This window comes from Eumetopias jubatus, unplaced genomic scaffold (assembly GCF_037043125.1).
Source record: "Eumetopias jubatus isolate StellerSeaLion01/CBP00866 unplaced genomic scaffold, mEumJub1_p1.0 scaffold_10, whole genome shotgun sequence".
Lineage (NCBI taxonomy): Eukaryota > Metazoa > Chordata > Mammalia > Carnivora > Otariidae > Eumetopias > Eumetopias jubatus.
Genome location: NW_028274816.1, coordinates 102,143,821 through 102,244,778, shown reverse-complemented (window position 1 = coordinate 102,244,778; position 100,958 = coordinate 102,143,821). Strand labels below are relative to the sequence as shown.

Genomic DNA, 100,958 nt, shown 5'->3' with positions numbered 1-100,958 from the left:
TCTGGACACCAGGCACAGCCCTCGGGAGAGAATCGACGGAACTCGCAACAACAAACACAGCCTGGCGCAGCCCCTGGGCAGGCACCCACCACACGCCCGTCACGCCCTCGCCCACGCGCTGCTGGGCCGGCGCATGCGCACGCTGGCGGCGGATGTACCGCGCACTCCCGCCCCGAGGGAGCGAGGGGAGGGGCCGGAAGCAACTCTACGCTTCCTGGTTGCTAAGAGACAGGGCTTCCACAAGCCAGACCGAGGTTCTCCGGCTTCTTTTCCTCCCTTTTTCTGCTTCAGCGTCACCGAATCCGGCTACCATGTCGGACCCAGAAGCTGACAGCTTGCGAAGGACCTTTCCCTCTTACATGGCGGAGGGCGAGCGGCTGTATCTGTGCGGAGAGTTCTCTAAAGCCGCCCATAGCTTCAGCAACGTGAGTTGGGCTCTGAACCTACCAGTCACCCATCACCACTTCTGATTGCTGATAACACTGAGGTCCCCGTGGTGCCTGGAGGACCCTATTGTTTCTGTTATTCATTTGTTCCTGATGGACGCACTACTGTCAACTTCTGTCACTGCCTCGCCATTTTATACCATTTCCCACTTGCCTTGTGCTTGTTAGTAACCGTTCTCTGCATTAACAGTGACTTCTTTTTTTACTGAAATGTGATTGGCCTCTTCCCACAGAGCAGCCTTAATTTCCCATCATTGGCTGGGAAATGGGCTTGGAGGCTGCATGCCCAAGTGGTGAAATCTCAAGCACACAGTTGCTCACAGAAGATGGCCAGTAAATAACATTATTCTATATAATCTTAGTACCAATTGCTTAACCCCACCCTATGGAGATTGGGTGCTGTTTTAGGATATTAGGCACACTGCTGCTAAGTGCAGTACAACCCTATGAGGGAGGTTCTGTTATTACTCCATTTTATAGATGAGGAAACTGATACAGAAGTTTGAGTACATGGCGGAGATCACTGAACTGGCAAGAGAAGGTTTTCAAACCCAGGCACTCAGATTCCAGTGCTGAGGCGCTAACCACCATACATACTCCCTCACAAGTAAGCTAGTAGATGTTGGTTTTTTTTTTTAAATTTTATTTATTTATTTGACAGAGAGAGACACAGCGAGAGAGGGAACACAAGCAGGGGGAGTGGGAGAGGGAGAAGCAGGCTTCCCGCCGAGCAGGGAGCCCAGTGCAGGGCTCGATCCCAAGACCCTGGGATCGTGACCTGAGCCGAAGGCAGACACTTAACGACTGAGCTACCCAGGCGCCCCTCTTTTCTTCTTTTAAAGAGTTATTTATCTTACTTATTTTGAGGGAGAGAGAGAGAGTGCACACGTGCATGTGGGCGGTAGAGGGGCAGAGGGAGAGGGAGGAGAGAAGCAGACTCCTGCTAAGGGCAGAGCTCTACCTGGGGCTTGATCTCTCAACCCCGAGATCATAACCTGAGCTGAAATCAAGAGGCAGACGCCTAACTGATTGAGCCATCCCGGTGCCCCTCCAATGATGATTTCAAACAGAAGAAAGGACACGGGGAGCAGGAGAAATGTTCCATTCCCACTTTATTGCCCAAATCGCAGTTTCGGTTTTGCTAGCATTTTCATCTTGATCTCCTGAAATAGTGATTTGTTCATTTGTTCTCAATAAGCTCTGTAAAAAGAGAGAGCTAGGGGAATGGATGACTCAAGTTGCAGATGTCCTAAAACCTATTTCGTTAGCCTTCAGAATGCTTAGCCTCTGAAATGTATTTTGAGTGTTGTACAGCCATTTGAGGTTTGTGGTTGAATTTGGTATGCACTAAAAATCGTAAGCTTCTATTGCCTGAGCAGACTGGAGGAATCCCAGACATGTGGGGGAAATTCAGTATATCCACAGAATGGTATATTCACACATTTCCACCAATGGATTTCACAATAGCTAGTGATTTGACCTTGTTCGAGATGAGCTACGTGCAGCCTGTTAGTGGACTGAGCAAAGATCGATGTTGTGCTGCTTTTGGTTTGAAAAGATCCAGAGACCTGTTTGCTGGCCTGAGGAGTCCCCTTGAAATGCTGGCAGGACGGTTTGGGATGCTCTTTCTGGTCAGGCTTCTACCTTGTGTTGCCTGGTGCCTGTCAACCTGGGTGGTTCTTTTCTTAGGCTCTTCACCTTCAGAATGGAGATAAGAACTGCCTGGTTGCCCGATCCAAGTGCTTCCTGAAGATGGGAGAGCTGGAGAAGTCCCTGAAGGATGCTGAGGCTTCACTCCAGAGTGACCCGACTTTCTGCAAGGTGACTCAATCTGGCTTTCACCACTGCCATTGCCTGTCGCAGCCTCTGATGAGAAGCTGAAGAACCAGCCAGACTGCCTAGGGTTTGATGCCTTTTCTCTCCCTGGGTCACTTACCTAGCTACCTGCACCTGTATCCCGACCTTGATCCTCAACCCAGGACCCTCTGCTCCACCACACCTAAGTCCTGTAAGGCCTTGTCTGCCACCTCAATTTGACTTCCTCTCATTTCAGGGAATTTTACAAAAGGCTGAGACCCTGTACACCATGGGAGACTTTGAGTTTGCCCTGGTGTTCTATCATCGAGGCTACAAGCTGCGGCCTGACCAAGAATTCAAAGTTGGAATTCAGAAAGCTCAGGAAGCCATCAACAACTCAGTGGGAAGTGAGTGACCATTGGACCTATGCCCTTATCCTAGGAGGCTCTTGGAATCCTTGGGCTTGGAGGTGCGATGAGTGAGCAGCTACCACCAGGCCTGCGGGGAGTGTCATGCTTGGATTTGGTTGCTGCTGATTTTGTTGAAAATCAGGAACTAATCTGTCTATCCAGAGGACCAGCCCCTGATCCATTGTGCTCAGCTCTGCAACTTCTGGTTCTCCTCTAAGCCAGATGCAAAGGCTATTCACATTAGGCCTGTCTTTGGCCTGGTTTCATGGGATAGAATGAGGTCCTGAGCCTAGCCTTCCCTAGTTCCTGGCTTCCTCTCTTACTGGGAATGCACCAAGGACTGGCCTTACCCATTGGCTTAGTGGCAGGGGGAGAAGGGAGGAGAGCAAGAGTTTGCCCTGTGGGTAGCAGAGTGTGGAAATGGCTGGGAATGGAGAGCTCTCCCAGTGCCAGGGACTGCCTTTGGAAATCTGGCTGCCATGGCCTTGGGATATCAGGGGCTGCCTACCTATAGGAGAGTGTTATTCCAAATATCCTGTACCATCAACCTGCTGGACTGGCTCAGAGACAGCTTTGCCATAACCTGCAGTGATTTCTACATAAAAATATGTGATAGGTCATGCTTGAGGGCCTGGCACACCTGAGCCCCAGCCTCTTTTCTTGCAGGTCCTTCTTCAATTAAGCTAGAGAACAAAGGGGACCTCTCCTTCTTAAACAAGCAAGCTGAGGTAAGGGCCTTGGTTCTGATATCACATTCCCTCCCAAGGAAGTGCCCACATGTGCCTGAGGTCTCAGTGGCCCTCTAACCTGGGGACAGTCAGCTCCTGCCCATCATGGGCAGCCGTGGGATTCTGCCCCAGCCCCAGAGGGGTCTTGGGAATCTAGCTGTTCCCAGACCAGACACAGTCCATGGTTCTTGACCCACAGAGAGGTCTTGGAGGAGATGTCTGGGATCACAGACTCTGGGGCCATGTCTGGGTACTCTGTGCTCCTTGTTGAGGCTCTATTGGGTATTGCTCCATCTTCCCAGAGTATGAAAGCCCAGCAGAAGCCTCATCCCGTGAGACAACTCTTACATCACCCCAAGAGAGAGTCCAAGCGGAAGGGCTCGCTCAAGAGTGAGAAGATTGTCCGCCAGCTCCTGGGCGAGCTCTACGTGGACAAGGAGTATCTGGAGAAGCTCCTATTGGATGAAGGTTTCAGATACTTTGTTTGCAACAGGGAACTTGTGGCAAAGGAAATCTGGGACAGGTGCTGGAATACATGAGCTGGAGACAGAGCCTGTCATGTAACGTTAGCCTATGGACAGGATTTCCTAGTATTCTCATTTACAGATGAGAAAACTCAAGTGCAGAAAGATTAAGTAACTTACCAAAGGTTACACATCAGTAAACAGTGACATGGCTCTTGGGTTTGAATCTAGGATGTCCAATTTCAGAACCAGTGCCCTTAGCACTATGGTACCCCTGGGAGGAAACCCTAGAGATTGGGGTTCTTTTATCACCTAGGTCCCTGGAGGAGCATCCCCTGAGCCTTCAATTTGTAGAAAGGGCAAAGGAATCCAGCTGGGACATGCTAGAAGGGGAATCCTATGATACTAGTACAAGAATGTTCTGAAATATCTGGTCTAATGCCTCCTTTTATAGATAAGGAAAGAGAGACCTTGAATGGGGAGCAACTTGTCCAAGATGACAAGCAAGTTCGTGAAGTCGACCCCAGAGGCCAGCCTACTAACCTCCAGTCTAACGCTCTTTCCACTATACTGTGCTGGCAGTGGCAAGAAGTAGGGCAGAGCCTTGAAATGAAATGGGAGGGTGGGAGTATTGCCATTAGCTGATAAGCCTAAGCAGGATTCATCCTTGAATCAAATGCCTATTCTCCAGAACTGCCTTCCTGAGGTTATCTGCAGGACTCCCTGCAGGTCTGTGTCTCAGGAGCAGCTTCCCTGCTGGCACTTCTCTGTTGGGGCCTGAACACTTCCCTCCAGAGGAGCTTCTGTGGAGGAAGGGGTGGCCTGAAAATTACCCCACAAGGCCTTGCAGTTTTGCTACCAGCTCTAACCTCTGGTCAGGCAGGCGGGCAAAGCTTGGGCACACTCTTCCAGCTCCCTGCTGGCCCTGGCCCACTTGGCACCTGGGGATTCCCTTGGCACTGGCAACCGGGACCAGGCTGTGCATTCACACTCAGTCTTCTCAGCAGACACAACCTGAAATCAGGGGGCCCGAGGGTTGCGGTCCTTTCAGGCAGCTATCTGCCAGTGGCCCCCTCGGCTAGTTCCTTGTATCTTTGCCATAAGAGGCCTGTGCACGAAGTTTTACACCATGGCAGTGTCTGAAAGAGGGGCTCTGGCCTCACCTGGGTCCACATAGAGCCACCCTGCTACCTATGTGCTCTTGCTTTTCCCAGCTCAAAGCAGAGCTCCCCTTAGGGGACCCCACAGCAGGAATCCCCTGCTAAGAGGAGGTGGCTCCCTTAGACGCCGGTTCTAGTTGGTTTCTCCTCACACCATTCTTCCCAGACCTGATCAAAGGCACCATCAAGCATGGCCTGACCGTGGAGGACCTCATCATGACAGGCATCAACTACCTGGACACCCGCAGTAACTTCTGGAGGCAGCAGAAGCCCATCTATGCCAGGGAGCGGGACCGGAAGCTGATGCAAGAGAAATGGCTAAGGGACCGCAAGCGCCGTCCCTCACAGACGGCCCATTACATCCTCAAGAGCCTCGAGGACATCGACATGTGTGGGTGGTGTTCTCGGAAGGGCGAGGCCTTGGCCAGGTGGTGGGAGAGCACCAGAGGGGCCCGAGATTTCAGGCCTGTGGAGCGTATCTGGGGGGAGGTGGGTTCTCCCATCAGCCTGAGGAGACTGCTCCCACCTCCCTGTCCCCCATTTCCCTTCCTAGTGCTGACCAGTGGCAGTGCTGATGGCAGCCTTCAGAAAGCTGAGAAAGTGCTGAAGAAAGTGCTGGAATGGAACAAAGAGGAGGTGCCCAACAAGGACGAGCTGGTCGGAAACTTGTACAGCTGCATAGGGAATGCCCAGATTGAGCTGGGGCAGATGGTCGCAGCCCTGCAGAGCCACAGAAAGGACTTGGAGATCGCCAAGGAATAGTGAGTTCCCAGGGAAGGCTGAGCGGCTGGGGCCCATGGGCCTATGGATGAGCGGGGTGGGGGCTGCACACCAGCCTTTTTCCGGGGCTGCTGGTGGGTGAGCTCCCAGGACCGAGGCTAAGAGGCAGACCTAGACTGTCAGCTTTTTTGCCCCAAAGAGGAAGGCAGTGGCCCAAAATGCCAAAAAGCTCCCAGACGTTGGGTTCTGAGGGGATAGGTCTATTCTTTTTTTTTTTTAAAGATTTTATTTATTTATTTGAGAGGAAGAGAATGAGAGACAGAGAGCCCAAGAGGGAAGAGGGTCAGAGGGAGAAGCAGACTCCCCGCTGAGCGGGAGCCCGATGTGGGACTCGATCCCGGGACTCCAGGATCATGACCGGAGCCGAAGGCAGTCGCTTAACCAACTGAGCCACCCAGGCGCCCGGGATAGGTCTATTCTTAAATCATCTCAGCAAGCACAGGTCAACCCCAGACCCATCAGCGGCTGCTAGCCTTGGGGACCAGATACAAGGGTCCTCTCCCTGCAGACGTAAAACAAAAGGTGACATAGCTAAGAATGGTAATTGTGGGAAGTGTCACAAAGGACATGTACAGGACACAGTGCTATGAGAATTATACTCCAGGAGGATTTCATTGGGCATTGGGCAACACAGTCTGTGGGAGGGTCCTGAGGCAGGCAGGAGGAAGCTCAAAGCCACAGAACACAGAGTATTGCTAGGGGAAGAGTGGCTAAGGGGAAGCCAGACCAAATGGCAGCAGTCAGATCAAGCAGGGCCTCAGATACTGTGCTGCTGACCAAGAAAATGGGCTCCGGAGTCAGACTGACCTGGCCTTCGGAACTGTACCCCGCAGCTGCTGGACTTTGGGCAAGGCACTTCACCTCTCCCAGCCAGGTCTCTTCCGTCCAGTGTGCATAACAGTAGCCCCTTCCTGAGACGGCAGAAGGGTAGAGGACAGGCCGAAGTCCAGGCAAAGATCTCAGGACAGTGCCGGGTATCCACAATAATATGAATACCGACTATCCGCTCTTCCCCAGACTCGAGGGCCCCTCTGAAAGGTACCATCACTTTCCGGGCCTCCTGCTTCTCACCTCTGGAGTCCTCCAAGACTTTCTCCTGCTCACTTTCCACTTGCCCTACAGTCCGAGCCTCTCCCTACCTCCCATCATCCTATTTCCACTCACAGGTCAGGTCTTGGCTCTCCCTGCCTCTAGCTGTATCCACGCATCACTTCCTGAGACCTGCGTTTTTTTCCAGCAGTTCTTCCGTGGCTGACACCCAGGCCTTGTCCCCTCGTTGCCTGCAGGTTAAAACCACATGCCTTCACCTGGCACCTTCACCTTCAAGGCCTCCTCTGAACGCGCTTCCACACAGCCCTCCCACGTCACTCCTCCGTTTGGGTCAAACTGTATTTCTTTTTCTTTTTTCTTTTTTTTTTTAATTTTTATTTATTTATTCACGAGAGACAGAGAGAGAGAGGCAGAGGGAGAAGCAGGCTCCCCGAGGAGCAGGGAGCCCGATGCGGGACTCGATCCCAGGACCCCGGGATCATGACCTGAGCCGAAGGCAGACACTTAACGACTGAGCCACCCAGGCGCCCTTTTTTCTTTTTTAAGATTTTTTTTTTTTTTACGGGAGGCCTGGGTGGCTCAGTCGTTAAGTGTCGTTAAGTCATTAAGGCAAGAGGATTCTTGCCTAATCCTCCGACCTGGGTTTCCTGCAGCCCAGCTGGCCCTCCTGTGCAGAACAAGTCCAGTGGTAGGACTGGGATACAGTTCCAGCTCCCAGTTCTGCTCAGCTCGGGGTGCCCTTCCTGACCTGACTTCTCCTGGCCCCAGTAGACCCAATTCTGTCCAGGCCCCTGGGCATCCTGTGCCCCCACCAACACCTTGTGGCTCTGCTCCTGCAGCCCCTAAACAGGACTCCCTTCTCTTTCTTCATCAACTTCCCCCTTCCCGTCCTTCACAACTATAAATATGTCTCCCTTCAGGAAAGTTCCAAGTGTCCGCTGGGTGATTTAGAAATCCGCGCCACCTTGGTGCTCCCTCTCTAAACTCTGTGTGGATCCTGGCTCCCCTGTTAGACTTTGGATTTTGGAAGGGACTATCTTATATCACTTTCTCTTCCCAGCACCTTCCCTATAGTGGGCATGTGATAAATGCATGCCAAGTGGCTAAATAAACAGAGGTGTTCCTTAGACAATGTTAGTCCCTTTTTACCACCCACAGATGGGCCTCAGGTCTTGTTTGTTCAGGTACTCCCTCATTCTAATCAGCCATGCCCTCCAGTGGCCCCCCACCTCCAGAGCCTGCTAGCCCTCAAGGCACAGATCAAACCCCAGCTTGTCTCAGCAGCGTCTCCAGTGGCTCCTGCCCTCATTTTTTCCTCCAGATACTCTAGATGATTTGAGTGCATGCTTTCTCATTGCTATTGTTACTTCTTATTACACAGTATTATGAATAAATTAACATGTTACAACTTGTTCAATTCATCACACTGTAACAGAGCGCTCACTCTAGAAGGGGGGCCCATCAGACGTGCTGTCAGAGCAGTGGGTGCACAGTATGGCCGTAGGTCCAAGGAGAGAAGCGGGGGGAGCGCTGCTGGGAGCGGAGGGGGTTTCAGAGACGACAGGTCGGCCAAGGGGACGAGAGGGAGGGAGAAGGGCACCCTAGGCAGAGAGAAGTGGCAGGGATGGGAGACGCAGGGCGAGGGGCAAGACCTGTGGGGAGTGGCCGTCTGGGTCCCATCTTGGGGAGGGCTGAGGACCGAGGAGGAGTCTGGTTTTATACAAGTACTAGTGTGAGCACGGTACTTGGTCTGGAACTCTGGGGCACCGAGAGCAGAACTTGGAAGTCTCCCCCCACCCCCACCTCCCAGCACCACACTCCGCTCATGTACCTGGGGCCATGTTGACATGTATCCTTCCGGCCCCCTTTCGGTGTATTTACCTACATATTTATATACATATGCACATACCTAGGATTCTTAAAAGTAATTTACTTTTATGATTTTTAAGAAGCATATGTCTTGGAAAGGGTCTCATTCTTTAAATGGCTCCAGAGAAAAAGAATTTCAGCATGCATGGTAATTTCTTTAGCTACATCCCTGTGGGACACTCAGGCTGTTCCCCCTTTACCATCAAGCACAGCAACATTTGTGTGCGTGTTTCTGTGGGAAGAGAAACGGCTTGTTGAGATGTGCATGTTTGAAAGGCAGGTTTGGCCATGGTGGGGGTAGAATGAGTCCAAGGAGCAAAGTTTCATGGGACATAGTAGCCCTCTGGATGGCAGGGCCTTGAGGGATGAGGAGGCGGGAGAGAGCGGGAGGAGATGCTTGGCGGGGAGCATTGGGGGACAGTTTTCTTCTTTTATTTTTTGGGGAAGAATTTTTTAACAGATCAGTGTTTATGTGGTGGTAATGGTGAAGAACCGATGTAAGGGGAGCAATTGTCATTTTCTTTATGAAAATATCTTAATCTCATGGGCTCCTGGGTGGCTCAGTTGGTTAAGCGTCTGCCTTTGGCTCAGGTCATCATCTCAGGGTCCCGGGATCCAGCCCCATGTTGGGCTCCCTGCTCAGCAGGGAGTCCGCTTCTTCCTCTCCCTCTGCCACTCCCCCTGCTCGTGCTCTCTCCTCTCTCTCTCTCTCTCAAATAAATAAATAAAATCTTTTTTTAAAAAAAGAAAATACCTTAATCTCTTTTCTGATGTTACAGAAATACTGTAAACAATTTAAACAATATGGATAAATGGGTAGTTTCCCTCATACTCTTGTTTCCCTTGGATAATCATTGTTAATAGCTAGACCTACATCCTCTCTAATTTTAAAAGTGCCCATTTTGTGGGGCTCCTGTCTGGCTCAGTCAGTGGAGCACACAACTCTTGATCTCAGGGTTGTGAGTTCGATCCCCACATTGGGGGTAGAGATTGCTTGAAAATAAATTCTATAAAAAAAATGCCCCCTTTTTATTCCTTCACTTCTTTTTTGGTGAGTTAAAACAAAACAAGTTCATTTTTTTAAAAAGAGTTTATTTATTCATTTGAGAGAGAGAGAGCCAGCAAGCAGGGGTATGAAGAGGGAGAAGGGCAGAGAGAGAGACAGAGACAGAGAATCCCAGGCAGACTCCGCACTGAGCGCAGAACCTGATGCGGGGATCATGACCTGAGCTGAAACGGAGAGTTGGACGCTTAACTGCCTGCGCCATCCAGAGGCCCCACATTCATTCTCTTGTAGTTCTGAAGGTTAGACGTCTGAAGGCATTCTCACTGGGCCAGAACCAAGGTGTTGGCAAAGCTGTCTTCCCTCCACAGGCTCCAGGGAGAATCTGTTTCCAGGCTTTTCCACCTTCTAGACTTGTACTCGGTGCACTGCGCACCTCCTGTGTGGCCCCTTCCTCCGTTGTCAGGCCAGAACACAGCATCGTGCCTCGGGGCTGCATATTTATTCTTAGCACAAACGGGGCAACAGTCATAGTATACACTCCTGTAATCTGACTTTTTAACTTCATGTGTCAGGGGCTTTTTTTATACACAAAAATTGTCAGTGCTGGGGCACCGGTTTAGGTTGTTTCTAATGATTATTATTCTTGTCACATTCTCTTCTCCAGGTAAATTCCTAGAAGGGGAATTACTGCATCAAAGGGACATGTGTGTAAACTCTTGAGTGATTGCTCTCTAGAAAGGTTCCCATGGTGTTCATTCATGCCACAGGGCATGAAAGGACCTACGTACCACAGCCATGCCTCCTGGGCATCATCCCTCCAACTGGACTGGACGCCCAGTGCCTGAGGCATGACGCTGTGTTCCTGGCCTGACGATGGGCCTCTGTCTGCTTCTCTTCAATTACCACAGTGCTGAGAATGGCCAATTTCTTTTCCTTTCTTCCGTTCTCTCTCTCTTTCTTTTTTTTTTTTAAGTAGGCTCCACACCTAGCATTGAGCCCAACATGGGGTTTGAACTCATGACCCCGAGATCAAGACCTGAGCTGAGGGACACCTGGGTGGCTCAGTTGGTTAAACGTCTGACTCTTGGTTTTGGCTCAGGTCATGATCTCAACATGTGTTATGGGATTGAGCCCCGTGTCTGGCTCCTCGCTCAGCAGGGAGTCTGCTTGAAAGGTTCTCTGCCTCTGTCCCTCCCCGCCCCAAGTAAATAAATAAATCTTTAAATAAAAAATTTATTTATTTGAGAGAGAGCACAAGCGGGGGCGCGGGGGGGGCAGAGGGAGAGGGAGAAGCAGACTCCTGCTGAGCAGGAAGCTCGATGAGGGGCTTGATCCTAGGAACCTGGATCATGACCTGAGCAGAAGGTCAGGCTTCTGCTTAACCGACTGAGCCACCTAGGCACCCCAATAAATAAATCTTAAAAAAAAAAAAAAGACCTGATCTGAGATCAAGATTTGCACGCTTAACCAACTGAGCCACCCAGGCGCCCCTAGGATGGCCAGTTTCTAGTGAACAACAAATCCTGCTTCTTCCCCACAGTGACCTTCCCGATGCTAAGTCGAGAGCCCTTGACAACATTGGCAGGGTTTTTGCCAAAGTTGGGAAATTCCAGCAAGCCATTGACACGTGAGTAACCCCAGACTGCCCCTTCCCCACCCGAGGGCCAGGACTTCCCACCCTCACACCGGACTCCCAGCCTGGGGCCCGGATGCCAGGCAAAGAGGCATCAGAAGACCTGAGTTTGGCTCCTGGCTCTGCCACGTGACCATGGGCTAGTCACTTTGTCAACTCTGAGGCTCATCTGTTAAGTTGATTGACTAGAATGAGCATCTGCTCACAATTTCCCAGTGACAGGAATCACCTGGAGCACAGGTGCATGAATTACTGGGGCCCCTCCCTGAAATTCTGATTCTACAGGTCTGGGTTGGAGCTCAGGAAACTGGGGGGTTTTTTTGTTTTGTTTTAAGATTTTATTTATTTATTTGAGAGAGAGAGAGCTCGAGCACAAGTGGAGGGAGAGGTAGAGGGAGAGGGAGAAGCAGACTCCCCGCTGAGCAGGGAGTCCAGCAACACAGGACTCCATCCCAGGAGTCTGGATCCAATTAGACTCATTTGCTGGGACCCTTCTGCTCCACATCTCTTGGTTTCCTGAATGACCCCTGGTGTCTATGTGCCAAAAGACATACGAGTTTGAGAGTTCACCCACCCATTTGTATCTTTTTATAAGAAAATGTTTTGTAGGGGCGCCTGGGTGGCCCAGGTCATGGTCCCAGCGTTCTGGGATCAAGCCTCGCATTGGGTTCCCTACTCAGTGGGGAGTCTGCTTCTCCCTCTGCCTGTCCCTGTGCTCATGCTTTCTCTCTCTCTCTCAAATAAATAAATAAAATATTTAAAAAAGAATGTTTTGTAGTAAACTTGTGCTTATTGTTTTTTTTTTTAAAGATTTTATTTATTTATTCATGATAGACAGAGAGAGAGAGAGAGGCAGAGGGAGAAGCAGGCTCCCAAGGAGCAGGGAGCCCGATGCGGGACTCGATCCCAGGAGTCTGGGATCATGACCTGAGCCGAAGGCAGATGCTTAACCATCTGAGCCACCCAGGCGCCCACTTGTGCTTACTGTTAAAATATTAATTTGGGGTGCGCCTGGGTGGCTCAGTCGTTAAGCGTCTGCCTTCGGCTCAGGTCATGATCCCGGGGTCCTGGGATCGAGCCCCGCATCGGGCTCCCTGCTCGGCGGGAAGCCTGCTTCTCCCTCTCCCTCTCCCCCTGCTTGTGTTCCCTCTCTCGCTGTCTGTCAAATAAATAAAATAAAGTGTTAAAAAAATATATCAATTTGGGAAATGCAGAAGAGTAGCAGGAAAATTGTCTTCCCTCCCGAAGACGATGATAGGTCTAATCCTGATCTTCCCTTATTGATATCTTGTTTTTTTTTTTATTCTAATCTTTTCTGTGTGGATTTTGTCTTCTATATACTTAATGATACTCTTCAATGTTATTTTTATGTTATTTGAAATGCAAGTTTACAAACATGATTTTCAGTTGTTGTATCAGTTCTATCTGTAAATGTACTAAAATGGCTTTGGCCGTTTTAAAATATCTTCATGCTTACTGGCTCCACCCCTGAGTCCGAAAGAACTGGTAGTTGGAGAATGAGTTCTGCTCGGCCTCCTATGGCTGAGTACAGGGTTTGAGTGGAAAGAACTGACCCTGGTTCTTCACATTCCCAGGTGGGAGGAGAAGATCCCTCTGGCAAAAACCACCCTGGAGAAGACCTGGTTGTTCCACGAGATCGGCCGCTGCTACTTGGAGCTGGACCAGGCCTGGCAGGCCCAGCATTACGGTGAGAAGTCCCAACAGTGTGCTGAGGAAGAAGGGGACATCGAGTGGCAGCTGAATGCGAGCGTTCTGGTGGCTCAGGCACAAGGTATGGGCACGGAGAGAGGACCACCCGAGCTACCAGGCCAGGGCTGGGGACCCTTAGCATCCCAGTGTGTCCCTGGCCAGATGAATGTGGACTCAGAGTGGAGGACAAAGCCCTCCATTTTGACCAGCGTGTGGTAAGTGCCTTCTTTAAGCTAAGCTCAGTGAGAGCGTGGGGCACCCCCGAAGCTCCCACTGAGGAGCTCAGCTGCAGATCAGCCCAGCATCGTGTCATCATCAAAACAGCGCCACTTCCTCTGGCCTTGGTACCCTTTGAGTGTGCATTCTTGCACTTAATCACCGTGTGAGCCAATGACGAAGGCATTGTCCTCTTTTCACAGATGGGGAAACTGAGGCACTGCATGGTTAAGCTGACTGCCCCAGGTCCCATGAGGGACGTTTTCAGAGTGATGGAGATGTTCTTTTTCCCTGCAGAGCAGGGAGCCCAATGTGGGGTTCAATCCCAGGACCCTGGGATCATGACCTGAGCCGGAGGCAGACGTTTAACCGATTGAGCCACCCAGGTGCTTGATGGAGATGTTCTAAAACTGCGTTGTGGAGATCACTGTACAATTCCATAAAGTTACTGAAAGTCATTGAACTGTATACCCACAAATGGTGCATTTTATAATATCTAAATTACACCTCAATAAAGTTGTAAAAAATAACCCAGCAAGGGGTATGGGTGAGCAAGAATAGATGAAACAGGGTTGGTGGTATTTTGATAATTGTTGAAGCTGGGTGATGAGTCATAGGGGCTCACTATACTCCATCTATGTTTGTGTATATTTGAAATATTTCATAATACAAAGTTAGAAAGGAAATGGCTGGAAGTCACAGGTTAGTAAGCAATGAGGCTGGGACTAGAGCCCTGTCCCCTGTCCCCTGAGAGCACAGCAGACCCCCAGTGAGGGAGGCGATGTGGCAGGGGCTGTGGTCAAGGGCATCATCATTTTTTTAAAAAGATTTTATTTATTTATTTGACAGAGAGAGAGAGAATATACAAGCAGGGGGAGTAGCAGAGGGAGAGGGAGAAGCAGGCTTTCCAGTGGGGCAGGGAGCCCGACATGGGACTCAATCCCAGGGCCCTGGGATCATGATCTGAGCTGAAGGCAGACGCTCAATGGACTGAGCCACCCAGGTGTCCCAAGGGCATCATCATTCATTATTCTTAACACAAATACTTTCTTGGCACCTTCGAGGCACCAAGCGGGGTATACAGCAGGGATAACCACTGATAACCATGTCCTGCCTTCATGTCTGAGGAAGTCACTTTGAAGCAGAAACCTTAAGGATGAGAGGGCACCAACTATTCTAAAAGCTGAGGACAGGACTTTCCAGCCAACGGAACAGCATGTAGAAGGTGGGGAGGAGTTTGGCGGATTTAAGAAGCTAAAGGAGACCTGTGTCAGCGGGGCCCCTGGGGGCCCAGGAGGTCTGGATGGGGGAGGGTGATGAGGGGCCAGATCCGCAGGGCCTCATGGGCCTCATTACAAGTCAGAGATTCTCCCTTCAAAGCACAGGTAGAGACAACCACTGGAAGCTTTAAACTGGGGGAAGGCGTGAGTACTGGAGCTTTTCCTAGAACTCTTTCCTCTTCTCAGGAGGGCATAGCATAAGCTGAAGGGAAAATGCAATGTACCCCTCAGGGTCGATGTTGTCCTCAGTCTACTCCTTTTTTTTTTATAGATTTATTTATCGGGGCGCCTGGGTGGTGCAGTCACTTAAGCGTCCGACTCTTGGCTTCAGCTCAGGTCCTGATCTCAGGGGCGTGAGGCAGAGCCCCATGTCCAGCTCCGCGCTCAGCATGAAATCTGCTAAAGTCTCTCTCTCCCTCTGCCCCTCCCTGCTGTGCGCGCGCACTCGCTATAAAATCAATCAATCAATCTTTAAAAAAGAGAGACACTTATTTATTTATTTTAGAGGGGGCGGGGAGAAACTTCAGCAGATTCCATGCTGAGTGCGGAGCCAGACACAGGGCTCGATGTCACGGCCCTGAGGTCAGGAGCTGACCTGAAACCAAGAGTCGGACGCTTAACCGACTGCACCATTCATGCGCCCCTCCTCAGTCAACTCTTGAGGACTAACTTGGCCCCGAGGGCCCCTGGAGAGCCAGCCAGCCACTGCTGCTCTCAGTTTCCCCACGCTGGGATGGAAAAATCAAATGCAGCCGCCTGGAGCCACTGGGTTCTAGAGGCCGCACAGCCGCGCAGGCAGAGCTTGGGCTCTGGGTCCTCCTGGCTCAGAAACCTTGGGTGGTCAGTCAGCCAGGCAACAATGAGATCCCAGATGCAGCACTAACCAGCTGGGTGAGTGAGCTCAGACAGCAGCCGCTTCCTCTCGGGGTTCAGACTGTGCCCATGTGGGGGCTGGACTCCAGCTGCTGGCCCGTGAGTCACAGCCAGCCCTTTGATACCTCTGTTGGTCTTCACAACATGTTAGGGCAATTTGAATGAACAATTTTAAAATACGGGTTTCCAGGGGCACCTAGGTGGCTCAGTTGGTTAAGCATCCGACTCTTTTTCTTAGCTCAGGCTTGAGCTCAGGGTTGTGAGTTCAAGCCCTGGTACCAGGCTGGACTCCACACATGTAGAGCCTACTTAAAAAAAAAAAAAAAAAAAAAAAAATATATATATATATATATATATATATATATATGTGGATTTCCACTTCTGGAACAATCATACGTTGGGGCAAGATAGAATTGTCCCCCTGCCCTGGAGACACAGGATGTGTGCACAGGCCCTACCCCAGACCCTTCTTTCCTCTCTGACCTCTCTGAATGGCCTGCTCTCCAAGACTCAGGTTCCTAGGTGCTGGTCCTTAGTGGTGAGCTGGCCCAGGAATGCGATGGAAAGCGTGGTGATGGGCAGCTCAGTGACACTGCCTGAGGCCTCAGGCTTCTACCTGACCCTGGGCGGGGCTGGGCAGCCACACTGTCCAACACGCAGTGTCACGATCTACCTGTGCTATGCCTCCTTTCTGCTCTCCAGTCAAGCTGAGAGACTTCGAGTCGGCCGTGAGCAACTTTGAGAAGGCCCTGGAGAGAGCGAAGCTGGTCCACAACAACGAGGCGCAGCAGGCCATCATCAGCGTGAGCTGCCCGCCCCCTGGGCCCTGGCTGCGGGGAGGGCGTTGGGTGGGTCCTCAGCCTCAGTCAGCCAGAGCCCGGGGATTTATTACCCACCAAATGCAGGCCGCATTCTAGGTGGGGTAGTGGCTTTCAAATGCTCGCTGGTGCTCTCAGTTTATAGAGCAATCCAATATACCTATTTTTATTTGAAATAAACAATAGAAACGAAAGTTTAACAAAGCATATTTACCTTTACTATGTAGGCTATTTCTTATTATATTTTCCTTTTTCCTTTTGCTAAAGTTTCCATTTCCTTTTGTTTAATGCTGGTTGAAACTTCAACTGATTTTAGGGCTTGCCTTTTGGAAAATGCTGCTTCCTCCATGAGACAACAAGAAATACAGTGTGACTGCCTCACTCACATGCCTTCAGCCAGGCAGCCCGCCACATGCCTCCAGTTAGAGTCAAATGAATTAAAAGTAAATCAAATTTAAAATTCAGTTTCTCAGTCACACAGCCACATTTCAAGTGCTCAAAAGCCGCATGTGGCTTGTGGGTTCCAGAGAGTGTAGATCTAGAGGATTCTCATGGTGGCAGAAATTTCTGTTGGATAGTGCGGGTGTAGACCATAAGGGTCAGGAGGCAGAGACCAGAGGTGAAGCCAGAAGGGGCCTGCAGGTGCATCAGACTTGCCACTGCTCCCAGAGCTGCTCCAGGCAGATGTCCACCTTCAGTAGGGTCAGTGCACTGACCTCAAAGATGCACAGGCAGTTTGCATGAGTCCCCTGGCCTCCCCACCCCCCACCACTCCCCCTAGGCTGCCCCATGTTGAAATTCCAGAGCTTCCTACCAGCATGTGGCTGGACCCCAGTAAGCATCTACTGGCATGAATTAATCAGGGCCCTTGTCCTTGGGGAGCTTGCCCCTGTGGTTAAGAGAGGCCAGACATGATAATGAGGGGGCACCACGAGGGGCATGGCCTCGAGGACCAGACTAAAGGTTCAGCAGGTACTCGGGAAAGGGAGCAGGGACCCTGGGAAGTGGCAGCCGAGGATGCTCTGGTTGGAGGTGGGCCCCCTGCTGGGCTTCGAAGGACCACAGAAGGGTTTGGCCAGGCTGAGAAGAGGCAAGAGCACTGAAGGCACTGGAGGCCATGGACACTGAGAGGTCTGTGGGAAGCAGAAAAGAACCCCTGGGCCTGGATGCTAGGGGCTGGCTCACGATGGCAGAGGAGTAGGGCCAAAGGACCCTAGACGGTAGGTAGACCAGCTGGGACTTGAAGGGCTGGGAATAGCAGAGGGGCGACCTGATCTCGGATTTTTAGGGTGTGAGCTCACGGTTTGTGAGGACACTGGTGAGGCCACCCCTTTCCTGTAATGGTGGGGAAGTCGCCCCCGAGAGATTCCACCGTGTGGCAGTCTGTGCTCTCCCGTCCCCCGTCCCAGGGCGGCTTAGGCCTGCCACACTGCTGTTTTCTTCCTCTGTAGAGGGGGTTAGCTCCCCAAACGTGCACCTTGCCCTCCAAAGGAAGAGCGCTCCTTCCCTGAAGCCCTGTTGCTGCCCCTCCACTTGCACGCACTGTCTCTCGCCCTTAATGCCCTCCTGCAGGGTCACTCTGCAGCCGGAGAGAGACAGCTCCACAGTTCAACCCAGTAAATAGTTGCTGGCCACGGGCTGGCTCTGAGCTGCCCAGTCCAAAGGGGACAGCTGTGGTCCTGGCCCGCAGGAAGCTTCCTGTCAGCGGGAAGGTTAAAACAAAAACCCCTTGTTCCTGACCAGGGCGACAGGGAAGAGGGGACCCAAGGTGAGAGCGCCCCACTGGATGAGGCAGGGCTGGGTTTTCCCATCAACGGGGTCTGGGGTCGCCTTGAAGGCTGGGCAGGGTTTTGAAAATGAGAGGCAGGGGCGCCTGGGTGGCTCAGTCGTTAATCGGCTGCCTTCGGCTCAGGTCAGGGTCCCAGGGTCCTGGGATCGAGCCCCGCATCGGGCTCCCTGCTTGGCGGGAAGCCTGCTTCTCCCTCTCTCACTCCCCCTTCTTGTGTTCCCTCTCTCACTCCCCCTTCTTGTGTTCCCTCTCTCGCTGTCTCTGTCAAATAAATAAATAAAATCTTAAAAAAAAAAAAAAAGAAAGAAAATGAGAGGCAAAGAGAAAAGGCCCCACGGCCTTGGTGACCCCTCGTGAGACCAGGTCCCTGCCATCTCACCCTCCCGGACCAGCAGCTCTGGGCAGGAAGATCAACACTCCACAAGCATGTCCAGGCCCCTTCGTCTCTCTGTGGATGGTTCCTGAGTGCCTACTGCGGCTCTGCCTGGAACTACATACGCACAGGCTGAGCCCCAGGCCGCCAGGGAACCTGTAGACACCCCGGGAGCCCCTCTCAAGATGGGCCAGCACCCCAGTCCCACCAGGCAGTGTGCTTCCAAGTCCCCTCCATGGCTTGCTGCCTTGCTGAGTGATTAGGGGCTTCACTGTCTCTACATTGGCTGGAGCCAAAAGAAACTTCTGGTAAAGAGGTCGAAATGAGCAGACAAGAGACAACTCTGAAATACATACCGAAGCCCGAGGGAGCTGAAGTCCGAGTTACCTGCAGTTGTGTATCTCCTCCCACTTAGTGTGGCTAATTCCAGCTCCACAAGTCTAAATTAACCCCGGGGCAGGAGTCTGTGCAGAAGCCCAGGGAAAATGGAGGGCAGCAAGGCTGGTGCAGAGTCCTGCCTTCTGGAGTTGGGGCTCAGGTGATGAAAGGGAAGGTGTGGGTGCCAACAGGGGCTAAGAGAGGTCACCAGCTTCTCTCCACCCACAGGCCTTGGATGATGCCAACAAGGGCATCATCGAAGAGCTGAAGAAAACAGACTACAGGGAGACGCTGAGAGAAAAGAAAGAAAGAGGTGAGTGCCAGGAGGTAGCGCCAGGGTCCCTGTCCGCGCTCTCCAGCAGCTCTTCCAGTCCTGGGGTTGGGTTCCCTGGGGCAGGAGGAGGAGGTCCAGCCCGTGGCCACTGCCCTGAGAGTCCGCTCCTGTATTTCTCCATCTCCAGGTATTAGTTAAGCACTCCTCATGCGCTGCAAAAGTGTGGGATTTGGGGGAGACAGAGGTTCGGCCCCTGCCCCGGAAGAGCCCACAGCCCAGGGGCAAAGCCAGGAGATTTGAGCTGTCAGCAAAGGGGCTCCTGCGTGTGCGCGGGAAGCAGCAGAGCGAAGACACGGGGGCCGGGGGGGGCGGGGCGCGCAGGATGACAGTTCTACTCAGCTTCTGCCTGCCCCGCTGTGGTCTATCACCCCGGCAGCGTGGCGGTGACCCCTCCGGGCACCCAGGCACAGGGGGAGATCGGGTGTGAGGTTTCAGGCTGCCCCAGCAGCCAGATGACAGCCCTTTATTATGCAGCGCCCGCCATGTGGTGGCTGGGTCTCCTCAGGGAGGGCATCTGCCTCTGCTCCCACAGGCCCTTAGAGCTGCTCTCGGGACCCACCGGGGCAACAGAAGCTCCTAGCGGCCTCCCATCCCCTTGGCAGGCTACATGCGGCAGCTGCCGGGCTCTTCACCCCCGGACCGGCAGGCGGCAGCATTGCCCAGGTCTTCGCGGCCACGCAGCGGCCTCTTCCCTGCTAGGAACCTAGCCCCCCCCCCCCCCCCCGTCCCCGGGCAGGCATCTTAGAGACCTGGGGCTTCCAGGAAGAGAGTATGGGGGAGACTCAGGAGGGCACTGTGACTTTTCTCTGTAGCTCATAAAAACATGGAGCAAGGGTCCTTTTGATCATAAAAATAGCTCTCCAGCTGAACTCCCTGCTAACAGTCTGCTCATATTTTGATAGGGAACCTCCCAGTAAATGATGAATGTGCTTCCCAGGGACAAAGAATAACGGAGAATGAGGATGCTGGAGAAAAGAACCCCTGTCGTTTCCCAGCACCTGTGTTATTTCTCATAGGGAAAGAGAATGTGCTCTGAGAGCAGACCGTCCTGGGTTCAAATTCTGGCCCTGCCACTTATTTACTGGCAGCGTGACAACTGGCTGTGATTTCTCCGTCATCAGTCTCAGGTCTTTTGACGACGAACTCCGACCACTCCGACACTATGCCGTGAATTCCATGACAACCGCGCGACATCACCTCTGCAGCCCGCCGAGTGCCTGGAACAGGGCTGGTGCTCAGGAAACAGTGACCCGCTGTCTCTCAGAAGCACAGGCCCCAGGGGTTGAGGTGCCCCCGGGCCCAGAGATGGCCAAACTTTTACTTTTCTTCCCTCCTTTCTCTTGTTTTTCAGAAGAGGCCACTGAATTAGAAACCTTGAGAGCAGCGGTGGCAGGGAAGGAGAAGGAAAGCGCGAGAAGAGCAAGAGACGAGCCCGAGAAGGTGATGAAGCACTGGGAGCGAGAGCTAGCTGACAGTGAGAAAGAGACGGAAGACGAGTTGTCCCAGGAAACTCTGAGGGTCGCAGCGAGTGGACATGAAGAAAACAGGCAGAGAGAAGTAGGGGAAGCCAGCTCCTTCAGAACAGGGCTGGGAGCCACAGGGCGAGACTCAGGAGATGTTGCCAAGGGAGTGTCCAGAGACCTGGGCACAGGAAGCGAGGGAGAGGAGAACAGGAAACCGTTAGAAGTGGGCAGAATGGAATCAAGAGAAATTTACAGGAGGCCTTCAGAGCTGGACCAGAAACCCTCAGGAGAATTAAGCAGAAGGAAATCGCAAGGACTGGAGAGTCAAGTTTCAGAAGACAATAGAAGAGAGTCAGAAGAAATAGGGAAAACAGAACTGGGAGAAACAGCAGAAGCGACAAAGGCAGAAAATGGTGAAAACGTGGAAGAAGGTGAAAAAGAAGATGAATAAAGCAGCAGGCATCAGGACCAGGGACCTTGGGGATCTTATTCAACTGGACTTGAAATTTCAGGCTGAGATTTTTCTTTCATAGGAGAACAGGTGGACTGGGCTCCTCCACAGGTCGCCTCTGCCTCTTTCTGTTACTGTTTTCCTTTCAATAGATATCTCTCACTCTTACAAACCCCGAGTCTGTCATTTTGCCTCCCTGTTCACCCACAAGAGCCTTAGAGAATGAGGACCCGGCTCGGGGTACCCCTCTCCAAGCAGAACGCTGACCTTACCCTGGCCAGGTGACAAACACAGTCTCCAAGCAAGGCCTGATCCCGGAGTGTGATCAAGGTGGGAAATGTGCTCCTCTCCCCTGGGCCTGTCCAGGGACCTCATGGAAGAAATGATAGGGGTGCTAAGCAGAAAGCATTTCAGGATGGTAAGGAAACTGGTGAGCTCCAAGGGACCAGGCTAGCTTAAAGGGGAAGAAAAGGAGAGGCCTGGGAGTAGAGGTACGTCTGGGCAGCCACTGGACGTGGGTTCATCTTGCTCAGTGCCTGCTATGGTCACAGCACTGTGGGAGGCTTGACGGGAGAAGTGATGATGGGTCACGCCGAGGCCTGGCAGGCACGATGAAGTGAACGCTGGCATTGATAGGGGCATTGTGCTCGAGGAGCCCAGAGGAAGAGAGTTCCTGCCCGAGAACAGGGAGCAGTCCCCAGGAGGAGGGGCGGCTGGACTCCACCTGCGCCACCTGCAGGCGGTACAGTCAAGTAAATCAGGCTCCGGGAGCTGGTTTCCTCCTCCGTAGAACGGGTATCTGCCTCCGGGGTTGGCGTCAGGCTTCTATGAGTGCTCAGCACAGCACTTGGTACACGGGAAGCTCTCCGAAATCCGACCGAGTTTTCGGTGCCTTCGCAGAGGAGGTGGCAGCTGAACAGCTGCCTCAGAGGATGAGCTAGGATTTCACTACATTATTCATCTGTCCCCCGGCTATGGCCATCCTGGTTCCATCTCTTGGATGGTCCTTGGAAAGGTTAGGGCTGAAGTTAGGCCAGCTAGGACCAGACCCCGACTAATGTGAGGCAAGTGAGGCATTTCAGATGCCGTATTTCACAGGGCGCCATGAAACTCACTAAGCAACATACAGTATGTTAATGTAATGTTGTAAAACACACACACACACACACTGCAAAACCCCCACGAGAGATACAATATCACACACACACACACACACACTGCAACACCCCCACGAGAGATACAATATCACAATTTTAAATAAAGACCGGATCTGACCTTGCATTTGCATGACCCTGCCTCCCTGGCCTCAACCCAACCCCGGCCCGGGCCCGGGGAAAGGTGACTGCCTCCCTCTGTCTAGAGTTCCTCGGGACCTCTCCAGGGTACACGTGCGCCGCAGCCGGCCGGGGCGGGACGCGCGACCACTTCCTCTCCGCGCAGAAATAGTTTCGGGTTTCGATTCGCCGCGCCTGCGCGGAGAGGCCCCGCCCCGCCCCCGGCCCGCCGCGCGCGCTCCGCCCCCGGGCTATCTAAGGCGGGCCGGCGCGGGGACGCGCGACCGCTGGGCTCCGTGTCCCTCCGCGCAGGCGGGCGGCCTCGGAGAGCTAGTGCCTGCCAAGGCGGCCACGGCGGCGCCCCCCTCATCATGGTGAGCGGGCGCGGACAGGCGGGAGGGGCGGGGGCGGGCCGGGGAAGCACCCTGACGGAAAACGGGAGTTCGGGCGGATTTTCGGGAGGACGTGGCATGCAAATGAGGACCCGAGGTTCCGGAGTTGAGCTCTGGCTTGCTGGGCCGTGGGGTGCAGCCTGAGGTAGGGGAGACCCGGGCCGAGTTGGGGAGCGGGCACGGCCGCTGGAGGAGCGTGGGGTCGGGCGTCGCGGGAGCTCGTGGCGCCGAGTGTGGGCCGGGGCTAGTGCGGGGCGGGCATTCGTCGCCTGCTCCCGCCCGAGGGCCTTCTCTGAGAAGAGCCCGTGGCCGCGCCGCGCTCGGGGTGCCGCCGGGAGGTGGAGCCGCTTCAGAGGAGACCGCTTACAGCAACAGGTGGTGTCACTTGTGGCTTTTAGCAGGCGGGAAGACAAGTGGCTCAGAGAGGTGCTGCTGACGCACAGCAAAGTGGGGGGCAGAGCTGGACCCCGGACGCAGGTGCCCTGGGACGCCCAGTCCTGGGGCAGGCACAAAGACCACGACTTTGTGGGGGGCCGAGGGGCAGAGGAGGAGGCGGCAGGCGTGGTGAATGAGGCCCTTTGTCCGGCGCTCTCCTGCCCTGCCCCCCACCAGCCCTTCTGTGGGACCATTGTCCCCCCCCATCCCAGACAAGAGAGTATTATCTGTTGCCGCCCTTGTGGGGGGAGGGAAGGCAGTCTTTGGGTAACCCTTCTCCACCCCCAGCCTCCTCTGCGCACCCAGAGCCCGGGCAGCTGTGGCTTCGCCCAGACAGAGCAGCCCCACCTCCAAAGAGGTCATCCTTAATAGGTGCCAGGAATATAAAGTTAGGGTCCGCGCCAGAAGCACGGGCCTGCGCTTCCAGCACTCTTCCCCGTTGAGAGGTGGCAGCAGTGGGGGATCCTTGAAGCCTCAGCTCTGACCAGCGGGAATTAGGAGCTTAGGAACGCTCAGACAAGCTCTCCCGTCCCTCCTCCTCCACCACAAGCTGGCGGCTACCCGGGCCGGAGGAGGAGAAGGTCCAGTCCTGGGCTTGGGAAGGTGCCCCCTGCACCGGGGGTGCTTATAACTCAGGGCTGGGAGGCCCGAGGAGAACGAGGCCAGAGTCAAGGGGGCGAGGCCGAGGGGGGCGGGGAGGCGGGGTGGCCTCGAGCGAGCCGGCTGACATCTGCTCTTGCCCTCCTCACAGAACAGAAGCTTCTCCCGGAAGAGCCACACGTTCCTGCCCAAGATCTTCTTCCGCAAAATGTCCTCCTCAGGGGCCAAGGACAAGCCTGAGCTGCAGTTTCCTTTCCTGCAGGATGAGGAGACCGTGGCCACGCTGCAGGAGTGCAAGACCCTCTTCATCCTGCGCGGCCTGCCCGGGAGCGGCAAGTCCACCCTGGCGCGGGTCATCGTGGACAGGTACCGGGACGGCACCAAGATGGTGTCTGCCGACGCCTACAAGATTACCCCCGGGGGCCGAGGAGACTTCTCTGAGGAGTACAAGCGGCTGGACGAGGACCTGGCTGCCTACTGCCGCCGGGACGTGCGCGTCCTGGTGCTGGATGACACCAACCACGAGCGGGAGCGGCTGGAGCAGCTCTTTGAATTGGCCGACCAGTACCAGTACCAGGTGGTGCTGGTGGAGCCCAAGACGGCGTGGCGGCTGGACTGCGCCCAGCTCAAGGAGAAGAACCAGTGGCAGCTGTCGGCCGACGAGCTCAAGAAGCTGAAGCCGGCGCTGGAGAAGGACTTCCTGCCGCTCTACTTTGGCTGGTTCCTGACCAAGAAGAGTTCCGAGAGCCTCCGCAAAGCCGGCCAGGCCTTCCTGGAGGAGCTGAGCAACCACAAGGCCTTCAAGAAGGAGCTGCGACACTGTAGGTGGCAGGCGGGGGCCTTCCCAAGCCTCCCTTGCTGGGCGCGCGGTGCCGAGCACCTGGGACTGCCGCTGCCCTCCCAGCACAGGGGCCGAGGGGGGCCGCAGGGGTGGAGGCGGAGGCGCGGTAGGTCATGGGGAGAGGTGCTTCCCAAGGACCCCTCTCTCACTGCGCCCCCTCCTCCCTGCCCCCCTGGATGGAGACCACTGGCCCTGTCCTTGGATGGGGGGAGGGACAAATTCCCGCACCACGGGAAGCATGTCCACATTTCCTACCACCTGAGAGGGAGAACCTGATTCGATGTTTCTACCTTGTGTTTAGCTGTAGAGGCATCTTTCTGAAGTAAAATATTCCATGGAGGGGCGCCCGGCTGGCTCAGTGGGTGGAGCCTGTGACTCTTGATTTCAGGGTCATGAATCCCAGCCCCATGTTGGGTGGAGAGATCACTAAAGAAGGAAGGGGCGCCTGGGTGGCTCAGTTAAGCGACCGACTCTTGATTTTGGCTCAGGTCATGATCTCAGGATCATGAGATCAAGCCCGCATTGGAGCCTGCTTAAGATTCTTTCTCTCCTCTCCCTCTGCCCCCCTCCCCCCCGCTAAATAAATAAATAATAAAATAACCTAAAAAAAAAAATTCCATGGAATCCTAAGGTGCAAAAAAATCACAACTAAGACTACTGTGACTTGACTGGGTATGGTTCCCAGGTCTCGGGCTGCCCAGTGCACCTCCTGTGGCTTCCGGCAGCTCCAGAGAACAGCCACACACCCACACACCCAGTGCAGGTCCCTCCTCTTGTGGAGGGGAAAACGCCCAGGAGGGATGTGGGATTTGCCCAGAGCCGTGGTGAGAGCCCTGGACTCTGTCAGCCCTAGCAGGGGCCTCCCCATATTGGGTGGGACCTCTCCTGGCAAGGGCTGTTTGCTCCGGGGAAGGGTAGGTTTGGGATAAGGGAGGCCTTCATTTTCCTATAGTGGCCTCTTAGGGATCTGTCACCCACTACTCTGTCCCATTAACCCATTTCTGGTGTCCCCAAATTTTAGATTATCTTCCTCCTTGAAATATCCCCACCCATATTTCTGTGTTGTCTCGGGGGCAAAATCTGTGCCTGGATATGTGCTCAGAGGTCTCTTCTTGGCTCCTAAAGCTGGAACGCTGGGAAACCAGGGAACGGTGACGCCCGCAGTGATGGTGTCCAGGTGTGAGCCCTGCACCTGGAATTGCTTAGCAGAAAAGCACCCTACAGGCAGGGCTCCTGGTTAGAGCTGCTCTGCCTCTTGAAGTTGCTTTTACCACTAAAAACTGCCGCCCTTTCCTGCCTAGGACACGGGCCTTTTCTCAGAGCACAGCTCTCCCTCCCCTGTGGAGGGTGACGGACATCCTTGCAGGGACTCAACTCTGGGAGTAAATACAACAGATCTAGTGACTCTGAAACGAGCCCTAAGGCCTGGAGTCTGGAAATTGAAATCACAGATACCCCAGGTCTCACCATATGATATCATTATATCCCAAGACCCTTCCTACTCTAGGCCCTTTATAGGCTCTTATCCACCAAACAGACCTGCGTGGTACATGTTACAGTGACCAGGTAACTTCTGGTCCGGGTAGGCCCGAGTGAAAGGGGGCATGGCTAAGAGTTCCCCGGCTGGTCCTGGGAAAATGGGTGTATGGTCACCCTAATGGTACGTGATTGACAGAAAAGGGTCAATCAGGTGCCCCAGGCCAAAGGACTTATGCTCTGACTCCTTCCATCATACGACAGTTCCAACACTCTTTTGCTTTTCTACCCCGTTTTTCATGACCTGCTTCCCTCTTCCAGATGTGGAGCTGGTAAGGCCGGGAGCCCCTTGGCCTATGCTGCCTATTCCTGGGTTACGAGGGTGTCGCTTTCCAAATCTGAAGAGAGATGTAAAAATCTACATAACCTGAAACCAGGGAATTTAGACACCTTTTCGTAGCTCTGACATGGCTATTAGTTTGACCAACTAAGGAAGGAGTGGATTATGGTGGATTGCTGAAGAACTTACACTTGACATCGTTTTCCCCTCTGAGCCTCCATGGTCTTGGTGTTGGGTATTAGGGCGGCCCCTGCTCTCCTGCCCTGACTGCCCGCTTCTCTCTCCCTGCAGTTGTCTCTGGGGATGAGCCCAGGGAGAAGATCGAACTGGTCACCTACTTTGGGAAGAGACCCCCAGGCGTGCTGCACTGCACAACCAAGTTCTGTGACTACGGGAAGGCTGCGGGGGCAGACGAGTATGCCCAGCAGGATGTGAGTGCTCCCCCGGGACACCCAGCTGAGGTGGGGAGAGGGCAGGGTCTTCTGGAAACGGGGACCGGCTCAAGGCGGGGACCAGAAGCCAGACAGCCTCTCAGGAAAAACGGTATCTCCTGCTCCAGCTCGCCCCCTCCCCAGGCTTAGTCACACAGAGGTCAGCTGCCCCTTCTACCCGCTCGCCCCCAGCACTGCCACCAGCCTGCGTGCTCGCCCCCAAGGCCTGGCCACCAGTGCCTTTTCCTTCTGCCGACTGATGGGTCGGCAGCAGGCTCCCGCTCTGGCCTCTAAGCCTGTGTGGAGTTCCAAAGGTTAGGTGTCCCCAGCCCCCAGCGAGCCTGGTGCTCGGAGGTCCCGGTCCCCAGGCCTGGCCTTGCCCTGGAGGAGGGCGCATTGAGGGATAGTGGGGCTATTGGCTTCGGCGTGCCACGCTTTTCCCTCCTCCCACTCAGCCAGTCTCTCGGGCCCGCAGCCTCTGATGCTCGGTCCTTAAGCCACAGGCATGTGGCCCAGCTGCGCACTGCTCTCCAGCCTCTGGTGGCCTTCTCAGCGAGGCCTTCCTCCACCCCCCACCCCGTCTCCCCCACTTGTCTGCCCCGGTTAACGCAGCAGCCGTTTGACTGATTGTTCGTTGGTCTCCCCACTTGCAGTCTTCAGTCGGGCTTGCTGTCGTACAGAGCTGTGTGGCTGCATAGGTAACGTCCAGACCAGCTCAGCCATTCATGCGCTCGGCTGTGTTTATTAAGCACCTGTTAGGCACCAGGAAGGGACTGTGAGCACAAGTAAGAGACACTTTATGGTCGGTTGGGAGAGATGGTCTGAGAGTCAGCTAGAACCAGGTGTAAACCAAGGTGTTCGGATTTTGATCCACTCGGATTTTGATCCAAGGCATTTATTTCTGACCTCTGGGATATTGCCTGGGGCACTCGGGTGGCTTTTACCAGGATGAGCTGAGTAGCAGTGACAACAGCACTTGTCACGTGCCTGTCACTGTTCTAGAATCTTCACCCAGACACTCGTTTAATCCGGGCCCTGAGGTAGGTTCCAGCATCATCCCTGTAGAACAGGGGAATGAGCCAACGCAGAGAGGTTTAAGGGCCGCCGGGAGGTGGGGCACCAGGCTCTGACTTGGGCAGGTCTGGCCTTCAGCACCGCCTGTGTCCTCCGGCACCTCTGGCACCTCCACTCTCAAGTCAGCCTGTACCTGTGTCCCTGGAAGGATGTCGTCTGAGACAAGGGCCACGTGCGCCTTTTACCCGAGGGTTCTGCTCAGTGGTGCTCACCTCTGCTAGGCCCATCCTTGGTCGAGTCTGCTCTGGGGGCCACCACGTCTGGCTTAGCGCTGTTGTTCTGTCCCCGCAGGTGGTGAAGAAGTCTTACTGCAAGGCCTTCACACTGACTGTCACCGCCCTCTTCGTGACGCCCAAAACTACGGGAGCCCGGGTGGAGCTGAGCGACCAGGAGCTGCCTTTGTGGCCAAATGACGTGGACAAGCTGTCCCCCTCCGACAGCCTGCCCCGGGGGAGCCGGGCTCACATCACCCTCGGCTGCGCGGGTGACGTGGAGCCCGTGCAGACGGGCATTGACCTCCTGGAGATTGTGCGGCAGGAGAAGGGGGGCAGCCGAGGCGAGGAGGTGGGTGAGCTCAGCCGGGGCAAACTCTACTCCTTGGGCAATGGGCGTTGGCTGCTGAGCCTGGCCAAGAAGCTGGAGGTCAGGGCCATCTTCACGGGATACTATGGGAAGGGCAAAACTGTGCCCACACACGGCAGCCGCAAGGGGGGCGCCTTGCAGTCCTGCACCATCATCTGAGTGTGTCAGCCCCCCACTCCTAGGAAGGAAAAGGCGGGGGAGAGGGAAGCATGCCTTCTGCCTGATCTTTAAGGTGTTTTTTTTTTTTTTTTTACTCAGTTAACCTTTCTGTAACTTTTTAAAACCTTGTAACTTTTCCTGCCCTCCCTCATCCCCTCTAACACCCAAGCTTTCACCACAAGATGGGGTGTGGGGAGCGCTGTTCAGGAACCCAGAGCGAAGCCGCAGCCGCAACCCCAAGCCCTGCCACCTGTCCCGGGTCCCCTGCCCCGAGCCAGCCAGCGGTGGAGACGCCCCAGAGCTGCACGTCCCCACAGGGTGGTCACGGCGGCCGCAGGAAACTGGCCGTGGATTTGAGAGGGTGGGGGAATCCCTGGGCTTTGACCCCGAGTCTTAATCATTGCAGCCCCATGACGTAGGCTGAGGCTTTTTACCAGGGTACAAAAGGGGCTTTACGTCCCACCTTTGGCCCTAAATGCCTGTCCCCTCCTCCTTTACACTGTGATTAGGGAACATTGGACAGCCGCCTCCCAGCTGGCTGCAGGTCTCGCCCCAGGAAGGGGGTGGGCTGGCCAACCTTTCCGGCGGTGTCGCTCTGCTGTGGGGATGAGGAGACTGAAGCCAGAGAAAGTACCGTCTGCCCAGTCCAGCTTGTGTCCTTGGTGCCTCCCCTCCAGGGGGTTAGTCGGTGGGGACCAAGAGCCAACGGAGTGGACCCCTGCCTGGTCAGGGCCAAGCCCCAGCTGGTGCCTCTGAGAAGGAGTTTTTAACATTGGTACATGTGCTGTGGTTCCTGGGGTGCCCTCTGCTGCCCCCCTGCTCAGTAACAGGGCCTTGCTAATCGGGTTGTCACTGGATGAAAGTGCTTGAGATTTAAGTTACTATCCTGGCTTTGCCCGACCTCAGTGACTTGTAAGACTGACCGTGAAATAAACCGTGTTAATCCTGGCCGTGTACAGTCTCTCTCACCCTTCTGTGCCCAGCTCAGTCTTCCCTGGGGCCAGGGCTGGTGTATCAGGACTGGCTTTGTCCCACGGCTTGGGGCCATCGGTCCTGTCTCCCCTCTGCTGGCTGGGCACAGCTGTGGTGAGGCTGGGCAGCTGAACAGTGTTGGCTTTCATGAGGCAGCAGAAAGGAGAGCGGCTGATCTTAGACGCACACAGAAGGTGGGGGGGTGGCTGGGTCTGAGGGACGTGAAGCAGAGCCTGTCCTCCCCCATTAACTGCGGCAACAGGCCCACAGGTGTGCCAGCCCCAAGCAATCAGAGGGACTGCTCAGCCAGACCAATGGTTCCTGGTCTTGGGTTTCCGCCAGTTCTCTAGGGAAGGCCATCCTCAGGTCATGGTGTTCCAAACACAAGGGAAGACCTGACATTTGGGAGTTCCGTACAGGCCAGTGGGGGAGCTTCTCAGGCCTAACTCAGTCATACTATCGCCATGGCCTTGGCACCAGTGGGGGAAGACTGGAAAAAAAGGGGCCGGGGCTCGGAAGGAAGAGAAGCAGTAAGTTACCTATTTGGTCCATGGTCCTTTCTCAGCCAGCTCTACCATCAAAGCGCCAAAAGTCTAAGTGTCAAAGTCTCAGATCCCTCTGCCTGGAACTTCTAAAAAGATTACCTGCCATGAACACTATGTTTGACTTGAACAGCAGGACACTGGCCACCACTTCCTCCCCCAGCTTGTCTCCCACACAGGGGACAGCTGCGGAGAAGGCGAGGGGTATTTACTAAGAATGCTGTTTCCAACCATGTGAGCTTAAGGTCTGTGACTGGACCCTGGGGCCCAGGAGCTGTGTGTCCCACTTGGAAAGGGTCTGGGGGTCGAGGAGGCAGGGCTCTGTCCCTGTCCTCCGTCCCTTAGCCTGCAGTGGCCGCAGGACTGTGAGGGCCTGTGTAAACCTCCTCTGAGTCAGCCCAGCCTCAGACTTAGCACCCAGCCACGCTCCACATGAGCTTCTAGTGAGTTGTGGGCCTTACCATCAAATCACCCGTGACTGACATCAGGTGGGGCCCAACAGCATACTCAGGCCTGCTCAGCACTCACAGGCTGAATAGGTTTGGGAGAGGCGGACAGCACATCCCCCTGCCATGAGGCCCTGGGTGCCCATACCCCTTATGGGCGGGTGCTGAGCCTACAATCCACGTCTGTACCAACTCCGGGTTGGGGACGCTGGGGACTCAGCTCTGGCCTACCAACTCTGGAGTGACACAAAGCAGCTGCCAGAGCAAAGTGCCAGAAAGGGTCAAAACATTTTATTCTCTTAATTTTTTTTCTTTTTTAATAAAGTTAAACAGTAAAACAAAAATTCACAAGCTGCCTCCCTGTCCACCCCCCGCCTCCCTCCCCTCCCCGCAGTCTTCGGCGCTGGCTCCCTTTCCTTTCCCCCCACTCACACAGACACAGGGTATCCAACTAAGAAAACGAAACTGCTCTAAGGACGGGGAGACGAGATGAAGGGAGGAGGTGAACTGTGCCCACGTTCAAGGTTACACTGAGCAAGTCTGCACTTTCTGGGTTCTGGATGGTTTCCTTTCATTAGCCAAATTGAAAAAAGAAATTCCCTGGACCAGACGCTGTAAGGCAAAAGAAGGGCTTGTTAGTTGGCTCTAGGTGGGAAGATCACTCTACCGATTATGGGAAAGTCTTCAAGGGCGGCTTCGAACTCAAACAGAAAAACTGCCAAGAACATCAACAGCCTAGGCCCTGGGGCCTCAGGGAAGCATGTGAGCAGCTGTGTGTGTGGCTTCTTAGCCTCACTCCTGCAGAGAAGCCCCAGCACAAGACAGCTTAGAGACGCCTCCCCAGCCCTGCAGAGGTGTGGACTAACGGTCCCAAGGCATGGTGGGCCCAGGAGCCTCCCTGCCTCCATCCTCAGCAGCACCTGAGTGGATCTGTATCCTACTAGGCGGGCCTTCTGCTGCCTCCACTCCTGGGCCCCTCTGACAAAGAGCTACCTAAGTGGGGAGTTGCGTTATGAGCCTGTGATCTGGGAACTCCTGAGAGCAGGAGGCTTACTCACCTTCAAAGCTGAAGCCCCCAGGACCGCCAAAGAATGCCTTGAAGATATTGTTTGCGTCAAAATCTGTGCAGCAGAACAAGAAACAGGACAGGGACAAAAAGTGGAAAAAGTTAGACATGTCTGAAGAGGAACTTATGACAACGCTGAGAATGGGTCCCCAAAGCTTTCCCAGCCACATCCTTTACTTCCTTCCCCAAACCTCACTGACTCCCCATGCCAATCACTGCTCATCCCACTTGTAGGACACGCTCCTCCTTCCCAGCCAGGTCTGAAGGAAAGCTGTCTCTGCCTCAGCCTACTTTGCCGGACCTTCTTCTCAACAACTGGGAGGCCATCTGCACTTACAAGACTCGCCCATGCTATCTCCCTATAATGCTGGGGCTGCTACTGAGAGGGTGAAAATCTAGCACTTCAACGCTAACAACACTAAATCTAGGAATAAGATCTATGGTTTACTGTATTCATTTGATTCCATGCTCTGTCTAGACTGTAGGCCAGGGAGAAAAAAAAAAGTCATGGTTTATTAAGCACCTACTAGGTGCCAATCACTGTGCTGGGTACTCTGCACACCTTACCTATAAGGGAGCTCAAGTAACTTGCTCAAGATCAAGTGATGGCGGCAGAACCGAACAACCCAGTTTCTGCCTGACCCCAGTGCTGTGGCCTTATCACTAGACCACAGCAAGTCTGCTGCCCTGATGCCCACCTGACTTCCTAAGCTCCACAGAGGACTTGTCTCCACCAGCTGATCCAACAGGCACACTGTGCCCAAAAGCAAATTCTTCCTTGCCTGTGTACCTGCTCATCTCGGGTCCCCTAGTTTAGTGACTGGCTCCGAGTCAGCCACCCAAAGCCACTCAGCTTCGTCCTTCCCTCTTCCAACACAACAGCAACCACCTCCTGCTACATCTCCCACCGTGCCCTCCGATCCGTTCCGACCCATCATGCCCTCTGCCATCTCTCACCCCCCTGCACTGCACCAAACCACGTCCTCACTGCCATCGCAAATATACTTCCGGAGCTCAACTCCGGTTGGGAGCTCCCCTACTTAGAACCCTCCAATAGCTTTTGATTGCTCGTTACTCCTCTCAACGGTTGAGCAGAGCAACGTTTACTATTAGTAAACCTAAGTTTTTAAAGCGTGAACACACACACACACAAACCCTGAACCAGAGATAAGGATTATCTAGGTAACATCATCAATCCTATTTTAAATTCCAAGATTTTCTTAATGGAGGAGAGAGGGCTGGTATTAGAGACAGTGGTCTGAGAAGTGTGCAGAGTTCCTGGCCTCTCTCATCTCCAACCGAGCTCATGGTGAGCAGCGACACTGACAGCTACGCTTTAAGTCTTTCGTGGAAACTGAACTTCATGAAGTCTGCCGGGAATGGGTGACACACGTAAATATCAGCCAACATACACTCTGCAGTGGGGGAAAACTTCCAGCCAATAGGAAAAAGCCCATATTCCCCCTACTCCGGCCGCCAAGGCCTTCTGAGGGGGCATCCAGCTACTTTGGGGCTTCATGTCTCACCCTCCCCGGCCTCGAGCACCCTCTATCCTCCCACACTCAGCCCCTCGCAGCTCCCTGAAGGTATTATTTCTGCATTTCCAAGCCTTCCCTTGCTATTGCTCACTGTCTAAGTACCCACTCTGCATCCTGAGCACCTGCTCCCCTTGACTGTCCTTGTTGGGACTCCACATCCAAGGGTCAGGGGTCAGGTGTGGCCTGGGCCTGTGGGTGAGTTTGCAAAGCCCAAGACTGGGTTCCCGGAGCTCTGGGAACCTGTTTGATTTAACTGTTATTTCCAGTGCCCATCACAGTGCTTCACACATTACAGGTACTTATCCAGGGTGGGCCTTACACATCACTATGCTCCACTGGCTGTTACAGAGACTCCCCTTTGGAATATCTTCAGAAAAACTCTAACAAGCCACAGCTGTCAGGTCCATCCCAAGCCGCCCCAGCCAGCTCACCGCCCATATTCATGCCCTCCTCATCCAGGTCCTGTCCACTGTCGTAGCGAGTCTTCTTCTTGGGATCAGAGAGGATGGTAAAAGCTTCTCCAACTTCCTTGAACTTTTTCTCCTCCTCCTTCTGAACTTCGGCACTGGCTCCACTGTGCCGATCTGAAGGGAGAAGTATGGGAAAAACTCAGAATCACAAGAAAACGAAGTTTAACACAGAGACCACTTTATGTCTGATTTTAGAATCTGGTACTTCCAAAGTTTGGAGGGTAGGGAACCTAGCCACAGCTCATTCCCAGCTAAAGAGCCAGAAACTTTCGTGCTGGCCCAGTGTGGCAGGGCCGGCCTGGTTCATTCTTCCCAAGGCCCCTCCCATACCCGCTCTACCTGGATGATGCATCAAGGCCCGTTTCCGGTAAGCTTTCTTGATCTCATCCTCAGAGGCATTCTTGTCCACTCCCAGAATTTTGTAGTAATCTTTCCTCTTACTCTTCTTCAGTTCCAGCTGTGCATTTTTTAGGAGCTGTTTGTGTTCTAGAAGGAGACAGCTAAAGTCAATGGACAAACCTAACTCTGGTTTCCCTTACCAGGTCCTAACCCAGATAGATGCCTTACAGTCAGAAGCCTTGTTAACCATACCAGGCGTGTTTATGGTGTTTTCTTCTGAAGATAAAAAAGAAAAAACAAACAAAAAACTACTCATACTTTGGTTCCTCACATCAGCCTAATTACACAGAAAAGGAAGTGAAAGTGACAGAGAGGATTTAGGGCCAGAAGAGAAGTGCCTTATCCTGCACTTGGCATCTCTGTTCACTTCTTCCTGGCTGGCAACAAATAGGCTCCAGGTATATCCCTGATCCCTGAATCAAACAATCCCATGTCCAATTTTAAGGGCCTAAGAGTAAGACCTCACAGTTCCCTGAGAAACATGTTCTCAGACCCCTTTACCTTTTGTTTTCTCCGTCTGATATACTTTTTCATAGTCCCGCACTGCTTCTTCATACTGTTCTGTGTCCATGTAACTGAGAAGGAAATACAGGGTGGTACAGCAACGTAAATAGAAATGGCCTTCGGTATCACTCTGGCAGAAGAGGCACAGCTCAAGCAAGAGACACACACTTTTGGTTGAAATGCTTCACGAAACAGGAGTCCTTAAGCTAGCCGTGAAAAATTAAACTACCAGTTCCTCAAGTAAAAAGAGAGATCTCATGCCACTTGCACCCAACCAGCAAAGTGAGACTCTGCTCTGAGCAGAAAGCAACCAACAGGAGAAGGTTCCTTCTGATGTCAAAGAGCCCCCGAGAGGCATCTGGATTGCCTTAGGAAAGGCAATGTGAACGCACCTACTTGAACACTTACTTGGGATTGAAATGCAAAAGAAAAATTATCAAGTGAGAGCAAAGGATAAGGAAAAGCTTTGAAACCCGTCGTGCCATAAACATGCAGGGCCAGCTCCGATCCAGAGTAGAAGTGGGATTAGTGAGCCACTAGAAGGATCAAGTTCAAGGTGGTGGCTGCTGGCAAATGCTTCCAATAAGACTAATCAATCCGAGAGACGTAGGTAAGTGAGAGAAAAGGAGACTCGAAACACAGACTTGCTTCTGTTTCAGTAGTGCAGAAGAGAGGGCAGGGGGCTGGCCCAGATGGGAAGAAACAAGCTTGCCAGGCTGACTGCCGGACCTTTTAAGACCTTCTCTTCCACGGAAGCAAAGTGGTTATTTCCATGTCCTGATAAGATCACTGGCGCCAAGATGGCCTACCACGTAAACGGACTGTGGTAGAAGTTCCAGAGACAGACCGCATCAGCGGGTTGCACCACAGCCAGCCACTGCACAACAGAGACCAAATTTACTACCCTGCCCCTACACCAACCTGTCTCTGCAAACATCAGAGCTCCACCGGGCTGAGAGGCCAGAGCTACTGATGCGGCTGGCAAGACGGAAGCCCAACTTCTGAAGCATCTTTGATTTTCCAGCAACATCTTAATTTACAACTTTAATAAAAAAATGGTGAGAAAAGCCAGTACCCTGCACACACACGGCACAAATGCTACCAGGAGCTCAGAGAACCCGTTTACAGGATGAAGAATAAAAATAAGGGGACAGCCCAGGTGTAGAATGATATGACAGATAATAAACCTTAATGAACTTTCCATGCCCTTTTGGAACGTATTAAACAAACTTATTATAGTGATTTGCATTTTCACTTAATGTGTTTTTAAAATTCAGGGATATCTTCACATTTAATTTTTTTCTGTGTTGTACACCTGAACTGTACACCAACTATATGTCTACTAAAAAGGTATTTTTTTGAAGCTGAAGAAAAAGGAGAGAAGTAGAGCCTCAGGGAAAATGGGAAACTCCAGCCCATGACAAGAGATGTAGCAAAGATCTGGCCGTCTCCCCAACTTCAAGGGTAAGTTGAGGAAGATTGGGGCAGCAAAGCCCCTCGTTAGGCTTTGGCCTGAACTAATCTCCACTACTTCATGTCAATCCCGGCTACCTGAGGGGATCATTGGCCAAATTTTGGCCAACTGTACCCAAAAGTGCATGCTGTCCCCTGTGGTGGGACCTCAAAGGCAGAGCCACTCAGAGGACAGTTCTGTTTCTACCACAAAGGTAAGGAGTTGTCTGATTAAAGCCATTTGATTTTTCCTTATTGAACACATATAAAGATTTAATTATCCCCCGAACAAGCCAAGAATTTTCTCTTCTCTCCCCATTCCTGTTCAAACACTGCAGAGTGTCCACTGAGTTGACATTTCATGTACCTAGCCACCTCGGCCCCACTAGACACTTAGGGGATTCTCTTTGCTGGCTATTACAGATAACACCACAGTAAACTTGCAAATAGCATTTTGTATCTGTTAAAATGAGTCACTAGCTGGGTCGGAGGGTATGTGTTGTCTTCCAAAGCTTCCATGTTTGCCAGTGGTTTGCAAACAAGAGATGATCGACAGCTGGTCTCACAGTCTGGAATACAATTCCGTGGATGTTTCTGTTTGACAGACTTACTCATCCACTTACAAATCCACTTAAAAACAAACAAACAAAAAACCCACACAGTAGCAATTTTCCTATTTTTAAAAAATGAGATAATTTGGGGAAAACTAAACGGGAGGCAGGCCATGCCCTGCACCACGGGTGAGACTGAGGAGCTTGAAGAATGATGGGCTCCTCAGGCGTCAGTAACATCACCAGTTCTCTGGGCCCGACATTTCGTGACAAGAAATGGCACGAATGTTAGAGGATTAGTACACAACAAACAGGTCTTCCTTTGGAACTTTAAAGGCAGGATGTGTTTTTCTGTCAGGGAAATAATCTGAAATACGAAGAGATGGATTTGTGGGAGTCTCACTTAGCCCTTGCTGAGGTTCCTGTCTGCAGCACAGAGTCTGGATGGATAAGCAAGCTGGGGACTGCCCTGACTCTGAAGGCAAGTCTGGGCACTAGACCTAGGTAGGCATATCCTGGCTCATAAATCACCGAATCCCACGGAGTATTTCAAAAGGGGCTTCCTTATACTGCTGGGAGGCTGAGCCAGATTAAATCCTTTCCAACCGAGACTGTCTTCCCTAACCCAGAACAAACAGGACTCAACTGTCTCCAAGAGATACTTTATTTCTTCCTCTTCCAAGCATCATACATTCATTCCACAAAACATTTATTGAGTGAGCACCTACTGTGTGCCAAGCACTGTGCCAAGTTAGAGCAAAAGTGTACAACACAAAATACAATCTCCAAAGGAAATGGATTTAAACTTTAACAAAAGGAATTTGGGTCAGGCATCAGAGGAAACTTACTGACCGTGAGGGGCGTAAGACACAGGCATGGGAGACTGAGGGAGCTTGTGCAATCTCCTCCGCTGGAGGTCTATAAAGATAGTCTAGGGCTGGAACAATCCCACCTAGAGGCAGGGGGAAGGACCAAATGACCTCACAACATCCCTGGGTCTGCTTCAGCATCCACAATGCAATTCCCCTGGCAGGCCAGCAGCAACCCCCTCTTCCCCTCACCCACCAGAGGCACTCACCACTGAGCTCTTCTCAAGTAGGCTTTTATATAAGTGGCATCGAGCTTCACTGCACTCGTGCAGTCTTCTATTGCATCATCTAGTTTCCTAAGCTTCAGGAGAGAGAGAGCAGTCATACTTCACATCTCTGCAGACTGAGGGAACCCAGAGGCTGTGAGCATGGCTTCAAAATTCTAAGAGGATCAGTCAGGCTGGCCCCCCGAACTGTCATACTCACTCTCGGTCACTGAGAAAGGAGTGTCTCAGAGGGCTAAGGACACCAGATTCGAAACTGGTTTCTCTTCTACGGGATGGAAGCCAGGCACACTTACGTGCAGGGATAAACCACCTCTGCTGTTCCCGGGGCAGTGCCCAAATAGGATATGGGAATAGTAAGGGTGGTTCCTGCCCTCCATTCTCCCAAAGGCCAATGAAAGGGTTAAGAATTGCTCTGATTTCTAACTGCTGGCCACTGTAAGAGCAAGGATCCTGCTGCTGTTTCTCATGGTACACGCAGGACTACAGTGGACCTGCACACCGTTTCCTGCTGAGCGCGGTGACCATGACTTATGCTGGACAAAAAAACTAAGCCTGCCTCATACTCTACTTTCCTCCAAATCACTCCTAAGAAAGAAAGAATCACTTGCTTAGGCCAAAAGCAGCAATATTTGCTTAAAAAATTATCCCAGAGCCTCTAGGTATTCTTTTAGTGGAGGAAAGGGATCTTGAGGAAGAACAGGTAGGAACAGCCTTCCAAACTGTCCCTCAAGTGCCCTTCAATTCCACAGAGAAGGTAAAAGCTTGCCTCTCAGAAGGAAGTTCCTAACAAGCTGAGCCTTGCACCAAAACCACCTTTTCTCCTTTCATTTGGCCTGCCCTCATTAGGCAGAATCCCCAAGACCTCTTTGATGTCCCTTAAACATATCTCCACAGGCCCCGAGACCCAGACTGAGTGCTTACCTTGGAATTAACCGTGCCCCGATTACAGTAGAGTTTAGCATTTGTTTTTATATTGTTAGGGTCTATCCCCAGGGCTTCTGTGTACAGTTCATAAGCTAGCTTGTAATTTCCTTCTTTAAATGCTTTATTCCCATCTTCTTTCTTTGCTTTCAGTGCTTTGGCATTCTACAGGAAAAAGGAAGGGGAGGTTAGTTAACATCCAGGAAACCTCAGACCACTGTACAGAGAGGCCCAAGTCTATTTTCAATTTCTCAGATCCCAGGTGTTTAGCATCACACTAACCCTGACCACCACCACCCACCCTCTGCCCTGCCCCCGCCACCTGGGCTATTTGTTGCTCACTGATGCTTCCCAGAGAGTGGACAGGAGAACCAAAATTTACAACAGAATACCAATGAGACTTGTTTACCCAGGGTTTACCTCCACTCCCTAGGATAAGCATTACTATATTTTCTTCACTGAGGGAAGAAAAAAAGAAAAAAACACTTAGGTATTAGAAGGATCTGACCCTGTATGATCACATTTGCCTTGAGGCAAATAAAAGTAGTTCTGAAATAATTTCTAATGAAAGGACCAAGCATCCTGGCAAGGTGGGAAAAGGAGCTATCACATTTCATGTGAATCTTGAACCTTCCACTCTTGACTCTCTTAAAGGCTCAAAAAGGAAGCTTTTGTTCCTACTCAAATCTGGGGCCTAGAACTTACTCTGCAAGCAATGCAGGCCTTCTCATGGTCAGGAGCCATCCTGAGAGCCTGTACAAAAAACTGAACCGCCTTCTCAATACAATCTTCATAATAAAGGCAAAGACCTCGTACATACAGAGCATCCGCATTGGTAGAATCCATTCGTAAAATGTCACTGCAATAGCCGGAAAGGGGCACATTCAGCCGTGGTTTGGATCTCCCCACCATTACTATCATTTGTGATCGCTATCGCCAGTTTTTCTCTTGACCATGTGTCTAGTATAGAAAGTATCCAAAGGTAGAGAGATCCCAATGAGCTCGTCCCATACCTTCCCCAAATAAACCACCTGTATTTACCTTTAATACACTTCATGTGTCTCAGTCTTTACTTGAACAGAGATTGGCGAACTACAGCCCACAGGGCCAAATCCTGCCTGTCACTGTTTATATAAATTAAATTGTACTGAAATCTAGCCACATCATCTGCCTATCTATTATCAATGGCTGCTTCTGCACTATAGTGGCAGAAGTGAATAGTTGTGACAAAGACTCTATGACCTACAAAGCCTAAAATATTTACTACCTGGCCCTTTACAGGGCTCACAAACCTGTGGTGTAGGAAGAAAATGACACTGAAATAAAAAACAAAAACAAAAAAAAACCACCTCACACATCTGTTCTTTGACATACAGCTGAAGTACCTACCATACTTCTATATATCTGGTAGGTTTTCAAATCCAGTCTAATTTTGGCTTTAAGTCCCAGGAAGGTCTGACTGGCTCTGCCTGGTCTACCTACAGGACATATGGTAGCTCCTGCTATAGAGTGCTGCCAGGCAGCACCTATCCAGTGGTGGGACATTTCAGTGCAGAACTGGCCTGACTTCATACCTGGCCACAGACTGTGCTTCTGGGTAACGACCTAGCATTGCTAAACATTCTGCTTTGAGGATTTTGAAGCGATGGCAGGCAGGGGCAAATTCTAGGGCACGGTCCATGCAGAAAACCACCTATGGGGAGAAGAAAGCAAATAAGGCTCTTCATTCTGGACTCTAGAAATATCTTCATTTATAAATGTCTGGCCACAGACAATAGACAGATTAAAAGGAAAGTAATATCAGAGCTTAGGAACATACCTGATTCATTTGATTAAACCACTGAAACGAGGAGAGCAATTGATCCAGATGATAATGACACGACAACAGCAAACATTTAAGTACTTTATATACTGACCCATTTAATGCTCACAATTTTAAAAAGTAATTTTATGAAGTACCTTATTTTATTAATGAGAAGCTAAAGTGCAGAGATTAAGGAATGTGTTCAAGGTCACCAAAGCTAGTAAGTGACAGAAATGGGATTTGGTCTCAGACACTGCAACTCCAGAGCCTGTTACTTTAATCACCATGCTAAGCTGCCTCCACAGTGACTGTGATCAAAATTCACATCCTTCTAGTGTAGAAATACGGTTATTTGCTACTCTGTATAATTCACCATGCTTAGCCTATTACGTAAGATAAGGATACCAAAAATAACCTGATACAGAATCATCGCTCCCTATATCATTTAATTGCTTACAGTTCCCTCCTTCCTGTGCCATGAGCCTCATATCTTACTAAGTACCCTAGTGGCCATCTATTTTATTTTTTAAAAGATGTATTTTGGGGAGTGCGAGTGGGGAGAGGAACAGAGGCAGAAAGAATCCTCAAACAGACTCCCCGCTGAGCATGGAGCCCGACACTGGGCTCAATCCCAGGACCCTGAGATCATGACCTGAGCCAAAATCAAGTGTTGGCTGCCTGATTGAGCCAACCAGGCGCCCCTCCACTTCTATTTTAGTAGGAATATCAATAAAATGGTTGGTTTAAATGGTCCTAAATAGACTATCTCAAATTACTACACTTAACATGTTAATATATAAACCAAAATGCAAGTTTCTCTCTCTCTCTCACTCACACATACACACACACACATGCTGAGACTGTCTTTCAGTTTGATAAAGCCTCTCCATATATTCTTATTTTCTCTTTTCAGAATTTTGTTTTCTGAGCCTTCATTTTTGGTTTAGCTGCTATTCCTGGGAGATCCTTGCTGAATCATATCCTTGTCAAGGATAAATGACCCAAAGGAGCAATGTGGAATTAAGAGACACCCATTCGGTCTAAGAATCTGGCCATGGGGATCAGGAAGAAATGAAGTCTGAAAACTCAAAAGCATTAATAGGTCAAATTCCAGCAAAAGGCAACTGGTTAGACATTCACGTAATGGAATACCATGTGGCTCTAAAACAGAATGAAGCAACTTTCCATGTATTAGTACAGAAAGACTTCCAAGGTGTACTAAGTGAAAAAAAGCAAGGCACAGAATAGTGAAACGCATACGACCTTTCATGTAAAAAAAGGAAAATCAGGACTCTATATTTCTATTTGCTTATATACGTACAACAAGACTGGAAGGGAACAGAAGAAACAAGACCAGAGATTACTTTAGGGGGTGAGAACTAGGTAGACAGAAGTTTGGGGGAATACCTATCACTGAATATCTGTTTATACTTTTAGCTTCCCCCACCCCCAACCAATACTTCTAACTTTTGAACAATGAATAGCACCTATTCAAAAATTTAAATTTGAAAATATGCAGAAGTAGGGAAACACCAAGAGCTGCTCCACTGGAAGACTGCAGTGTTCACAGAGCAGTGGTGGGAAGGACTCTCTTTCAGGGCACAGGTTACTATTTTTGGCACTGGCCAAAAATCTAAAAGGAGCCTCTATTTTTTATGCAGACCTGCATCTAGTTCACATAAAGCAGGGTCAAAGCTAGCTCTCATTATTCAAATTAGAACTAGAAGTTCTAAGGATTCTATGAAAGTTCAGATATCATGTAAGACAGAGTCATGGTGCTAATTTTTCCCCCTTAAATAGAAAAAGAATGGGGGGTGGGAGAAGCAGTCAGTTGTAAGCAGCCACACCCTGTTGCCTTCGCAACGTTCTATATGGAGATGGTTCTGCTCATCGGGTCAGTGGCGTGTCAGCTGAAGGCTTAGTGCTTCACTTCCCACCCCCCACTCCCCATGACTAGGGACAGCTGCAGGCAAAGAAGATCTTTGTTTCTTCCAAGTTCATCTGTTTCCCCTGCCAGGATCATAATTCTTCATTTGTGACATCACCATGAGCTACAGTGGGGGGGGCTGGGATGTCACAAACAGAGGATTCTATCACAAACTGGGGATTCTGGCTCCAGAGTGGGCAAGAGAGAAAAGAAACTCAAAAGACTGCCTTTTGAGACAAAGCTTTTGCCTATGTAAACCTCAGAAAACGTGACAAAAGGAAAACACACACACACACACACACACACACACACACAAAAACTTATGAATCAGAGTACAAAGACACTGTGGTTATTAAAACCAATGGACAGAAGAGGGATGCTAATAAGTTAATGCTGGGACTCTGCATAAGCTAATCAGAAATATTTATTACCAAATAAAAGACCTGCACAGTTTGTGACTTAAGAAAAATTAAGAATAATTCTTAATTGTACCCTTTTATCAAACGTTTATTGAGTACATTCTATAGGAAGCACTGAGCAAATTCCCACATATGAAGTAACAACTCTATTCCTTGGATGATACAAACCTCTTTTAAGTGATCCTGAAAATTGACACTAATCTGTGGTTTTTACCTTTTAGGAGGCCAATCACCTCCTTTTTGAAATTCTAATGATTAAAGTTACTTCCAAATATCATCTAAAGCAGGGAATTAGGAATTATACAGATGAGACATAACCACTATTAACAAAATCTAGAAAGGTATCTAGAACTTTTGTACCTTTCCCATGTTTTCAGGTAGGTCAACCCCTCTGGCGCATTTTCATGGACTCACACAGCTCCATCAAGAAGAGCAGTGTGCTTTCACAGAAAGGCCTAACATCAAAATAGTAGTGATGACAGGTTACGTACACTGGCCAAAAATCTAAAAGGAGCCTCTATTTTTTATGTAGACCTGCATCTAGTTCACATAAAGCAGGGTCAAAGCTAGCTCTCATTATTCAAATTAAACCAATATCCAAACCTAATATGTAATTCCAACTAGTATCCCCTCTATTAGCCAGCACACTCATAGGAGACGATCTTGTATCAAAAGCAGAAACAAATTCAAGTAAACTCACATTGCTTTTTATCATACAGCCAAATAAAATTAAGAAAGTAAATACCTTGGCAAAAAAGTTTGTTAGATGCTGGTGATGATGTGGAGTAACAGGAACTCTCATTCATTGCTAGCAGGAATGCAAAAATGGTATGGCCATTTTGGTAGTTTCTTGCAAAACTTAACATACTTTTACCACACAATCCAGGAACTGCACTTCTTGTTATTTACCCAAAAGAGGTGAAAACTTATGTCCACACAAAAACCTGCACACAGATGTTTATAGCAGCTCTATTCATAACTGTCAAAAACGTGACTGTCAAAAACTAATGATGTAATGTATGATTAACATAATAAAATAAAATTTAAAAAAAAGTGACTGTAACATATGTGCCTCTGGGGAGGCCCGGGTGGCTCAGTCAGTTAAGCATCTGCCTTCGGCTCAGGTCATGATCCCAGGGACCTGGGTTGAAATTCCGCATCGGGCTCCCTGCTCAGTGGGGAGTGTGCTTCTCCCTCTCCCTCTGCCCTTTCCTCCTGCTCATGCTCTCTCTCTCAAATAAATAAATAAAATTGTAAAAAAAAAAAATTGTGCCTCTGGTGGGGAATGTTGATAATGGGAGAGGCTATGCACGTGTGGGAGCACGGGGATATGAGAACTCTGTACCTTCCTCTCAATTTTGCTGTAAACCTCTTTCTCTCTAATAAATAAAATCTTAAAAAAAAAGGGGGGGCGCCTGGGTGGCTCAGATGGTTAAGCAACTGCCTTCGGCTCAGGTCATGATCCTGGAGTCCTGGGATCAAGTCCCACGTCGGGCTCCCTGCTCAGCGGGGAGTCTGCTTCTCCCTCTGACCCTCCCCACTCTCACGCTCTCTCTCTCTCTCTCTCCTTCTAATAAATAAAATCTTTAAAAAAAAAATTTTTTTTTGCTGTGAACCTGTTCTTAAAAAAATAGTCTTTAAAAAAAAAGAAAGAAAAGAAAAAGGCAAAGTCAAACTGAAGTGGTAATTTATTATTCTGGATCTTCTGTACCATACCACACACACACACACACCCCCCTTCTGCATCATACTACACGTGCGCATGCGCGGCCGTGTGATAAAGGGTAGATGAGATTTCCCCATAGTTGTACTTTACCTTCCGAAAATCCCGCTTCTCAAAATCCGTTTCTGCTATTTTCTCATATTCTATGACTGCATTAGCATTCTTGAACTATGCCAGAAAATCAGATAGGGAAAGTTTTAATGAAGTTGTAGATTTAACAACCACAAAAATCAAGGCTTTGATGAATTATGAGTTCAAGAAAATCAGAACCAGACTTCTCACAAATCAAGTTGGTGAAGATACAGCCAAGACTCCTAAAAGGCAGGCTAAAGCCCTACCTGCAACCTCAGTTTGAACTTCAAGCCAGGAACACCAGAGTTGTGCTTTGATAGACATAAATTAAAGGCACGGCATTATCAGAGGTTGAGCAGAAGCTTCCAGATTCTCACTAAAACGCATCCAGGAGTAAATTGGGTATAAATGGAACTAAAACACATTTTAGCTGCTACTGATTTAATCAGGATTTGAATTTACTCAAATTCTTTAACCTCACTCAAATCAGTTCCTTGCAGCATCTGCCTGCTCCTCAGCCATCTCACAAACCCTACATTTCACAGATTTCTAAAGCTATAAATCATATTCAAAAGTCTTACAAATCATATTCAAAACTCTGTCTACATATAAGAAACTGAGGCTTGGACAGACTATGAGACTTGCCTACAGTTACCCAGATGTGGCAATGGCAGAAGTGAGATTAGCTCTCAGTTCTTTTTATTTTTTTTTTGGTAGCTCTCAGTTCTGACTTTCAGGTCACTATACCACAGTGCCCCTTTCCATACAGACAAGATCAGAACCATACCTCCTGTTGTGCCTGAGCATTTTTGTGATCCAGTTCTAGGGCTCTCTGGAAACTACGACATGCTGCCATGGCATTCCCTAGAGATAGGTGGCATTTTCCCTCTCGTAGATGTCCCTAGAAGAAATGCAAAGAGCGAAGAAAAGGAGCATGATTGGCCAAGCAGAGAGCAATCAACAGCAGGAACAGACACCCACACAAAACCCAACATGGGATGAAAGCAGCCAGTTCTCACCCAGGGGAGACCCCGCCCTCCATGGGACGGTTAGCAACGTTGGAGACGTGTTTGGTTGTCACAGCCGGGAAGGTAGGGGTGCTACTTATACCTATTGTTTAAAGAGATGCTGCTAAACATCATACAATGAACAAGATAGCCCTCCCCAACAAAGAATTATCTGGTCCCAAATGTCTACAGTGTCAAGACTGAGAAGCCCTGGGCTAAAGGAAAGCAACTGCAGCAACCGGTCCTCCCCAGATGGTCGCATTACGTACCCGGACAAAACTGTCATCCAACCTCACTGACTGTTGTGCATCTCCAAGAGCTTCCCGGAACTTTCCGAGCATCATCAAAGTGGCTGCTCGATTCCCATAATAGCTAGCATTTTTAGGACACATATCTACAGGAAGGGCAGAAGAAAATAAAATAAAGCTTAGCACGGGTCACTGCTTCAAAAACTCAGGGGCCCTCTCCCCTCAGAACTACATCAAGGCAATCAAACTATAATAGAAATGCTGACGTACTCTCTTTAAAAGGCCATGGCCAAATTTTTGACTACCTGTGCAAACAGACAGCAGCAATGGTATGACCTATTAAAAAAATAAAGTTACTTAAAAATAATTTATAATAGCTTTAAAGTGCACTAATTATTCTTTAAAGGGGAGGGGTCAGCATATTTATCTTCTTAATGAATATTATATATAATAAGAAATGAAAATGAATTTGCATTTGTTGAATTAGGGGTGGAGAGCCTGTAAGCAAGTTAAGTGAGAAATATGCTGACATGGGATTAAAATATGCTGGCAGATGGGAGCATGGAAGTTGTTAAGACTTGATAATATCTATAAAGGGCCATTTTCTTTTTTTTTTTAAAGAGTACTCTTTTTTTTTTTTTTAAAGATTTTATTTATTTATTTGACAGAGAGAGACACAGTGAGAGCGGGAACACATGCAGGGGAGTGGGAGAGGGAGAAGCAGGCTTCCCGCGGAGCAGGGAGCCCAATGTGGGGCTCGATCCCAGGACCCTGAGACCATGACCTAAGGCAGACGCTTAACAACTGAGCCACCCAGGCGCCCCATACAAGGGCCATTTTCTAACATGGTTAAATGAATTGGAAATGGCTGAGATGCATTTAGGTGGGTTATTTTTTTGCCATATCTAGAATTCCTGGAATTGCCTTTGTCAAATGAAGAACTACCCATTTATAAGTCATCCCTCATAAGCCAATTAAGTCCGAAAGAGTTCGCACAGTAAGTGATGAACCCACTAAGCCAAAGGCTACTTTTTCAAGAGCTGCTATGTATAACAGTACTCATATCGAGCAAATTTATCTTCCAACAGAAGCAGGAGATCCTTCTCACCTATGGCTTTTGTATAATAGTTATAAGCTTCATTGTAATCTTTCTTGGCATAGTATGCGTTTCCTTGTTCCTTGAAAGACTCTGCTTCCCTGAAAAGGAAAGAGAAAGAGGAGCATATTATACACAGGGAATAGCCTCTGTAATCTCATGGGAGCAATCTTTGGTCTAGAGCCTCGGGCATATTGAGCTGAAACTTAGTGCAATACTTGAAGGAATTTATAGATTTGTTCGATGCTATTTTTCTTGTCACTTAGATACATTCAAACCAAATCAAGAAAACCTCTCTCGTGTGGCCTGCCTTTCCTCGTTATTCCTGCCGATAGTTATATCCCATACACCAAGCAAATTCAGACATCCTCTCACAGAGACTGAAATTTTTTAAGTTTATTTATTTATTTATTAAGTAATCTCTACACCCAACATGGGGCTCAAACTCATGACCCCCAGATCAAGAGTTGTATGTTCCTCCAACTGAGCCAGCCAAGTGCCCCTGAATTTTTATGTTTACTTCCTTTCCCGTGTCACAACTGCTGCCTCTTCAGCAAACATAAAAAAAAATCAGTTACAGATCACTCCATTCAGGGGCAATGATTTTTCTTTTTTTTTTTTTAAGATTTTATTTATTTATTCATGAGAGACAGAGAGACAGAGAGAGAGAGAGAGAGAGAGAGAGAGAGAGAGAGAGAGAGGCAGAGGCAGAGGGAGAAGCAGGCTCCCAAGGAGCCTGATGCGGGACTCGATCCCAGGATCCTGGGATCATGACCTGAGCCGAAGGCAGACGCTTAACCATCTGAGCCACCCAGGCGCCCTGGGGGCAATGATTTCTTAATGTGAAAGGGGTCACATCCCTAGAGTTCTAACGATTTATTCTCTTGAAAACTGGCTCATGCATTTGTCACTGAAAGGACAAGCACAGCAAAAGCAGATGGCAAAGGAGTTAAACACATAGCATATTGGTGTTTAAGATGGAGGACGGAGTTGAGTGACAGCAGAGACCAAGAACTTGGGTACAGGGACATATGAGGTACAGCCTGCCAGTGCCATGCTCTCAGAAGTACCCACCTACTGACGTTCTCTCTGCCTATCACATCTATGTGGGTACTTATGCTACCGTTTCTATAGTATCTTGTATAACCACCAAGTGGATAATATCAGAATTTCTGCCCTACTCCAAGATCCATTTTTGAAGCTGTGCCATTAGACAAATTGTACTTTCCGGAAGGAACAATGTTATGTAAGGAGAATTATATTCCAGATCAAGGAACAAGAATCGAATAAGACATGACCAACAATGTTGTAAAAAACTAGTAACCTCTACCAAAGATACCCCCAAATCATTCTAATGACCAACTTGAGTGACAAAGATAATTCTTTACCCAACTGATTCCTGCAACATAACGTAATATCTGAGCATTTTTGTTATAAGAATCTTTGTTTCTTTTTCTGTCCTCTACACGTCCAAAAAAGGATCCAGTTCAAGGGAAGCAGGGACAATTCTTAACATGGTGATGGTATGGGAGTTTACAGCTTGAGTCTATGGACATCGGCACTGGGAAGATTTGATTCGTTTACTTACGTATTTTTAACTACAAAGTGGCAAAGCCGCCCTCCTTTTATTGAGGCGATCTCCCTTTCCATTCTTCTCCAGCACTGTCCTGGCAAGCCCTACTAACATGAAAAGGCTGCTAGAAGAAAGGAGAAGGAAAATGGGAATGATCTATAAATGTTGACAGATTTGAACTGTGATGGACATAAATCTGTTTGAATAATTTACACTAACTGGTACAATGCTATAAAGAGGCCATCTGCTATTAAAAGTCCTCAAGAAGGATCCCACAACTGCAAGATTTCTAAGACCAACTGCAATGTTTCTACATGGTGTACACCATCCTATAACTCTAAATTAAGCAGGGCACTATAAAAGCTATGAGGAGCCTATCCTTTAAGAGCAGACATGCCAAGAGATCTGAAGAAAGGGCTCCCCCAACACTGGATGTCAGAAGCTGAGTCAAACGGCTGTGAAGAAATGGAGTGGTAAATTCAAAGGAAACATTGGGCCCACAATGCAACTGTGATCTAGTCTTCTCTTCAGTTGGCTAGTGGCTAAAAATACACAATTTCTTGAGGAAAACCAAAGGTATCCAGGCACTTGGACAGACACCATATCAGGAGTAGAAAGCTTATTAGTCAAAGGTGAAGCAATCTGTAGAGCTACAGAAAGGTGCCCTTTCTTTCCTGAAACACTAACTTCCATGGAGGCAAGGGACTTCAGCACCGGCTTCTATAAAAACACAAAGGATGATTTCTGTGGAAAGTCAGAAATAATTACTGAAGCCTGGTACTTTCCACGCGTTATCTTTCTACCAGGTGTTTCATTATTCCCGTTTCTCAGAGGAGTAAAATAAAGGGTAGAGATTAAAAACTGGCCCAAGGTCAGGATGTCAAGCCACACCTGTCAGATTCCAAAACTTATGCACTGTCTACTATGCTAAGCTTTCTCTCCAACACTCACTTCTATCTATTGCTTAAGACTTTAAAAATTAACCTGTTCTGCAGGAACAAGACATGGGCAATGAATGTGAATTTCTTCAAACTAAGACATAAAATAGCCCCAGAGTATAAAATCCAACTCCAGAACTACAATCTGGATTTAAACAAGCTAATGACATTCCTAACAATTAGTCACAGAGAGAGCAGGGCTCCTTTCTCTTTAAGATGCAAGACCTAGTGAACTGGACTTTGCCTCCCCCAAGAAATGCATTTCATTTTAGTAAATGGTGAGTAGATTCCATTCTAGAGCAAACAAAGCGAGTAATGTAGAGGCAGCCCACAGCAGAAAGAACAAGAAGAATTGTGTTGTGACAAGTTACCATGTTTTTAACCTCACACTGCACAGCATCAGGCCAGAATTAGCTATTCCCACACAATTGCCTCATGAAAAGGACTTATTTTCATAGAAACATGGTTGATTAACAGCTGCCTAAACAATGGGCACTTAGTGCTTTTAGGCTGAATGCTTATTTTCTGCCTCCAGGTCCAACTCCCAAAGTGGAGTTCCTCCTTCATTTTGAACCTCCCCACCAAATACGCGACAAGCTTTAACCAATGGGCCTGACCCTGTGAGACCAGCCGAGGAAAAAGTGGATCTTTGGAATCCAGCATGGCAGCAGCAAGAACCGAACAAGGCTGCATCAGGAACAATTTCAGGGTCAAATCCATTCAAGTCCTGCCCTGGGAGTCTGAGAAAGGGCTGAAGCTTGTTCAAGTTGCCCTTACAGCAAAGGGACCGAAGGATGAGATGTCAAAGATGGGACTGGAAAAGAAGGAGAAGAGCTGGTTAACACGGGAATTGAGGGCAATGTGGTGCTGGTATCTGTCACTCCACTCACCGCCAGAGTCAACGGATTTGATAACCAAGTGAGGTTACCACAGGTACCTACCAAAACACATCAGCACTGAGAAAGGAAGGATTGGAATTAATTAGGTCCACCTAGACCAACCAAAAGGAGGAAAGGAGTCCAAAGTGGACTAAATTACACTACAGGTTTTCTATGGCCACAAAATAAAATTCAGACTAAACCCTGAAATATAATACCACATCAAAATAGAGACTTGGCCATAACTGACCTGCTGGAGCTATTAATAGCTACACTACATCTCTAGTGCTTTTTCAGATTTTCCAAGGCATTCCGAGGGAAGATCTGGGCCTCCTGAAGTGGTTATGGCAATACTCTCACAAGTCCTTCAACAAGGAAGAGCAGTGAGGTACCCAAGGCAGCCGCACAGGCTGCCTAACTCTAACAGTCCCAGATTTTTTCCCCACTAGATCCTGTTAACCAAAGTTAAGGTTTTTAGATTAAAACTAATTTATCTAGTTTCCCACCCAATCTCTAAGCAGAATAAGCTTCACCTCTGACTCGCCAGGAGATGCTGGGAAAGACTCTACCCTCCACCAAACCAGTCCTTTCACTTTAATAGCCAGCAACAAATTCCTGTGAAAGAGCTACTGAAAGATTTTCAAAAACTTCTATCCTCTTTGGAGGTATAAGGGGAGGGCCCACCACAACAGGATGAGTGCTGGAGGGCCTGGACGGCCTTCTCTCTAACAGACACAGGTAAGGAGACTACATTCCGCTCTTGGTCTGCTTTGATATTTTAAAATTATTTTTTGGAAATAACTTCATCAATCAGAAAACTGCAGCCTGACACCTGCCCTTCTACACTACATGTGTTAAAAATCTGTATATCCTCCGATCATGCAGTTATAATCTCTCCCCCCCAATGTAGCACTCATTCATCACAGATGCTAATTACTCCAACGAAAAGTGCCAAGGGAATCATTTGGTATCACACAGGTCTTAGCAGGGCTCAGCATCATGTGATCAATTCAGACAACTTGGGCTTATGATCTCCAGTTAACTCTGCACATTTACAGCTCAGCTAAATTAAACATTCATTAAAACACAGCAATTCACATTGCAACGTGACCTAAATTAGATGCCCTATAAAAATCTCCATTTTCTCTCTAAATACTTCCAAGTTGAATGGTAAAGCAGTATCTTCGCCTTAGGCCAAGTAGTCTATCTTTTAGCAATGAAAAAGAGAATTTTACTCATCAGCTTTCATTAATGCAGGATTCACTGGGTGGCAGTTTTTAAAACGCCCTCAATATGACTGAGTTCCCTTTGGAAATGCTTCGCATTTCATGTATTTGTGAATTATTAAAACAGGGATGAGATGCTTCAGTATTAGTACAATATCACTTCAAGGTTTAGTTACCTCTGTGCATAAAAATAAAGACTAGCAGGGTGCCTGGGTGGCTCAGTCAGTTAAGTGTCTGCCTTTGGCTCAGGTCATGATTCCAGGGTCCTTGGATCAAGCCCCTGGCATCGCGTTCCCTGCTCAGCAGGGAGCCTGCTTCTCCCTCCTTCTGCCTGCTGCTCCCCCTCCTTGTGCTATCAAATAAATAAATACATCTTTAAAAAAAAAAAAAACACTAGCACAGTTCACTATTCCATAACATTTGCAACTTAAGAAATGTGGATTAGATTTTTGTATGACAAAAACATACCTGACTGCTTTTACTTATTTCAAGTATTTGGCTAGAACAATCTATTTTTAATAAAGTTCAGCTCTTCTAGTAGCCATTAATAATAGTTTAAATCAAAAGAGATGCAGAAGCTTGAATGAGATCTCCTTTTTTCCTTTTTTTGCATTTTCTTGATGTATTCGGCTACTCCTGATGTGGAAGAAAAAACTAACTGCTAAAAATACAACTCAGGACAAGATGATTTCTTTGGTTAGAGCAGAGGAGTATTTCAGGGCCTTTGCTTTTGGAGACTATTTTATTGGCAGGAAGACTCTTAGAAGATACCTATTAACAATAATACTTTATACTGCCCCTGAGTCAAATATCCTTTATGCATTCTTACTATATTTACTACTTCCAAAATGTCACCTTCATTCTGTGATTGTTGCACTCATATCTTTTATTCAGTCAAGTTTACTAGTTGCCCGTTGATCTAGAAACATCCTCCACCCTTTAGAATTTACAGGATCTTGGCCAGCCTCAGAGTAGAAATTCCTTCCTCCTTCCCACAGCCCGAGACCTCTTGTCCCCAAAGGCATGTCACAGGGCCTGTTTCACGTTGCACTCTCTGACCTCCATAAGAGAATAAAGTAAAAGAAGCCCGGGAGCCTTTTATTCCATCTTACTAAACACATACTATTCTTTCTTTTCTAACTAGTCTAGGGATGAAATGACAAATTTTATATAGGTAAGTGGAGCAATTCCACGGATTCAGTGCCTGCTGAAAGCAAGGTGCTATGTGCTGGGTGTGAATAAAGGCTTCATAACCCTCCAGAGAAAACAGAGTGGGCTCTGCAACTGCTACCAGGTGGTAAAAATGGGCTACCCAGCTTCCTTTACCCAATTCGCTTTAGAATAAACAGCTTCTGCTTTCACTTTAAAGCACAATCAAAATATTCACCCTTCTCCCAAAAAGAGGGGAGGAGATGAAGATGAAGAAAACTCATTAACATACCAGTTCAAATAGTTCTCTTTCTGGACATTCAGGGGGAAGCCTCAACAGAGGCAGAGCCAGAAAGGACCGAGTGGAGTCACAGATACCGTCTACGCAAGGCAGCAGCACTCTCTACTGCTCGAGCAGGGAAGGACACCAGGCAACACACTGGAGTTGGCAATCTCTTATTCAGTGGCGGGGGGAAAGCAACCAACTAATCAATCAACCCAGACGGAAATCCTGTTATTGCACACAGAAAGATACACACATGAAATAGCTAACTCAACCCACAATAAATTTATGCTAGTTCCTTAAATGAGAGGTGTCACAATCTGTGGCATCTACCTAACCTTTACTCCAGGGGACAGAAGACCCAACCATAAAGCTGCTAGGCAGAGGCTTATTTTCATAACATACCCAAAACCCAAAACCCACCATTTTCTATCCCTTGGTTCCCCATTCTGTGAGATCTCCTACTACCCTCATTGGGACATTAGCACCCAACAAAAATCTAGAACTAAGGAACTATAATTAAGAAAAAGGCTGCTTTCTGAGTTTTTTGGGGAGGTGGGGGTGGAGATGGGAACCAGAGTGAGGAGTCTAAATTGTCAACTGGTATGTGGCTTCTAAAGTTCTCACAAAAAATAATAAAATAAAGTTCTCTTGGTTCCTTACTTTAACAGGTGGTTGACTACCTCAGAGCAAACTGCCAGAGGAAGAACTCTCAGGACAGAAACTCCCCAAGAATAAGAGAAAATCTTGCCTGCCTCACACACATTCTCCAAAAGCCTAATAATAGAATCAGAAGAGATGGCTAACACTTTGCTTGACAATCTGGCCTCCCCACAAAAACTTCAAGTCATATGACAACAGAATATTAGGGGTCAGAATTGGACTCTGAAAGTCAAATATTCCTCTTCATATTTTCATTCTCAAAAGTCTCAACCACTCATACCCCTGCCAATGGTGGGATAAAACACAGGAATTGCTATTCTGATTTATATGGGGAAGAAAAAAAATTGTCAATCCAATAAAATGAATAGACATTGGGATAACTTGTATGATGAATCCTGCTCTTACTGCTGAAATTCAGACAGTTTAAAAGAATACCTGGAACGACCTCTAAGTAACTTCCACATCACTCAGCACTGGAGAAAAGGGACCAAACATTAGTGGAGTAAGGGAGAAATGGGCTCTCAGAGGGACTGTGCATCAGACCACAAGGCACCTAGGCAGCCGCTGACCATTGTTCTCCAATCTTCTAAAGTCCTAGAGAAAAAAAGCAAAGGCAAGTGCCCAGTACTCAGCTTTTTAAAACTTTTAAAATACTAGCTTCAATGACTACACTCATCCCTGATTGGCTAGAATGTTCAAAAAGCCTGGGTTTTAAGCCAATCAGATTTCTGGTCGTTGGGAGTGGACTAGACACTAGAGCAACTGCCATTCAACTTGGCTCAATTTGGTTGGTTTCTGGTTCTGCTTAGTATATGGACCTGAATTAAAGCAGCAAGGAGACACCCTTCCTCTGTACGCTACCTTAACTCCAGTTATGATTTAACAATTTTTTTAAAGATTTTATTTTATTTTTTAAAGATTTTTTGTTTATTTATTTGAGAGAGAGAGAGAATGAGAGATAGAAAGCACGAGAGGGAAGAGGGTCAGAGGGAGAAGCAGACTCCCCGCTGAGCAGGAAGACCGATGCGCGACTTGATCCTTGATCCCGGGACTCCAGGATCATGACCTGAGCCGAAGGCAGTCGCTTTAACCAAGTGAGCCACCCAGGCGCCCCAGATTTTATTTTTAAGTAATCTCTACACCCAACCTGGGGCTTGAACTCACAACCCCAAGATCAAGAGTCGTATGCTCTGTCAACTGAGCCAGCCAGGTTCCCCTGATTTAACAATTTTGCCACTTGTTAATATTAGGTTCAATTAACCAATTAATCAAGTTTAATACTGGTATTCAGGATTCTGTATTCCTAGCTTCATCCTCTCCTTAACCATGACTTATTTGTCCCACCTCCCATTTCTTCACCTCTGACCCCACACTTAAAGTATACCAAAATGAAAATGAAGGCTGAAAGCAGTGTTTTCACTGATTTGAATTTAAGGTCAAGATAATATTCCATTCAGCTTGTGGGCTTACTGAAATGTCTAGCTGCCTACCATGGAACTTCAAGAGAAAGTTTAGAGAGACAAATGCCTAAGAATTTAAAACAGAGGAAGAGCTGGGGAAGGCATCCCCACAAGCTCTTCAGTTATGGCCATGAACTCCAAGATGTCCCAGGAAGCTGTAGTAAATAAATAAATAGCAACTGCAGCAGACCCTGAGATATGGATTCAGGGTTCAGTGCTTCCCACCAACAACATGAATAGAGAAATAAAAAGCAAACTCTACAGAGTTTATGATACCTGGATACTGAGAAAGGACCTAATGTTCTTGCTTGAGTCCACCATGGAAACAGATACACAGAAGATTATCAAGGAATCAGATAAGGATGTTCTATTTCCTAAATCTACGGCTTCCATTGGTTCCTTTAGACTCTATTGTCCAGTCACGCTGGATACATGCTGAGACAGAGAAGTTTTTCCTCTATTGATGAGCAACTTGAAATCCTTCGATTTTACCATAATAAAGACTACCTACAGACACCTCCCCAGCCCAGGAAATGTGACCAGAGAGCCTTCACTTGAGACAGGTATTCATATATCAGATAAAGCAATCAGCAACTTCCCAGGAAAGTGTTTAAGGCTTGAAATTAAATTAGCTGAATTGTAAAACCTCTGAAATTTAGCTCTCTGGCTCCCCAAAGTAGCTTTCTCTGTTCTGGTGGGCAAAGAAAAATTCAGAACCCTGATCTATCTCTCATCTTTTATTTTAGCCTCTCAGCTGCTATGGGGGAAAAAGAACTTTGTCAGAGTGACAGACTTTAAAAAAGAAATTGAAGTCCTTTTCTTTTCTCTCTAGAGACACTAAAGCTAATGAAATAAAACATGCAGCCATTTAAAATGCTGCAACCATGAGGCCCCATGTCTTGAAAGCTCCTCTCACTTTGCCCCCTGTGGGACTGTAACAATTTAGCAGCAGCAGCATGCCCTTGAGCCAAGAAGCAAGGAAGGAAGGACTCCTTGCTGGAACTTCACAAAAACTACCCAAGAGACCCATCAACTCCTGTGTCCCCAAGTGAACTGGTAGTAGGACTGTAACGAGAGACACAAACTTGGCCAAATGACTAAAGGGCATCTGTAAGGGATGTCCCTATCCCTGCCCTCTGCTATGGCTACACAGGATTACAGGATACATGAAAAATGTAAACTCACCTTCCTCCAAAACCTCTACATCATCACTCCATTTTCAGCATTGGAAAACCATACATAAACAAGGCTTTTTCTTACTAACAGAGCCCAGTGTTTACTCTCTTAAGGATGCCTTACATGGCAGAAAGTCAAACTGTGATTTTATTTCACTATATTTTCCTTTTGATTTGCTCACATAAATTGTAAATACTAAGTATCTATGTTTTATTATAACTAAAAGATCTATATAAGTATGTATTACATATAAGTCTAGCAAGGATGTATTTTTTTCACAGTTAAATTTACAGTATTTTTTCTCAGTGGTAGATAAAACCGTGCATTTTACAATCAATGACATCTTAAATTCCACGAAATAAGGCAGTTAACCTAAGTCAACACCCCTCCTTATTCTGCTGTACTGCTACCAAATATGATGTTTTTGTGTGATGTGGTCATGTCACAGCATCACCTATTTTGCATTTCTTAATATATCTTCAGGTTCATTTACTATAACTTTATGAGGCCGTGTTTGTTTATTTAAAGAAGGACCTGCTTTAGATAGAGGGCTTTGAAGTAAAACCCCAATTAGGGACAAAGATCTATACTAAGTAAAAGGTTTTTTCAAATTACTACATATAGACCGAGTTCCTATTTATAGCACACAACCCCCCCCCCCCCCGCACCCCAACTCTTTACAATACCAAGCAAATCCTTGCAATTAATGTAAGCTCTGTCTGTGCCGGGCTGGGGGGAGGGGTGTTTCCCATTTTGCAGTTCTTTAATGATGCTTAATTCTAACCACCTGAGAACTAGGTATGATGTGAAAACTCAAAACTAAGAACAGAGACTAAACTCTGGTATCCTGCCTTCTCTGATTATCCCGGGGACTTACTACACACTTTGTCAAGCCTCTCAGTTCTCAGCAGATCTTGGGACACAGGCTGCAGTAAACTACGCTGAAGCTTGGTAACTATTCATTCCGCCACAGTGAGTACCTCCTGTATTTCTAATTTGGATAGTAAAAAATTCTCAGAATCCTGGTTTCCGATCTCATGAAGCCAGACTGAAGCCATACAGGGATTAGTACAAAGATATGGAAGACGAGGGAAAGAAACTAAAGGAATTGTAGCCAATTAATCTGCAGTTGATAAGGAATGGAAGCCGGGCTTCCCGAACCTTTTCGATAATTCTCCTTCAGGATTAGGACAACTATGACTACCCACAACTGCGTTCCAACCCACTTCCAATAACCTGCCTTAGCTGTAGCCAGAATCCAGAGTGTTCTCGAAAACCACTCACTCAGCAGCTCCCTTGGCTAGCCCAGACTGGCAATCTCGAGCCACTGCGGCTGCCCAGCAGTGCCAACAGCGCCCAAGCAGTTGCCTTCCTCTCTGCTGTTCAACTTAAGAACAGTCCTGGGAAGAATGAGGATCTTCCTCCGGAAGGACGGAGGGGCAGGAGTTTGACGTGTAGAGCATGAGACAAGGCCCTCACTCTTCCTTCTTCCCCTCTCATCTCCGACTTCTGGGGTACGGGGAATGGGCACCAGGTCAATAATGGAGACACACTCGGACCCAGGCTAGTGGTCGCTGGGGTACCTTACTGAGGAACGGGGGTGAGAAGAACAAGGGCTCTGGAGATGCAAAGTGCTGACAGACAACAATGCATAGAAGTTAACAAGAGAAAGGGGGTCGGCGGCGATGTAAGGAAGTCGTCATCGTCGCCGCGCAGCCTCCCCCACCCCGTAACAGACCTCTGAGATCCCCTCAGAGACCCGGCTTCTACAATAGGGGTGACGTTCCTCCTGGCCGGAGAACAAGGCTGTGCCTCCGCTCCCCAGCCAGGCGGAAGCAGGAGGGGAGGGCCGACCTCCGGGAGCGCCCCTTGAGGGGGTCTATCGGGACTTAACTCAGATGGGGGGGTCGCGGAGGGCGGGGCATCGCCTCAACAGGGGCTGCATCATGGCAGGGACGGGTTTCCCGGGGTCACGGAGCTGAAGCTCACCCCTTCCACTCCCCTGCTACCCGGTTACCTCTTCGCTTCCTCGTCGTCATGCAGCTCTGGCTCGGTCGCCGCCATTACCACATCGCACTCCGCGGCAGCCGCCATCTTACCGCCGGGACCAGAGAGGCGGGTGGGAGGTAGGCGGTGAAGAGCACTTCCGGCTGGAGCATCGAGCAGCTCAGCGGCGCTGCGCCCAGAGAGGCTCCCTCGGGCCCGTCTACCAGCGAGAGGCTCCGCTTGGGGCCAGAGCGGCCTCCCGCCCCCGGAGGTCCACGGTGGTCTCCGCGCCGGGGCGGGGGCCCAGGGACGGTTCCTGTGCGTAGGGGGCGCCACTTTATCCGTGGGTCGGAAGTGGGGGGTACAAGAGGGTGACTCCTCTCTAGGCCTGAGTTCTCCTCAGTATTCTGAGAGCTTCGTTGCCATAGCAACTTCCAATCCTAGAGAGTCTCCAGTAAGGCTCAGGAGAGTCTGAATTGGGTTGAGGACTCGATGACCCAGGACTCCGGAGGGAAAGATCCCCCGCTACTACCTTCTCGACCTTGGAGTGTGTCCACAGCTTCCTCCCGGGAAAGGCAAGAAGACACACTTTGAGCCCAGTTCCTCCAGCTTTCATCGGCCCTTGGAAGCCCTGCCCAAGCAAGCCAGGGGAACGCAGGGCGTCTTCACCCCGCGCCTTTCATCCCCTCTGGATCTCCAAGCAACAACTGGTTCATCACCCTAATGACGCTGACCCTTTTATGAGGCTGCTTTCATGTCAGCTGCCTGGGAGTGCCGTCTCAGCAATAAGCCTAGAGAGGGTGGCACGGCGCCCCAGACCCTGCCCTGGAGTTTATAAGGCAGCTCGCAGGGTGAGGTCCCTGCTCCATAGTGTCCCCAGTATTCTCACCCTTTATAGAAACACCCTGCTCAGCACGCTTGTCTTGCCTTATGCAGTCTGGACTGGGAACTCAGACAGGGCAAGGACACAGCCTAATCATCTTTGTAGTACCTCCCTCACCCAAAACAATAGTATTTGTGGGTATGAATTAAACTGGAGTTTTCTGAGGTTAAATTGGGGGAGTTTGAGGTTAAAATTTTAGAGTTAAGAGGAACTAAAATAAGGGGGCAAGTGAATTTAAAAGGGATGGACTCCTTTCCTCCATTTCTCCCTAGTATATGCTATTCTCAGTAGGCTTCTTGCAAGGTCCTGCCTATCACAGTGCTAAGGGAGCAGAAACCACACCCACCACTGGGTAGGGAAGGATGGGAGAGGCTCAGTGGGTGGGAAGAGAGAAGTCATTCATCCAGCCAATCATTCACTAGCCTCTCCAAAGTGCCTACTTTGTGCTAGGTTGGGAGGGAACAGACTCAGAGACCACTTACTCTGTCTGCCAGTGGTTCACAGTCTACCATCTACTACAGGTAGCCAACCTGTCTTTAGATCATCTTCTCACTGTGTTCTTTGCATCTAAGCCAAAACTCATTTACTCTCATAGCTTTAATTTTAGCTATAGATGACGCTGGACTCTGTTGGTATCTCCAACCTAGAATTCTCAGTTGTGAGTTCTAGATGTCTAAAGCCAACTATCTTCTGGATCTCTTGGGTGTTTCACAAAACCTGGAGACATAACATATTTAAGATGAACTTGTCATTCTCTCCCCACTTTTCAACAAAAGAAAAAACAAATGCAGTACTTGATTCTCTTTTCCTGAATTCCTTATCTTGTCAAATCGATTCACCATGCAACTGATCACCAAATTAGAAAGATAGGAGACATCATAAACTCCCTCTTTCTTACTCCTGACTCCCAACTTATCACCAAGTCTTGTTGATTCTCCTACCAAATGTCTTCTAAATCTGGGTGGCTCATTGGTTAAACGACTGCCTTCAGCTCAGGTCATGATCCTGGAGTCCCAGGATCGAGTCCCACATCGGGCTTCCCCCTCAGCAGGGAGTCTGCTTCTCCCTCTGACCCTCTTCCCTCTCGTGCTTTCTATCTCTCATTCTCTCTCTCTCTCAAATAAATAAATAAAATCTTTAAAAAAAAAATGTCTTCTAAATCTATCTCTCTCTGTTCCACCCCAATTCAGGCTCTCATCATTTTTATTTTTAAAACTTGGAATACTACCATTGTCTCCTAACTGGCCCCCAGTCTCATCTCTCTCCATTCTTTAATCTTCTACCAATGACTTTCTACACTTGATCTTAGCGAAAATGCTGAGAAGCAATTACCAATGACTTTCTTAAAAGCAAAAACTGATCATGTCACTTCATTGGCATAAAATCTATCAATGGCTTCCCACTGCTGTTAGGATACAGTTTGAACTCTTTGACCTACCACACAAAGTCTGATTATTTGCCTCCTTTCGACCATCAATATTGACCCCAAATACTTGTAGTTCCAGAAAAATGCCATGACTTTTGCCAGTTTCCTCCACCCTTTCCTTCCACACCCTTCAAATCTCAAAACAGACATAACCTCCTCCAGGAAGTTTTCCATGATCCCCACTGTCCCTGAAGTTAAATACCGTTTGCTGTGCTCCCAAAGCACCTCCATAATAGTTCTCACCGTGCGGTACTGTAATTGTTGGTTTAGATGTCTAGCTCTTCCGGACGGTAACGTTCTAATTCGTCCATTTTTTTCTCAGAATGTGGTTTTGTACCTGGCACAGAGTAGGTGCTCAGAAGACATCTGACGAATAAACGATTGAATAAAAGAAGTGTTACTGCTCTATGGTAGTCTTTAGAGAAAGAACATTCGGGCATCAGGAATACCAGCAGCACCCCGCGTCCCGGGCGCCTAGAACGGTGTGCTCTGGGGCACAGCCGGCCCAGGTCCCGTCATTCTCCCCGCCGGCCACTGGGGGCGCTGTGAGTCCGGCTTCCGCTGCCCGCCGCCGGAATTGGTCATGCCGGACGGAAGCTGGGGGGGCGGGGCCGGACGGAGCCCGGAACGACCCGGGAGGAAAAGCAGAGTCCTTGTGGCTGTGCTGCCCCTCCCCTGGTCCCGGCGCGCCTAGAGGGGCCCGGCCGGGGTGCTGCGAGGGCTCCGGGAGGTACGGAGCTGGGAGGCCACCGCGTCCGGGCCGCCTTAGTGGCGGGTCTCTGCCTCCGATTCCCTCGGGGGGAGTCGGTGGCGGAAGCTCTCTGGCAGTCTCTCTTAGGGGTATCCCCTAGTTGCGGGGCCCGCAGGCGGGAGGAGGGGTCTGTATCAGGAGTTTACTCGAGAGGTCTCTGTTTGGGACACCTTTTGGGAGTACATCTGTATCTGCTCTCTGGGGCAGTCTTGGTCTGGGGTTCCTTCTGGGAAGCCTATGTTTGGGATGCCTTCGACGAGATCTCTGTCTGGGACCTCTTCAGCGAAGGGGTTTCTGTGTCTGAGCCTCCTCATCCTGCTTTGTCAGTTCAAGGGCAGCACAGGTTTTCTCCTTTCCAAAGCCTTTTCCCCTTAGATTCTTTCACTCTTTTCTTTCTTGCCTGATGTTCTTCATCTTAGCCATGGACTTGACTGGGAATTAGAGGGAATTAATTGTTGTCCAGGTAAATCATACAGGAAAGCAAAATACCCTCCTTGTTTGCTCACTCTCCTCATGAAGAGCGGCTTAAGACAGATCCACACAAAACAACCTCCCTGCTTATTTCTCCATGGAGTCATGGTTCAAGACTGGAAGCTGAGCCAGAGCTCCATTCAGCAGCAGGTCTTACACATCCTGGGCGCAGAAGGAAACCAGGGCAGTGTTTCCTCTAAAGCAGAGACTCTCTTTCCCCTTTATGGCAACATTTACTGAGAACCTGTCCTGAGCCAGTTACTGACCCTGTACTGGTTATAACAAAGATGAATAAAGTATAGCTCGCTGTCCAGTAACAGACATAGACACATCATTCCAATACACCCTGACCCTAGGAGGGGATGACAGTGCTGAATCCCTGAGGCTGTGTATTCTGTCCAGATCCTGGGCTCTCAGTTACGGGAGGTCTGCCCTCTGTTTTCATCCCACTTAACCCAGTGTGCTTCTGTTTTTCAAGGTTGAAGGCTAAGCATGGGGAAGAGCTGCAAGGTGGTCGTGTGTGGCCAAGCATCTGTGGGCAAAACGTCAATCCTGGAGCAGCTTCTGTATGGGAACCATGTAGTAGGTGAGTGTTGTTGGGGCGGGGGGCATGGTGGAAGAAGTTGAAGAATAAGTAAGATTTGATCACAACACGAAGAGGCTAAAAGCTGGTGGTGGTGGTTATTGCACCCCACAGAGTAAAACTGCATAATGACCCCAACCTTAGCATATTGAAATCTGGAGAGAGGAAACCCAATACATGAGCTAGGGAGGAAAAGCTCTCAAGTCACACTTTTGCTTAGCATGGAATTAGCATGAGATTAATGTCTGTTCCCCCCCCACACACACATGCAAGTCATCCGGTCCTGCCGGACTGTCCATCCCTGGCCCTCTCTCCTCGGCCCCGCATTCCTTTCTCTCTGGCTGGTAAGCCTTTTAGGATATACTCAGTCACTCACGTTTCCCACCTTCCTTCTCTCTACAAACAAGTTTTCTCTTCATCTTGTCTCAGGTTCTGAGATGATTGAGACCCAGGAAGACATCTATGTGGGCTCCATTGAGACCGACCGGGGGGTGCGGGAACAGGTGCGTTTCTATGACACCCGGGGGCTCCGAGATGGGGCTGAACTGCCCCGGCACTGCTTCTCCTGCACTGACGGCTATGTCCTGGTCTACAGCACGGACAGCCGGGAGTCCTTTCAGCGTGTGGAGCTGCTCAAGAAGGAGATCGACAAATCCAAGGACAAGAAGGAGGTGTGTGTATGCAGGGAACACCGGTGATGAGAGGGAGTGGGCCCTGGGCTGGTTTTGGGGAGCCTGGCATGGCTGTTTTTCATTCATATCTCAGGAGATGGGGTAGGAGCTAGAGGGGGGATGGAGGCCACTGGAGGCGGTCTTCCCCCTGGAGGTGGCCGTGTGTTGAGGCAGCTCAACCAGAGAGGCTTTTCTTTATAGTTTCAGGGGTTCCTGACCTAACTCCAGAAGCCCCCACTAATCTTTCTTGATGATGGTTCCTTGCTCTTAGCTGTGAAGGTGCTTCTGTTCCCAAATCCCCCTGTAAGCTGCAGGCATTTGGAGGGGTGCTCCCTTACCAGTTGTTTAGACAGACTGATAGCTAGTAACGAGCAGGCATAGGTGATACAGCGTTTATAAGGGAACTCCTGGAGGGAGGGCCAGATGGAGGCCAGAATTTAAACAGAGGAAGGAGAGAACAAAGCAACCATCTCCCTCTCCCCAGTTACTGTTTCTAATATAGGAAGAGGTGAAACGTTAGGCATTGAGACTTTCCCTTCTCTTAGGACTCCTGGGTAGGTGCCTGCCATCACACCCAGGCCTGAGGTCCACGGTACATCCTCAGGTCTCTACTCTGTCTTCTCCAGGTCACCATCGTGGTCCTGGGCAACAAGTGTGACCTGCAGGAGCAGCGGCGTGTCGACCCAGACGTGGCTCAGCACTGGGCCAAGTCCGAGAAGGTGAAGCTGTGGGAGGTATCTGTGGCCGACCGCCGCTCTCTCCTGGAGCCCTTCGTCTACCTGGCCAGCAAGATGACCCAGCCCCAGAGCAAGTCTGCTTTCCCCCTCAGCCGCAAGAACAAGGGCAGCGGCTCGTTAGACGGCTGAACAGCTGCCATTCCCTCTCCACCTACCCAGCCTCATTCCAGCTTCTGGGGCTCTGGAAGATGTGTCCAGTGGTGGGGTTAGGCAAGCTGTCCCTCCCAGGCCAGGCAGCTGGGCTGTCCCAGGCTCAGGTCACTTTCACTCCCTCCCAACTCTGGGAAGTGCAGATAATCGAGCCTAGTGCCCCCAAATCCTCCCTCCCCTCCAGCTCTCATCATCCCTGCCCTGCTGTGACCTGGGGCAGTTGTGGGTCAGTGTCCCCTCCCACCTGCCCTGGCTGGGAAGCAGAGCCACCATGCAGACTTTCCCGGTCCAGGCTCTGGTTTCTGTCACCGGGGTCCCCCCACCTGTGGGTTTCCTGCCAGTGACAGACACACACACACACACACTCACACCTATGGCACCAGCCTGGACTCTGGAGAAAGGCATCTGGGTATCGCGTACATGCATGGAGGTGTGTGCACGCGTTCATGAGTGTGCCTGCTGGTGTCCAGCTCTGACTGGCCTCTCCTTGGCTAGAAGAAGCCAGCCTCCTGGGAAGTGTAATTTTCCGCTTTCACTCTCCCCACCCCCCCAAGTTGTTTTGCTTCCTCTTCCTGCTCAGGGAGCACACAGCCCTCATTGGCTGAGATGGAATGGAATGAAGGCTGGGCTTCGCCCGCTGGCTTTGGGACCCTCCCTGCAAGGCCTTTCCCCTCTCTGGGTTTCAGTTTTCTCATCTGTAAGGTGATGGGAGTTGCTTAGATGATCTTCTGGATCCTCTCCAGCCCTCAGATTTTCTCACGCCTGTGGCTTCAGGCTGGCTGTTACTGTGCCCTGGCTTCTGCCTCTTCAAGGTGCTATGCCTCCAGGCCCTGGAGGCTGAGACACTGCTCCCCCCAACCACCAGGGGGCAGGCGTGCACTGTCCGCTCTAGTTGCCAGAGTGGCCACCCAGTGCCCACTCAGCGGACCTCACACCGGTGGGGCCTGGTCTTCACCCCTTCCTGTGGTTTTCAGCTAATAGCTGGACTTCTATTTATAAATTACTTGTGTTTCTCTGCCTGCTGCCATGGTGAAGGCTGGACAAGGTGCTCCTCTAGCCCCTCCTTACCTCAGATGCCTGAACAGAACAAGGCAAACCAGTAGCAGCTTCTCAGGAGCTGTCAGATCTGTCGGGACTCAGAAGGGTGGTTACACTTTCAACATGCTATAAAGTGAGCTTGTCACCCACAACTTCCCATGTCCACTTCATGCTTCTAATGTGCACACCCAGCATAGATGAGACGCTAAAGCCAGGTGACTTCTAGTACACACCCCTTCTCCCCAAGACGGGAGAGATGAGCAGGACGGGCCACCCAGGGCTGGGCGAGTTGAATTAGGGCATATACAGGCTCGGGCTTGAATTCATTTATTGATGCGTTGGACACAATAAAACCACAACTGTTATCAAAAAGTTTCCCTTCCCTCCCCCCTTCTTGTCCTCCCATTGGAAATATCTAAAAAAAGAAAAAATACAGGTGGATACTGGCAAAGTCCCATATTGTGGGATGAAGGAGCAGTGCTGGGGGTGGGATGGGGGTTGTGACATTGACTTTGACAACATGAAAATAGGTCTTGAGAGTATGTCATCCTGGATCTCAACACTCAGCTTCACAGTGAGGGGGGCTGGGTGCTGGATGGAAGGAGGGGAAGCTGGATTTAGTGTTAGGGACCAGCTTGGGGTGAGGAGCTGGAGGGGAAAGCTCTTTGTTTAGGAGCCCTGGCGTAGGGGGGGTTGGTGTTTGCTGGGTCCAGAGTCTGAGACTCAGTGCTTCCCCCACCCATATGGGGTTCACAAGGAATCAAAGGCTGAGGAGAGAGCTTGTGTGGGGTTGATCACCTCTGTTAAAACTGGGCCCAGCCAGAAAATCACCCTCACCTACCCCTCTCCTAGCCCCATCTTGTTAGAGCAAAGGAACCCCAAAAGCTTTCAGCCCCAGCCCCATCTTGCCTTTGCCCCCATGTAGCATTGCTCCCTTTCTCCTCCACAGTCTTCTTCCACTCCCCCAGGGTCACCCTGTCCAGATAGCCTTGAACCTCTCCAGCTTGAGACCCCATCTGCCACCTCAGTGATTCTCTGGAGAATCCAGTAAATGGGGAGGGCCTCCCCTGCAGACTTGTCCCCAGCCCAAAGTTAAGATTCCTAGGGCCTCTGGCCATGGGGGTATAGGTCTCGAGTGGGGGAAATGAGAGCACCATGGGGCTGGGGCTAGGATTTTGCATAGATCTTTGGGATTTCTCAGTTTGCTCCCCATAAATCAGGCTGGGCAATGCAGGGGCACCCAGCAGTAGCCTGAGAAGGCTGGGGAAAGGAGGGTGGGGATGGAAGGTCCTTGGGCCCGGAGGGTAGTAGTGGAGTCCCTAGTCCAGACTGGGTAAAAGGCAGATGCCCTTGAAACTAGCCCAGCTCTTCCTCGATTGGGCAGGAAGCGCTCAGCTGTAAAAGGCAGTTTCCTGGGGATGGAGGAAACTGAGGCATCTTGGGAAGAGGAAGTGGGGACAGCAACTGCTGGGAAACGAGCCCTGGCCTCCCCAGGAAGCCTAGTAGGGGGCAAAGATGATGGGCCCTGTGGCAGGGCGGACAGCTCCTGCTGGGGTACGAAACAGAGCTGGGCCCAGGATGGGAGCTGGGAAGAGGGTGGTGGCTGCTGTGGGAGCAGGCCGGAGGGCCAGGGGCCCTGGCAGGGCACAGATGGCAGCGGCCGCAGCCGGGATCGGGCTGGGCAGAAAGCGGGCCGCCAGCGTCTTGGTGAGTTGCTTCTGCAAGGCCAGTTTCGACTGCAGAGAGGAGAGAGAGGAATGGACACAGTCTGACCCAGGAAAATCCCACCCCTCCCGGGGCTCCATCCTTGGGCTTTCTGCTGCAGGAAAAACGTGCCTTATAGGGTTCCAAACCTAAATCCTCCCTTCCCACCCCCAAACACTCATTCCAAAGGGCTTTCTCCACCACCTGTCTTCCTGCCCAGAGGAAGGAGGCTGTGGGGTGGGGGCAGAAATGGTCTCTAGGAGATGCACGCCCACCCTTTCTCTTGACCCACCTCCCCGGAAATTCCTCTGGGCAGATCCCAAGATGGCCAAAAACACCAGCCCAGCTCTCCCTCGGCCCAGGCAGCCTTGAAGGTGGGGGGAGGGAGGGTGGCTTCCTTCCTGCCCCACCTTCTACCCCCCTCCAGTCTCCCCAGCTTGCCCTTCTGGTCCACCCCCTGCCCACCTCCGGACCTGGGGCCCAGCCCTGTTGCTGAAGACAGATACCTTGAGGATACTCACAGCCAGCGCTGCATGCTTCTGCAGCTTGCTGTGCTGGCTGGAGGGCTTGGGGGGCTTCCCAGCCAGGCGGTCTTTGTGTCTCCTGCTGCTCAGGTGCTAACGGACAAACAGACAGACAGACTGGCAACGGGATGAAGCCCAAGGACCCCCACACAACCCTATCATCCTCAACTAACTAACCCTTCCTCCACCCGTGAGTTGCATGTTGGACACACGTTTGTGGGGTGTCACCCTGGGAAGGGGAGGTGAGACTTGGCCTTTGCCCTCCAGGAGCCCCCTGTCCTTCCAGCCTCGCTCCTCTTCCTTTACTGGCTCCCTCTGGGCACCCGACACCAGTTCCACCCCCTCAGCCCTGCTCCAGCCCCAGTCCCGGTCTCACTTCTCCCACCTGCTTGAGCTGGGTCTCTGAATTGACTTGGAGCTGACACAGAGCACAGTGAAAAGGAGGGCTGGGCCCCTGTCGGGCCCCCTGGCCCCCTGCCACTTTCTTGGCCTTGTGTCCAGCTCCCCGGGGAACTGGGCGGCCCCGGCCCCTTCGGGGAGCACCTCGCTGACCTTCCACCATCCACCGGTGCTTGGCTCCTGAGAGAGGAGGGAAGACAACCCATCAGCACCGAAGAGGAGCAGCAAGGGCCATGGGGACCCCCACACCGAACTAGGTCAGTCTGGCTGCCCCATGAAGCCTCCAGCCACCTGAGAGTTCTCTTCCCCACCTCCGCAAGGTCCTCCCAGCTTCGGTCATTTTCTGCCAGCAACCCCCCACCCCCAGGCCTTCTCGCGGTGGAACTGCACGGCTTCCCTTTGCTCTCATCTCCTGCCTTCCTTCTGGGTCTGACCTATGGACAGACGGAGGAAGTGTTTCTGGCCTTCTCCCAGTGACCCTTCAGTCCTTGTTGCCCCAGACTTCTCTTCCCAATTCTCCCGCCTCAAGCACCAGCTGGAGGAGCCAGAATGCCCACCCAGTCACAGCTGAACACAAGACCTGTGTCACCAAGCCCTTGAGCCAAATGCCCAGAAACTCCAGCCTGCCTGCAGCTGGGGAGGGCCGGCTGCCTGTCCCTCTCCTCTCCTAGACTCCAGCGCACTGACCTGTGTTGTGAGCCTGTAGCTGGGAGGCAGAGTTCACTGTCACCTTGCACGTGGGGCAATAGAGGCGCCCCTTCTCACTCCTGCCCTCCACACTCACACCAGTTCCCACAGCAGCGGCTGCTGGCTCAGGCCCTGGTGCCTCCCTTCCAGGCTCTGGGGAGCAGGGTAGGCAGGAGGAAGAAGAAGAAGAGGAGGCAGCATCCAAGAGGTCTGAGTGGGTCGGCTCCCTGGGCGTGGGGTCCGGAGTCAGCAGTGGCTGGACTTGGGGTCCAGGAGGAAGGGCCTCAGGAACTGCTGGAGAGATGGAAGGCATCGGGTAAGAATCATCTTGAGACCATGATCTTAAGTAGTGATATATTGGGGGTGGCATGGCAGAGTGGAAGCATCCCTGATGTAGGGATGACCAGCACTGAAATCCAGACTCCACTCTCCCACCAACTCACTGGGCAGACTTGGGCTTCTTTGGGCCTCAGCTTCCCCATCTGAAAATATAAAGTTGGACAGAGGGGTCTCAGAAAGCCCTCACAGCCCTGATACTTCAGAGTTATTAGCTAACTGTAAAATAAGTGGAAGTGACCAATAAGATGCACTGGAATATTCATAGAGCACTACTCATAATAGCATAAAACTGAAACCTATCTGGGGTGCCTGGGTGGCTCAGTTGGCTGAGCATCTGCCTTCAGCTCAGGTCATGGTCTCAGGGTCCTGGAATCGAGCCCCGTGTCTAGTTCTGCACTTAGTGGGGAATCTGCTTCTCCCTGTCCCTCTGCCCCTCCCCCTTGCTCATGCTCTCTCTCTCTCTCTCTCTCTCTCTCTCTCTTAAATAAAATCTTTTAAAAAAAGATAAAACTGGTAACTATCCAAATGTCCATAACAGGAGAGTAGATTTAAAAAAAGAGTTGTATGGTCACGCAAGAGGGCTCTACACAGCTTCATGCAACAACACTGAAGAGGCCAGGCACAAAGCCTCCATACTACAGGATTCACCAAAACCAGGGGCAACTGATTGATGGCAAGAAAAGTCAAGATCACTTGGGGGAGGGGTGTAGGTAGTTGAATAGTGTTGCCCCCAAATTCACGTCTGCCTGAAACCTCAGAATGTGATCTTATTTGGAACCAGGGTCTTTGCAGATGTAAGTAGTTAAAATGAGATCAGAGTGGACCAGGGTGGACCCTAATCCAATGACTGGTGTCATAAGAAGACCATGTGGAAATAAAATAGGATAAAAACAGAGAGGAAGACAAACCACAAGAGACTCTTAACTCTAGGAAACAGACAGGGTTGCTGGAGGGGAGAGGGGTGGGGCAATGGGGTAAATGGACGATGGGCATTAAGGAAGGCACCTGATGCAATGAGCACTGGGTGTCGTATGCAACTGATTCTACCCCAAAATTAATAATACATTATGTTAACTAATTTGAATTTAAACAAAACAAAACAAGAGCATGTGAAGACACAGAGACACGGGGAGAATGTGATGTGAAGACAGAGGCAGAGATTGGAGGGATGCATCTACAAGCCAAGGAATGCCAAAGACGGCCAGTAACCACCAGAAGCTAGATGAGAGGCGTGAGACAGATTCTCCATCTGAGCCCAATCCCATCGACACCTTGATTTCAAACTTCTCACCTCCAGAACGGTGAGAAAATAAATGTCTGTTGTTTTCAGCCACCCACTGTGTGGTCATTCACTGTGGTAGCCCTGGGAAGCTAATACGAGGCAGTGACTGGGGGAGGGGGCGGCTAGGAGGGCTTCTGAGTGCTGGTGCCATGTTTCTCGATCTCAATATATTCAGACTGGGAAAGTTCGTTGAGCTCAGCACTTGTGATGTGTGCCTTTTTCTGTATGTATGGGCTACCCCAACATAGGTAAAAATAATAAGCAGAAATCTCCCAACCCCTCACCAGAAACCAGATTTGGATTGGCGAGTGGGGAGGGGAGAGAGAAGAGTTCAGGACTGACCTTTGTTCTGCAGCTCTCCTGGGGATCCACTGGCTGAAGTCGGGGTTGGGGACACCAGCACCCCATCCTGGGCCAGGGTTTGTGGTCTCTGCTTGCTCTTGGCAGCTTCGACAGCCTTGAGTTTTCTGGCGTGTTTGTGGCCTTTGTAATGTGCTTCGGCTTGGTTCTGGGGAGGGGAGGGCTTGGGGTCACCATTTATTTGCTGAGTCTGCATGCCCCCTCCATGAGCTGGTGCTGGGCAGGGGGCAGGTCAGAGGGGGCAGGGCTCCAGCCAGACAAGAGGGGAATCCTTGTTTTGTTTTTGTTTTTTTTAAGATTTTATTTATTTATTTGACAGAGAGAGACACAGCGAGAGAGGGAACACAAGCAGGGGGGGTTGGGAGAGGGAGAAGCAGGCTCCCTGCCGAGCAGAGAGCCCGATGCGATGCGGGGCTCAATCCCAGGACCCCGGGATCAAGACCCAAGCTGAAGTCAGACGCTTAAGGACTGAGCCACCCAGGCGCCCCAGAGGGGAATCCTTGTCATCACAGCATGTGTGTGGCCCTGAGGTTTATAGAATTCCTTCTTATACATACATGAGCCCCCAGGCAAGCAGCTTCTGGCTTCAAATTCTGTCTCAGCCACTTATAAGCTGTGCATCTCTGGGCAAGTCGCCTCACCTCTCTGAGCCTCAGTTTGCTGACTCGTAAACTTTGTGACAATACTGACCTCACAGGGTTGTGAGAATTAAAAAGAACATGAAGGACGCCTGGGTGGCTCAGTCGGTTAAGCAGCCAACTCTTGATTTTGCCTCAGGTCATGATCTCAGCGTCATGAGATGGAGACCCGCGTTGGGCTCTGCGCTCAGCCAGGAGGCTGCTTGAGATTCTTTCTCCCTCTGCTCCTCCCTCCACTCTCTCTCAAATAAATAAATAAAATCTTTTTAAAAAAATAAATAAAAGGGGCACATGGCGCATGGGCGCATGGGCGCAAAGTCGTTAAGCATCTGCCTTCGGCTCAGGTCATGATCCCAGGGTGCTGGGATCGAGCCCCGCATCGGGCTCCCTGCTCGGCGGGGAGCCTGCTTCTCCCTCTCCCACTCCCCCTGCTTGTATCCCCTCTCTCGCTGTGTCTCTCTGGCAAATAAATAAATAAATAAATAAATAAATAAATAAATAAATAAAAATAGAACACGAATGACAAGGGCCTAGTACATATAGCAGGTGCTCAACAAATGTTAGTTACCAAGTTCATAAAGGCACAAATGGAAAAAATAGAGCATTCTTCATACTTGGGGTATGTGTACCCAGAACATTCATCCCTTTGTTCATTTTTTTCAGCAAATCGTTTTTGAGCATTTGCTCTTTGCCAGGCTCTGTGCCAGGGGCCCGGCATGGAGAAGACATGGTCCCTCCCTCAGAGTGACGTCTTTCTGTCCATCCCTTGCAAGACTCATATGACCTGAAAACCTGAAAAGAACCCCTGAATCTAGCCTGTTGGTGTCCTCCCTCCTTCAACCAGAGGTCCCTGCTTATTGCTCCCAAGTATAGGAAAGGCAGGCCCCTGCGGCCCCTCCCTAGACCCTTTCACCAGAGCAGATCTCCCCAAGCCCCAGAATTTTCCAGACAGAAGGTAAATATTCCCTGGGAGTCCAGAATGAGGCTTCTCCATTATCTAGGGGTAGGCTGTGGTAGAAATTACGTGGGCCTTGGGGTCAGCCAGGCCTGGGTTCAAATCCCAGCTCTGCTACTCACCAGCTGTGTGGCCTCAGGCAAATCACTTAACCTCTCTGAGGCTGTTTCCTCATGTGAAAAGTGGGGATAATAGCACCTCTATCCATCTCACAAAATATCATGAGAACTAATTAAGATGATGGGAATGAACACATTCAACACATTAACTCTCTGGTGCTTTAAGAACTCAGCTCCAGACCAGGAACCAATAGGGGCCCCTGGGACCCAGAGCAGGGAAGGGCAGTCTTTTCTCTTGCAGAAGGATCCAGAACACAGGAGAAAAGCAGAAGGGAGGGAAATGGAGGCCCCAGGGCCACTAGAGAGGAGGCAGAGGAATTTGGAGAGAAGAGAAGGCGGGATGGGTAAAGGACCGGGAGCGCCTCTTCTGCACCCAAGGATGGAAAATACGGACCCCAGTCCCTTTGCCAGCCCTATTCCTCCAGGAAAGACCCCAGCAGCCAGTGTCCAACCCTCTCCCTGCCCAGCCCCCTCCCCAGCCTGTTTCCGCTACTCCTTCTCACCGCTGAGTTGAACCTCAGGTGACAGATGTTACAGGAAATGAAGAGCTTCTTCTTCAGAGGGGAGGGGACCCCAAACGTGTGGCTGATGACAGCTTTCTGGATCGGGTCCATCTGTGAAGGGGGTGGGAGGGCACAATAACGCTGGGGTCGGCTCTGGAAGGGGAGGCAGTACAAAATGCCAGAAACTACAGACTATTAAGGAGGGCAGGCATCAGGACATAGGAGGAACTTCCCCATCCCTGTGGGTAGGAGACACACGGGCACAATCTCTTCCCTGGCTGACTTCTGTTAGCCTGGGCTTCAGCTTGGAGGCAGGGGGGATGGCCAGGGTGACCTCCGTGATCGGGAGAAAAACAACCATGTCCCGGTGATCACCTTGGCCTCTCTTGCTGCCCCTCTGGTCTCTGCTTTGGGTTTTTTTTTTTTTTTTTTTCCTTATTCACAAAAATCACAACTATTGGGACAGAGTTGGGGGCAGGGAGAAACAGGGACGGGACAAAGAGTCTCTCTGTTGGAAATCCTCTCCCATAACCCAGCCTTGTGCTGGGCCTGTGGGCTGGCGGGGAGAAGGCTTATCTTTTCAGCTCTGCCACTGTCACAGGGCCTGAGGGGGGAGTGAGGGCATGGCCAGGGCAGGTGGGGGGCCGGGAAGGGGCAGGTTGCAGCACGTGCAGGCCAGACGGTTCCCTGAGTCGTAGGATTATTTCTTTGGTATATTAATTTATGTGGGGTTTTTTTCCCCCTCTTCCTTATTTTAACTTTTTTTTTTCCTTCTATCAAACCAAGCCTTTATGTTTCCTTTCCTCAGGGGCTGCTTGTTGGACCAAAAGCAGTTGTCTGGGCTTGCTTATCAAGAGGAACTTTCCAGACCTCCCTGAGAGAAGAGAACAGAGGCTTTGAGAGAAAAGCATGGTTTCAGAAACTCCCTAGGGAACAGAACGAGGGTCTAACCCTCACCTAACAGCACCTGGGGCTGGGGGCAGGCAGGGGACAGGAGCATGGCCTGCAGGGCCCCCAGAGAGGCGGGCAACAGAAGCTGTACCCACTCCCAAGGGACTGTGTGCATGGTGCGTCAGCAAGTGACAGAGAGGACCAAACAACAGGGAACCCTTCCCAAATGGCTCAGGCTCCTGTGGAGCTCTGTGCGACGCTGGAGGTTAGAAAGGGAGGGACTCCTAAGGATGACTGAGACTGAATTTCCCACCATCTTGTCAGGATGGGCTGGGGCTCCTTGATGATTACATCTGATGTTTCAGAATTAAAGAAAGGGGGGGTACTTCTTATAGCGAAGTAAAATTCATGCTCCCTGCACCTGTCATTCACACACACGCACACGTGGAAATACAGAGACACAGAGCACAGAAGCCTACAGGCAGGTACGAATCACAGAGCCATGCAGAAAAATGCAGACCCACAGGAGTACAAATGGCACACTTCACAGACACACTCACAATCACCCAAACCCCCCACACACACATTCAGAGGTGAGACACACACCAAACACGTACAGAGTCAACACAAAGAGAAAAAATCTCTCAGAGACACAGGCACATACATTAATTACATACAGTTAACAAGGCGCAAGAGTTGTTTACACACACATCCACAAGTATCAAAGACCCATAGAAACATAAACTAAAACAGAAGGGCACACCCCAGACATACAGATGTCCCTCTACGAAAACTCAAGTGTAACCTCCAGGCCACAGGCCCAGCAGTCATTACCGGGGGAAGGGGGTGACACCATCCTCATTCTTTGGTCTCGGGGAAACCTGGACCCAGGGGTCCCTGTTTTGGGAATGCCCAGTCACTCTTGGGGATGTTGCTCCTACTTATACCCAGCTTCCAAGAGCCAGCCCCTCCGTACCCACCTTCCCTGCCCACCCCCAAGCTCGGCCGCATGCCCCCACCCACCAGCCCAGCCCGTACCGTGCTGAAGTTGGGGGTGAGACTGAGCGGGGTGGCGCCATTGAAGTGGAAGGCGAGCAAGTGCTTGAAGTCCAGCGGGGGCTGCAGAGGCCTGGCAGGCAGGGGCAGGGAGGCCAGCAGGGGGCTGGGGGCACTGGAGGCCGGGCCTGCTGCAGGAGGAAGAAGGGCAGGGTCTGAAATGGGGAGCCACAAGGCTCACAGTGACCTCCACAGCCAGAAAAAGAGACTGATGGGCTTCTTGGATGTGGAGCCAGGGCAGAAACTGTCTCCCTCTTCACAAAGCAGCACTGGCTAAGCCCGGGGCACTCACAGCCCATTTCTGTGCCTCTCCTCTCCACAGTGAGGGGAGCAGAAGCAGGGAGACCACAGTTCTCAGTTCCCAGCCCCGAAGGATGCCCCTCCTATCCCCTCCAGAGGCAGCCCGAGGGCCCCAATGAACCCAGCTGGGAATCAGGCCAAGGGAGGAGCAGAGGAGTACACACACACACACACACACACACACACACACCCCACACCATGGAGACTGTGTGATGTACTGGGTTTCCATTTATTGCAAGTTAAACCCAAACCCAGGGGACCTGGGGAAAGACCAGCCCCCTCCCCTCTCACTAACTGCCCCCCTCCTGATCCCCACATCATTCACTGCAAGGGCTGACAGAGAAGACGGGGAAACCTGTTGGAATCTGAAGGGATGTTGTCCCCTAGCTCTGGTGAGGCCCCAAATCCTTCCAGAAGGCAAAAAGCCCTCTAACCCCTGGATCAGGCCTGAGGCTGGTCCTCAGAGTTGGCCGGTCCAGCCACGTGGTTTTAGGGTCTTTGGTCTTAAAGGTCTGAGGCAAGGGCAGGGGAAGGCTAGGAACTTTGGGGAGCAACCAGACTCTGAGGAAGAAAAGAATTAGAAATAAATCCAGTCCATCGGGACTTTTCTGGACCCTGTCATTGCAAAACCATAAGAAGTCCTTTCAGATTTTTTGTGTGTTAACAATATGCAAGATAGATTTATTTTACATTGATAGATGTATATGTCTATATACACAGCCATATGCAGAAGAGTCTCACGCAGTGGGCAGGGGAGGTAGGGCACCACTACCTCCCTTGAACTGGTAGCTTGTGCACAGAGAGGGTGTTGTGCTGTGTGTCAAAAACAAGGAAGTCATCTCCTCTCCAGTTCTATCTGAAGAGAAGAGATGCTGCCAGCGGGGGAGCTAACAGCCAAGAACCCACTCTCCTTTCCCTCAGTCCCTCAATTCCTGAGACCCAGTCTTCCTCTCTCCCTCCAAGACTCTTCAGTTTTTCTAGGGCCCAAATCTGGGCTTGGTCCAGACGGAAAAAGGTGAGCTACTCCTCACCAAACTCTGGCAAGGGCAGAAGCGATATTGAGGGTGCCCCCAAACCCAGCATGTCTGCCGGCTTGCCCAGGCCTCCCGTGACGCAGCCCTTCCTCCACAGCCCACCGGGCACGGTCAGTACTCAGCACGGAGCGGAGGAAGCCCGGAGCAGGTGGGTGGGAGGCCACGGTGAGGCGGTCAGCTTGGGTGTAGCTCAGTCAGATCCGCCTTGGCCCCCTAGACTAGCGCCCCCGGCCCCAGGCTGACTGGGTGGAGGGAAGGCGGCCTCCCTCACGGGAGCTGCGACCCCAGGAGCCCCTCCGCCCACCCACTCTCCAAGAACTCCACGGCCAGCGCAAAGTCAAACTCGTGCAGCGGAGGCCCATCCACGGCGATCTTCACCGCCGGGCCGCCCCGGCCCTCCCCGGCCCCGCTCTGCCCCCACCACCGCAGCTCCCGGCTGCGGCCCACCTTGTCCAGGAGGCCGGCGCCCGCGGGCAGCGCCAAGGCTAGAGCGGCAAGGGCGGCGAAGTCCGGGAAGAGCTCGTGCAGCTCAGAGCGAGCGCACGCCAGCTTGGCGCACAGGGCCCGCGGGCCCAGCCGCCCCAGGCTGCGCACCACGCGCTTGAAGAGCGCGAAGTCGCCCAGCGCCCGCTGGCGCACCACGGCGGGGGCGAAGGTGCGCAGCAGCACCCGCAGCGCTCCCTCGCCGTGCGCGCCCAGCTCCTCGGGTGCCTGCGGGTAACCGCGCGGGTCGAAGATCGCCGCGAAGGCGGCCACGGCGTCCAGCGAGGGCCCGGGATAGGAGTCCCATAGCCCCCTCCGCATGGAGTCCAGGAAGGCCCCCCGCAGCCGTTCCAAGCCCCGCACGGCAGCCTCGGAGTAGCCGACCAGCTCCACGCCACGGTAGGTGCAGCACCCACCGCCCAAGTCGGGGCCGGAGGAAGCCAAGTCCTGCAGGAAGCCCTGGAGGCGCGCCCCACCCGAGCTGCGCTGCGCTTGGAGGGAGGCCGCGGCCGCCATCACCAGGGGCTGCAGCGAGGCCAAGTCTGGCTCTTCTGGCTGCAGGACAAGGGCGAGCTTCTGCACGGTGGGCAGAGTGTCCAGCAGCAGGTAGGTGAAGGCCACGAAGGTGAACTGGCGCAGGGCGAGGGCAAGTGCCCTAGCTGTAGGGGAGGCTGGGGCAGAGGCCTCCAGTGTGGGCACCAGGCAAGGCCAAGCCTCAGCCACTGCTTCCACGATAGGCAGCAAGGACGCCCAGGGCACTGGCCGGGGTCCCGCCAAGTCAACAGCAGCAAGGTCCAGTGCCGCCCGGAGCTCGGGGACCGTGTGGGAACTGGGGCCACCATGGAGGCGGAATAGGGCATCCAGCACACTTTCATATTCACTTAGGTAGGCCGGGGGCTCAGGATCTGTCCGGCCGGGGAGGCAGTGTAGCTCGGTGAGCAGTGGGCAGGCAGCGCGGAGTTGTGGGCCCACGTGCCCGAGGCGGTCACTGGGGAGGCTCGAGCTGAGCCAGGCCAGCTTGGCTGCAGACACACCGAAGGCCTGCAGGATGTCCAGGAGTTGGCCAGCAGTGGCATCACCCTCCTGTAGCTCCACACTGCCCAGGAACGTGGTAGCCGGCTGGCCATCACAGGGGGACACCGAAGTGGCAAACAAGGCCAGACTGTGGGACTCAGGCCAGTCCCTGGTCTCGTCCAACACCAGCCCTACATACGGGGATGCCTTCAGGCGCTGGCAGGCCTCTGTGTGCAAGACACTGGCAATGGCCACCTGGGACAGCCAGGGAGAGAAAGGGAGGGACAGAGTTAGGCTTGTCCTGAGCAGGGGAGGTAGCAGTACCGAACACAGAAAGGGCACAGGCCTCGGGGGCAGACAGACAGACCAATCCTGGCTTGGCTGCTTACTGGCTGGGTGACCTTGGGCAAGTCATTTCACCTCTCTGAGCCTCAGTTGCTTCAGCTCTGAAATCAGGCTACTACTTGCCTCTCAGCTCCTTAAAAGGTTGTTGTCAATTAAAAATGTAACTTTCTGTGGCTGTGCTTATAAGTGTAAAACTGCTTGAGGAACCATAAAGATCCTGCAGCATTTTGTGTGTGTTTCTACAGCATGGCCCCGGTTCCTCTTCCTGGGAGTCTCTCTCCACTGTGCGCTCAGGAATTAACTCATAGACATGTTTCCTCCCATTTACGTAGAGCCCCAACTGTGTGCTCTGTTTGTCCGTGTGTCAGCTGTCTGTAGGATGAGCTCTAACTCCCCCACCCTCACGCAAGTCCCTAGGACTCATACACCTGGTACCTAGGACAGAACTGCAACTTGCATGCCCCGAGGGGCCACGTGGATGGTACTGGGCTTGATGTGGGCCAGGGATACACCAAAAGGAATGGAGAAGCCGTGGGTCTTCTTCATGCCCTGAGAGCACAGGGACCTAGCTTTTCAGAAGTCACAAACCCACATTTTCATATGTAATCTTTCTCTCTCTTTTTTTAACTTGGAAACTAAGTGAGGTTTTCCAAAAACACTGTGAAAATCAACAAAATACATCTGTGGGCCAGTCAAGCCCCCAGGCTACCCAGCTTGCAACCTCTGGCCTCTGCTGGGAGGGAAAGCCCCTCTGCCCCACCCCTGGGGACAGGGCGTGGTCTGGCCTCTTCGTGGCGGTGCCCCTAGCAGCTGGCCCAGGGCCTGGCACAGAGCATGGCTCAGTGAAAGATTCTGCTGGGTGAAGGTATGAATGAAGCTCTCTGGCTCCTGCCCGGGGGCCTGGAATGTTGGTGCTGTGCCCAGAGGGCTGGATGTCCTCCCTCCTCAAGCCCTCCCCCACACCTCTGGCCGCCACCCACCTGCATGTCCCTCACCCTCCTGGGGCTGTAGCAGTTGCCATGCTCTGTGCCCAGCAGGGCCTGGCACAGGTTGAACCTCTGCAGCTCGAGCAGGGCGGAGCAGCGGTCGTCGGGCACATCCTCCTTGGCCATGCAGTACACCGTGGTCAGCACGGCCACTTTGGCCGGGTCCACCTCCATCTTGACGCCCCTGGAGGTGGGGGGCGTCTCCAGATCTGGGTAGGCCCCTCCTCCCTCGGCGTGGCCCTCAAAAGTGGGCTGGCCCCGGTTGACGGCCAGCGCCTGGCGGTGGGCCCCCGAGGTCACATGGCGCAGCAGGGCATGGCGCTGGAAGTTGTCGGTGCCCACGGTGAAGGCATTCTCCGCTTTGCCATGCTTGTTCCGCACCAGGGCCTGGCGACACTCGAGGCAAAACATCAACTTCCGCTCATAGTCGAAGTCCAGCCAGGGAAACTCCTCTTTCCAGTGCTCGTTGAAGTAACGCTTGCACTTCTTGTTGGAGTTGGAGGCCTCTCCTGCGGGTTTCTTCCCTGGGGGCACCATTCCTGCTCGAGGGGCAGGGCACCCCCAACCCCCACCCAAGTGCTCTGGCCCCCCAGCCTCCCCCTACACACCGCGGCACCTCCCTTGACAATGGAAGTTGGTGGGGAAGGCAGGAGGGGAGCACGCTGGGCTAATGGGGACCATCCATCTAACTTAGCTGGGAAAGTTTATTCCTGCTCCTCCGGTGGGAGACTGGAGATGAAAGAGACAAGGGAGAGGTGTTAGAGGGTCCACCGTGGGTTCATGCTGCCCACAGAGCACTCCCCAACTGACCGGGGCACAGCACCTAACGGGGAAGGGCTACTGGAATGGGTGGGGTCATGCCAAGGGCCACAGAATGTCATCCAAAGTGGGGGGAGGCCTGGGGGCCCCAGCCCACTCTGAGGGTCTCCCTCCATCCGGGGAGGCCTGATGGGCTTTGACTGTTGAAGCATGGCTGAACTCAGCTCTGGAAAGACTGGCGCCATCTGTGCAACTGAGTCCAGGTGACAGCAGTTCCCAGGGCTCATGAATAATCTGTAACTGAGCCAGGATCGGACCTTGACTCCTCATTCAAGGATGGCCAGTCTCTTCAGTCCACAATCATTTATTTCATGAGAATGAAGTTAGCACAAAGCTGAGCTCCCAGAGCCACGGGGCCAAAGAATGGCATTTGTTTTCACTGGGCCTCCCTTCCCTAAACCTATACGTGGGCACACTCACACGCACACACGCACCCTGATAGTGTGGTGCTGGGTAAAGAAGCCTAGAAGTGGGGGTGGGCCCCAGACTGAAGGGGCTAGCTGGCCACCTGTGCCTTGCTCACTCTTCTACCACCCCAGGCACAAGGCCAGGTGAGCCGTTCAGGACCACAGGCCACGTCCTGACAACGGCCAAAACCAGCCACCTCTACCTCCTTACTGTCCCTCAGCCCTGTCCCCTAGATGCCCACTCGTCACGACAGCAGTAACTACCCTTTGTCAAGTGGGAACCGCATCAGGCCTTGTGCTAAGGACTTTGCAGGGGCTCCATGAGAAGACCAAGACTACTCCTGCAAGTACTCTCTGAGGGTGGTAACCTCATTTTGGAGAGGAGGAAACCAAGGCTGGGGGACCTTAAGTGACTTGCTCAAGGTTCCACAAGCAGAAAGTGGCTGAGGCAGAGTTAGAACCTACGTCCAGGGGCGCCTGGGTGGCTCAGTCGGTTACGCGTCTGCCTTCGGCTCAGCTCATGATCTCAGGGTCCTGGGATCGAGCCCCGCATCCAGCTCCCTGCTCAGTGAGGAGCCTGCTTCTCCCTCTCCCTCTGCTCCCCACCCCTCACTCATGCTCAGTCTCTCTCTCTCTCTCTCAAATAAATAAAATCTAAAAAAAAAAAAGGTCCTGTTAAGAAAATGAAAAGTCTTAAAAAAAAAAAAATCTACATCCACTTGACCCCAAAGGCCAAGCTGAGACTCTGGCCTGCACTGTCTCACCTGGATTATATATCTGCCTCCACCTCTGCAGTCACACCCCCCAAATGTGTCCCTCCCTCAGCATCCAGAGAGCCAGCTCACACACAGCCCACTCCCTTGCTTCCACCTCTTCACCGCTGTCCTAAGTGGTTGCCTGAATCCACACACCTCACCATGAGCCATCGAGGTCCTCCTCAGCCTCCCAGTGCTCCTGGCTGCTCCAGAGGCTCACCATTCCCCACCCCACACCCAGCTGTTACTCTGCTCCTGCCTTCATCCTCTGTGCCTGGAATTTCCTATCCCTCCTCCCTGGCTAATTCCCATTCATTCCTGGAGAGCAGCTCTGCATCCCCTCCGCCACCCGGATCCCCCCAACTGGGGCTGGTGCCTGTCCTCTAGTCTCCCATAATTCTCTGGGTGTGGATCTTGATAATACAATATGGTAAACTCAGGGATTCTCTAACGTGTCTCTGCACTTGGTTCCTAGAAGGCCAAGATCACGTTTGTTCATTTTGGGATCCCTAAGCCCCTGTAGAGGGCTCGGCATGAAGATGCCTTTGAGCAAAAGCTTGTTGTTTAAGAGAATGGAAGGACTGATTTGGGTTGTATGAAAGAACTGCCTGTTTCTAAGGCTACTGGTTAGATGACTGGGCTCTGAGAAAGCAGTGATTGTCTTGTCCTCCTGATATGCCCAGCACCCTTCATGGAACCTAGCACTTAGTGGATAAGTAAAGGGCAGATGAACAGAAGGCCAGGGGTATCCTGTTCAGTGCAAGGGAAGGTGCTCCCTATTGCCTGTTGCAGTGAAACTCATCACTCCTCTTCCCTTAGGCTCTCAGTGGCATTTGGGACTGCTCACCCCACCCTCCTTGAAACATGCATTTCTCTTGGCTTCCAAGACCCTATGTCTCCCAGCTTTCCTTTCCTCCATCAGCACCCCTCCGCCTCTGATGTCATCTTCTCCTCCTCTTCCTAACCTAAAACTGTCCCAAAAGTTCAGAATCATGTCTGCTGGTCACCCTGAAATAAACCACCCCAGCCGGAGCCATTCCTCTGGGTGCCACACCTCTCCATCCAACCACTTTCCTGGCTTGTCTAGATGGAACTGTTGATCTGTCCCTACAGATATGTTCCTCTCCCAGTCATCCCCAGCTCAGGAAACGCCTGCTCTCCTACCCAGGTGCTCTGGCCAGAAAGCTGCCCCTCCAGCCCCTGCTCTCTTCCATATCCTGGAGCTGGTCTATCCACAGGTACTGTCGGTTCACCCTCCACAATCTGCCTGTAACCTGTCTCGTCTCTCCATGCCGCTGCTACCAGCCTTGTCCTGGGCACCTGCATCTCTTGCCTGGACTACGGCAGTCACTTCCTGATGGCACTCTGGGCTTCCACTCTTACCCTTCTCTGAGCCATCTGGACCAATAAGAGCTGGAGGGGGCTTTTGAAAACATACCGTTTAAAACCCCTCTGTGACTTCTTGCTGTCTGAGGCCAGGGGCAGGATCCCTTTCGAGGTCTGGCACTGCTGACCTCTCTGGTGGCCACTTGTGCCTCTCGCCCCTTCCCGCTACTTCGGCCTTTCCTCAGTTCCTCCAGAGTGCCAGGTTCCTGTCCCCAGGGCCTTTGCACATGCTGTACCCTCTTCCAGAATGTCTCCACCTCCTCTCAACACTTTGCCTATTTCATTTCCCCTTTGGTCCCCTCTTCCAAGGAGACTTCTCTGTCCCTTCCCAGGAGGTCCTTTTCTTTTCTGTCACTATTTCCTGTTTGTTCCCTCCATTGTACTCCTCACGGTTTACAAATTTGCTTATTTTCTCTGCATTTCTATTGCATGGCACGCTCTCTCTTTCTCTCTCCTTCTCCTTCTTCTTACTCTCTCTCAAGAATGTAAGCTTCCTGAGGGCAGGAAAGCTAACTAACTTGTTCACATCTGAACAGAAGGGAATGCTGCCTGGCACCCAGCAGGTGCTCCACAAAATTTGGGGAGTGAATGAATAAGGGACCACCAGCTTTCAAGCAGAGAGAACAATGGAGTGGTGTCTTGGGCACCTGTTGGGTGGCTAAAACAGCTGCCTTTGACCTCCTTTCCTCCCAAGATCCCATGATTCTGTGACCCTGTCTAGCTCACCACCCAAAGGATCTTAGAATGTGGAGGAGGTGCAATTCCAAGGTGGTACCCTTTGGAAGTTTGTCAGCTCCTTTCCATATACCTAGAACTGGCTATCCTGCCCCATTCTGCAGAGGGGTAAAATTACTATGTGACCTAGGATGTTTTTGATCAAAGAACAAAAGAGTAGGTAGGAAGGATGCATGGGAAGATGGATTCTGAAACTGCAGTGTCAGATATGGTAGCTAGTAACCACATGTGGCTGTTTATAATTAATCAGAATTAGAAAAACATTGTAGAATTCCTCAGTCTCGCTAGCCACATTTCAAGTTCTTGATAGCCACTGGCTACTGTATGAAATGGCCCAGACAGAGACCACTGACTTCATCCCAGAAAGTTCTCTTGGACAGCGCTACTCTAAAACAACCCAGCCAAAGTTACCTCAACCTGAGGGAACCAGGCTGGACGGGGTGGGCTGTAAATAAAATGTGACTATGTGACCAAGGCTGACCAGGGCAGTGCACCTGTCAGACCCAGGTCCGCCACACCGCTCTGCACCCTGGCCACCTAGACGTGAGCCGCCACAACTTGTGGGGCTCCTGGGGTGACTGTGTATTGGTCTCCGGTCCCAACTCCACCCTGGCAGGTCAGCCTCAAACACAGAGCTTATGTGGCCCCAGGGTGGTGGCCCCAGGGTGGCGGTCCCCAGCCTCCCCCCCCAGGCCCCTTGGGGAGCCCCTAGGGGGATCCATGTTCCGGGGCGGAGGACCGGCGAGGTGAGAGCTCCCTGCTCGCCCCGGGCCAGGACACGGAGGGCTGGGGAACTTCCTCAGGGGGGCGTGTGGTGGGGGAGCTCTCGAAGGTCCCGGAGGCCCCCGCCTCCCCCCGTTCTGCTGCCCCGCCCGCAGCGCGCCCACCTGTCGCCCGCCCCCCCCCCCCCGGCCGGAAGCTCCGGGAGGGGGCGCCCCGCCCGGCCCGGGCACCGCGCCCGCCGCACACACTCACGGAGACTCGGGAGCCACCATCTTGCGCGGTGGACGCTCTGGCCGCGGTCTCCTTGGGCTCCACTGAGCGACAGCAGCCACTAGCGGTAACCGGGGCGAAGATGCGCCAGCAGCCGGCGACGGCCGGGTTGGCGGGCAGGGCGGCGGTGCCCTGGGGCTCACCTGGCGCGGCCGTCCCCCCTGCGCGCGCGCTCGGCAGGCAGCGGGGGCGACGGAGGTGAGACCACCGGAAGGGTGTCCCGCCAGCGGGAGGGACAGGGTCATTCATTCGTCACGGGCACCCGCCAGTTCTAGAGGAGCTCCCAGGTGAGAGCTCCCAGGTGAGAGTCAAACAGAGCGCTAGGGAGGCACCGGCGAAATGCTTTGGGACCACAGGGGAGCAGGGGGGAAGCCTACGGTCTGCAGGGAGAGTCTATTAGGTTTCACTGCAGGATAAGTAAAGTTTTACCAGGGGTAGGGCATCCCAGGCAGTGGGCCTGGCTCAGCCACCATGGGGAAGTTGAAAGTGCAGTGCAGGTTCACAAAGGTCAAGGCAGAGTGGAAGTATGGAGGGGAGGGGGCGGTGCCTGCTGCTGGAAGGCTCTGCAGTGAGTACTGGGGAGTTTGACCTTCTGAACCTGGTGGGGAACCTCAGGAGAGGGGTTCCCTGTGTGGGTTCCCAGGTGGGGGGAGGAGAAGGTGGAGGAATGTGGAATTGTGGCCGGCCATCCCTCCCAGATCTGGAGTCCAGAGGCCTGCAGTGGGGCTCCAGTGACATTGAACTCTGAGGCCTTGGGCTAGACACTTACCTATGAGCCTCAGCTTCCTCCATCTGTGAAGTGGGAATTACAGCTGGGTGAGGAGGAAAGGGCAGGGCAGGGATGGGTCTGAGGAACAAAGGAGCTAGGTGTGGAGGCTGTTTGAAGAGGGGGTGCTGCGGCACTTGGTGATTTAGTCTCCCCTTCCCATCAACACAGTCATCCAGAAATGTCTTCCAGCCGCACCACCCTCCCCAATTGGGTACACTTTTCTCCCACACAAGGCCTAGGGCACACGTTGATTTGAGGTCAGGACCTCTCCGGTGGCTTCTGGGAACTCCCCCAGCACCCTTCACACCGCACTGCTCTGTGCCGCCCACCGTCTGCCGCTGACATTCACCGTGAACCCTGCCCCTCCCCCCCCCCCCCGGCTGCTGGGATGATGCATGAGTCATGGCACATGCACACACACATGACCGCCTGGCTTGTGGGTACACTCAAATGAAGGGAGACACCGCAGACCCAAAACCTGCCCCAGGAGGGTACCACACAGCCCGGCACCCATGAAAGGGTCAGGTATATGGGGGCGGAGGGGTCTTCTGTGATGGCATTTTGCAGCAGAACACCCTGGCTAAGTCCCTCCCTTCTCAACCCTGGCCAGGGGTCCACAGCTGGGACCCACGGCTCATTGGATGGCTGCCTTAAGAGGGTAGGTTGTTGCTCTGGTCAAACACAAACTAGACAGAGTGGCAGAAAAGAGGCCACCCTCCGGGGTCTAACTGAGGCTGGGGCAGGGGCACAAAGCAGGTGTCTTATGAATTAACATCACTCTGGCTGCCACCTAAGGGAGAGGATCTGGGCAAACCTCATCCTGCTGTTTAGTCGTCACTTGGAAAGATACACAGAAGCGCACAGAGACACACAGCCTGCAATCCACAGGCACCCACAGATGGCAAGTCGCAAACGCCAAGGCACACACTCTCACACACCTCCTCGTGATGAGACCATCTAGGCACACCGATGTGTGTATATACAGAGGTGGTACCCATGCAGAAACGGACAGACGCCCATGCCGGCTGGGGGCAAAGGACGGCTCAGAGGCCACACACAAGCATGCACGTACACACAGACAGGCAAGATCCACAAAGATCGTGTACACCCAGAGGGACAGACAGACACATGAGGAACCCCAGGCCCCCAGTAAGGCATATACAGATGATATGAAACCGCAGCACACACCATCACAAAAAGAGGCATCGACACAAAGATCTATATACAGACGCAGTTACCCAGAGGTCGGTGTGTGCACGCACCCTCTCTTACAAAATTAGATGCATCAGATACACACACAAGCTCATGTAGCCAGACCCAGAGTCTCTGTCTCTTGCCCCACCACAAGTCATAGGGGCAGATGGGAGGGCCCTCCCTGAGGGGCGCACACACGCACACACACACCTCAAATAGTAAAGCTGCCCTTCCTGTCACAGAGGAAACCAAACTCTGAAGAAAATGGGAATCTAGCAGGGAGAGAGAGCCAAAGGCAGGGACTGGGGGGTTGATCCAAGATCTGTGTGCTCACTCCCCGGTTGGCTTAGGATTCCCACCATGGCCAGAATGCTCCCACATTCTCCAGAGCCCCCCTCCCCGAGCTGGAGGAAGACCCCCAAGACCAGCCACAAGAAGAACTCTGAGACAGCCCTCCAGCCACCTGCCCTTGCCCTTACGGAAGGGGTTCCCAAAAATACCTCTTAAAAGGTAATGGCTGTCTCCCTCAAGGAGTGTCAGGTAACCCCTGTGTGGAGAGGTGAGCCAGGAGACCATAGATAAAGGTGGCGGGCATTGGTGTGGACCCCAGTGCAGTGGCTGGGCCTCAGATAGGAGCCACCCAGATTTCTGCCTGTCTCCCTCTGTCCACTTCTCTCTCTCTCTGCTGAAGTAATGACTCCCTCTTAAACAGTCCCCCGGCCCCACCCCCCCACCCTCCTTGGAGGCTCCTGGCAGCCCCTCAGAGGCAGTTGAAGGTATGATTTGATACAAGGAACCTCTGGCACAGGCTCCTCAAACATGCATCTGCCCCAAAGTGTAGCCCACCTCCCTCCTGCCGGGTGCGCTTCCAGTTTCCTGACCAGTCCTGCCCTCCACCGCCCCCCCCCCCCGCCTTTGTTCCCAGCCACCGTGGGGGCTCCCCTGCCCAGCCCTGGACCTGGGAGAAGGTACCAAGAGTCAAATGGCTACCAGAATCTCTCCACAGACAACTTTTGGGGGCCAACAATGGCAGGAAAAGGTTAGGGCAGGGAGAGGAGACACCCACCCTGGTCTGAGCCCCCTCCCCACGCTCTGGCCTCCTCAGCACTCACCCAAGAGCATTCTCCGCCTTTGGAGGCACCGCTGAGCCCGTCTGAGGAGCAAATGAAACCAGCCAGGGAGTGACAGAGGGAAGGGGTGGGGGTGTGAGAGACAGGAGGGGAGAGCAGAGGGAGGGACTCCTGCTCCTGCTGGAAAGCACCGGTTGTAGGGCCCTTTCTCCCCTTGTCTGGAAGCAGCTGCCTGTTCCCTAGTTTCTCCCATCCCAACCAGGGTGGAAAGCACAGAGCACTTCCTGCCCCAAGGGTGGAGAATGGGGCAGCTGTGGGGACTAGGGACAGGGGGTGGCCTCCATCCCCCTCCTCCTGAGAGTCCCTGTCTAGTGCCTCTTGTACTTAAGTGCAGAGTTGACCCTGCCTATAGAGACCTCCAGAAAGGAGGTGCTGCCAGACACTTCTTAGCCTGCCAGAAAGTTCTTGCTGAACTTTGAAGCCCTGCCTCAGGGCTTGCTGCTGCAGGAGCCCCCGTTCCCCTGTCCAGCCTTGCTCAACCTCTGGCCCACCATCCCTTTACATTTACCTCCCTTTGCTGAAGGGGAAACTGAGGCCCAGAGAGGTGTGACCACTTCATCCCAGAGCACTGGCCATGGTGGTGGGGGAAGGGAGCCCCAGGGGCTTGCCCTTCTTAGTCCAGTACCTGGACCTGGACCTACTACCCAGGCAATGCCAGGTGGGGTGGGGGTGTTCATTTGATCTGCTAGAACTTCTGACACTTCTCCCCTGCTCCAGACCCTTCCCTACCCCCCAGGCTCAGCTCTCCTCCGTTTGCTCCTTCCTCCCCCTCCTCTTCCCCCCCCAAGAGCCAGCTCTCTACTCACCTGAGCACCTGGTGGCTGGGAGGGGTGGAATGGGGGAGAGGAGGCAGCCAACCCACGGCTGGACCCAGTCTGGCATTCCAAGCCCAGGCCCAGCGCTAGCAGCCCACCCCCTCAGCATCCTGTCTCCACCAGACAATAACCTGTAATCTCTGGGGCAGCCAGTACAGCCGGCAAAGGGTCTGCGGAGGGGTTGGCAGCAGCAGCTTCTGAAAACAGGTTTGTTAGGAAGAGGCTCTAGGGGGAAGGAGTTGCTCGTTTGGGGAGAGGAAGGAAACTCAAGCCCAGGGCTAATTAACCCACCCAGACACAGATGGAATCTTTGTCTTCTTGAGGGCAGGGATCTGAGCTAAGCCCCCTAATTCTCCACCCAGACAACCTTGCATTTCCTGGTGGTCTCTGGTAGGGAGAAGGGTCTGATGGTCAGGTTCACACCTGGGGGAGGGGGACCTGATGGCTGTCCAGGGAGAGCAAGGGGCACTTCCGTCACCTGCCACTTAAGGAGAACAGCAGCAGGGGGAGCTGGTTAGGCTGCAAGAAGAACTTACCAGTGGCCTTGGGGGAGCCCAATGTCTCCAAAACATGCACCCAAAGGCCTCGGGATGGATTGGGGGGCACTGAGGAGGAATCAGCAGCCCAGGGAGATACGGAAGCGATGGGGGGGGACAGGCCGGAGGGTTTCCAGGGCTTCCTGATGGGACTGAAATTAATCCATCTGCGGGGGTGTGGGGGGTGAGGAGCTCATCAAGCTGGTGACTCAGGCGTGACCTGAGCTCAAGGTCTTTGATCTCGGGCTCAGAATGCAGCAAGAGGCTTGTGTAGTCAAAGACTCAGAGAGGAGATGGAGGGTCTGATTAGAACAGGAGCTAGGGGAGGTCTGAGGGTGCAGGGCGGGTGACAGCCTCCACCCGCCACTCTGATCCCTGGCCGCCCCGAAAGGCACATCTTTGCCCTGAAATCCATTATCATCTGAGTTCATCTCTGTTTTCCTGTCCCCCTTAGTGTCTACTCTGCACTCCTCACCCAAGGCCCCCCTGGCCTGTTCAGAACTTAAGTCATTTCCAAAATCCCCTTCTCTCTGCTCCGGTGTCATGTTGCACTGCTGATGGTGGGTGGGGGGCGGGGGGGGGGTGGGCGGTGAATTGTATGGCTGGGTCAGTCCTGCCAAGAGAAGGGAGAAGGGAGGGATTGGCTTTGGGAGTCTCCCCTTCCCTCCCCAGCCAGGTGAGGCCAAGTGGGGGATGGCTGGCATCTCCCCATTTTTCAGTGGAGGATACCAAGGCACAAGGCAGAGGAGAGGCCGTGGGTTCTGAGCACTATGAAGTCATCTGGGAGCCAGTCTGCCTTCTCCGGCCATCCCTCCTCCCCATTCCTAAAACATCTAGGTCCAATGTCTCTTCATATGTGCTGCTCTCCTGAGCAGCAACAGGCCTAGTGTAGGCGAGTCAGACACGCTGGGATCCGAACCCAGCTTTGTGGCTTTGGGTGTGTTGCTTAAACTCTCTGAGCTCCAACATCCCAATGTAAAGTGAGAACTGAGTGCCGCCATCTACTCCTGGCGTGTGGCCGGGTGAGGAAGGAATGCCTTGCTGCATGTGGACATGCTCCCCAAACAGTTCAGGTCCTAAGTAGATGCATCCGTGTTCCCCGGGCCCTGTGCTGGCCCAGCATCCGCAGTAGAGGCTGGGGCTGAGAGGGTTGAGCCAGCAAACCTTTCTGTAGACGTTCAAGAACCACCTAAATTGTTTGGGGTGTGCGTGTGCGTGCATGTGCGCTTGTGTGGTGGTCAGTAGGGTTACTGAGTTCAGCCTTATTGGGGCGGAGGTGCCTGGTGCCCACACACCCCACCCTGTGGGAGGAAGGGAAAAGGGGGTGGGGAAAGATGGCTCCAGACACATTCCTGCAGAATGAAAGGGCCTGCTGTGTAGGAGACAAACAGGGAGGAGGGTGGGCAGGGGAAGGTGGGGAAGTCCCTGGGGGCAGGAAATCAGGGAAGTCTGGGGTACCTGCCATTTCCCCATCCTGTGTCCCCTCCCAAGTGTCCCAGGCTCACTTAGGTGTGGCCCAGTGAGGAGGCCTCTGACCCAAGCATTGGCGAGGAGGCTCAGAGAGGGGAGAGTCCTAGCCTCCCCCTCCCATGGATGGCCTCAGGGACATGAGCAGGAGATGGTCCCCGCCTCACTGCCTGGGACGGCCTGTCACTGTGCAGGCCGCCAGCCCCACAGACCCCTAATCAAAGTGACAGCTCCAGGAGGCCTCCCAGAGTGGCCTTCCCACCCCCACACCTTCAGCACCCTCCCAGCAAACGAGTGGTCCTCCTAGCTGCCACAGGCCTGGGACCTCACATGTCTAGCAACAGAGCCGTGTGTTAAAGGCTCCTTATACTTTGCCTCAAGCCTCTTGAAGGTCTATGTGTGACTCTTTCGTTCAGAGGCCAAGGCTGCCCCCGGTCAGCTGCACCCTAAGGGCTCTCTGCTCTGACCCAGTCCCCACCAAGGGCTGGGAGAGGCCTTCGGCATGGCTGAGGGCCTCTCACCCCCCCGTCCTCACCCCAGGGCAGTTGCTGGCATCCTCTTGCTGGGGCTGCCTCTCCCACCCCCAGCTCGCAGAGAGCCAAGGAGACAGGAGAAATGCATGGGGGTGGGTGGAGTGGCCTGGAGTAGACTAGGAAATAATGAGGCCAATGGAGAACAGGTTCTTAGCTGGGACCCCCAAATTCCAGGGTTCCTAGAGATCTGAGGACCCTTCATCCCTGCTCTAGGCACAGCTATCACCCTCCCATGCTCCCACAGTGCTGCTCCCTTCCTCAGCAGGGCGGTTAGGAAGATCTGGCTCCATGGCTGCCTTCCCCCTCTGGACTGTGCATATCCGAGGGCAGGCACCGAGCACCCCTCCGCGCAGAATCCTGGCACGGGCCCGCACAGACGGATGACTGGAGGGACAGTGACTCTCTTCCCATTTCATAATCTGGAGAGGAGGGGCAGGCATCACGTCTCCTGGTGTCCCCACAAACCTACCCAGAACTCTGGGGATGAGGACTGTGGGAAGGGGGAAGCCCAGCGAAGGGGTCCCCATCCCCTTGAGCGACCTGTCTCTGGCCACATCTGGTGCTATAGCCTTCTCTCCTTGCATGCACGCCACCTGCTCTCTCCAGGGGAGCATGGTGCGCGGGAAGGGAGAGAGGGAGGCTTGTACCCCAGGGACTGCCATCCAGAAGCAGGGCTGAAGAGGCCATGCTGGAGGGCAGCCAGGCTAGACTGGCCTTCTCTACCCGCTACTGCCCTCCAGCCCTGCTTCCGCATCAGTGCCCCCCTGATGATGGCACTGCCCGGCACAGCGTCACCTCAGCTGGAGTCATCCCGGGCACCTCCCTCTCCACATCCCTCTGTCACCGAGTCCTGTTGCTTTTGCTACAGAAAAGACCCCAGAATCTCTGTCCTCCTCCTTCTCGGGTACCCCCAAGTCTTACCCTTCCCCCTTGCCAGAGACGTCTAGAAACACTAATGACGCCCGCTCAGAGCCCTTCAGTGACACCCATCACCTTCAGGACAGAGGCTAAACCCCCAGCCTGGCTGTGAGGCCCTCCCAGGGGGGTTCCTGCTCACCGTCTGTCACACCCACCACACCCACCACACCCACCACACCCCCGCTGCTCCCTGAAAGCCATGGGCCTCAGACGGCACAGCATTCGCTCTAGCTCTTTCTCTGCCCGGAATTCCCTTTCTGTCTCTGAGGTCCAACGTCAACGTCACTTCTCTGAAGCTTTCCCTGACTTCTGTCAATTCCCTTCTGCCTCTGACTTCTCCAAGCACTATCTGCCCAGCTCTTTGGAACCTGTTATTATCTTGGACAAACCTGTCTGCATATGTCTTCAGAAAGCTCTTTCTTGACAGGCCGGTATGCCACCTTTGAAAAATATGAATTCCTCGACAAATACCGTATGTTCTCAGTTATAGGCAGAATCTAAAAAAGTCAGTTTTGGGGCACCTGGGTGGCTCAGTCTGTTAAGCAGCTATCTCCGGCTCAGGTCATGATCCCAGGGTCCTGGGATCGAGCCCCATGTTGGGCTCCCTGCTCAGTGGGGAGCCTGCTTCTCCCTCTCCTCCCAGCTCGTGCTCTCTCTTGCTATCTCTGTCACTCTCTCAAGTAAATAAATAAAATCTTAAAAAAAAAAAAGAATCAAAAAAGTCAGTCTCATAGAAATAGAGATTACAGTGGTGGTGGTCAGGGGCTGGTGGGTGGGGGCAATGGGGAGATGTTGGCCAAAGGGTACAAACTCCCAGCTATCAGATAAATAAGATGTGGAGATTGAATGCACAGCGTGGCGACTATAATTAACAATGCCAACTCCCACTTAAGTTGGGATGTTAAATGTTATCGAAACGCACACAGTCATAATTATGTGAGGGGATGGAGGTGTTAACTAACCTTATGGTGGTAATCGTTTTGCAATATATAGGTGTATCAAGTCATCCCATTGTCCACCTTAAACTGACACATATGTCAATAATATCTCAATAAAGCTGGAAAAAAGTAAAAATACGAATCCTCCAAACAGCAGCTTGCATAGTTGGTTTCTCTAAATAGCTAATGAAAGAATGAGTGGCTTTTGAAACACAGACACACACACACACACTCCAGAAATATCCGTACAGTCAGATACACCGTTACTGACAGTCACACCCTTGGAGTCCAGCCCCAAGCTCAGGTAGAGGAGTTGATACCGGCCATCCGACCATCCCCTGCCTTTGCTTACGCAGTGACCTCTGCCTGCAATGTCCCTTCTTTCCATGCCCCTGTTCCAAAGCTCAGTGTGTCTCCCCTTCCTCCAAGAGGCCTTTCCTGGTGTCCCCAGGTATAATCACCCTTTCTTCCTTTGTACCCACACATGGCACCCACAACACTCATCTGCTCTTTTTGTGTCTGCCTCAGACCAAAAGACAGACTCCATCTTGGAGCAGGACAGTGAGGAGTAAGATGGGGATTTGTCTCCAGGCCCCAGCACAGTGAGGGAAATGCAGTTTTCCCCATGGCCCCTGTGTGCCTGTCAGCTGGAATCACCCTCATGAATGCATTCACCCATTTCCCCCAGAAATCTGTCTTGTAGCCAGCGGCCCCTTCAGTGCTCACAGCCAAACCTCTGCAAAGTCACCCCAGCCAGGGAGAGGCAGAAATCCTGGCCAGGAGTCCGGCCACCAAAGGAAGAGGGGCTTCCCCTGTCTGTCCCTGAGCTGGAGTGCTGTGCACCTTGCTGACCCCAGCCTTTAGAGGCTAGAGCAGGAACCCAGGCTACCCCTTCTCAGAAAGCCTATCCCTGCCAGGGGGCTCCAGACTGGAGAAATGCTGCTTAGGGGTTCTGGCCCCAAGAGACCCCACAGGGAGAGCTCCCACACCCCAAAAAGACTTCCAGAGTCTCAGTCCTAAAGACCCTCAGATCCTGAGAGACCCCATGGAGGGCTGTCCAGATGTATCAGGGGGACTTCCGACCCTGAGACCCCATTGAGGGCACCCCAGACCCAACACCCCCCCGAGAGAGGCCACAGACCCAGAGCCTCTCATGAGGCCCGGACGGAGCCTGTGGGAGCAGTGCCCCTCCACACTGACCTGGCCCGGCAGGGGTCTTCCCCAAGCTGAGCTGCCTTAGCCGCCGCTGGTGGGCGCGCCCCCCACAGTGCACCTGGGCCTGGGCTGCCGAGTTCAGTTGGATGTTGCAGACGTCGCAGAGCGTGTAGGACGGCCGCTTTCTTTCACGCTTAGGCTTAGGCAGTTCTGGAGGCCGAGGGGGGCACTCTGTAGCTCCAGATATGGGGGGCTCCTTCTCACCCGGGGGAGAGGGGCTCAGTGGCCGCTTCATACCTGAGCAGAGAGAGAGGGAGACAAGTAAACAGGCTGAGTACTGTGAACACATAGAAGGAGCAAGAGGGGTTCAAGACCCTGAGACACCTGCTCCCTGTGTCCCAGATGAAACTCCCCAGTTTTTGGACATCCCCAACCCAAGGGCGGCAAAGGGAGCGTGATGGGGTCCATTTCAAACAAAGCAGCATTAAAATACAGGGATGTCTGGAAGACTGTCACAAATGTCCACACCCCGAGAGGCTGACACCTGGGACTCGGCCACAGAGCAAAGCTCAAAGAGGAAGACTTGGACCTTGGGGCCTGGGGAAGCAGGGAGGGGGAGGCAGCAGTGAGGTTAGGGGAGTCGCGCGGGGCGGGGTGGGGGGGAAGCCAGGGCCCCATGCTCAGCCTCGCAGCAGGCACTGACAGTCCTGTGACAGGCAGGCTTGTGGCGCTTGCTGCAGCCACTAGCCAGAGGGGTGACTGCAGAAACCCTACTCCCTGTGCCCAGTGCCCGGCCGGGTGACATTCACAAACATTGACAGTGTGTGAAGCCATCCCCACCCCTGCCCCACGTGGCTCCAGATGTCTCTTGCTGTGTTGGCCACCCAGGCCGTGGCAACAGTTGGTATTTTCAGTAACGACCTGGGCCCTGCTGCCTGCATCGGCTGAACACAGCCTCTTCTCTCTCTCTCTCTCTCTCTCTCTCTCTAGCACACACGTGCTCACACACGCCTGTGCCACCCCTCCAGGCCCCTCATCTGCCACACACCATCTTCCTGTTCCGACTCACTTCTCTGGAACCTTCCTGCCTGACTCCTCAGCTCTAACCTCCTCTCTTCTCGGCTTGCCAACTCCCTTTCTCACACTGAACTGTGTTCCTTTTCACTTCCTGGATCTGTGTGCATGCTCTCTGCCTGGACTGTCCACGGGGCGGGCGGGGGAGGGGGGTGGCTCCCTGAGGGCCCGGCCTGAGCCTCCCTCCTCCCTCACGGGGACAGAGAATTCCCGAGCTCAGGGACATGTGACTTCCTCACAGCCCTCTGAAGAAACCGACCCTGATGACACCTTGATTTCGGACCTCTAGCTTCCAGGACTGTGAGCTTCCAGGACTGTGAGGCAATACATTTCTGTTGTGTAGGCCACCCGGTTGGTGGTACTTTGTTGCCGTGGCCCTAGGAAACTAATACATGGAAGGTCTGACCCGTGGGCTTTCAACGGTGCCTGGTGGTTTGAGGGGCAGCCATCCCGGAAGCCAGGTGGAGCAGCGAGGGTGCAGTACCAGCGACAGGCTCCAGGTGGCGCCGCGAACACCTAGCGGGAAGCGAAGGGAGCAACTCCATACCCCTCCTGGAGGTCCCTAGCCCCTCCTGGAGGAGGGGCAACTCCCCCACACTCCTGCCGTCCCTAGCCAGAGCCACGCCAACCTCCCCGGCACTGTGTCTGGGGTCCAGGGCACAGTCCTGCCCACAGAGGGCACCCTGGGAGGTTACTCCCCTCACCTTGCAGCTGACCCCCTCCTAGGCTGCCCTGAGTCCCCACCTACATTCTGCACTCTTTCACCTCGAGGGGGAGGTCATCAGAGTTACCTTCCGGCCTGCACAAGTCTTCCCCCACCCTCCCAGCAGGAGGAAGGAGCCGGAAGAAAGTACTGCATGCAAGTGTTTTAGGGGAGCTCCAGCTTGCCAGTGGGGAAGAGGCTTCAGGGGAATGAGACTTTCCTGGCCAAGCCTAGGAGAGCTGCCTGCCCCGCCAGCGAGGGGACAGGGGGATTTTGAAATCTCAGTGGAATTTATGACAGGCGGGCTGAGGACACGGCCCAAGAGAGCCGACAAATACCTGCCATGGGGCTGATTAAACCTCTGTGATATACAGCCTCTGGGCTCACAGGGCCTCCCTGGATTCCGGGGCTAATTGTGCTCCCCTGGCCAGGCTGCCGGCCTGCTGCAACCTGCCCGGCCTGACCCAGCCTCCCCAGCTGTCCCCTCAGAAGCCACACTGCTCCAGCTAAGCTATGACTCCCAGCCAGAAAATGTGGAGGGGTGGACACTTTTGAGGGCACACACACATCTGTCTAGCCCCTGCTGTGAGCATCGGCAGGCCAGCACCCCTTATAAAGCAGCCTATAAAGCAGCAGCATGACTCACCCTCGCTGGACCTACACTTGGACAGGACCTGGCTCACATGTTCTCTTTAACAGAAGAGGAAATTGAGTCCCAGAAGGGGTGAGTGGACTTGCTTCAAAGTACATGGAAAGACAGTGAAGAGCTGTTTCTAGAAGCTTCCTTGCCTCCCTCTTTACCCAGCTGCCCAGGCCACCTCTTCAGAATTACAACCCCATTTATTGAGAACTTCCTATGTGTCAGGTGCTTTGCACATAGGATCTCTTTTAAACTTCATAACACCCCATGAGGTGGGCACTATCATTAACCTATTATCCCACTTCATAGATTAGAGAACAGGCATTGAGAAGTTTCATAGCCAGACAGGGAACCTACACCTGTCTGACCCTGGAGCCCAAGTCCTTAACCACTGCCCTATCCCCCCTCTCCTTAAAGTCTGCCAAGTCCTCTTTTGAATTTCTGGGTGGGGAGGGGGTTTTTACAGATTCTGGGAAGGACTCCTGGGGGGACTTGGGGGTGCCCAGCCCCTAATAGGCTGGAGTGCCAGGCAGGGAGGGGGCCACACCCTGGAAGGGAGGGGCTGGAGCCAGAGATGCTGGGAGGGAGGGATGTGAAGAAAGGGGGAGAACTATGGGGTGCCTGGTGGCTCAGTCCGTTAAGCGACTGCCTTCAGCTCAGGTCAGGATCCCAGGGTCCTCAGATCAAGTCCCACATCGGGCTCCCTGCTCAGTGGGACCCTGCTTCTCCCTCTGCCTGCCACTCCCCCTGCTTGTGCTCTCTCTGTCAAATAAATAAATAAAATCTTTTAAAAAGGGGGGGGGAGAACTGAACCTGAACTGAGTTCTGGAAAAGACCAAGTGAAAGCAGAGCAAAAGAGCATACGTGAACCCAGGTGTCTGTCTGTCTGTGATTTGCACAAAGCCCCCTTGCTCCCACCTTCCCTGAGAGAAGGCCAAGGCTGCAGCAGGGAGCCGGGCTTGGACTGTGTAGGGAGCCACCCATGTAAAGGCAGGCTCACACCAGAGCTGGAGAGCAGATGGAGGCCAGGGTTCCTGCCTGCCTGTCTGTCTGTCTGTGTGTCCACCCATAGGGAGCTGGAGGGGGTGGGGGATGGGGGGAGCACCCAGGCAGGGCCCCAGGGCTCCACCTCCACCACCACTGCTGAGTGATGAATGGACTTCGGGGCTTGGGTCTCCGTGGGGCCTCAGGCACTGCAGTGGGGTGGAGCTCTCGGCCTGCCTGTCCCAAGAGGGCTGGCTGGAAGGGGACCTTGGAAGCCGTACAGTGCAGAGCAGGGAGCTGTTTCAGCTGCAGCCTGGGAAGGGGTCCTCAGGAAAAAGCCACTTTTGCCAGAGGGTTAATGGGAGTAAAGGCCTTGGGCAGGGCATTAAGGGCTCCCTCACTAAACCCTTAATGAGCCCAATTACACTCTGGTATTTTCCCCCATGCCTGCCAACATCTACCCTCCCACCTTCCCCAGCCAGGTCCTAGACCCTGCCTCTGAGAAGGGAGCCCGGCTGGCTGGCCAACCTTGGGCTAGTCCCTGTCCCTCTGGGCTTCAGTTTTCCCTCTTTAAAGAGAGGGGGTTGGGCTGGGCTAATCTCTTAGGTCCTTGGCAGGCAGTGCCACCACCACTCCCAGCAGCTGCCTCTAAGGTGGGGGTGAGGGGAAGACCAGGTCGTATTGGTTTGTCGCAGCCACCAGAGAAAGGCGGGGTGGGTTTGGAGAAAGAACTGCCCGTGGTGGGTGCCCCTTGCACTCTTGGCACTGTGCAAACTGCACCTCCATTGACCCTCACAACAACCCTGAAGGCATTAGAGATGAGGAAACTGAGGCTCAGAGTCGAAAAGAGAGGCAGGTGAGTAGGGCCAGTCCTCTCCCATCCTGTGATGCAGGGGAAGGGGGTGCATGCCCCAGCAGCTCCCATCCCACTCATGCACAGGATCACCAGCAGGAGCTGGGGGTCCTGCCCCTCCTCACCAACCCAGCTGCGGAGAGAAGTGTCTGGAAGAAGAGAGGCCTTGTTTGTTCTTGTCCTAGCAGAGTGTGAGCCCTCCTGGGCCTGGCTGCCAGCTCAGTGCCCCTCAGGAGCCACCACTGAGCATATTGGTCTCTCCTGCCACCTCCCCTCTCCCAAGGCTGACACCTTTCCAGGGTGAGGAAGGGGGAATTAGCCACTTCAGTGCTTGGCCACCACAGGGTGACATCTACCCCCACAATTCTGTGGGCTCAGAGGGCTGGAGTCACACCCAGGTCACACCCAAGGCTCCCCACAGGAGCCAGAGACCCCCACTAGAGGAGTAGAATGGCCTGAGTGGGGCCAGGCTTGCCAACCCCCAGCCCACACCTCCCTGCTTTGCCAGGGCAGGAGGCTCCAGGTGTCAGAGTCCCGGTGGGGGGTTTCCACTGGGCAAGCCAAAGCAGCCACGTCTGTCTTCCCATCCAAAGTAGTGACAGAGGCAGCCCAGCACCTTCCCCTGGGGATGCTGGGTGCTGGGGATTTCAGGAGTAAACTGGCTAAGGGGTGCTGAAAGCCAACACTCAGCTCCAAGGAAGGGAGAGAGAGGGCATAGGAGGTGAGGGAGAGCCATGGTCCAGAGATGAGGTCACCGTCCCCCACCACTTCCCCTCCCCCAGTCTGCTCTGTCCTCACCCCTATCAGCTGGGTGTCCCAGAGGGCCTCCTGCCATCCTGACACCCCCAAAGATAGGGGTTCCCTCTCCTGGGCAGTGATCTCCCTCAAAAGAGCCTCAAGCCACCCTCAGGAAGGAAGTCCTTCTTGTTATCTAACCACAGTGACCACACAGAGAAGCTGCCTCTAAGCTGGTGATGGGGAGGGGCGGTTAGGAAGGGAGTATTAGCCTCAGCACCCCCCTTTTCTAGCCTCTGCTGCCAGGCCAGGCCTGGGAAACCTGATTGTTGTGAAGGAAACCCCCTTACCTCCACCCCTCTTAGCATTAGGACCAGGATCTTGGTGCCCTGGCCTCCTCATCCATGGCTTGCTTGCCCAGCCCAGCTCCCCACAGGCTGAGCGGTAGCTCCCCAAATCCCATCCCCTGCCCGTGAGGGCTCCACCACCAACACTTCCAAGCTAGGGCTGGGGCGTGAGTCCGGGGAGCCAGAGGGAGGAGGGGAGGGAGTCCCCAGACTGTTTGAGAGTTGTGGGTGGAAGGCAGCCCAGGAGGGCCCCACCTATGCCCTTTGCCGAAGATGAGGCTATGGGCTTGAAGGGGGAAGGGTGGACAAGAAAGCCTCCGATGACTAGGAATCCTGGAAATGGAGGGGGGTGGTGAGTGTGCTCTTTGCACCCCCAAAAAGACAATAGGAGATCTCCCCTTCCCTCCTCCTTCCATTCTATTTTATCCCAGGGGCAGATAGGGGTGGATTGATTTTGGGATTCTCTAAACTCCTTAGGAAAAGAAAGTGAGTTATTTGGTCGAGCTCCCTATCTCCAGAGAATGGTCCCCTCCTTAGTGGGAGGGGGGGGGTCTCACCTTCTCTGCCCTGTGGTTTCCAGCCTCCCTTCCCCTAGGGGGAACTGGAAGTCCTTGCCATCACTCTTGTTGTCTCCCCTCCCAACCTCGGGCGTTTGGCTAAGTTGCGGTTCTTGCCTGCCCACCTCCCCCACCCCACAAGGTGGGGCGGGGTCCTTGCGGCTGCCCGGCTGCCCGCAGCCCTACAGAGCCACCCACGCCCCCAGCTCCAGCGCGCCGGCCCCTCGGGCGCTCAGCCCCAGCGGAGCTCTGTCCGGGATGGGGAGCTGGGAGTGCGGTCCCGCGGCCAGCGCCGGCGCCTACCTGAAGGGCGCTGGCGACCCCAGCGGGGCCGCATCCGGCTCCCCACGGCCCCGCCGGGGCGATCCGGATTCCTGGCTCCTGGAGGTGCGTGGCGGGTGAGTCCCAGGCCTGCGAGTCCCGGGGCTGCCGCCAGTCTCCCGAGCCCGCCCCCGGCCGGCCGGCGCAGAGCAGGTGCCAGGAGCCGCACCGCTGGGAGCGGAGCGCCGGCGAGACCCCGGAAAGGAGCTGCGCGGCGGGGCTCCCCAAGAGGACAGGCGAGGGGAGACCCAGGAGTGCTCCCTGCAGAAGGGCTGGGCCCATTGGTGAGTGTCCTTATCCCTGGCCAGCCAGGCATGAATGCCCCTTGGCGTCTGAGGGGCCTAGAGCTCAGGAAAGGGAGTCGCAAAGTGGCCACCTCCCAGGGCTCTTCTGTGATCTCCCCACCCCCTGCAAATTGCCCCTCTTTGGGGGGGAAGCTGGGAGAAAAGGAAGAAACTGACATTCAGGGAGCACCTACTGGGTGCCAGGAGGGATGGCCTTCAATCCTCATAACCACTCTGCCTGAACTGGTGTGATCCCCATTTTACAGACCAGGAAACTGAAAGACTGTCACTGGCCCCATCACACACGAAGTGAGCACCAAGCGGGAGACTCCAGACTGCTCCTGGGATCCCTTTCCGGAGGTCAGGGGAGACAGCCAGCGGGGGAAACTTCACCCGTGTGTGTGGCTGGGGCTTTTCCTGATTTCTCCCAGGGCATCAGTGCATGGTGTCTGGCCCAGAGTGGCAGCACAGTGCAGGGGCGTGAAGCCAAGCAGGGGTGGGCAGGAGGCAGGGACTGGAGGCATGACCTCCTGAGAGGGCTCTGCCATCTTTCTGTTAATGGAGAGGCAGTAACAGGGTAAGAAAGCGAGTCTCAAAGAAAGGGGGTAGAAATGGCTCTTGTATCCCGAGAAGATGCATCAGTACGGCTCACCCCCGCCCCCCGTTGTGCTCACCCCCATTGTGCTCGGGGCATTGTGTTTACCGGGCCCTGTAAAGAGGAAGTCCCACCTTGGGGAGCCCTGGCCAAGCCTCGCCCACCCGGCTGCCCCTGTTTCCCAGAACTTCTTCCCGGTCCCCACACCCAGCAACTCACTCCTGTCTTGAGGCCTTTGCCCCTGCTGTTCCCTCGGCCTGGAGCCCTCCCCTAACCTTCACAGGCTTGTTTCCTTGTGGCTCAGGCCTCAGCTCCAATGTCCCCTCTCCAGGCCCCATTGTCCCCGCCCATTATTCTTTGTTCCAGCCCCAGGCTATTTCCCTCCTGGCACACCCCCCACGATGTCCTTCTGCTCGGACACTTACCTGTCTCCTCCAGAGGGCACGGCCTTTACCTCCCAAGTGTCTAAAGCACCAGCCCAAAGCTTGCTGTGTAGCTAACAGATGCTCGATAAATAGTCGTTGAAGCAATGCATGAGTTCCTCCCCACTCTAAAAGCAAATCCATATTACATTGCACACTTCAGCAAGGCGAATTGTATGCTCCGTGAATTATATCTTAATAAAGCGGTTACTATAAAAAAAGCCCAGGGTGGGGCTGATAGTCAGCGCACACGTGCGCCTCACCGTCCGGCCTCTAACTTGATCCAGTCACACCTCTGCCCGGCACAGTGCGCATCCTGTGTCTGGCCATGGAGCGTCACAGTTGCT

At 52.3% G+C, this 100,958-nt stretch overlaps 5 protein-coding genes across 12 annotated transcripts; 3 read left to right on the top strand and 2 right to left on the bottom strand.

The window, feature by feature from the left end:
- Nucleotides 1–226: 226 nt before the first annotated feature.
- Nucleotides 227–21,155, top strand: ODAD4 (outer dynein arm docking complex subunit 4). Of its 2 annotated transcripts, XM_028094087.2 has the most exons (12): nucleotides 227–425; nucleotides 2,136–2,267; nucleotides 2,500–2,650; nucleotides 3,320–3,381; nucleotides 3,684–3,849; nucleotides 5,172–5,396; nucleotides 5,559–5,766; nucleotides 11,251–11,337; nucleotides 12,939–13,135; nucleotides 16,125–16,225; nucleotides 19,009–19,093; nucleotides 20,466–21,155. In XM_028094087.2, the coding sequence occupies exons 1-12, from the start codon at nucleotides 312–314 to the stop codon at nucleotides 21,026–21,028; spliced, it is 2,091 nt and encodes a 696-aa protein (XP_027949888.1). In that variant the 5' UTR covers nucleotides 227–311; the 3' UTR covers nucleotides 21,029–21,155. The 2 variants fall into 2 exon arrangements, with proteins under 2 accessions (XP_027949888.1, XP_027949887.1); XM_028094086.2 differs by having other exon boundaries at nucleotides 5,172–5,766.
- A 1,401-nt stretch (nucleotides 21,156–22,556) lies between these two features.
- CNP (2',3'-cyclic nucleotide 3' phosphodiesterase) lies at nucleotides 22,557–29,580 on the top strand. 2 transcript variants are annotated; one of them, XM_028093943.1, is made up of 4 exons: nucleotides 22,557–22,676; nucleotides 23,881–24,550; nucleotides 26,678–26,817; nucleotides 28,183–29,580. In XM_028093943.1, the coding sequence occupies exons 1-4, from the start codon at nucleotides 22,674–22,676 to the stop codon at nucleotides 28,630–28,632; spliced, it is 1,263 nt and encodes a 420-aa protein (XP_027949744.1). In that variant the 5' UTR covers nucleotides 22,557–22,673; the 3' UTR covers nucleotides 28,633–29,580. The 2 variants fall into 2 exon arrangements, with proteins under 2 accessions (XP_027949744.1, XP_027949745.1); XM_028093944.1 differs by lacking the exon at nucleotides 22,557–22,676 and adding an exon at nucleotides 22,773–22,839.
- Nucleotides 29,581–30,868: 1,288 nt separating this feature from the next.
- On the bottom strand, nucleotides 30,869–58,378 carry DNAJC7 (DnaJ heat shock protein family (Hsp40) member C7). The gene is made up of 14 exons (XM_028093942.2): nucleotides 58,249–58,378; nucleotides 46,898–46,986; nucleotides 45,811–45,935; nucleotides 45,322–45,435; nucleotides 44,556–44,630; nucleotides 40,164–40,282; nucleotides 39,295–39,448; nucleotides 38,590–38,754; nucleotides 37,651–37,742; nucleotides 34,567–34,640; nucleotides 34,006–34,152; nucleotides 33,628–33,780; nucleotides 31,651–31,713; nucleotides 30,869–31,204 (listed from the first exon to the last, which is right to left on the bottom strand). The coding sequence occupies exons 1-14, from the start codon at nucleotides 58,323–58,325 to the stop codon at nucleotides 31,167–31,169; spliced, it is 1,485 nt and encodes a 494-aa protein (XP_027949743.1). The 5' UTR covers nucleotides 58,326–58,378; the 3' UTR covers nucleotides 30,869–31,166.
- A 2,757-nt stretch (nucleotides 58,379–61,135) lies between these two features.
- NKIRAS2 (NFKB inhibitor interacting Ras like 2) lies at nucleotides 61,136–65,299 on the top strand. Its single transcript, XM_028094054.2, has 4 exons — nucleotides 61,136–61,256; nucleotides 62,227–62,334; nucleotides 62,761–63,002; nucleotides 63,629–65,299. Exons 2-4 carry the CDS (start codon nucleotides 62,241–62,243, stop codon nucleotides 63,866–63,868), a joined length of 576 nt encoding a protein of 191 aa, XP_027949855.1. The 5' UTR covers nucleotides 61,136–61,256; nucleotides 62,227–62,240; the 3' UTR covers nucleotides 63,869–65,299.
- Nucleotides 65,300–66,250: 951 nt separating this feature from the next.
- Nucleotides 66,251–93,391, bottom strand: LOC114201372 (zinc finger protein 385C). Of its 6 annotated transcripts, XM_088028275.1 has the most exons (9): nucleotides 78,541–79,083; nucleotides 76,678–77,470; nucleotides 74,367–74,515; nucleotides 72,438–72,548; nucleotides 70,205–70,370; nucleotides 68,242–68,535; nucleotides 67,541–67,734; nucleotides 67,138–67,248; nucleotides 66,251–66,663 (listed from the first exon to the last, which is right to left on the bottom strand). In XM_088028275.1, the coding sequence occupies exons 1-9, from the start codon at nucleotides 79,081–79,083 to the stop codon at nucleotides 66,427–66,429; spliced, it is 2,598 nt and encodes an 865-aa protein (XP_087884401.1). In that variant the 3' UTR covers nucleotides 66,251–66,426. The 6 variants fall into 6 exon arrangements, with proteins under 6 accessions (XP_087884401.1, XP_087884396.1, XP_087884397.1 ...); XM_088028270.1 differs by lacking the exons at nucleotides 76,678–77,470; nucleotides 78,541–79,083 and adding an exon at nucleotides 93,142–93,391; XM_088028271.1 differs by lacking the exons at nucleotides 76,678–77,470; nucleotides 78,541–79,083 and adding an exon at nucleotides 93,142–93,391 and having other exon boundaries at nucleotides 68,242–68,532.
- Nucleotides 93,392–100,958: the final 7,567 nt, after the last annotated feature.

What these genes read in the sequence shown, in the direction of transcription:
- LOC114201372 (XM_088028275.1), bottom strand. Translation starts at nt 79,083, where the DNA reads ATGGTGCCCCCAGGGAAGAAACCCGCAGGAGAGGCCTCCAACTCCAAC. An exon ending in TCACCCCCAACTTCAGCACG is followed by an intron (nt 72,549 to 74,366) that starts GTACGGGCTGGG and finishes CCCCCTTCACAG; the next exon opens with ATGGACCCGATCCAGAAAGC. An exon ending in TGGCTGTGAGTATCCTCAAG is followed by an intron (nt 66,664 to 67,137) that starts GTATCTGTCTTC and finishes TCCTCTCTGCAG; the next exon opens with TCGAAACTGGCCTTGCAGAA.
- ODAD4 (XM_028094086.2), top strand. Translation starts at nt 312, where the DNA reads ATGTCGGACCCAGAAGCTGACAGCTTGCGAAGGACCTTTCCCTCTTAC. An exon ending in GTGACCCGACTTTCTGCAAG is followed by an intron (nt 2,268 to 2,499) that starts GTGACTCAATCT and finishes CTCTCATTTCAG; the next exon opens with GGAATTTTACAAAAGGCTGA. An exon ending in GAGAGAAAAGAAAGAAAGAG is followed by an intron (nt 19,094 to 20,465) that starts GTGAGTGCCAGG and finishes CTTGTTTTTCAG; the next exon opens with AAGAGGCCACTGAATTAGAA.
- CNP (XM_028093943.1), top strand. An exon ending in CAAGAAGGAGCTGCGACACT is followed by an intron (nt 24,551 to 26,677) that starts GTAGGTGGCAGG and finishes CTCTCCCTGCAG; the next exon opens with TTGTCTCTGGGGATGAGCCC. An exon ending in ACGAGTATGCCCAGCAGGAT is followed by an intron (nt 26,818 to 28,182) that starts GTGAGTGCTCCC and finishes CTGTCCCCGCAG; the next exon opens with GTGGTGAAGAAGTCTTACTG.
- DNAJC7 (XM_028093942.2), bottom strand. Translation starts at nt 58,325, where the DNA reads ATGGCGGCTGCCGCGGAGTGCGATGTGGTAATGGCGGCGACCGAGCCA. An exon ending in ATGCTCAGGCACAACAGGAG is followed by an intron (nt 44,631 to 45,321) that starts GTATGGTTCTGA and finishes TTTCTGGCATAG; the next exon opens with TTCAAGAATGCTAATGCAGT. An exon ending in GAAGCACAGTCTGTGGCCAG is followed by an intron (nt 39,449 to 40,163) that starts GTATGAAGTCAG and finishes CGGCTATTGCAG; the next exon opens with TGACATTTTACGAATGGATT.
- NKIRAS2 (XM_028094054.2), top strand. Translation starts at nt 62,241, where the DNA reads ATGGGGAAGAGCTGCAAGGTGGTCGTGTGTGGCCAAGCATCTGTGGGC. An exon ending in GTATGGGAACCATGTAGTAG is followed by an intron (nt 62,335 to 62,760) that starts GTGAGTGTTGTT and finishes ATCTTGTCTCAG; the next exon opens with GTTCTGAGATGATTGAGACC. An exon ending in AATCCAAGGACAAGAAGGAG is followed by an intron (nt 63,003 to 63,628) that starts GTGTGTGTATGC and finishes TGTCTTCTCCAG; the next exon opens with GTCACCATCGTGGTCCTGGG.